The 144,179-nt window shown below is 42.3% G+C and overlaps 1 long non-coding RNA gene across 3 annotated transcripts; it reads right to left on the reverse strand.

The window, feature by feature from the left end:
* Window positions 1-29,534: 29,534 nt before the first annotated feature.
* Window positions 29,535-96,995, reverse strand: LOC144313927 (uncharacterized). 3 transcript variants are annotated; one of them, XR_013379577.1, is made up of 4 exons: window positions 96,916-96,995; window positions 33,304-33,416; window positions 32,120-32,193; window positions 29,535-29,845 (listed from the first exon to the last, which is right to left on the reverse strand). It is a non-coding gene; the product is annotated as an uncharacterized LOC144313927 (long non-coding RNA). The 3 variants fall into 3 exon arrangements; XR_013379575.1 differs by lacking the exon at window positions 96,916-96,995 and adding an exon at window positions 60,036-60,224; XR_013379576.1 differs by lacking the exon at window positions 96,916-96,995 and adding an exon at window positions 59,845-59,976.
* Window positions 96,996-144,179: the final 47,184 nt, after the last annotated feature.

The following is a 144,179-nucleotide window of genomic DNA, read 5'->3' on the forward strand; positions in this document are numbered from 1 at the left end:
ATTTTATGGGTCAAAATTCACTTTGTATTTTTAAAATCCAGCATTAAGTCAAACATGGATATTTATACAATAATCTTTAGGTCTATCTCATGATACACCTCAGGGTTCTACAACATTACAAGAATATATTGTTAACGTTAAGCTTAAATATTTGTTTCTAACTCTTAAAATTCTTAAGTCTCCCTGCTGGTTCATTCAGGAGAGAACTAGAATTTTCAGTAAACAAAACATATGTAAACACCTGACACACGTGGCCCAGAGTCTGCACACACTGCCACACACAGTTGTCCTAAGTATTTTTTTCCTGATTGCTCTTGAAAATCGAGAAAAAGATCCCTCTAATGTGTGTCCCTAATTACTCTATGGCTGGGCTTCCTTCCCATTCCAAATGTTGTGTTAATAAAGGGTTGTTCCTCTCCGACAGAGGCAGCTTTTGCACTTAATTGATACTGAAGCCATAATTAAAACAGAAAAAATAGCTCTGCCATAAAGAGGAAAAGGAAAATATTTTTTTTCTCCTGTATGTTGCTTATCACCTTGAGATTTGGTGAAAATGGAAAGCAGTATTTTCCCAGAGCCATTCTCGACTAGTCACAGGGCAGGATAATTTCTGCCAATAGGCCAGGCACCTGTCCCATCTGGTTTTCACTCCCAGGACTATTTGAGGGTGGTGGTTTTCTGAAGCTCTGATCACAATCATCTCAGTGTGATGTGAATCCTTTTATGCAACATCTCGTACACCCTCGGCATTTACTGAGGGATGGTACAGTCTCGAAAGAAATGGTCTTACCTAAGGGAAGCCATTTGGGCTTTTGCAAATCTACCAGGAGAAATCTTCTGTTTTGACCCGCAGCCAGAGTCCTTCTAGAAGCTTTTCATAATTCATCTCAGTATCCCACCACAAAACCATCTCCTTTCTCTGGGAATGAGCTAAGATTGGATCATGCAGTAGGAGAGTATGGAAACAGGATCAGGGATGTGCCTTTTCTCCACTGAAAATACTTCTGCAGGCTTTTGATACAGTCCTGGATCAACAGTGGGTCAGCATACAGATAAGATTATGCAGGACTTGTTCAATCTTAAGTGAGCATCTAGAAAAGAATTTGCTAAGGTGTTTTGGTATTTTTGAAAAATATTTTGGAGTTCTGGGGAAAACTGTAGAGTAGAAGGACTGTAAGGTCACCTTATCCCGTGGATACACCTAAATAACAGCAGTGGAAATAACCCAGAAAGTGACCTGAAGGCAGAACAGACTGCCCACAGCTCTATGTAGAGAAGAGGCCACAAAGAGGACCAGGGACAGGGGCAGGACGCAGTAGGAAGCTACATGGACTCACAAATGGTCTATGGGAGGGGTTCTCTGCAGGTACACTAAGGGGAGGGGGACAGACCTCACCCCAGGCACCCCAGGCAGGAGGTCATAAACTGAGAAGATGAATCCCTATCACATTTGGCTTTGAAAAACCAGAGGGATTTGGCTTCAGGAGTTCTTATGATCCATGGGGCTTAGCACCTGGAATTTGAAAATCAGCAGGCTCAGCTCTGAGAGCTGGAGGGAGAGGAAACTGACTCCCCGTCCTTAAAGAGGCAGCATAACAAACAGCCCTGCTGAGATACAGCATGGAAAGAACAGTTTGAAAAACACCTGGCATATGCAGGAGGAAGACTTGTGGGGCACCTGGGTGGCTCAGTGGTTAAGCATCTGCCTTTGGCTCAGGTTGTGATCCTGGGATCAAGTCCCACATCAGGCTCCCCATGAGGAGCCTCCTTTCCTCTTCCCCCTAATGCCTGTGTCTCTGCCTCTGTGTTTTTCATGAATTAATAAATAAAATCTTAGAAAAGGAGGAAGATTTGTTTACTAATCTCAGTGTGCTGGAGGGACAGGGTTCTTTGGGAGACTTTCCCAAGGAAAACAAGAGCTGGCTGGCACCATGTCCCACCCTCAGCCTAGATATACTGACACCTACGGGACAGAGCTCAGTACAAGTACTCTCCATGTAGCTAACCAGCACACTCCCCTTTCCCAGCAGATCCTCCTGAACCTAGTTAACACTGTCCACCTCCCCTCCCCGTGCTCTTCTCTGGATCCACTCCCTCCAAAGCAGTCGCTTTAATCCCTGGCAGCTGCAGGCCCCCTCTGGCAGTAGACTGGCATGGACTCACTCCCTCCAGGACTACAGAAGGAGTCTCCTAAAGCAGTTCCAGGTCCCCTCTCACAACAGACCTGCACAAATCTTGCTAACATGTACTCTGCCTTCGTGATCTCCTGTGGACTTGCTCCTCCCTCCAACATGCCCTTGGCAGGAGTCCATCCAAAGCTCTGCCACAAGCCAGCTGTGTGCAAAGTTGGGGCCAGTAGCACTCCAAAGTAACCTAAGCCTTGGGGAGAGGGTAAAACAATGCATATACCAGTCCAACAGTAGACCACACCAGTGAAAGCCTCTTAAGACAACACAAGGAAAGCACACTGCAGTTCACTGGAACTGTAGCTCTGGTAAATATATGATCTGACTCAGCTCAAGTTCAGTGCATCCCCAGATTGCCCCCTTAACAACATAAGGACCAAATCCTGCCTATTCCAGGCAAAGAGAGCCATTGCAGATGACTGGACTCAAGGGAAAAAGCTCAGCTAAAGCTCAGCCAAAGAGTAGGATATGCATGACACACATAGGAGACCCTCCTGATGTACCAGGTTTTGGTGGACAGGAGCATTGTAGGGGACCCTGGGACCTCCTACTCCTAAGGCCACTACTCCTAAGAGCAGAAAATGTAGCAGAGTTCCCTAGCACAGAAATATGTCCCAAATGAAAGAACAGGACAAAACCATAGCAAGAGCAAGACAAAAATGGAGATAATATGAGTGATAGAGAATGTAAAGTAATGGTCAAAGACAATCATTAAACTTAAGAGTGGAATTTATCAGTGGGACCCTCAACAAAGAAAGATCCAGAGATGATGAACTCAGTAAATGAAATTAAAAATCCATTAGAGGGCATGAGTAGACTAGAAAAGGCAGAAGAAGCGATCAGAAAAATGGAGGACAGGATAAAAGAAAGCAATTAGGCTGAATAGAAGAGGAGAAAAATAAATGAAGACTCAATGACACCATCAAGCAAAATAACATTCATATAATAGAAACCCCAAAAGAAAAACAGAGAGAAATGGGGGGAAAACAATTCAAAAAACATAATTAAACTTCCTAAATCTGGGGAAGCAAACAAATCCAGATCCTAGAGGCACAAAGAACCCCTAACAAAATCAACCCAATGAACTCCATACCAGAACATGAAGTAATTAAAATGGCAAAACAGAGTAGTAATTTTTAAGCTGCTAAACAAAGAATTTACATACAATGGAAACTCTCTAAGAGTATCAGCTGATTTTTCAGCAGAAATTTTGCAGGCTAGGAGTGCTGAAAGAAAAAAAAAATCTGCAGTCAAGAACTATAAGGAAACTATCAAGCAGGGAATTCACCATGACTAAATCAGCCCTAGAAGAAATATTAAAGGAGACTTTGACCATAAGTAGAGTACGTAGCACAAAAGCAGTAAAATTATATATATGTAAAAACTTTAGTAAAGAGATTCACAAAAAAAAAAAAAATAGAAGGATGTAGAGTATGACACCATATACCTAAAACATGGTGGGGTGAAAAGAACAGGTTCAAACTTATGCAGCCATCATCTTCGCAGGGATAGCTTATATATGTTATATACACAAACCTAGTGGTACCCACAAATCAAAACACACTGATATACAAAAGGTAAACAATAAGGAATCTTAGTATATTACTAAAGCAATCCAGCATATTGTGAGAAAGCAATAGAAAGAAGGAATAGAGAACAGAAAACCCTAAAACAAATAATAAAATATATGCTGCCAACAAGAGACTCATTTCAGACATAAAAACATGCAGATTGAAAGTGATGAAGGGAACATCCAACAAGAAAATATAATTGTAGGGGCACCTGGGTGGCTCAGTTGGTTAAGCATCTGCCTTTGGCTCAGGCCATGATCTTGGGGTCCTGGGATCGAGCCCCACATCAGGGAGAGCTCAGTGGAGAGCCCGCTTCTCCCTCTCTCTCTCTGTGCTCTCCTCCTCCCTCTCAAAATCTTTAAAAAAAAAAAAAAGTGTAACAACTGTAAATATTTATGTACCCCACATGGAAGCACCTAAATATACAAAAGCAGCTAATAAAGTAATCAAGAGTAATACAACAATAGGGCACATTAAGACCCCTTCTTCCATCAATGGATAGATCTTTTGAGCTGAAACCAATAAGGAAATGTCTTCAAGTGACATTGGGCCATAAGGACAGAATATACATACAGAACATTCCAACAACAACAAAAAACAGAATACACATTCTTTTTAAGTACACATGGAAAATTCTACTAAATACATCACATATTAGGTCATAAAAGCAGCCTCAATAAATTTAAGACAACTGAGATCATACTGTGTATCTTTTCTGACTATAATTGTATGAAACTAGAAATAAATCAATCACAGGAGAAAAACTGGAACAAACACATGGAGACTTAATCATATGATACTAAATAACCAATGGGTCAAACTAAGTAATCAAACTTAAAAATCAAAATGCAAGGTGACACAAATGAAATTAAAACAAAGGTCCAAAATCTCTGGGACACAATGAAAGAACGTCTAAGAAAGAAGCATAAAGCAATACAATACTACCTCAGGAAACAAACAAAATCCTCAATTTAACCTGATGCCTAAAGGAGCTTTAAAAAAGAGAGAGAGAGAGAGAGAGAGAGAGAAAGTCATGATCAGAAGAAAGGAAATAAATATCAGGACAGAAATAAATGACAGTGACTAAAAATCAATGAAACCAAAAGCCGATCCTTTGAAAAGATAAACAAGATTGACAAACCCTAGCCAGACTCATTAAAAAAAAGAAAGGACCCAAATCAGAAATGAGAAGTAACCACTGATACCACAGAAATACATAGGGTTATATGCTAAGAAATGTAGCAACATAGAATAGATGGATAAATTCCTGGAAACATACAGTCTTCCAAAACAGAATCAGGAAGAAATAGAAAATCTGAATATATCAACTGATTACAAGTAAAAAAAAAAAAAAATGAATTTGTAGTAAAAAAAAAAGTACCAAAAAAAGATCCAGGATCAGATGTATTCACAAGTGAAGTCTACCAAATATTTAAAGGACAGTTAATACCTACTATCCTAAAACTATTTGAAAAAATAGAAGAGGAAGGAAAGCTTCCAAATACATTCTGTGAGGCCAACATTGTCTTGATATCAAAACCAAAGACACCACCCACACCCACCCTGCCCCCACACACACAAACACTACAGGCCCATATCTTTGATGAACATAGATGCAAAAATCCTCAATAAAATATTAGCAAAACACCTATCACAGCACATTATTAAAAAAAAAAAAATCACTCACCACAACCAGGTGGGATTTATTCCCAGAATGCAAGGATGGTTCAGTATTCACAAATCAACATCATACACCACATCAAGATGATTAGGGATAAAGCCATGCTATCATCTTAATAGATGCAGAAAGAGCACTTGGCAAGGTCCAACATCCATTCAATAAGGCAGGTTTAGAAAGAAAAAATACCTCAACATGATAAAGGCTATCTATGAGAAATCCACAACAAACATCACACCCATTGGTGAAAAAACTAAGCTTTTCCCCTAAGATCAGGGGAAGATAAGGACATCCACTCTTACCACTTTTATTCAACACAGCACTGGGAGTCTGCACCACAGTAATCAGAGAAGAGAAAGGAATAAAAGACATCCAAATTGGTAAGAAAGAACTGAGACTTTGACTATTTGCCAAGGACATGATACTATACATAGAAAACCCTAAGATTCTGCCAAAAAACTACTAGAACTGATAAATGAATTCAGTGACACTGCAGAATACAAAAATCGATGTACAGAAATCCACTGCATTTCTATATACTACTAGTGAAGAAGATAAACAGTCCCAATTATAATTGCACCAAAAGGATTAAAATACCTAGGGATAAGTGCAACTGAGGAGGTAAAAAATCTATACTCTGAAAATTATAAAACACTGATGAAAGAAATTGAGGATGACACAAATAGAAAGGTCATCTACATGCATGGACTGGCATATTAGAGGTCTGTACTACCCAGAGCAATCTACAGATTTAACGCAATCCCTATCAAATTATTAACAGCCTTTTTTTTTTTTTTTGGAACCAGAAGCATCCTAAAAATTTTTATTTGAACCAGAAAGGACCTGAAATGCCAAAGCAATCTTGAAAAAGCAGCTGGAGGTATCACAATTCCAGGATTTCAAGTTATCCTAAGAACTTCAGTAATCAAAACAGAATGGCACTGGCACATAGACACACAGATCAACCTAACAGAATGGGGAGCCCAGAAACAAATCCAAAATGGGGAGAAGTCAATAAATGATGCTGGAAAACTGGACAGCCACTTGCAAAACAATGAAATGGGACCATTTTCTTACCCCATACACAGAACTAGATTTTAATGGATTGACTCGAATGTAAGACCCGAAACCATAAAAACCCTAGAAGAGAGCCTAGGCAGTAATTTCTCTTATATTGTTCATAGCGAATTATTTCTAGGTAGGTCTCCTCAGGCAAGAGAAACAAAGGTAAACTACTGGTGCTACGCCAAAATAAAAAGCTTCTGCACAATGAAGGAAATCATCATCAAAACTCAAGGACAACCTATGGAATTAGAAAATACATTTAAGATTTTATTTATTTATTCATGAGAGACAGAGAGAGAGAGAGAGAGAGGGGGGCAGAGACACAGGCAGAGGGAGAAGCAGGATCCCTGCAGGGAGCCCGACGTGGGACTCGATCCTGGGTCTCCAGGATCATGCCCTGGGCCAAAGGTGCCGCTAAACTGCTGAGCCACCCAGGCTGTCCCGCGAAAAGACATTTCTAAGTGACATATCTGATAAAGGGTTATCCAGTATCCAAGATTTATAAGGAACGAAGGGACAGAAGACTTGGACATTTCTCCAAAGACGATATCCAAACAGCCAAGACACACATGAAAAGATGCTCAACATCACACATCAGGGAAACGCAAATCAAAACTACCATGAGCTATTACCTCACACCTGTTAGAGTGTCTAAAATTAACACAGGAAACAACAGGTGTTGGTGAGGATGTGGAGAAAGGGGAGCCCTCTTACGTGTTGGTGGGAATGCAAACTGGTGCAGTCACTATGGAAAACAGTGTGGAGGTTCCTTGAAAAATTAATAGAACTACCCTATGACCCAGTAACTGCACTACTATGCATTTACCTCCAAAATATAAAATGCTAAATCAAAGGGATACATGCATGTCTATATATTCATTGCAGCATTACTTGCAATAACCAAATTATGGTAGCCGCCCAGTTGTCCACTAATAGACGGATAGAGGTGAGGGGCGCGCGCGCGGGCGCGCGCGCACACACACACACACACACACACACACACACACACACTGGAATAATACCCAGCCATAAAAAGAATGAAATCTTGCCATTTGCAATGACATGTACAGAGCCAGAGGGTACAATACTGTGAAATAAGCCAGAGAAAGACAAATACCATAGGATTTTTTTTTTTTACCATAGGATTTCAATCATGTGGAATTAAGAAAACAAATGAAAAACCAAGAAACAGACACTTAACTATAGAAAATGAACTAGCACTTACCAGAGGAGAGGAGGGTCAGGGGATGGGTAACCGGTAACGCAGGTGAAGGGGGTTAGGAGCATACTTCCCTTGATGAGCACTGAGTAATGGGTACAATTTTTTAAATCACTGCATCGTACTCCCAAAATGAACACAGCATTATGGTAATGCTACTGGAATCATAAAGCAAAAAAACAGTATGGAAAATAAAAATATTTTGAAGGAACATTCGCATTTCCTGCCAAAGTTAATGTGCGTCAGCCTTTTCCCGACTAAGAACCACATCTGTCCATGCGTCCGTTCATGGAGGCTCTTCCATCCTCATTTGGAGTAGAAATGTTTATAACTCTGGATAATACTATATGTTTTACGGTAGCGTATTTGGAAGAGCAGAGGGTCTAACTGGCTTGGAGGTGGCTCATCAGAGGCAGATGGCACAGCAGCAACACAGGTAAACGGGAGAGAAAATACACATCAAGATGGCGATTCCTACAAATAAGGAATCCCCTTCCGACCAAGATACCGCAGGACCCAAATCACGGATTTAAGTCCCTTGAGCTGGAGGTTAGATCGTTCACGGTATCCTTTTGGGTCCTCATGTGATTTAATAAGGAGGCATCACCCATCATGTATGAGCAGAGCATTCCACCTGAAGAGCACAGGTGCCTCCTTATGCAGCAGTGATAACGTCCAAACCCATCCTATTTCTTTTCTCTTAGGGACATTCCAGTCTTCAGAAGTGACCGGCTTCATGGGCTACCCTTTCTGGCCCACTCAGTGAACTCAGTGTTTCCATGTTGTTAGAACATCCTATGGGCCCCTGGGGGAACAGATATGGTGGCCAAATGGTCGTAGGAGTGAGGCAGCAAAATGTCCCCACCTGGCCTTGTGGAGAGGAAGGCTGGCAGCTTTTGGAATTTGACCAGGTTGTGTACCCCACGCATGCTGGGGGGGGTGGGGGTGGGGGAGGCAGTGCTTCGAGGTGTGAGGAGACCGGGGACAGGAGGGGCCAGATCAGGACCCTCACCTTCCCCTTTCTTGTAAGGGTGTGTGTTCCATTCTAGGTAAAGTACATTTTCACAGGTCCAGCTTGCAGCAGGACATGGGATCCCAGTGGAGACTGAGTAGTTCTTGTCACCTAGGGGTGCTAAGTAACCCACCTGTCCCAGGTGGACATCCCAGGGGACTTCCCACTGAAAATTCCAGTAGCTGATGCCTTTCCCGGGTGTGATGAGGCTTGCCATTCTCAGCACCCTGCACACCATCTGGATGCGAGCAGGGGTCCTGGTCCAGCCTGTGGGACAACAGGCCCTCCCATTTGACCGTTCAAATATCTTGAAGCCTGAGGGTCGGTCAGGCCGCTCAGCCAAGGCAGTTTTGCGTACTAGTAACTTAACCTGCTGCTCTAGTCAGTCCGCTTTCCCTTCCCATAACCCCGCTCCGTGGGTTAGCAGGAAGGTAGACCTTCCATCCAACGTCCTGCTCTCAAGCCATCCTTAGATTCCTCCTTGGAGAAAGGGCACTACCATGGACTGGTGAATCCCTCGCCAGGTAGGAACTCCAGGGAATGGTCCTGGACTCCTCCGTGGTTGCCCGGGGACGTCATGGAGCACACACAGGACACGGTGATACTGCGTGAACCTGGTACCCATACTTCAGGGACAATCTGGCACTTGTCAGCGTGCCATCCCACGGGGTTAAGACCTTCCTACGCACCCAACCCGCTGCATCTACCAAAGGGTCGGCAGCTGGGGCTGGTACTCGAGCGAGGGCTTCAGCTCCCAGGCTTTGAGGGGGTGTCACTGCCCTATGAGCCAGGAGGAGGAAGGCAGGGAGGACACCCCAGGCTCTTGCAGACAGACCTAACTGTCTTGCCACATACATTCTTACCCTGCAGGGGCCTAACCAGGATCACCCACCTGTCCGCTTCCCCTTGTCCTAGACAGTCCACTCACAGTCCATCCCCCGGCTGTGGAGAGAGGCCCCCAGCTGCGGAGAGAGGCCCCACCTGGAGGGGTGCCGTGAACACCTCGGGGAGCTGGTGCTTTGTAGGGGTGTCAGCTTTCTGTCCCCTTCCAGAGCTGTGACCAAAGTCCCAGGGACACTCTGTCTCTGCCGCAGTGCCCGCCCCGTACCTTCTGGAGTCATGCACGCCTCTAATGCACACAGCAGCCCTGCTTGAGAGATGCCCAGAGCAGTGACCTGTTTGACTAGCATTTTTGCTTTCTGGAGGTTGCTGCTACTCGGAGCCTGGATCCACATGTGCCCTCTCTTGGCCACGCAGCATAAAGGACAGGAACACTGTGCCAGAGGGGGGGGAATTAAATCCCCCATGTCCCTACAAAAGCTTGCATTTCTTTCACATTCTTAGGAGTTGTATAAACTTATAGCTTATTAATCATAGCTTTTGGGACAACAGGTGTCATACCTGGCCAGATGACACCCAAAACCTGACTGTAGTATCCGGGCCTTGAATTTCGTGTGGGTTCGCTGCCCATCCTCTTGTAGGGGCTCCAGCAAAGCCTGCAGGGTGTCCTGGGCAGCAGGGGGTAGATCTCCACATGTTAACATCATGTCACAGCCCATTTCCCTGGTGAGGGGAACCATCGCACGACAGAGGGTGGGACTTGGAGGTGGTCTGGGAGGAGCCCTGGAGGGTTCACTGCTGCCCCTGCTCCATATGAAGGTACCATGCATGTCCTGGAAGATGAAGCTATTCCACAGGGACACTCTAGCAAGAGCATCAGAGTAAGACAGTAACTGTAAAGGGCGAGACTTTAGAAATGTTCGTAATTAAAGATCTGGTAAGTTCACGGTAGTGCCAGTGACATGGGCACTTGGCTATTTCTGTGACATACAACGTGGCAAGAGAACAGGAATTATGACTGGGACATGGTAAACTTTTAGGGACTTCCTGCAAATAGAACCTAAAGGTTCAGCCTTTCTATTTGACGATGCTTCTCATGTCATTTAATAAAGAAACCTAATTAGCTTCTCGCTCTCCTGTAATGAGACAATATGTCTTTTGGGAAGTTGCACGGATCACAGATCTCGTGGAAAAATTCCAAAGTCAGCTCAAGGTCAACAAGACTCCACTTAGAATCTGAGGTTTTAAAAATGCGTAAAAAAGTATGAAAAGTTATACTCATCGAATAGGATCTGTTTACCTAAAATGACAAAGCTTCCCAGGCAAATGCAGAATGTTACCTGGGAAAAAAAAAAAAAAAAAAGAAAAAGAAAAAGAAAGAAAGAAACTGACTTGTCTTAATAAAGAACATTTTCTTAAGCAACCAGGGCTTTCAAGGCAACCGGAGGCCCAGGAAAGGACAGAAGACAGAACCCGTTTCCAGGGCAGATCAGGTCAAAGGTAAAGAGGAACCCCGCACCTTCTGCCCAAGCACACGGCAGCGGCCCCAGAAAGCGGGGTCCCTGCAGCAGATACTTCCTTCTAAACATGCAAGGTATTGAGAGCAAAGCTGGTTTCCCTTGAAGCTGGTAAAATAGAGCCCCCCGCCCCCCCGCTGAATGGATTTTGGTCGTACCGGTGGGGTGGAAAGCCTCACAGCAATGAGCCCCCCAGCCTTGGTGCTCACCCCAAACCCCCAGCCCCCAGCCTGCTGTAACACAGGAAACTCAGATCATAAGCCTCCAGATCTGAAGTGTGTCTCCGGCAGACGAACAAGCTACCTGCTCGTGGGGATGAAGTCCCCAACAAGGTGGGGACTTCACCCAAGGGTGTCCCCTGCCCCTCAGCTGTCTTGTGGCCCAGCTGAAGCCTCCACAGGTCGCGGCCAAGGTAGTGGTGGGGGGGGGATTCAGGGTGGTCCTCGCTAACACTCGCCCCTCTAGCAGTGGACAGCGTAGGGCCACTTCTATCTCCTCCCCATCCTGCGCAAGTCCTCTCTGGCCCCACATCCTGGGATTCCAGCCCCCTGCGCCCCCAAAGCCAACCCACTGGCCGACCCCGCATGTCCCACATACTGCAGCCCTTCAACTTCCCTCAGTCCCCACCTTGAGCACCAGGGGCCGGGCACACATCCACTGCAGACACCAACCCTCCGTGCAGCCACATGCCTAGAACTTTCTCAGGTAAGCACAGCAGACTACCTGGCCTTTCCATGGCATCCTGTGTCCTCAGGGTGATCCAGAAGCCTCTATTGGATGGGCCACCCATCCCCCCCAGAGCTGGATGGCCAACTCAGGAGCCCACTGTCCCCTGCCAGATGCCTCCTCCCCAAGACCATGGCCAACTCAGGAGACCTCCTCCCCAAGACCATGTGCAGGCCACCCATCCCCACAGAGCTGGATGGCCAACTCAGGAGCCCCCCCACTAGATGCCTCCTCCCCAAGACCTTGGCCAATCAGGAGACCCCATCCAAAGACCAAGTCCAAGCCACCTATTCCCTGCAGAGCTGGATGGCCAATCAGGAGCCCTCCCCTCAGATGCCTCTTCCCCAAGACCATGTCCAGGCCACCCATCCCTGCAGACCTGGATGGCCAACTCAGAGGCCCCCAGATGCCTCCTCCCCAAGACCTGGTCTTCAGTCATGTGGCTGGCTCACCAGTTGTTCACACACTGGCCCCCACACGTGGAAGGCTGGGAGACTCCACAGAGGCAGGTCACTCCAAATTGGTAGGTGGCAGTTTTGGTAGGCAAGGACACTCACATCTGAGGAGTCCTTGGGTGTCCTTGAGGAGTGTAGCTCAACCTCCCTCACCCAAACTTGAGGTTGAGAGAGACATTCGCCCTGGGTTCAGCCCCATAGACGTATAGCAGATAGCTTCAACACCTTACTCTCTTGACAATGGTTCCCACTCTGGGAACGGTGGACAGAGCTACATTCCGAGGGTGGAGAAGGTGAGGGGCCTCCAGGTGTGTGGGGCCAGCTTGTAAGAGTCCACATCCTTGGGCAGCCTGGGTGGCTCAGCGGTTTAGCACCTGCCTTCACCCCAGGGCATGATCCTGGAGACCCAGGATCGAGTCCCACATTGGGGTCCCTGCAGGGAGCCTGCTCCTCCCTCTGCCTGTGTCTCTGCCTCTCTCTCTCTCTCTCTCTGTGTCTACCATGAGTAAATAAATAAAATCTTTAAGAAAAAAAAAAAAAGAGTCCACATCCTCTTCGTGACCTCAACACGCCAGACTATGCACTACTGACTGTTTACCTAGATCCACCCCTCAGGAGAACCAAGTGAGCACCCTGTCCCAGGCCTAGCTCTGCCCCGAGGCCCCCAGCTTCCAGGCCAGCTCTCCTGTGCTCTCCACCACCTTGGACAAGACCAATGTGATGTTCATCTGTTTCCCTGGACACCTCAGGCCAATAGCACCCACCTTTCCATCTTCCCGTCCCCAGAGGGGTTCCCGTGGGATCCCCATCCTCCTCCCAATTCCTTTGCTAGAACAATAGAAAACTGAAAATCCATACAAAATCCAAACACTGGCCAGCATCTATCTTCCAAAATTACAGACATTAAAGAACATAATATAAGGGCATTAATACAGCAACGACAAGGATCACGAGATAGTTTTCAGACTTTCCACCGTGATATAAATGGAGTTAAGGCCTTTCATAAACGGCACAAGGTCCAATAGCGATGCTGTAAGCAACAAGAGCCATTTAGGGACCCACCTTCAGACGCAGTTTCACATCATCTTAGAACTGAAGAACCAGAGGAATTGAAGCAAATCCAACCACATTAAGTAGCAGTTGAGATGCTCTCTGTCTCCTTTTACTCCAAGTTTTATAGCTTTTTTTTTTTTTCTTTCCTTCTGATTGACCTGAAATGCTCAGCTTTTCTTATCTCGAAGAGCAGCCTGGGACCCGGAGGCAATTAAAATATTGATTAGCCATTGCCTAAGTTTTAGCATTACTGTTGCAAACGGAGGCATGTTAAAAATTTTCAGAGTTTATTTGAGCAAAGATCGATCAGAATCCGGCAGGACGGAGCCAGAGGGCAGGCAGGAGCCCCTGCGACACAAGACTCCTGTAGAGAAAAGGCGGGAGCGAAGCAAGGGAATCGACTGGCTCCAGCTGGAAGCCTGGCCCGCTGGCTGAGGCCCGTCGTCCTTGGGCTTCTGTCTGTGACCTTGAGGCCTCCTGGGCTGCGCTCTGGGTCCCGCGGGTCATCAGCCACGACCGTCCAGCCACCTCCGGCCACTGGGGCTTGAACTTACCACTTCATGGTCTTTCCTCATAAAGCCTTCACCTACTCCCAAGGGCCCTGTGTTTTATGTCGTTGGATGGGATCCAGAGAACATCTGCTTTGGCAAAACAGATGAAAGGCCGGCTAGGGGCGAAATCTCATGCCCCTTTGGTGTTCACTGCTCTGTCATCGACTACTGACCAGTCGTTAGTTCGGAAGTGGCTGCTCTGGTGTGCGCCTAAGAGGACGCACATATCCATACCGACCAGGGGCCACACCAGGGCTCGGGCTCGACGTTCTTTTTTTTTTTTTTATACTTTTTTTTTTTTTAATTTTTATTTATTTATGATAGTCACAGAGAGAGAGAGAGAGAGAGGCAGAGACACAGGCAGAGGGAGAAGCAGGCTCCATGCACCGGGAGCCTGATGTGGGATCCGGCTCGACGTTCTAACAGGAGCCGGCTTACGGGAGCTCGGGCGCGTCCGGGGCAAGGGTTTTCCTCCCGGCCGTCCACTGCAACAAACCGTGAAGGGATCTGGCCCGGCTTATAAACAAGGGAAAAACAGAAGGGAACTTGCAAAGTCACATCTAAATAAGAGTAGAAATATCCACTATACCTTTTAGAGGTTTACCATTTAGGTCTCAATCCTCAAAACAAAATCTTATGCCCAAATTATGGGGTGAGGTCTGAGGGCATGTTCTTGTAGTGTAGGCATCAATTGCCAATTGGCATCGCAGGTGGTAATTTTTCGCCCCTCCAATGAGTTTATTCAACACTTAAAGGTCCATGCTAGTATTAAATGTCTCTCCCTAAAGGGTCTCCAGTTTTAATCCCAAAAGCACCACACCGCAGGGCCCAGATTCTAACTGTCCCGAGAATGTCTGCTCATTTTTGGTCTGATACCAAAAGATTAGGATTTTGTACCAAGCGCGTGCACAACAGAGATCTCTTTGAGATCTCCGAGATCTCTTCGAAAAAATAACTTGAAAACCAGTGAGGTCACCTGGGTAACTTTGATACAGAGGCCCCTTGAGAGTCTTGCCGACTAGGGAAGATATGCTATTTAATCAGTTTCTTGGTTTTTCTCTTTCACTTAGACTTGGATCCATCCCCGTCCTTGCCATAGTCCCAGGAATTACACTCTTGCTGTTTGGGGACTATGGTGAGCTCCCTGCGGGACAGACTTATTCCTGGAACATGGTTTCTGAGGCTCTGCTTTGTCACCATTTATACTGACTCCAGCATGCAGCCCCTGCCACCTGAGGGGGGTGCATTGGGGGTCCTAATATACCTCTTTGGTGGGGCTTCACATTGAGGGTTTATAGTTGGCACATTGGTTTCAGGTGTGCAGCCTGGTAAGTTGCTGTTACGCTACGCTCCCATCCACGCCCATATGACGCTCTTACACCACGATTGTCTGGCTGCACCTTTCACCCCCATGACTCATTCACTCCAGGCCTAGAAGTCTGGACCTCCCACCCATCCCCCATGCCTCATGCCCTCTTCCCTCTGGCAACCTGTTCCTTCCCTATAGGTCCCTATAGTTCATTGTTTTGTGTGGATTCCGCATGTAAGTCACATCACATGGCATTTGTCTTTTGGACGACTTTCACTTAGCGTAACGTCCAGGTCCGTCGTTGTTGTTCCAGATGGCAGGATCTCAGCCTTTATGTTCGCGTAATATTGCATTATGATGTGTGTAGGTATCTATTCCTTATCCATTCATCCAAATAATTTACACTACCCTTGTTTCTCTGTCATCCAAGGTGGTTGTACCTTCCCCTAACACCTTTCCTTATAGAATCGCTTCCAGAGAAGTTCATTCTGTATTTTAGATCACAGAAAATCTAGGTTGTGTTATTCTGAGCTCTTTCTATAGCTGCTTCTTTGGATAGGAATTCTCTTCAATTTGATGAGCAACTTAGGTTTATACCCTGCTTACACAGCCAGATTATTACTTGCTCAGGTACAAATAGCCTATGGCTTAAGATCGAGATAATAAAAGTTCTATGACTATTTAGGATTACAAATTTTACTTTTATGTAATTGGAGGAAGATGAACACCCACTTAACTTTCCAGACTTTCTTCAAGGCACGGAGGGGACGAGACTGTTCCCCATGCCTCACAGAACTTTTTTGAAGAGTCAAGGATGTGCTATAAAGTAAAAGCTAGCTACGGAATATTATTCAATGTAAATATTTCCCTACGTCCCTATGATCTTTCTGATCAGGAACAAACAGGATTCTGGGTAAATGAACTGATGTAGTTGAGGCAACCTAAAGTGTATTTTAAGAAATCTAACTTCCATAAGTCCTCCCTTAATTATGATCATTATGATCATTTCAAGCAACACAATCTAGACTGAAAACGTGCAACATGAACCCCTCAGCAAGGTCACTGACATCATGAGGACCTCATTTCCACTAATTTTCCTTTTCTTAGTGTCTGCTCCCTTCTGGCTGCTGTAACAGAACAGCACAGGGTGAGGACAGCAATTTCTCAGTTCTGAGGCTGGAAGTCCAAGCTCAGGCACTGAATGGTCTGATGTCTGAGGAGAGGCTCCTTCCTGGTTCACAGACCAACTTTTGCTGTGTCCTTTGGGGCAAATGGGCTCTCTGGGCCCTCTCCATCAAATTCCAACTGGGGGGGCCCCAGCCTTCTGATCTAGGCACTTCCCCCAAAGCTCTTCCCTCCTAATACGCTTAACTTTGGGATAAGGATTTCAACAAATTCCGGGAAGTATAGGATGGAAAAGTTTTTTTCTTCCCTTTTAGGTTCTTTTGGTGGCCTAATAATTAAATGGACACAAGACAAATTAAAAGAAGAAAACAAACTGCATATCCATAGGAGTCTCAAGTAGACCCATAAGAGGTCAGGAAATGGAACCTTACAGGCCGTCCTCAGCTAAGGAGAGCAGCTGTGAGGCTTCCAACAGGGGGAAGACAACTCTTGAGAAGATGAGAGCAGATGTTCGGTCATCAGACCTCCCTGCCCAGTCATGCACATAGTCTTTCTGATGTAACAAGCAATCTGGTAATAGCTCTTTTTCTGGTACTGAATCCCCTAATTAAGTTCTTTTAGGCAGTTGAGAGAAAGGTAAAGGCTTTTTCTGAGCCTGCTGGGTGTTACTTCCCTTCAGCTCAAAACAATCCACATGCCAATGTGGAACCTGTTGGGGTGACGTGTTCTGCTCCCCCCATTAGTCCTGTCAAAGATTTTCCAAGAGGCCTCGCCCAGAAGCTGAGGTGGCAGGCTGCTGCTTCACCTCTTTGAATTAGTCCTGACAAGAGGTCAGTTCAACTCATCTGACATAGAGAGGTGCGTGGGCTTCTGTATTATACAAGCAAAACAAAACCAAAACCCAGTGATTAATGCTCAGAAGCATAAATCACACACTCGACTGTAAACCCAGCTTGAGTTCTGAAGGCTGCCAGTCGAAAGCGTTTTTAGATGTCAGGCTCAAACCAACCTCAGACAGCATTGGAGCAGGCCTGCCAAGGACAGCTTGCTTTCTTTCTAGTTCAAAGGTCTCTCAGGATCTGAGAGGTCACACAGCAATAGGCACAAGGATTATCCCATGGGAATAAAGGGAAAGGAGAGAAAATGAGTGAAAATATCAGTGAGGGTGACAAAACATGAGAGACACCTAACTCTGGGAAATGAACAAGGGGTAGTGGAGGGGAGGTGGGCGGGGGTTTGGGGTGACTGGGTGATGGGCACTGGGTGTTATGCTAGATGTTGGAAAATTGAACTCCAATAAAAAATAATAATAATAAATCAAAAGAGAGAGAGAGAGAGAGAGAGAGAGAGAGAGAATTATCCCATGGGAGTTGTAGTGGTGGGTTCTCTGAAGCCGGTACCAACTTGGCCACCTGTAGCCTTGCTGGGCTTCAGGGAAAGGGCAGCTACAGCTCTAGCGGCTCCAGGTGAGAAATACTGTAGAAAACAGAAATGTTACTTTGGGGACAAAGAGTCCAATATTGGAGAACCCAAAGGAATTCAGGATCTAGTTACCGTAAGAAAACAAAACTTCACAAATAATGCTACTAGGATCTAGTATGCATAAGGAGTATTACAGAAACATCCCCGTACAGTTACCCCCAATTTCTATCAAAGGTAATTAAAGACTGATTTCTTTGAAAGTCGGCCCTGTCTGAAATTTTAGCCTGATTATTTACACAAGTGCAATATGAACAGTAAATGGCCAAACAAGATCTTTTAACTCGGGTTTGCTGGAACTTTTCATAAATGTCAGATTGAGGGGGATGCCTGGCTGGCTCTGTCAGTGAAGCGTCGGACTCTTGATCTCAGCTCAGGTCTTGGTCTCAGGGTCATAAGTTCAAGCCCCACACTGGGCTCTGTGCTGGGTGTGAAACCCACTTTACAAAAAAAAAAAAAAAAAAAAAAAAAAAAAAAAAAGGCAGATTTGACTTTTAAAAGGTTCTCAAGGCTGGGGAGGCAATCCAAAAACTCACCATTAGATTTCAGCTGCAATACATTTGGATTTGGGTGAATTCCTGTTTTCTCGAGGTCCCTGGGCCTGTCAGGTGGAGCCTGCATCAGCTGTGAACTCTGCACGTAGGCCTTGATACTTCATAATTTCACAGCAGGGTCCGTGGTCAAGAGTCCTTGGTGAGGTCCTTTCTTTAAATCTCACATTTGCAAAAGCATCTAAGTAAATCAAACTGTAAATAACCCTTTAAAAATGCCTGTGGGTTAAAGTTCTGGTGTGCATTCACTTTATAAGGAAACGTAATTTTTTCTGTAGCATGCAACCATTCAAGAGCTAACTGGACAATAAATATTGACAGGTTTCCATAAACCCCCAACTATCTCTGGGCTGTGTTAGTGACATACCCACGGATACAACCCTAGGAAGGTTTATCACTTATTTGACAACACTTCCTATGTAATTTAACATACGAAGTCAACCAGAGTACTTGCAAATCTCAGTGTTCGCTTGCAAATTGAAAACTCCACGTAGAATTTGATTTTGGGAAAACATCAAAATATCCGAACGTGTGATTAAATAGACTCACAGATTAGAAAATAATATTGGGAAAAAAATAATAATATTGGGTTATTTAACCAAAGTAACAAGATGGTAATGCAGGGATCCCTGGGTGGCGCAGCGGTTTAGCGCCTGCCTTTGGCCCAGGGCGCGATCCTGAAGACCCGGGATCGAATCCCACGTCGGGCTCCCAGTGCATGGAGCCTGCTTCTCCCTCTGCCTATGTCTCTGCCTCTCTCTCTCTCTCTCTGTGTGACTATCATAAATAAATAAAAATTTAAAAAAAAAGATGGTAATGCAAATGTACAAGATCACGTAGTTGTGAAACTCCTCAGCTCCCCTATTATGGAGAGAACTGGGTTTTCCTCAGGAAATGGAAGCCCTGACCTGACCAAGACAATATGAAGCATGGCAAGTTATTTTGCTAAGACAAAAATCTTTGCTGTCCTGGGAAATCATTTAAGACAAAAGAAAAAAAAAAAAAAACAACTACTTGATTTTAGTCTAAGAGCAGATCGATAATCTAAAACAAAAAACTGGATCCCTGGGGGGCTCAGCGGTTTAGCGCCACCATCAGCCCAGGGCGTGATCCTGGAGACCCGGGATCCAGTCCCACGTCGGGCTCCCTGCAGAGCCTGCTTCTCCCTCTGCCTGTGTCTCTGCTTCTGTCTCTCTCATGGATAAATAAATAAAAATCTTTAAAAAAATAAAACCCATTCTTTGAAAACTTAAATCCATTCCAGTGTTAGAGTTGGCCCACACATAATATTCTTGCCCCAAGATTCCTTTCCACAGAGCTCATCTAACTTCTATCCACCCCTTATTTTGACCTGTTTTTCCTGTTCCCATTTCTTTTCCTCTCTTGGATTTCATTTACATAAAAACACTATTGATATTAAAGCTTTTTTAAAAAAGACACTTGAATTTTAGCCTGAGCACAGAAGAAAAATTACGTCTCCCCTACCCAGCTTTCTATATGTGTTTAGATGGTTTTCCTTTGTCCTCTGAAGCAGCCCTTGTACTACTCTTTTAACAAAACCTCTTACTGTCTCATAACTTGCGTTCTCTAAAACACATTCTACTTTCTTCAGAAAAAGTTTCCCTTATTTTTAGTAGTTTTATTAGAATTATTAGCTCTTAGAAACCTTCATTTCTAGTGAAAATGAAGTCAGCAATTTTGAACTGTAAAATACAGCATTCTTTAAATTGCTAAATTAATATATTTTGCAATTTCTAGAGGCAATATGCTTTCTCAGTACTTTTTAAAAAATATGGCCCAAGACCTATTTACTCCGATTCATAGATCTTTAGTTTTTCTGTAATAAGCACCCTGAAGTGTATAAGCCTACATTATGAATGCTCCAGAATTATATGTTATTTAGGTATCACCTAGATGTTCCATGAATTTCCATCACTTAACTTCAGTTAGCAGGCCTCTAAGGGTGGAAAAAATGGGGGGAATGAAGATATGCCATAAAACACATTTAGTATTAAGTTCATTTATAAGTTTTTATCTCACATCTAAGTAATTTACTTGTTACATTTCTATTACTCATGAAAAGTTCATGAGACCTTCAAAAGCAAACAATCACGTGATTTTTCTTGCAGACGTATTTTGCAATAGAGGCTACATGAGCTTATCTACTAACCCAAGTAGGATAGGAATTGTAGGTCTGCGCTGTAGCTCATCTCGGTAACTCTGAGGACAGGTCTGTTTTAATTAAGCCAACAAACAAACTAGATTTACTGAGGATTATCCCAAATGTTCTTAAGCAGTATCTGGGTTAGTTTCTGTTATATTTCTGAGAGTCAAAGTGTTTACCTTGGTGAGTCCTTTTTCCCTTCTTTAAGCTAACTTAGACAAGTTTTGGCATCATTATCTAGAGGAAGAAAACACACACACACACACACACACACACACACACACACCGGCATACCTCAGAGATATTGCAGATTCCCTTCCAGATTACAAAGCAAGTGCAATAAAGTAAGTCCATTGATTTTTTTTTTTTTTTTTTTGGTTTCCAGGAACATACAAAAGTTCCATTTGTGGTCTACTGTGTGTACTATGCTATAATCTACTAAGTGCTACAGCAGATCTTAAACATCTTAAGTGCTTTCATTACTAAAAACTGCTAATCATGACCTGATCTTTCGGTGGATGTCCCTTCTGCTGGTGGCGGGTCTTCCTTGGGTGAAGGCAGCTGACTGATCACCGCCACGGAGGGTACAGTCTCTGAAAGCCAGGGTGGTTATGTCAAGAAATTGCAAAGCTTGCTGCATTGATGGACTCTTCCTTCCATGAAGAATTTCTCGGAGCCGGCAATGCTATTTGGCAGCTTTTGACCCACAGTGGAGTTTCAGAATTGGACTTGATCCTTTCAAATGCTGCTGCTGCTTTATCAACTACGTTCATGAAAATTCTAAATCCTTTGTTGACATTTCAACAGTCTTCACAGCATCTTCACCAGGAGGGAATAGATTCCATCTCAAGAACCCACTTTCTTAGCTCATTCCCGAGAGGCAGCTCATTTTTGAAATTTTGAGATTGTAGCAATTCAGCCCCACCCTCAGGTTCCAATTCTAACTCTGGTTCTCTGGCTATTTTCACTTCATCCGAAATGAACCCCTCAAAGTCACCCATAAGGGTTGGAATTATCTCCCCAACTCCTGTTCACGTTGGTATTTTGACCTTGTCCCATGAATGATGTTCTACAACGGCATCTAGGGGCATCAGTTCTTTCCTGAAGGTTTTCAATTTACTTTACCTAGATCCATCAGGGGAATCACTATCTGCGGCAGCCATAGCCTTACAAAGCGTATTTCTCAAGACGTGAGAGTTGAAATGACTCCCTGATCCATGGGCTGCAGAATGGATGTTGTGCTAGCAGGCGTGAAAACATGAATCTCACTGTACAGTCTCGATCGGACTTCTTGGGTGACCAGGTGCGTGGTCAGTGTGGAATCATGCTTTAAAGGTTTCTGAGCAGTCTCAGCAGTGGGCTCAAGATAAACCAAGTTATAAACAGAGGAGCTGTCATCTGGGCTTTGTCCCGTTTGCAGAGCACAGGCTGAGTAGATTCAGCATAATTCTTAATGTCCCTAGGATTTTCAGGAATGTTGATGAGCGCCAGCCTCAACTTAAAGTCCTCAGCTTCATTAACTTCTCACAGAGAAGCCAGACACTGACTTTGCCTCTATGGCTGTCAAAGTCCTAGACAGCCTCCTCTTCCTTTTTTTTTTTTTTTTTTTTTTGACAGCCTCCTCTCCACCGTAAGGCATTTCAGCCACACTGAAGATCTGTTTAGTGCTGCTACCTTCGTTACCTTAGCTAGATCTTCTGGATACCTGGCTGCTTCACCCTACACTCGTTATAGAGATAGCTTCTCTCCTTAAACGTCATGAACATCAACCTCCGCCGACTTCAAGCATTTCTTCTGCAGCTTTCTTACTCTCTCAGCCTTTACAGAATTGAGACTCAAGGCCTTGCTGTGGATTAGCCTTTGGCTTATGGGAGTGTTGTGGCTGCTTTGATCTATCCACACCCCTAAAACGGTCTCCACATCAGCAGTAACACTGTTTTGTTTTCTTCACATTCGTGTGTTCACTGCAGTAGAACTTTTAAATTCCTTCAGGAACTCTTCCTTTGCATTCACAACTTGGCTCACTGGTGCAACAGACCCAGCTGTTGGCCTACGTCAGGTTTTGGCATGTCTTCCTTGTCAAGCTCAATCATTTCTAGCTTTTGATTTAAAGAGATGTGTGACTCTTCCTTTCAGTTGAAGACTTAGAGGCCATGGCATGGCATGGTTATTGATTGGCCTGATTTCATTATCATTGCGTCTCAGGGAAGAAAGAGACCTGAGGAGGAGAGTGATGGGGGTGGGTGGGGGGGAGGCAGGATGTCCAGTGGGTGGAACACTCAGAATGCACACATTAAGGTCACTATCTCATGTGGGAGTGGTTCATGGTACCGCAAATACTATTGTAGTTACAGTAGTAATGTCAAAGCTCACGGAGGACCATAACAAGTGGGAAATTTGAAATGCTGTGATAATCACCAAGATAGGACACAGACATGGTGAGCAAATGCTGATAGAACAATGGCACTTGAGTGAAATAAGTCAATCAGAGAAGGACAAACATTATATGGTCTCATTCATTTGGGGAATATAAAAAATAGTGAAAGGGAATAAAGGGGAAAGAAGAAAAAATGAGTGGGAAATATCAGAAAGGGAGACAGAACATGAAAGACTCCTAACTCTGGGAAGCGAACTAGGGGTGGTGGAAGGGGAGGTTGGTTGGGGGTGGGGGTGACTGGGTGACGGGCACTGAGGGGGGCACTTGATGGGATGAGCATTGGGTGATATGCTATATGTTGGCAAATTGAACAGCAATAAAAATAAATTTATACAAATTTTAAAAAGTTAAAAAAATTTAAAAAAATTAAAAAAAAGAACAATGGCACTGACAGGCCCGCTTAGTATTGGTTGGCCATAAATTTTCACTTAAAAATGAATTTGTGAAGCACAGTAAAGCAAAACCCAACAGAGGGGCATACCTCCGTATGTATCATACACAAAGCTAAAAATGCGGAGACCCTATAGCTTCTGTTTCAAACTTCAGCCATGAAGTAGGTACAACACAAAGCACGCCAATTTATGAAAATTGACTGAATCCAAATTTGATGCTGGCAGATGTAACCACGAACTTACACAGCTAATATTTTGGTTCTTTATCAAGATTTATGGAGAAGACTTTCAAGATAGGTATTTGCCTTTTGCTAGTAATCTTATGGAGGCTCTGGAATAGATTTTAGTAGGTTTTAAGAAGGCTCTTTTCCAGGGTACCTGTGTGGCTCATTTGGTTTAGTCTCTTGGTTTCAGCTCATGATCTCGAGGTCCTGAGACTGAGCCCCACATTGAGCTCCCCACTTCGCTGGAAAGTCTGCTTGTCTCCCTCTGTCTGCCCTTTCCCTGGCTCATGGTCCTAAATTAATCTTTTTTGAAAAAAAAATTCTTTTTATTCTCTTGCAGGCAGTGTCCTTGATGTTTTAGTTACCTCCTGGGCTGTTTTTATATCAAAGACATGGTGAGATTTAGAGATCTTCAATGAACAGAAGCACACTCCTAGGAATTTTGAGGTGTATTTCTCTAGCATGAGAAGTCTAGGGGGATTAATATTTAAGGTTTGCCTTCATTTTCTTAAGAGCAGTACTGGTCTTTCCCCTGAAGTCCTCCTCTTTCACAAGATCTACAAGCACGGAGATGAAGAAGAGAGGTTTTCAGGATTTCAACAGCAGCTTTGAATGGTTTCTACAGTTCTATCCCTGCTTTTATGACTTTTTCAGAATGACAGTTGCTTTTAATTCTTCAAACCATTGGGTTGATGCCTGACCAATACCAAGGGTTGTTGATCTGCCCCTGTTACTCCGCTCTACTTCTTTAGATCAGGGAGTAGACACCCCAACCCCAAATGCCTGATGGAAGTGAAACAATTTCTGGGTTTTGGAGCAGTAGGGTTTGAGGCAGGTGGCCTTTAGAAGTCCATATAAAGCATTCAATGGCAGCCTTTCATTATTTTCCTTTTTCCGAGTGTATGATTCAACCCCAGGGCAACACAGCTGAGAAGGAAAAGCCTCTGCTATTCCTTGTATTTCTAAGGCCTGAACACTGGCCTCCAAGATGATCCATTTCCTGATGTTTGTAGGTGGGCCTGGGAGACATTCTGGTCATCTGCTTTCTCAGTGAGGAGTTGTGTGGGGGTTTGGGGAGGCATCTGGTTTGTCTCTGGACTTCAATCTAATCATGGTGGGAAAGATCACCCTTAAGCAGCTAGTCAAGTGTCCTGGGAGTAGTGAGGAGACCTTTCTGTGTCATTTTAATTCTTCTCTGAATTGGGAAGGATCTTCTGAGAATGGGTAATTTAAAAGATCTGCTGCTGGCCGTGGGCCGTGAATTCTTTGCAGCGAGGGATCCAGGATATGGCTGCGAAGAACCTTGCTTGGGAAGGCCTGAGCGACTCCTGTTCTGGACTTTCTGCTCAATGCTCTTCCTGGCTTACAACATTTACACAAACACCTGCTTCCTTGGTCCTGGAGATGGGATAGGAGTGCTCTCTGGAAATCCTGTAGGGAAAGGGGAAGGTAAAATGAGCAGCTTATATGTAATGGATTTTCTGGGAAGGGCAGAGGACTTTGGGGGCTAGAGAATTTGCTGAGGACATGAGGCAGGGTCTGGAGAAGGGAAATTGATATTGCATATGGACTTTAATTTTTGTTCTACATCTAGTATCTGTCATCCTGTTATGAGACTCCCTAGGGTTAGTGATTACACTCCTGTCTTTCATTTTGGTCTTTCCATAGGTAACAATAAGAGAGTTGTTTAGGATAGGGGTGCTCTCTCTCTGTAAATGGTTTTTGAATATACAAGTTTCTCCAAATCAAGGATCCCATCATCTGGCTGTTAAAAAATAGACTTTTTTTTAAAGGATTTTTTTTATTTATTAATGAGAAATACAGAGAAAGAGAGACAGAGATGCAGGCAGAGGGAGAAGCAGGCTCCCTGATGTGGGACTCGATCCGGGGATCATGCCCTGGGCTGAATGCGGTGCTAAACTGCTGAGCCACCTGGGCCGCCCAAGTAGACCTTTCTTAATGCAACCCCAACAGGCCTTTTCATGGCAGAGCAAGGGGCATAAGCATCCCCCAAAAAGGCTGCAAAATCTGCAGCCCTCACAAGATGCAAAAGCTCACTCCAGAATTGGCCCAAGAAAGCCAGACCTCTGTTGCACGGGCAAGTAAGGATGATGTGGTGTAAGCAGCATCTCTGGTTTTTCACATGTGAGACTCCTTCCAGTCACAGACCTGCTAACCTGTGACACTGGGCGGGCACTGCCGATGGGACCCTTCTTGTACCGACAAGACAATTAGGGTCAAGATGACAAAGGCCTTTACAGACCGGGACCCCTTATGACAAACCCCTGAGAAGCCAGGTTGGCCCGACGGAGAGGGTGCTGATGGGGACTTCCTGTCTGGGATCCCAGTCTACTCAACTGGCCACCAGAGTCTAAGTGCACCCTCCAGAAGGGAGGGACCTGACGGAACTTTCTCCCAGGTCATGGAGCCAAGCTCTCAGGTGAAGAACACAAGGAAGATGTCATCTGGTTGTTAGAAGGGACCCACAGCAAAGTTTGTCTAAACAGACGCCCAGCTGGTGAGAACCATGAATGCGCCAGTCTGGGGGCCTGGCTCCAGCAGCGGGCTAATGGGGCTGTGCCTGTGTACTGCCCTCTGGTTCCCCTCCTCCTGACAGAGGACAAGACAGAGGAACACAATGGCCACCTGCGGGAGGAAACAACAGGACTCACTTTAAGTCTTTACCGGAGTCATCCACCTGATGCACTAGGCTCCCCAAGTGATTCTTCTGACTAATCCTAATTTGGAAAAAGGAAAAGGAATGCTCAGCACCCCCACTTTCACCAGACCTTGCCGGCAGAGATCCAGGAGACCCACACGGTGAAAGTTCTTCATTTCTGCCAGCTTCTGTCGGGAGTCCCAAGATCTCCCCTGCAGCAGTCCCCAGAAAGAGGGGTTCTTGGTGGAGAGACTTTTAGAGTTTTTCCCAATCTGAAGGGGTGGGCAATTTTTCCCTCTTCCCTTTTAGGTTCTTTGGTCTAATTAGTAAGACAGATTGGCAGGAGAAAAACTTTATATGTATAGGAAAACTATAAAATTAGAATCACAGGTGCTCAGGACATTGCGCCCTGGACACCACCATCCTTAGGAAAGCACAGTAGGGCTCCAGGATCCTAATAGGGTGAGAAGCCTCAGGAAGAGGAGAAAGGCTGATGTTTGATATTCAGACATTTGCACCATGTAGAGAACTAGAGCAGAAAGGTTTGTCCCTGGTACAGGTTCTCTGTAAATTCCTTCAGGCAGTTAAGGGACAAGTAAACACCTTTACCTGAGTCTGCTGGGTCTTCTATGCATTTGGCTCAAAACCAATCCACATGCCAACACAGAACCTCTTGGGGTGATGTGTTCTCCCCTCCCCCGCCTTCATTCTCACCTGTGAAACTTCTCCAAGCAGAGTCCTAGTTGGCACATGGTTCCATCTCAACCAGCCTCATGGCTCTGGTCAAAACTCATCTGAGCTAGTTCTGTCTCATTTCTGGAGGTGCAGACACAGGTGGGCTCCCAAGTTTGGTCTATATTGTGCAAGCAACCATATCTAATAAACCACTTTCAACGGAAACAAAAAAAAAATGGCTAATGATTACAACAGACCATAATCCCAGGTTTGGAGTCCTGAATGCAGCCAGTCACAAGAATGTCCTAGATATTGGGCAGAAGCATCTGCATGTGGAGTTAGGGCAGGAAGTGGCATCCTGACATTTTCCAGATTTCCAAGTTTTAATTGCTCTGGTGATCTGAGTAGGTGCACACAACAGGCATGAAGATGGCCTGTACGTGAGCTGTTGAGGAAGGTGGTTTGCTTAAGTTCATATCAAGTTCTCCCCTTTAGCTTGCATGGATTCAGAAAAGGGGCATTTTTTATTCTTAGTGATTCTAAGACAGAATAGGAAAAAATTAAATTTTGGAGTTAGATCCAAATATCAGAGAAACTTGAACTCAGGATTCAGTTTGTAGGTAGAAAACAATACGTCTGACATTAGAAGCCTTAGAATATTTACCCACAAAGGTTATTAGTAAATAGTTTCTCTACAATTACTTATTTCTAGTCAAAGATAATAAAAAATTATTGTTTGCCAAATAGTGATTGGCCAGATAGCTTAAGTCTGCTTTACCAGATTTTTAAGGAATATCAGATTCGACTTTTACAATCTCAAGATTAAGAAGCCAATCAAGACGCACCATCAGATCTCACCTGCAGTGGCTCTAAGATTGGAGTTTTCTTCAAACTGCCCCAAATACCCAGAGGCTCCTGGGCCTGCCTAGAAGTGATCTTTCTCACTCAACCATATCAGGCTGCTGGGAACCCTGTAACAATACACCAACACTGATTTTTCTAAGGGGTGTTACTGACGCCATAACTCAACTTAGTCCCTCAAAGCTCTTGGGTCAGCTCTGAGTCTATACCATTCTCAAATATGATGTCTTGGTCAAAACCTTGCTAATATAGCCAAAGCTTCCACTTGGGTCCTGTTACAAAAAAGACAGGTTCTTATTAAACTTTTGGAAGTAGTATTGTTATGGCAATAAAGCTAAGAGCTTCTGCATTCTGGAGGGATCAGATAGGAAGGAAAAGATTAATCATCTTCATTCACAAAGGTCTATTTTACCCAATTGTTGATAGCTTAGGAAAAAAAATAGATTTGTATAATCTGGAAAAACAAAACAATGCTTTTGAAACATCCTACAGGTTTTAAGAGTCTCCCTGAAGATGAAACAGTTTTATACACACACTTTGCCAAAAGCATCAGAAAAAAAAAATTACTGTAAATGACAAAGACTTAGGAATGGCCATGGTTAAAGTATTGTTCAGAGTTCACAGGATAAGCAGGTGTAGTTATTACAAGGCAATAATTAAGTGACAATTTAAGGTACTTAGTGGACATTTTTGACAAGTTTCCATGAACTGCAGGTGCTTTCTATAATACCTGTATTAGTAACATACCCACATATATAACTGCAGGTTTATCATTACTTGACGATGCACCCTGCATCATTTAGCAAACCAAATAAACCTAGTTAATCTAACATCTCTTTTACAATGTGAAAGACAAATATTTTGAGATTTTCCAGAGACTTGCTGGAAAATCTCAAAGTTAATTTGAGCACAGACTATTTAGCATTTGATTTTGGGAAACCACCAAAACGTTTGAACATTTGATTAAATAGGATCACAGATTAAAATACTGATTTAGGGGACATGGGAACAGGATTCTAAAAGCAAGTACTGAACTCTACATAGGTGTGAAACTGCTTAGCACCCCTGAGAACAAGAGACTGGGTTTCCTTAAGAAATCAGAAAGGATGAAAACCTGAAGCTCAGGAAATTACTCGGTAAAACACACAATTTTTGCTATGCAGGCAGATTGCTTAAGAAACATAGGGTTCCTACTGAAGGAATGTCAATAATCTAAGAAAGCTTTTAAAGTAGAAAACTCAAATTCTAATTTTGCTCTAGTGTACTGATACTGAAACTCATTTTTTTTTAAATCTTAAATCCATTCCTGTCCTCGCTTGACTACACATAAAGTTCCTCTCCCAAGATCCCTTTTCCATAAATCTTCTACAGCCTTTTTTTATGTATGTTCAGATGTTTTTTCCTGGTTCTTCCCCCTTTTTCTCATTCTGGAGCAAGCCATCATTTACTTTCCTTTATTATTTGAAAGTAGTTTTAATTACATGTATTGATCAGACTTTTGAACTCTTAAAATCCTTAATTCCTAGTGAAAACTAAGCAAGCAATTGTGGATATTACCCTTCTATTCTCTGGATTGGCCAACTGACAAATGCACTTCCTGAGTTGTAGAAACATTTTTCCCGATAATAAATTCTCTGTGGCATCATTCTGTGCAGGTTTCAACCAATCAGTGAATAATGTTGTGGCTGGACCAGCCCCTATGGTTCTTATGAGTGCCAGACCCCCTCAGCAATAACCATCAGGAAACTTTGATAAAATAAAGGTTTATTCCTTACAAGAGCTGGAAATTACAGAACACACCTGGGGCCACACAGTGAGGTCACAGGTAGAAGGAGAGCGTGCACATGGCCCTGGGCTTGTGCTCCTTTTGAGGGCAGGGGTCAGGGGGCACCCAGGGTTTTCTAGGCTCACTGTTCAAAGAGCAGAGATTTAAAGAATGGTGAGAAAAAAAGCAAGTGGCTTACATCGTCGGGTATCAACGTCAACCAAGATCTCCAAACACAGAAGCCTGGTTCATTATTAAGTCATGTGCTGGAAACACGCTTATTGGAGAGCTCCATCACTGGGGTGAGTGCCTGGGAAATCCATGTTTAAGGCTGAAAAGTAATACACACCACTCTGGGCTTTCAAAAAGGGACAAGACAGGTTTGCTTACAGACCCAAATACACAGTTCCTCTGTAAAAGGAAGCGAAGAGGGGATAAACCTATGTTCAGTGGTTAACGCTTCAGTATTTTATTGTATTTGGAAATCACTACAAGGAATGTCCAGCACCTGTCTCCCTGTAACTCTGAGGCTTCAAGTCACCAAAAAGATTTTTGAAACTATTTTAAGGCGACATACCATAAAACGTAATTTGTTGAAAATTTCACTTCTTAAAAAAGAATTCACTTTTCACATCTTACAAGTATTTACTTGTTCTTTATTATGTTTAGTCCCGAAAGTGTCACAATGAACTGCTAACCATCTTCAGTTATCTTTCCTACTGCAAAATTCTGTAAGAAAGAATATGAGCTTACTTGACTATTAGTGAAAGCAGTAGGATAAAGTATTATATTTAATGCCGATAACTCTGAAGATGTGGACTATTTTAATTAAACAATGTAAGCCATATTTATCAAAGATTATCCTAGACCACGGGATCTTGAGAAATATTTCCTTTCTCTACTTCTGAGGGTACACCTGATTTATATAAACACTTGTCCTTAAGCAAATTAAATGGAGTTCTTTGGATGGGTTCACCAAAACTTGTAGAGGTTAAAAAAATAATAATTTAGAATATAGACACAGACATATAAATATACAATTGGAATCAGATCTCATAACTTCACTTTAAAATTTTAGCCTTACGACATTTACAATAACCTACGACTAATTGATAAACAGCTGGATTCATGCTATTGTTTCTGGAGAATAGAAGACACTTCCTTGCTCAGATGGCTCTTTTTTTGGCTAGTAATTGTGGAAGAAACCTAAGATACTTCCTAAGACTGGTTTTTCAACTATCCTTTTCATCTTTAAGCTTCTGGAAAGAAGAATTACCTTGTTTCCAGAAGAAAAGGTACAGCTGCCAGTTCCACCAGGAAGGACGTTTGTACCCAAAATTCAGATCTTTTACAGGATGTGAAAGCCTTTTGATATGAATAAGGGGGGTTTTGGTAAGAACCCACACTGCTCCAACTGCATTATCTTCAGTTTGCTTCTTTGTATCAGGGAGATGACCCACAACTAAGACAGAAGTCAGGAGGTTCTTACAATCTGGATTTAAAGTTATATATCTTTGTAAATTTCAATAAGTCTTTCCTCAGAAGACTTAGAGTGTTTTTCTTTCCCTCTTGTTTGTACAAAGTTTTATTTTTAGCTTAGGAGACAAGGCATAAAAGAAAGTTCTTCTTAACAGGCTGTGCATATAAAGTTTCTAATCTGGCCCATTTCCGAACATAAAACCACTCAAACACCTTTTAAATCTCTTGTCAGGTTTCAGCCAGAATAGTAAAAAAAAATTTCTGGCAATATTCAACTCTTTGGATGCAACAGGCATTCCCAAAGAGGATGAAAAACATGCCACCTTCCCAGGAGCCAGAGCCATTCCCAAGGTTGGCCAGAAGATTGACTCAGACGATTCCCCTGGGGGAGTGGGGTAAGGCAACATTTAATAAGACCCCAGCTACAGATCTACTACAACCGACTTTTGTGTTCAGCCACATTTTTGGGGCTTCCCTCAAAACTAATAGTCACCAACCCAAGTTCTTGGTACCCAATGGGTACCTGGAGGCAATTTCAGGAGTCACAACTCAAAGATCTACTTATATGTATTTTTGCATGTCACCGCGACTATCTGGGAAGGAAGGGACAACAGGAACGTTACTTTCCTTCTCTGCCCAGGCACAGCAGAGATTGAGAGAGTTGACCGGCAAGAATTCTCACCTGTGGCTGGATTCTGCCATTGCCCCCCCACCCAACAATGCCATTGGGAAAGGGTGGGGTGCCCAAGGGGGTCTCATCCTGGTCCAGCACAATCTGTGCAAAAAGAATAAAACAACTCTCCCTCTCTTCATTATGGGGAGTGCTTAGCTGAGACCCCTCTCTCTCTAGGACGCCTCATAAACACGAGGTAAGCTTATGTAGGCTGAATGGTCTCCACTGTGGTCACTGTAGTTCAAGATGACCTTTCATCGGGTTGACCTGCTCACTCAGCCTTAAAGCAAAATTTGATTCACCCCAGGCTCCCCAGGGGAAGGGGGTGATCCACTGTGCATCGCACGAGGACCCAGTCTCAGCTCTGGAACTAGGGTCCAGGATTTGCCAGAGACCTACCCATGACCTCCAGAGGTGTCAAGAAAGCACCGTGCTCAAGGGGCCCTCAGGTACCTTTGCCCGGCTGCTTGCTGCTCCTGGGGGTCAGTGAGAGTCTCCTTTGATCTCCTCTTCAGACATCGGAGCGGCTGTAAGATAAAATGAGGCCTATTAAAATTAAGGGGTTTTTCTCTTTGAGCCAAAATGGGTTTAAGCCAGGCAGCATTCCATCTCACAGATGGGAGGTCCAAGTTGCTGTACAAGATGGAAGAGTTTTAGAGGCGCAAGGGAGTAGGAACAAGGGGGTTATGCTAGACAGAAAAGCAGGTTGGTTAGTGTAAGGTCGCTGTCCTCAGGGGATGGCAGGGCTGTCGGGCAGATGACCTGACTCATGCAGATCAGAGGTTTCCGGTTGAGCCGTTTGAGATTCCATTTCTGGAAGAGGTTCTAATTTTGTCTTGGTTTGGCGACCATGGGGCTCAGGATAAGGTACTTTATTTTGGGTCTGTCATCTTGTTTTTAATGAGGGAGCATTCACAATCTTATTAAGAGCAGACCAGAAGTCTGAGAAAATCTTTCATCTGCTGAAAAGACAAGGACAAAGTTTTAAGTTTATACGAGCACACTACTGGTATGAAAGCTGCAGCCGCCCCGGAGGGAGTGGTGACCACCAGAGGTGCCCCACTTGTAGGGGAGACCAATGTTTCCCTGCTAGGTTCTTTGGCTGGCCTGATTATTAATGGTCATTAATAGAAGACAAATTTCATATGCACAGGAGCCCCATAAAAATAGACTCACAGGGAACCAGGCAATTCAAATATTTGTCCAGCCATGAAGTCTCAGAATACAGAAAGTTCAGCTCTGGGAAGAGTCCCCTTTCTGGTATAGGCCCCCTACCTAAATTTTCAGGCTTTTAAGGAGTTAACAAGTTCTTCCTGAGTTTGCTGGGTCTTAACTGATTTTTAGCTCAAAGAATTCACGTGCACCCTGATAGTGCATTCAGGGATGGTCTATCACACTCTCCCTCAGAGAGTGGGGAGAGAGACAGACAGACACGTTCTCAGCCCATAGCATCCCACACAGGGGACACAAGAGCAGCGACAGCACCGCTCACATACCTCCTAATACCATCATACAGGGGTCAGAGTTGAACACAAACTTAGGAGGCATCATTCCATCGATAGCACTTAGGTTTGAGGAAGTCTGCTTACTACCCTAATTTGCTCCTAGCACTAAAGCCGACAAGGACAAACATTTACCTTATCTGTGTTTCCAGGCACTCCTGCTTTAATTTGGTCATGAAGAACTGGTCATTGCAAATGCGTGAAGGACACCAGAAGATGCCAATATTTTGGATCACTATAGATCATTCCTGCATCGGAGAGAAATTCCTAAATAAGATACAAGCATAGTGATGTGGGCATCTTGGTTATGTCAAAAGATGCTAAAAAAAAAATGTGGACCGATATATTTTATGAGGTCTATCAAACCTCTCAGCTTCAGAAAAATGCTCAGTTTGGCAGTGGCTACTTTGAACCATAAGAAGTATCTGATTATAATCCTTAGAGAAGGAGCATGAAGCATTTATCTTGTGGAATCCAGACTCTACAGTTCCTGATTTGTCTGCAGGCTCTCTGGGTCTTAAGAACAAGTTCTAAAAATAGGACCTTAACTCCTAGCTTAGTAAGTAGGTAGGAATAACTCTTTGTACATTAACCTTTGCAAAGAGAAATGGATAAATTCGAGTGATGAGGTAGCCCTATGGTTCAGGATTGTGACCCTGACCCCCACACAGGTCCATGTGCATGGTCTGTCCTTCACTACTCGTGTGGGGACAAACATGTTACTTGGACCCTCTGTCTCTGAGCTTCAGGTTACTTCATAAAATGGAGACAACAGTAATGAAGCCTACACCTCATAGGACCATTAGGAGAATGGTGTTCCTCTTTGAAGCCCTGAAAACAATAGCTCAGTGCCTGCTACCCAGAATATAAATGTTAAATGTATAGTTCTTCACAAGAATCCATCTTGAAGGAAGGTCCAAAATACCTACATCTTAGAGGATCCCATCAACTATGCCAAGTGGCACCCAAATTCCCATCTCAACCTTGTAAGCTATTCAGGGGAAGAAGATCCTTCTAGGAAAATCAGCCACTGCTGGTAACAGGACAAGATCAGTTCAGGCTAACTGGTGTCTCAAAACTGAAGACATTTGTACAGGAAGTCCAAGTACCCCAATACCAAAAAAAGAGTAAACTTCTTTAAAAGGTGCTAGAAAGTATACATGTTATTCCTTAGAGTGTATCTGAATAAGATTTTGATAAATGGCCAGTACACAAAATCATGTTTATGAAATTATCTGAAAGGGGAAGAAAACCTTATACACAGATGTATTCAATATCCACTCCTAGTAAAGACTCTACTGTAATAAAACTGGGAACTTTAATAATTTCTGATATGTTTTTAAGAGGAAGTCTTGATTTGTTTTTATTGAATTTTGGTAAGAAAACCAGTATAGGAAGGGATGATGAAGTAAACAATACAAAAGGGTTTTGAAGACTTGCAAGGGGTTATAAAACCTTCTTAGGCTAGAAAAATAAGACATTCTAGACTGTGACAGCTCTATAGTTGACATGTTTGTCTTGATTCTCTTTCCCTTTTTGCTGTTTCAAAATTATTTCAAACTTTTAATTTTTAATATAAATGTATTCACATTTTATAACATTTAAATGTTATGAAATACTTGCTAGAGCAAAGTTCTATAATGCTTCATAACCATTGATCTGATTTTATTGAATTGATAATGTCTAAGAATTTTCTATATTTTGAAATATAGAACATTTTGTTGTTCCATAAAAGCTCTGTAATTTAGATTATATATAATCTTTTGGGTTTTTTGTCATTTTTAAAAGTTTGATGTGCCTGTGTCTTTAGGTTTTAAAAAATAAAAGGCTTTAAACAGGAAGGGAACAGTGATATAATTAAACCCAACAATTTAATACCCGCCAAAATTTTAACATACAAAATAAATGAACTCTAGTATCCACTTAAACAGCCATTTATTAATCCCATAACTAGAGCCCAGTTCTCAATGATCAGCACCCCTCGTAATATGATTTCAACATCCTGGATGTGAGTTATTTAGCCCTTTCAAAATTGTAGAACACAGGAGAAACAAGTTTCTTTCCTGATTAAATCACATCACCATATATACCTATCAAATGGAGTCTTGATTTTAAGGTAGAAAGTATAACAAACCCCATTTTGCCTACCACACTGTTTAAGAAATAGAGTAATAAGTACACCTCTGAAGCTCCTTGTAAACCCCTTTTTATCATGACCTTCCTCACACTCACACTGATTTCCTCAGACTCAAGGCTCACCACAATGAGTTTTAGGTTTAATGATCACTGTGTTTTCCCTTAGAGATTTGTTACCTACATACACATTCCTTTTTTTTTTTTTAAGTTTTACGTGTATATGTACTTTTATACATGAAGTTCACAAATATATACAGAGATGTGTGTCTATATACATTTGCATATTATAGTTATCTAGAAATAAACAGCATGTAATTTTATATAGTTTTTTGTTGTAGGTTTTTGGGGATTTACCTATGTTTGAGTGAAGATGGAGTTCGTGACTATCATGCCCTTTTGGGGTTTTTATTGAAGGGGTGGTCCATTGCTTATTTTAATAAAAGTATACTTAAGGTGTACAACATGGTGATTTGATACTCAGAGTGAAATGATCAGTGCAGTCAAGCTAATTAACGCCTCATCCCCTCACAACCACTGTGTGTGTGTGATGAATGCACCTAACTATCTACTCTTAGCATGTCCAGTATTCAATACAGGATTACCAGCTGCTGGCCTTCATGATATATAGGAGATCCCTGGACTTATTCTAGAGCACACCAACTTTGGGCCAATCTCCCCCATTCCCCTACCACCTACTCTCTGCTTCCACATATTCAACTTTTTAATTTCCACATTTTTTTCTTCTGTATCCAGCTTATTTAACTTAGCATGCTCTCCAGACTTATCCATGGTGCTGTACATTACAGGGTCTCCTTTTTCATGGCTAAATATTTTGTTGTATATATATATATATATATATATATATAACAATTTCTGTATCAGTCTGTGGACACTTAAATTGTTCCCTCTTTAAACCATTGAGAGTAACGCTGTAAATGAATATGGAAGTGCAGCTATCCAGATCCTGATTTCATTTCTTCTGGGTAAATACCCAGAAGTGAAAGGGCTAGATCATATGGTAGTTCTAATTTATTGAGTTTCCATGTTGTTTTTCCATGGTGGTTGCACCAACTTATGTTCACACAAACACTGCATGAGAGTCCCTTTTCCCTATATCTTCATGGACACTTGTTATCTTGCATTTTCTGAATGGTGATCCTAACTGATGTAAGGGGATATATCTCATTGTGGTTTTGATATACATTTCCTTGGATCAATGAAGTTCAGTCCCCTTTCACATCCCTTTAGGACTTCCGTCTTTTGAGAAATGTCCATCCATTATCTAATGTTTTTTCTCTTGAGCCATAGTTCATTACACATTTTGAATATTAGCTCCTAATCAGTTACATGGCTTTGTACAGATTTTCTCCCATTCTGTAAGGTGATTTTATCTTGTTTACTGCCTCTTCTGGTGCGCCAAAGCTTTTAAGTTTGATGCAGTGTACTCATTTAGTATTGTTTCCTGTGTTTTTGTGTCACATTCAAGAAATTATCACCAAGGCCAACGTCAAGGAGCTATTTCATGTTCTCATAGGAGTTCTGTGGGTTTAGGACTTTTGTATTTAGTCTGATTGAGTTATTCTGCATGTTTTAAGACAAGGGTCCAAATTTCATAATTTTGAATGTGGATACTGTTTTCCCAACACCATTCCCTTGAGATTGTGTAATTTTGGTGCCCCTGTCAAAAACTGGTGGACAATATATACTTGGATCTCTAGGGTCTCTGTTCCATAAGTCTATGTTAGCTCTCATGCCAGTATCCCAGTTTCAGTTACAGTAATGTTCACTTATGAAAAGCCCATAGCTAGCCGTCGACAATGGGGAAAGATAAAAAGCTTTCATTTAATAGCACAAGGCAAGGATGCTCAGTCTTACCACTTCCATTCAACATAACTGCCTTGAGAGCAAAAGCTAGCAGACCCAGAAAGAAAAGGTATCCCCAAACAGAAGAAATTATCTGTTTACAGGTGACATTCTCACATGTAGAAAACCTTAAAGACTTCCCGAAACTGTTGATACAAATTCCATAAAGTTGCAGAATAGAATACAAAAATAGGGGATCCCTGGGTGGCTCAGCGGTTTGGCGCCTGCCTTTGGCCCAGGGCGCCATCCTGGGGTCCTGGGATCGAGTCCTGTGTCAGGCTCCCGGCATGGAGCCCGCTTCTCCCTCTGCCTGTGTCTCTGCCTCTGTCTCTCTATCATAAATAAATAAATAAATAAATAAATAAATAAATAAATAAATAAATATTAAAAAAAGAATACAAGAATAAGTTGTGTTTTTGCACATAAATAATTTCTCAAAAAGGAAGCAGAAAACAACCACATTTAAAACAGTATCAAGAGGAGTTCTGGTTTAAGACTTAACTCATCTCCTCGAAATGCACCAAATTACATCTATTAATTGAACAATTCCTTCTGAAGAAAACCTGAGGGCTTACTGAACAGCTATCCAATAACTGGAGAGAGAAGAGCAAGAGACAGAGACATGGTGACAAAGGGAACCCCAACTCCCCAACACTGTGATGGGCAATGAGGAAAGGGTACTTAGGAACCAGGAACAGGGGATCCCTGGGTGGCGCAGCGGTTTGGCGCCTGCCTTTGGCCCAGGGCGCGATCCTGGAGACCCGGGATCGAATCCCACATCGGGCTCCCGGTGCATGGAGCCTGCTTCTCCCTCTGCCTGTCTCTGCCTCTCTCTCTCTCTCTCTCTCTCTCTGTGACTATCATAAATAAATAAAAATTAAAAAAAAAAAAAAAAAAAAAGGAACCAGGAACAGATCCCTCTCCATACTTGGACACAGCAAAAAACTGTCATATTAAAGAGGAATTAGCATACAAAAGAGACGACACTAGAACTCTAGGAAGCAGTAGAGGAGCTGTAGGAAAGCTCTCCAGGTCAGAGGCACTAGAGAACTACAGTTTATGTTCCTACCCAACCTTGGAAGTGCCCACCCAGAGCAGTGTCGGGACTCCCAAATGGGCAGATTTGCTCATCTCAGTGAGCTTGCAACTTCAGTGAGGCCAGAGTCCACAAGCCCATGCCAGCCCTGGCTGCACTGAGGCATAGGAAAAGCAGCCACAGGTCAAAGGGTCAAGTGGCTGTGTGAATGCTCTCCACTTCACCTGAAAAAAAACAGACCCAAGTCTGGATGTCATCAGGGGCAGGTTCAGAAGCCATAATTGGGAGGTCACAAGGCTCTAACAGGCAAAACCAGATGCCGTCATTGGAAGCTGTCTCCTCACAGGGAGCTCACAACCTCATCAAGCCCAGGTGACTTACAAGTCACCTCCTGTGATGCTGGGGCATAGAAAACAAGGCTTTTTAATATTTTTATTTTTTTTATTTTTAAAATTTGTTTTTTTATTGGTTTTGTTTTTGCTTTTTCTTTATTTTTTTTTAATTCTGTAAAAAGCCACAGTTTAATAGCCATTGTCAGCAAAAGACACCAAGCACACAGTCTGCATAACAGAGACTATGCACAAGACCACTCCAACTTTAGGAGAAATAACATTTCAGCTAACCCATAAAAACACTGTCAAGCAAAATGGGGAGACAGAGGAATATGCTCCAAAAGAATACAAAAATAAATCTCATAAAAAGAACTAAATGAAGCAGATAAGAAATGTGTCTAATAAAGGATTTAATATAATGTTCATGGGCAGCCCGGGTGGCTCCGTGGTTTAGCATCTGCCTTCAGCCCAGGGCATGATCCTGGAGTCCCAGGATCAAGTCCCGTGTCGGGCTCCCTGCATGGAGCCTGCTTCTCACTCTGCCTGTGTCTCTGTCTCTTATGAATAAATAAATAAAATCTTTAAAAAAAAATAATGATCATAAAGATACTCACTGGGCTGGAGAAGAATGGAAGAACTCCATGAGACATATAATAAAGAAAAAAGAGAACCACAGTTGAATAAACACTTCAGAGAATCAAGAGTAGATTAGAAGAAGAGCATATCAGCAATCTAGAAGATAAGGTAACACAAGCTGAACAGGAAAAAAAAAAAAAAACCCAACTTTAAAAAAAAAAAAAAAAAAAAGGAGGATATATGGGACACCGGGGTGGCTCAGCAGTTGAGCATCTGCCCTCGACTCAGGTCATGGTCCTGGGATGGAGTCCCACATCGTGCTCCTTGCACAGAGCCTGCTTCTCCCTCTGCTTGCGTCTCTGTGTCTCTCATGAATAAATAAAATTAAAAAAAATAATTAAAAGAATATATTAAAAGATCTCCAACATCAAGCGAGTATTCACAGTATAAGAATCCCAGAAAAGTGTAGAAAACTTGTTTGAAATAACTGAAAACTTCCATCACCCCTGAGGGAAATGAATATCCAAGGCCAAGAAGCAGAGTTCAAAACAAGATGAACCCAAAGAGGTCTAAACTGGAGCACAAAATAATATGTCAAGGGTTAAAGATAAAGAGAATCTTTGAAAGAACAAGAGAAAAAGTTGCCTAAAAGGGAAAGCCATTAAGACTATATCAGCTGATTTTTCAGCAATACTGCCAGCCAGAAGGGAGTCCCATGATATACTCAAAGCGCTGAAAGGAAGAAATCTGCAGACAATACTTTACCTGGCGATGTTATGTAGACTTGGAGAGTTTTCCAGAAAAAGATAAAGTTTATCCACCACTAAATGAACCTTATAAGAAAGATAAACGGTGACAGTAAGCACATACCTATCAATAATTACTTTGAATGTAAATGGACTAAATGCCCCAACCCAAAGACACAGGGTGACAGAATGGATAAAAATGGAAGACCCATCTCTATGCTGCCTACAAGGACATGCTTGCAGATCAAAGACACATGCATATTCAAAGTAAACGGAGGGAAAAGCATTTATCATGCAAATAGAAGTAAAATGAAACCTGGGTTGCAATACCAATATTAGACAAAATAGACTTTTTAAACAAAGACTAATGAGAGACAAAGGAAGACATGATGTAATCCTAAAGGGAACAATCCATGAGAAGATATAACAATTGTAAATATTTATGTATCCAACAAGGGAGCACCCAAATATATAAAGCAACTAATAACAAAATAAATAATAGTAAGAGTAATAGAAGACATTAACACCTCACATGTATCAGTAGATAGCTCAAACGGGAAATCAACGAGGACACACTGGCTTTGAATGACACATTCCAGCAGCTATATCTAACATATTCAGAACCATCCATGCTAACAGAACACACGGTCTTTTCAAGTGTACGTAGAACATTCTCCAAAATAGATCATGTATTAGGCCACAAGTCTCCACAAATTCAAAAAGAAGTCATGCCATGCATCTTGTTTAACAATGCTACGCAACTAGAAATTAGCCACAAGAAAGAATCTGCATAGACCACAAATACATGGAGGTTAAATAGCATTCTATTACACAATGAATGGGTCAACCAGAAAATCTAAGGAAATCATAAAACATATGGAGACAAATGAAAATGAAAACACAGTAGACCAAAAATCTTTGAGGTAGAGTGAAAACTATTCTAACAAGTTTATAACAACGCAGGCCTACCTCAACAAATAAAAATCTCAAACAAGGTAATTGTATTTGAACTAGTTAGAAAAAACTCTAAACCAGTGCAAAGGAAAGATTTGAGCAGAAAACAAGCAAAATAGAAAAAAATGTAGATGGAACCATAAGATGGCGCTTTGAAAAGTTCAATAAAATTAAACCTTTAGGCAGACAGTTAGGGAGAAAAAAATCAGAAATGAAAGAACTAACACCACAGACATAAAATGCATATAAGAGATTATCATCTTATGAAATATTATATGCCTAATTGGGAAACCCAGAGAAATAGATAAATTCCTAGAAAACATAAGCTCTCAAAACCGAATTACTAAGAAATACAAAATTTATTCTATCAGCAATGAAACTGAGTAATCAAATTTCCAACAAACAAAACTCCAGGACCAGAGCACTTCACAGGTGAATTCTACCAAACATCAGTAGAAGTATATCTATTGTCTTTCCAAACTATTCCGAAAAACTGAAGAGGAAGGAAAGCTTCCAATTTCATTTTGTGAGGCCAGCATTACCCTGATACCAAAAGCAGATAAAGATACTAAAACAAAACAATACACCACAGGTCATTATCTCTGATGGACAGATGCAAAAATCTTCGATATGAGCAAACTGAATCCAACAGCATATTTACTCATTCACAGATCAAGTGGGATATTCCTGGAATACAAGGGTGGTTCAATATTGGCAAATCAACATGATACATATAAACAAAAGGATAAAAAATTTGTGATCATTCCAATAGATGAGAAATGGCTTTTGACAAAATACAACATCCACTTGTGATAGAAATCCTCCAAAAACTAGATTTAGAGGGAATATGATAAGGGCCGTATATGAAAAATCCACAGCTATCATCTTCCTCCATGGTGAAAAATGGAGCTTCTCTCTTAAGATCAGGAGCAAGAAAAGGATGAACACTCGCCACTTTTAATAAACATAATATTGGAAGTCAGTCACATCAATTAAGAGGCATTCATATTGGTAAAGAAAAACTATCACTATTTTCAAATGACAGTATACATAGAAAATCCTAAAGATATCATCAAAAAGCTACTAGAATAAATGAAATCAGGAAAGTGGCAGGATACAAAAATTAACACCCAGAAATTGATAGCATTTCTATACCCTAATAAAGTTGCAGAACTTATAAAGACAATCCCATTTACAATTTCACCAAAAAGAATAAAATATCCAGGAATAAACTTAACCAAAGAGCTGAAAGACCTGTACTCTGAAAACTAGAAAAAAAAAAAAATACACTGCTAAAAAATTAAGAAAGATGGAAAGATATTCCATACTCCTGGATTGGAAGAATTTATATTGCCAAGAGTCCATATTACCCTGTCTACAGATTCAATGCAATCCCTATTGAAATACCAACAAAACTAGAATCCTAAACTTTTATGGAACCCCAGAATACCCCAAATAACCAAAGCAATTCTAAGAATAAAGCTGGAGGGATTACAACTTCAGATTTCGATATACATTACACAAAGCTATAGTATTCAAAATGTATGGTATTAGCACAAATACACACATAAGACAACAGAACAGAATGGAGAACCCAGGAATAAAGCTACAATTATACAGTAAAATAGTCCCTGACAAAAAGATGTAAGAACATACAACCAGGAAAATAGAAGTCTTTTTAGTAAATAATGCCAGGAAAACTGTACAGCTACATGCAAAGGACAACACTGAATCACTTGCTTACATGATACACAAAAACTCAAATGTGAGACCTAAAACTAAAAATCCTAGAAGAGCACAGTCATTTCTTTGATATGGGCTATAGCAACATTTTTCTAGGTAAGTCTCCTGACGCAAGGGAAACAAAAGCAAAAATAAACTATTGGGACTACATCAAAAAGCTTTCACATTGCAAAGGAAACCAACAAAACTAAAAGACAACCTACTGAATGGGAGAAAATATTTGCAAATGACCTATCTGATGAAGGGCTAGTACCCAAAATACCCACCATTTGCTTCGACGGGGATGGAACTGGAAGGTATTATGGCTGAGTGAAGTAAGTTAATCAGAGAAGGACAAACATTATATGGTCTCATTCATTTGGGGAATATAAAAAATAGTGAAAGGGAATAAACGGGAAAGAAAAAATGAGTGGTAAATATAAGAAAGGGAGACAAAACATGAGAGACTCGTAACTCTGGGAAAGGAACTAAGGGTGGTGGAAGGGGTGGTGGGTGGGGGGATGGGGTTACTGGGTGATGGGCACTGAGGTGGGCACTTGATGGAATGAGCACTGGGTGTTATTGTATATGTTGGCAAATTGAACACCAATAAAAAATAAATTTATAAAAAAAAAAACATGAAGAACTTCTACAACCTAACACCAAAAAAAGAAAATTCTAATTTCAAAGTGGGCAGAAGGCATGAACAGACATTTCTCCAAAGAGAGCATACAGATGGCCAACAAACACATGATGAGTGATGCTGAACATTTTCTCTTCAGGGAAAAGCAAAACAAAACCACAATGATTTATCACCTCACATCTGTCAGAATGGCTAAAATCAAAAACATAAGAAACAAGTGTTGGTGAGGATGTGGAGAAAGCTCTGGTGCATTGTTAGTGGGAATGCAAAATAGTCTAGCCACTTTGGAAGACAGTTTGAAGGTTCCTCCAAAAATTAAAAATAGAATTAGGAAAATAAAATAAAAAAATAGAATTAAGGCATATTCGAGAATTATCACATGTAATTCTACTCACTATGGGGTATTTAGCCAAAAAATATGAAAACAGTTTTGAAGAGATATGTTCCTCCAGTGTTTGTTGAAGCATTATTTACAAAAGCCAAATTACGGAGGCTACCTAGGTGTCCAAGACAAATGGAAAAGGAGATGTACATACATTTACACGGTTTGACATTATGCAGCCATAAAAAAGGATGAAATCTTGCTATTTGCAGCTATTTGGATCTAGAGTGTATAATGCAAAGTGAAATAAGTCAGAAATACTGTGATTTCACTTATGTGCAATTCAAGAAAAAAAAGACCCCCCCCCAAAAAAAAATACCCCAAAAAACAAAACCCAGACTCTTAACTATAGAAAACAAATTGATGGTTGCCATGAAGGAGGTGGGTGAGGGGGTGGGTGAAATAAGTGAAGGGGGCCAAAAGTACACTTATCATGAAGAGCACAGAGGAATGTACAGAATCATTGAATCACTATATTGTACACCTGAAACACTATATATTAACTATGCTGGAATTAAAATTTTAAGAACAGACTAAAGTCCTTAATATAGCCTTTTCTGATAAAGGAAGCAATTGTGTAGCAAGAAGAAAAAAAATGTTCAAGGGACCTTTAATTGGATAGGAAGTGTCATAAGTAGACATAAGAAAAACATTAAAAATATGTAAAATATGACAATGTATACATAAGATGTGGAGAAGGGAGTAAAAAGCGGAGAGGAAAAAATCTTTTAGAATATGATTGAACTCAAATCACCATCAAATAATTGAATGTGATTCAACTTTAATCATAATTAATAGAGACTGCTATTTACTTAGAATGTTATACATGAACCTCATGGTAACACAAATCCAAAACTGAGATATATCCAAAAAAAAATAAAGAAATCCAAACACTATACTCATTCAAAAAGAATAAGAACTAAAAAACAAAACAGAAAACAAAATTTTAAGATGAAGTACCTATCAATAGTTACTTTAAATGTAAATGATCAAAAATAAATAAATAAATAAATAAATAAATAAATAAATAAATAAATAAATAAATAGAAAGAAAGAAAGAAAGAAAGAAAGAAAAGAAAGAAAAGAAAGAAAAGAAAGAAAAGAAAGAAAGAAATGTAAATGATCTAAATGCTCCAATCTAAAGACAGAGTGGAAAAATGGAGGGAAAAAAAAAGTCATCTACATGCTGCCTATAAGATTTATGTCAGATCTAAAGACCCACGTAGACAAAGTGAAGGAATAGAAAAACATTCACCATCCAAATTGAAGTAGGAAAGAAAAGCTAGGATAGAAATACTTTTATCAGAGAAAATAGACTTTAAAACGAGGATTGTAACAAGAGACAAAGGAGGCCATTATAAATTGATAGAGGGATCTATCCAACAAGATGATTTAACAATTATAAATATCACAAGTGCCCTCCTCCGTGATATCCATCACCAATTTAGCCCATCCCCTGAGGAGCACTGGGGATTATACATAAGTGATAAATCACTAAGTTCTACTCATGAAACCAATATTATACTCTATGTTAACTAGAATTTAAATAAAAACTTGATGCTAAAAAATATAAGTATCTATGCACCCAACAGTGGAGCACCTAAATACATACAGCAATTATTAACAGGAATAAAGATAAACTAATATCAATAGCTAGATCATCCAGACAGAAAATAAGGAAATAATGTCTTTAAATGATACATTGGACCAGATGGACAGAAGATATATCCAGAACATCCCATCTCAAGACAGAATCTACATTCTTTTCAAGTGCATATGGAACATTCTCCAGAATAGTTCACATATTAGGTCATAAGAGAAGCCTCGATAAATTTAAGAATGAAATCATAGTATGCATCTTTTCTAGTCACAACTATATGAAACTAGAAATAGATCACAATAACTGGGAAAACACCCATGGAGACTAAACCACATGATACTAAATAGCCGATGGATTAATGAATCAAAGAAGAGTTAAAAAAAATACATGGATACTAATGAAAATAGTCCAAAAATCTCGGGCACACAAGGAAAGTAGTTCTAAGAGGAAAGAATATAGCAATACAGGCCTACCTCAAGAAACAAGAAAAAGCTCCAACAATCTAAACCTTACACCCATAGGAACTGGAACAAAGTGAGCCCAGGGTGAGAAGGATGGAAATAAAGATTAGAGCAGAAATAATGTAGAGACTAAAAAAATTGAAAAGATAAAACTGACAAACGTTTAGCTAGACTCAAAGAAGAGAAAGGACCCAAATAAAAATAATAAATGAGAGAACACAAATGACACTACAGAAGAAGAATACAATGAAAAATAATATGCTAGCAAGCTTGGCAACCTAGAGAGATGGATAAATCCCTGGAAACCTGTAAATCTTCCAAAACTAAACCAAGAGGAAACAGAATCTGGACAAACTGATTGTAAGTATTGAAATTGAATTGGGAGGAAAAAAAAAAAAAAAAACTACCACCAAAAAATAGAAATTCAGGACAAGATGGATTCACAAGTAAATTCTACCCTTTGAAGAAGAGTTTATCTATCCTCCTCAAACTATTCAAAAAAAAAAGGAGGGATCCCTGGGTGGTGCAGCGGTTTGGCGCCTGCCTTTGGCCCAGGGCGCGATCCTGGAGACCCGGGATCAAATCCTACGTCGGGCTCCCGGTGCATGGAGCCTGCTTCTCCCTCTGCCTGTGTCTCTGCCTCTCTCTCTCTCTCTCTCTCTCTCTGTGACTATCATAAAAAAAAAAAAAAAATTTAAAAAAAATAAAAAGGAAAAGGGAAGTTTCCAAACACATTGTACAAAGCCAGGATTACCGTGCTACCAAAAACCAGATGAAGACTTCACACAAAGAGCAAAACTATAGGCCAGTATCCCTGATAAACATAGATGCAAAAATCCTCAAAATAAAGGCAAAAAAAAAACAGTAACAATACATCAAAAAGATCATTCACCACAATCATCTGTGACTTCCAGGATGCAAGGATGGCTCAATACTCACAAAATCATCCTCCAGCACATTGCACCACCATTACCCTCCAGCACATCCTCCTTCCTCATCCTCCAGCACATCATCATCCAGCACAGCAACAAAAGGATAAAAATCATGGATCATCTTAATAGATACAGAGAAAGCATTTGACAGGATTCCACATGTATTTGTTATAACAAAGTGTAACAAAGTAGGTTTTGTTTAGAGAGAACATACTTCAACATATGTAGGGCCATATATGCAAAGCCCACAGCGATCATCCTCCTGAATGATGGAAAACAGCTTTCCCCTAAGGTCAGGAGAAAGACAGGATGTGCACGCTCACTGCTGTTATTCAACAAGGTAGTGAAGTCCTGGCCACAGCAATCAGACAAGGAAAAGAAATGAAGCATCCATAGTCGTAAAGAAAAACAGTCACTATTTGCATATGACAGGGTACTGACCATGGAAAATCCTGAAGATACTACCAAAACACTATTAGAATGAGTGAATTCAGTGAAGTGGCAGGACACAAAATACCCAGAAATTGGTAGCATCTCTATATACTAACAAAGTTGCAGAAATTAGAAAAGACAATCCCATTTACAATAGCACCAAAATAAAATAGCTAAGAGTCAACTTAAACGAAGGAGTGAAAGATCTGTACTCAGAAAACTACTGATGAAAGAAGTTGAGGAGGACACAAAAACATTCCATGCTCATGGCTTGGAAAAATTTATATTGTCACGACGTCCGTTCACCCAAAGCAACCAACAGATTCAATGCAGTTCCTATTGAAACACCAACAGCATTTGGTGGTGTCATGCTAAGTGAAGTCAGTCATGCTAACACAAGTAGGTTTCCACCCACGTGTGCAATCTAAAAAAAAAAAAAAGAGAGAGAGAGAGAGAAAGAATGAGAACTACAAATACAGAGAACTGATGGTTGCCAGAGTAGGAAGCAGCAGTGGGGGAAACGTGATGGGTGCGTGATGGAAACGCACAGGGGGAGATACAGGCCCGCAGGCAGGGCTTAAGTTCCAGGAGTAACAATCAGAGCATAAGGGATATGGTCCATGATATTGTAACGGTGATGGAACGGGACAGACGACAGCAACACTTGTGAACACAGCATACTGTTTAGACTTGTCTAACCACCAAGTTGTGCACCTGAAACCAACGTGACATGGTGTGTCAGCTTTAAAGGACACTATCAGGAAAAAAAAAATTGTATGCAACACTTATCCAAGAAGATCTGGACTAAATGTCACAAAAAATACGGATGAAAGAAATTGAAGACAGAAATCAAAGATCTCCCCCAAGTTCATGGATTGGAAGAGGACTGTTAAATTGTCCTTACTCTCCAAAGCAATCTACAGACCCAACTTAATCACTATAAAACTAAAACAGCGTTTTCCAGAAAATGCTATAATTTATATGGAATCAAAGACCCTGAATAGACAAAGCAATCTTTAAAGAATTGGTGGCATCAGACTTTCTCATTTTAAATTCTATTTCAAAGCTTACCCTCTTTTTCTCATAACAGTATATTGTAGAGTATTTGACCAGGGTCGTCTTTTTTTAAATTTTAAGTGAAATTTTGTAAACTTTTGGGATGAGAGAGACCTTTTCTATTATTTGGGAATTTTTTATATGATTTTATATAAACCTATATGTATATCATATGTATGCTATGCAAGATATATGTGTTTTCTGCTTGGGAGTTTCTCCCTGATAAGAAATTTCCCTCTGGGAAGGCACTTGGAGCTTGCTAGTTTTGAAGATTTTAGGCCATTCCACAGTGGACATTCCTGTTATTCCGCTCCATTAATTGGGGCCTGAAATTCCTTTCCAGTTGCTGCGACTAAGGTGATCTGTCCAGCATCCCCTGCCTGCTGGGGGCACAGACATTTTCTGATGTAGGGCCCCCACGAGACTTTGGAAATACTTCCTCCTGTCCAGTTTCTAGTACCACATAGATTACTCTAGCTTCTGGTGCCTTTTACTCCACAGATCTCTGAAAATTTGGGGGATAACTTACATAATTTTACTATTTATTCAGCCTGATTCTCAAGGGTTTTCAGGAGAGAGAAACCTAAGCATCACCATTTCCTGAGAGTCTCCTTTGATTTCATTTGATGAAGAGTTTCATTAGAGCAATTGGATCTTTTTATAACTTTTTAAGCCTTAAAATTTCTTACTAACTTGACATCCATTCATAAAGCTATCTTCTTTCTCTTCTTGATATATTAAAGTTTTGCTTTTACATTGCTCTAATACATCCTTCTCCCCATCTCCCTGCTCAGGGAAAACAACAGGACACCAAAAGCCCCACGTCAATGCCCCCACTGTCAAAATGGGGCATTGTTTATCATTTCTGTCATGCCGGGTTTGCCGTTTGTCAATGTCCATTTACATGTAGAAATGGTTTGCATTTCTATGTTCTAAGTCATTGATCAACTCTCTTTCCCTGCAGAGAAGGCATATTAGTGTTTTCACAGTAATTGATGGCAATGTATATAAATAATTTTGTAGATGATATTATACCCAAATCTGTTAATAGCTCTTATTGGTGCTATAATTTCTATAGATGCCGTTGGGGTGTTTTCATCATTTACAATTCATAGAGCTTTTACATCTGTTTTTGTTTTGCTGTTCTTGTTAGTAGCTTCTGCAAATATTATAAGTCAGGGTCCCTGGGAGTTTCTAATTTCACATTAGCCTACTTGTACTTAGTAAATATAAGGATTTAGGGTATTTGACAGATAAGTATTAAACTAGTATAAAGTTCATTTCTATTTTGAGTTTGCTATTTTTTAAAAAAAAAATTCAAGTTTTGCCTAATTTTTTTTCTATTAATCCCTTTTGTGAGTTCTAACACCCATGGAAAAGCATTTAATAACCAAATATAAAGAATGACGTCACAGAGTATAGTTGTTCTTTTGAGGGGGAGCAATGTCAGAATGAAATATTCAGGAAGGATATGCCACCTGAATGTGGGGAGTGGGGCTGAAGCACCCCCTGCACCAAAGACAAAAATCAGATGATGTTGAAGAGGAACAGCTGCACATTTGCCACACTGGCCTTCCCCCAGGACAGAGCAGCACCAGATGCCTCCCCTGAGACTCCAGTTCCTACAGTGGGAATAGAGGGTGTAGGGGAGTCAACCCTGCCTCCACTGATGGATGGGTTTTGTTACTGATCAATCACAACCACTAAATCAAGTAACAGGTAATCCCTGGCATGCTGTCACTGCCAATTGCTCCACCTTGGGGAACCTCAAGGGGACTGGACAACCCGAAAGCATAGCTCCTGCCTGGACTGGCCAACACTGCTGCTAAACCACCTTGGTTAAACCCATCTCAAGAGCCAAGCAAATAAAGAGACAAGGGTTTGAAAAGGGGGAAAATTGGGGTGCAGGCAGCCAAGGGAGGTAGCAGACTCAAACCTTAACAACAAGCCTTCTCCCTGGGCAAGACAAATGCCTATACTTTTATAGGGAGATGTTCAGGGAGGTTTGTTCAACAAAGCCAGCAGACGGCATGTGAGCATGGGCAGAGACCTGTTGGATGTAGTCTTCTACGGATTTGACTGCAATCAGGGATTTTCTGGCCTGGAAGCTGGAATGTTCAGACCAACACCTCAAGAAAGCGTGAGAAGAAATAAGAACAATGGGTCTCAGTTGGGCAGAAGTTAAGTGGTCTTTCTATTTCTGACTATAGCTGTCAGGGTCTTATTGACAGTTTCGCCTCCCCCTCCCTTGAGGAACCATAGGAAATCTGAGCATGATGGAGGATGAAGAGCTGCTTACAACCATCATCTAGATCTCGGCAGATGGAGCTTGCCACTGCACATCCCAAATAGTCTCAAAGAGCTGCTTTACTCACTTCTGGAACCTACTTGGTGGTGCAGTGTGACCAGGGGACTTGGCAGATGTGTGTTTGCCTGATTCATGTCCTCAGACAAGTTTTCCCAGCCCCAGAGCCTGGTTTACCTACCTCAAGACAAGTATCTCACAGACCCACCCACTGCAGAGTGTGGCCCCCAACCCAATCTGAAGGGAAGGGCTGACTATAATACCTGGAAATGCCTGTGTAACCTAGCCAGGCTCAAGCCAGGAGGCAGGTGGGCAGAACCAATCATCCTCAGATCAACAAGAGTGGCCAAGGAACATGGAGCACAGGTGAGCTTTAGTGGATACCACAAATTAAGGGTCTTGTGACTTTGGAGCTCCCTGTCTACTCCCTTGGGCAGGGAAATTCAGAGCCCCACTCACCCTGGAATGCGGCCTTCGCACTGCCTGATGCGGAAGCTAATCAGAGTGCATGGAAGATGCATTTCCCCTTCAACAGTTCTGCTTACATGGCACTTGAAACACAGCCCATGATTTCTTCTGTCTGCACAGTAAAACTGGTGACCTAGGAATTCAGAGCGCATGATGGCCTGGATCCAGGTCTTCAAACAAGCTGTGCAGGCCCTCAATCCCATCCTGCTGTCCAACTTGGGCAAGGAAGCAAACTCCATCTCACCTACTTCTGAGCAGCACAGTAGTCAGTCCTGCCCAGAAACTCCACACAACCACTGAGCCCATCCTACAGCCTTCACATGGGCAGGTAACCAAGCCAACAGTCCTACCCAGCAATTGTCATTCAGTCACAACCAGTCCCCCAGCACCCTAATAAGCCTGACCTCAGTGTTCAAAGAGTTGCCTCACCCTAAAATAGACCCTAATAGCAGACCCCATCTGCCCAAAGACATTACCAGCAGACAAGTCCAGAAACCTAAACAAAGCTGGCTTCTGAAAAAGGCTCTGCCAAAGCAAACCAGCAAAGTCTGGAAGAGAATGTTCCAACATAAGGAATCAGGAATGATGAAAAATATCAGGTAAATGGGACACCAAAGGAAACTCCTAGGATTCTACTAACGGACCTAGAAAATGGAGATCTATGAACTGCCTGAGAATTTAGAATAAGCCTCTGAAATTTCAGTGAATAACAAGAACACAAGAAAAATGAAGTTACAAAAACGTATTTAAAGAGGAGTTCAGGACTTTTGGGGAAGATGGTGGAGTAGGAGCACCATAAGCTCACATCATCCCATGGATACAGCTAGATAACACCTCAGTGTAAAAAAACCCAGAAAATGACCCAAAGACTGGCAGAAACACTAACTGTAGGGAAGAGACCACACCTGAGAGGATAGAGAAGGCAAAGGCTGGGAGCCACAGGGACCCACAGTTCTCCGTGAGGTACAGTGTCACAGGCATGATTGCCCTGGGGAGCCCATTCAGGGAAGAGAAATCCCTGTAACATTTGGGTTTGAAAACCAGAGGGGACAAATTTCTGAAGTTCTTATCAGCAGTGAGATTTAAAACCTGGATTTTTTTTTTTTTTTTTAAAGTCTGTAAACTTTCTGTAAAAGAGCCACGGGGGCTAAAGGAAATGGACTCCCTGCCCGTTAAGGCAAACAAAGCTCTGTGGAGATACAGCCTGGAAGTAGTAGTTTGAGAAACACCTTCCGTCGCTCACCCCCAGCATAAGCACACAGCCACCTGCAGGAGCCAACACAGCAACAACACTTGCTAACACCATTGCCCTGCCCCCTCCAACCAGCTCTTGGCCAAAGCCCATGCAGGTTGGTGCCACAGGCCTGAGTGTGTGCTAACAGCCTTGACAAGGACCAGCACCACTACACAATGACTTCTACACCAGAAAGAGGAAAAGATAACCACACATACCTGCAGACTGGGACCCCACAGGGGGCTGGGGGCAGACAACTCTTCCGACTGCAGGCCCTGCCCACCAACAAAAGCTTCTTAGAGGACAACACAGGACACCTGCATTGTGGTCCTACTCCATCTCTAGCCAATGCATGTTCTGACTCAATCTAAACCCAAGTGGGCCCACCAATTAAAAAATAGGGACACCTGAGTAGCTCAGCAGTTGGGCGCCTGCCTTCAACTCGGGTCATGATCCCGGAATTGGGGATCGAGTCCCGCATCGGCTTCCTGAGAGGAGTCTGTTTCTCCCTCTCCCTATGTCTCTGCCTCTCTGTCTCTCCTGAATAAATAAATCTTAAAAAATAAAAAACAAAAGATAGAACATAGCAATAAAATCAGGAGCAGATTCTTTAAAAATATTAATAAAATTAAGTCTTTAACCAGACTCAAAAAAAAAAAAAAGCCTCATTTAAGAAATGAAAGAGGAAAAATACTACCACAGAAATACAAAGTATTTCTGGAAATTGGAAAACCTAAAAGAAATGAATTCCTAGAAACATGACCTTCTAACAATGAATCAGGAAGAAAGAGAAAATTTGAATAGACCTTTATCAGCAATGTAATTGAATCAGTACTCAAACTTCAAAGAGCCAAAGTCTAGGACAAGATGGCTTCACAGGTGAATTTTACCAATAATTTAAAGAATTTATACCTATTCTCAGACTCATCCAAAAAAAAAAAAAAAAAAAAGGAATGAAAGCTTTCAAATTGATTAGGGCAGCATTACCCTGATACCACAGCAAGATAAAGACACTACAAAAAATAGAACTATAGGCTAATAATATCTCTGAAAAAAATGCAAAACTTCTCAAATTATTAGCAATCCAAATCCAACATTTAAAAAAAAAATCATTCACCACTATCAAGTTGGACTTATTCCTGAGATCTAAGAGTGAGTGGTTCAATAGTCACAAAATCATGAGATGGCTGGGTTGCTCAGTGGTTTAGTGTCTACTTTTGGCTCAGGGCATGATCCTGGAGACCTGGGATCGAGTCCCGCATCGGGCTCTCTGCATGGAGCCTGCTTCTCCCTCTGTCTTTGTCTCTGCCTCTCTGTCTCTGTCTCTCTCTCTCATGAATAAATAAAATCTTTAAAATTGTCACAAAATCAGTGTGATATATCATAAGAGAAACATTCTTTCAATGGTTGCAAAAAATAAAATACAACATCTATTCAAGATAAAAACCCCCAACCAAGTAGAATTAGAGGGAACATATCTCACCATAATGAAAGCAATCTATGGAAAACTCAGTTAACAGCTTTGCCCCTAAGGTCAGGAATAAGACAAGGATATCAACTCTCACTACTTTTATTCAGTATAGTACTGGAAATACTAGGCAAATCAATCAGATCAAAAAAGGGGAAAAAGGCATAGCAGTCTTCCCAATTGGTAAGGAAGAACTAAAACTTCCATTATTTGCAGATACTATGATAATATATATAGAAAATCCTAAAGATGTCACCAAAAACCCACCAGGACTGATACATGAGTTCAGTAAGGTTGCATCATTAAAAAGAAAAAAAAATCACGGTACAAAAATTTGTTGCCTTTCTATATAATAAGCAGTAAGAGAAAGAAAATACCTAGGAATAAACTTAACCAAAGAGATGAAAGGCTTGTACTCTGAAAAATACACAAACACTAATGAAAGAAAATAAAGACACAAAGAAAGGGCAAGATATTCCTACTCAGAGATTGAAAGATATTATTAAAATGTTCATACTACTGAAAGCAATCTGCAGACTCAATGCAAGCTCTACTGAAAAATCAATGGCATTCTTCACAGAACTAGAACAACCTAAAATTTGTACAGAATCACAAAAGAACTAGAATAGCTAAAGCAATCCTAAGAAAAAAAGCTGGAGCAATCATAATTCCAGACTTCAAGTTATACTATAAAGCTGTAATAAAACGGTATGGCACTGACACTAAAACAGAGATATAGATCAACATCTAAAAAGTCCAAAAATAAACCCACTATTATATGGTCAGTCTGACAACAAAAGAGGCAAGAATAGGCAACAGGATAAAGACCATCTCTTCAATAAATGGTGCTGTGGAAACTGGACAGCTACATGCAAAAGAATGAAGCTGGACCATGTGCTTACACCATACACAAACTAAATATGGATTAAAGACCTAAGTATGGGACCTGAAACCAGATAAACTCTAGAAGAGAGCACAGGCATTTCTGACATTAGCTGAAGAAACACTTTTCTAGATAGGTTTCCTGAGGCAAGGGAAACAAAAACAAAAATAAACTATTGGGACTATATCAAAATAAAAAGCTTCTGCACAGCAAAGGAAACAATCTAAAAGACAATCCATGGAGTGGGAGAAGATATTTACAAATGAGATATCTGATAATGGGTTAGTATTCAAAATATGTACTCTATAACTCAACACTCAAAACACAAATAATCTGATTAAAAGTGGGAAGAAGAAAAAAAAAATGGGCAGAAGACATGGATACATGTTCCTCCAAAGCCATTCAAGATGGCTGACATGTAAAAAGATACTCAGGGAAATGCAAATCAAAACTACAGTGAAGTATCCCCTTGCCCTATCAGAACGCCTTAAAAAAGAAAACAAGAAATAAGTGTTGGTCAAAAAAAGGGAACCTTTTTTTGCACTGTTGGTGGGAATGCAAACTGGTGAGGCCACTGTAGAAAATAGTATATAGTTTCCTCAAAAAGTTAAAACTAGAACTACTCTATGATCCTATAATTTCACTACTGGGTATTTACACCCCAGACATGAAAATACTAATTCAAAAGGCTATATGCACCCCTATATTTGCTGCTGCATTGTTTATAATATCCAAACAATGGAAGCAGCCTAAGTGTCCATAGATGGTTCAATGAAGATGTGGTATATAGACAAATACTCAAGCGTAAAAAAAAAAAAAAAAAAAAAAAAAAAAAGTCTTGTCATTTGCAACATCACAGACAGGGCTAGAGAATATAATACTAAGTGGAATAAGTCAAAGACAGACATCATGTGGTTCCACTCATCTGTGGAATTTAAGAACCTAAAATGAATAAAAACAAAGTCTCTTAACTATAGAGAAACAGGTCAACAGAGGGGGAGGTGGGGGATGGGTGAAATAAGTGATGGGAATTAAGAGTACACTCCTCTTGATGAGCCCAGAGTAACATATAGAAGTGTGATTCACTATATTGTACACCTAAACTAAATAACACTACATTTTGCCCACGCAGGAATTAAACACATTAAAAATGTTTTTGCTACTCTTAAAAAGTTCAAAGAAATAGAAATTATGAAAAAAAATCTTAGGGTGAGAAACAGTAAATTGAATTCAACAGAGCTTCAAAACCAGATGCCCATACAGAAATCAGTACCTGAAAGACAACACATTTGAAGTTACCCTGCAGGGAGAGCAGCACAGAGAATGAAGAAGTAAAGTCTATGGGAATTACGGGACCCAATGTGAAAAAGCAATATTCACATTATGGGAATTCCAGAAGGAGAAAAGAGGCAGAAAGTATATTTAAAGCAATAATGGGCGAAAACTTCCTAAATGTGGGGAAAGAAATAGACCTCCAGATCCAAAAGACCCAAGAGACCCTAACAGGTTTATCCCAAATAATGCTACAATGAGATATAATAGTTAAAATTCAAAAAGGAATCTTAAAGGAGGGAATGAGCATTTACATACAAGGGAATCCCCTCATAAAACTGTAGGCAGATTCCTCAAATATTCAAAGAAAAAACATCAAGAAGTCTATGCCCTGTGAAGCTGTTCTTCCGAAAAGGAGAAATCAAAAAGTTCCCAAACAAAAGCTGAGGGAATTCACTAGTAGACCTGCCAGGCAGGAAATGCCAAAGGGAGTTCTCAGAGTGGAAATAAAATAATGCTAATTAACTTCATAAAAACAAAGTAGTGTAAAATCCACAGGTAATAGTAAGTACATAGCCCAGTTCTGTAATATTATAATGGTGATGTGTAACTTCCTTTCAACTTTAATTTAAAAGTTAATCGCAATAAAAACAACCATAGCTACATTCATCTGTTACACAACGCAAAAAGTAAACTAACATCAGTAACCTAAACTAAGAATGGAAAGTGTAAAAACTCTGGAGTTCTACTGAAACGGTTTTTGGTTTAAAATAGGGACCTAAATTTTAAGATACTTTATGTAAGCCTCATGGAAACCACAGGAGGAAAATATGTAGTAATTGCACAAAGTAACACGATCGTCAAAGCATATAAATACAAGATATCCAAACAAAAGACATCAGAACAAGAATCAAGGAATGATGGAACTACAAAGCAAAAACAATTAAAATGGAAGAAGTTCGTACCAATAATTGCGTTAAATGTTAAACGATTAATTTCTGCCATCAAGACACAGGATGACTCAATGAAGACACTCACTTCAGTCTTAAGGGCACACATAAAACAAAGTGACAGGAGGGGGTAAAAAAGAGGTGTTAAACAAACGTAACAGACATAACTACTTCTATCAGACAAGACAGACTTTAATAATGGTAGCAGAAGGGTCATTATAGAAGAATAAAGCAGTAGTTAATCAGAATGATCTAGTAATTGCTACGTACCCAACCCAGGAGCACCTGAATACATAAACCACCCAAAGCAGAACTAGCAATGCAGGAAAAGTTGGGGACTTTAATATCCTACTCTCAGTAGTTAAATCATCCAGAGAAAGAAGATATTTGAACCCTATTGACCAAATGGACCTAACCCACATAGGGATAGTCGTCTATCAACAATACATTTTTTCCTAAGGACACCTGAAACGTTTTCTAGGATAGCTCAAAATAAGTCTTAGCAAACTTAAGATTGAAATCATACCAAGTATCTTCTCTAGCTGCAATTTCACAAAACTACAAATCAGTAAGATGACAAATTGGACAATTTACAAATACAAGGAAATTAAACACTCCTGAACCAATGGATCAAAGAAGAAATTGGAAAAAAAAAAAAAAAGAAAGAAAAGGAAATGCAGTATCTTGGGACAAAAGAAAATACACCAAAACTTACAGGATACAGCAAATGAAGTTTGAAAAGGGAAGTTTATAATAATAGAAGCCGGGTGGTCGCGGGTTGACTCAGCAATTTAGCACCACCTTCAGCCCAGGGCCTGATCCTGGAGACCCGGGGTTGAGTCCCATGTCAGGCTCCCTGCACGTAGCTTGCTTCTGCCTCTGCCTGTGTCTCTGCCTCTCTCTCTTATTAATAAATTAAATCTTTAAAAAAATAATAGAAGCCTATATTAACAAACAAGAAGGATCCCAAACAACCCAATGGAGCTGAGTTTGGGGATGATGGCGGAGTAGGAGGATGCTGAGCTCACCTCTTCCCAGACACACAGAGCTGATAGCTACATATATGCAACTCACTCCAAAAATGACATGAATCCTGGCAGAACAGATCTTCCACAGCTGATGTCAGAAAAGCCCACATCAAAAAGGTGAGATACTGTTGGGAACCAAAGCCCCAGGAAATCTAACAGGAGGGAGATCATAAGCACAGAGAAGGGAATCAGACCCCACATATCAGGCACCCTTGGTGCTAAAGAGCCTCTCTGGAAGACAAGTCCCCATAATATCTGGCTTGTGGGGCTTAACTGCAGGAGAGCTGGAGGGCAATGGAAAACTGAATCCTAATCCTTAAAGAGTCAGCACAATAAATAATTTGCCCTAGACTCACCACAGGAGCAGTTTGCAAAGCACCTAGGGGGTATGTGAAGGACACTTATTAACTAATCCTAGAATGTGCAGCACAGGAGCAAGGATCAGATTTCTCAGAAAAATAGAAGTGCTGGTGGATACCATTCCTCTTCCCCAATCTAGGTAGGTGGACACTTGCTCCACCCTCCTCAGCCCTCCCCAGGTGACCCACCCTATTCAACCCAAATACCTTGGCAAGAGTCCCTCCAACATAACTCCCGCCCCTCCATACCTGGCAGACAGCCTGGGGCAGGGATGAGCACCAGTCCTGCTACAGGGAAGTGGGGAGATAATCCCACATACCAACCCACCTGGATTAGCTAGATGAATAAAGGAATAAGCCCTGACCTTTGGCCATTGTTTCCTCATCTCCTCTCTCTGTTCTGTGCACTTGGTCAACTACAACTCTTGGTATTAAAAGTAATGGTGTATGTAGAAGAGGTTCTGTGGTGTCTTGTAGCACAATCCCTCCTCCCAGTATCACCAGAACAGGGTTCCCTCATGTCCCCTGTGTGGGGTGCATGTGCCCTTTTGTGTGACTGAGCTGTGAGTGCCTTGAATGTATCTGGCTGCAGTGACCCCCTTGCCAACTGTGGATCCCCTGGGAAGAGTTCGCTCCCACACTGATGACAAGCCTGTCTGTAGTGGCCCTGTGCTCATGGGTGGGTCGGATCAGCACTCAGCCTCATTGTCTGCCTTTAGCCTCTTTTTGGCAGCTGCACCAAAGGTGCAGCAAACTCTTCCCAAAGAACAGAGAGATGAGGAAACAATGAAAAAAATAAAAATAGAACAAAAATCACAGCAAGAGCTAAATAAAACAGACAACCAATATGCCTGATCAAAAACTCAAACAGTCATAAAGTTATTCATTGGACTGGAGGAAAAAAGTGAACTCAATTTCAACAAAGACAGAAAATAAAGGATCAGAGCTGAAGAATTCAATAAAGGACATATTGGAGGGAGTCAAGGTAATGGAAAGCACCGGAGCTGAACAGCAAAACTACAAAGTGATAAAAGGTTAAGGAACTCAGACATCTTCAAGCATCATAACATTCACATTATAGGGATCCCAGAACAGAAGGGGGCTGAAAACTTAATGGGTAAAAACTTCCAGGAGTCAGAGAACTCCTAACATAATGTACCTATGGAAGTACACACAAAGACAAAAATTTTAAATGGTGAGAATTTAGAGATTTCTAAAGGAGAAAAGCAAATAGTTACATACAAGAGGAAACCAATAAAACTATTAGGGGATTTCTCAACAGAGACTTTGCAGGCCAGAAAAAAAAATGGTACAGTCTATTAAAAGTGCTAAAAGGGAAACACCTACAACCAGAAATACTCAACAAGCTTACCACTGAGAATTCAGTTTCCTAAACAAAAGTTACAGGAGTTCATCACTAAACCATGCTTACCAAAAGCATTAAAGGAAATTCTTTGAAAGGGAAACAAAGATTGTAATTAAAAGCAAATTAAGAAGAAAAAAAATCACAGGTAATCATACATTCATCACTTATAAAGTCAATATGGAAATTAACAAAATATAATCCATTATAAAAACTATAAAGAGATAAACAAGTTATAAAAATATGTATACATAAAATGTGGAGGAGAGTCCAAATATATGGTTTTAGAATGTGTTCAACCGTAAGTGACCATCAATATAGACTGCTATATGCAGGTTATATATGAACCCAATGGTAGACACAAATAAAAAACCCATAATATATACACAAAAAGTAAAGAAATTAAAACACTGAAGTCAATAAGTGAGAAAAATTGTGAGATGACATAAGAGGCAAAAGTTAAAAAAGTACATACCTATCGGTAATTCCTTCAAATGTAAATAGTCTAAATGCTCAATCAAAAGACAAAAGGTAACTAAATCATAAGACTCATCTACATGCTGCCTACATGAGACTCACTTCACACCTGCAGACACATACAAGAGTGAAAGTGAACTATATTTCATAGAAATCGATGTAAGGGAAAAAAAAGGTAGCAATACTTACATCACACAAAATAGATTTTTAGAATGAAGACTGTAACAAGAGATAGAGGGCATTACATAATGATAAAGGGGGCAGTCCAACAGGGGATAGAATAATTGTAAATCTAGGAACACCTAGTATTAACAGCTATAACGGGAGAAATGGACAGTAGTACAATAGTGAAGAACCTTAACACCATTTACATCAACAACTAGATCTAGGCAGAAAAAAATCAATATGGAAACAGTGGCTTTGGATACATTAGAACACATGGATCTACCATATATACACAGAACATTCCATCCAATAACAATACACATTCTCTTCAAGTGCATATAGAACCTTCTCCAGGATAGATCCCAGGTCAGGACACAAAACAAGACTCATTAAAGACTGAAATTATGTCTAGCTTCTTTTTAAAAAAGATTTTAGAGAGTGAGTGTGAGAAGGGGGAAGGGCAGAGGGAGAGAAATCTCAAGCAGACTCTGCACTCAGTGTGGAGCCCAGCACAGGGCTCAATCCCATGACCCTGAGACTAGGACCCAAAGAGAAATCAAGAGTCAGATGTCTAACCGACTTAGCCACTTGGACAACCCAAGCATCTTTTCTGCTGACAAAGATATGAAACCAGAAATTACAAGGAAAAAAAGAAACTAAAAAAAAATACATACACGTGAATGCTAAACAACATGATACTAAAGGATCAACTGGTCAAGAAATAAAAGAACCAGGAAGATAAGTGAACATAAACACAAAACAGTTCATAATCTTTGGGATACAGCAAAAGCAGTGCTGAGGGAGAGGTTTGTAGCAATGACAAGCCCACCTCAAACAAGGAAATACTCCAACAACCTAATGTTAAAGGGGCTAGGAAGACAATGCCCAAAGTCAGAAGGAGATTAGAGTTGGGGTGGTTGGGTGGCTCAGTGGTTGAGGATCTGCCTTCGGCTCAGGTCATGATCCTAGTGTCCTGGGATCGAGTTCCGCATCAGGCTCCCCGCAGGGACCCTGCTTCTCCCTCTGCCTGTGTCCCTGCCTCTCTCTCTGTCTCTCTCATGAATAAATAAAATCTTTAAAGAAATGAGATCAGAGAAGACATAAATACAGAAACGATCAATAAAAGATCAATAAAACCAAGAGCTAGTTCTCTGAATAAACATAAACCTTTAGCTAGACTCATGAGAAAGAGGAACCAGAAATGAAAAAGGAAAAAAAAAAAAAAGGATAATGAATCACATGTGAACTGGACAACTTAGAAGAGATGGATAAATTCCTAGAAACAGTTTTCCAAAATTTCATCAGGAAGAAATAGAAGATTTGAGTGGAGCAAGTGCTAATAATGAAATTGGATCCCTCAAACTCAAATAGAAGTCCAGGACCAGATGGATTCACTGGTGAATTCTACCAAACATTTAAGGAGTAGTGCCTCCTCAAACTTTTCCAAAAAGGAAAAAGGAAAACTTCCAAATTCATTAGACAAGATCAAAATTAGCCTGGTAACCAAACACAGACAAAGGCACAACAAAACAGAACAAAAAACCCTATACAGCAATATCTCTGATCTTTATGAATATAAAGATCCTCAACAAATTAGCAAGCCAAATTTAATACGTTAAAAAAAATCATTTACCATGACAAAGTAATTTATTCTAGGGATGCCAGAGTGGTTCAATATTTGCCAATCAACATGCTACCTCACATCACCAAAGGAAAGGTAAAAACCACAATTATCAAGAGACGCAGAAAACACAGTTGACACATATTCATGATAAAAACTCTCAACCAAGTAGGTTTATAGGGAACACACCTCAACATAATGAAGTCCACATATGAAAAATAAAAAAAAAAAACATTTTTTCCCCACCACTGAGTATGATGCTAACTATTAACTGCTAGCTTTTTCCCCTAAGCTCACTCTTACCACTTCTATTCCCAACGTGTTCCTGGAAGCCCAAGCCACAGCAAGCATCCAAATAAAAAGCATGCAAACTGGTAAGGAAGAAAAGTTGGCCTTGTTTGCAGGTGACTCTTAAACAGCCTACAGACCCCACCAAAAAAACTATTTGAACTGATGAAGTACAGAAATCTGTTGCATTTCTATATACTATTAATTAACAAGAAGAAAAATTAATGATCCCACTTACAATGACAAAGGGATAAATATATATAATAAAGTAAAATGCCTACATGCTGAAAATTACAACGAAGAAAAATTGAACACAAATAAATGGAAAGAATATCATTGAAATGTCCACACTACACAAAGCAACCTACAGATTTTAATGCAATCCCTATCAAAATACCAATGGCTTTTTTCCACAGGAATAGGATAATCTTAAAATTCGTATAGAACAAATAACCTCAAATAGCCTCAAAACTGGAGGAATAAAAACTCTAAGTTTTAATATACACTAACAAGGCTTTAGTAATAAACCAATATGGTACCATACTAGTACTAGCACAAAAACAGACCTAGATCAATGGAACAGGGTAGAGCCCGGAAATGGGCCGACACATATATGGTCAGTCCATGATGAAAGAAGTAAGAACATCGAATGGGGACAAGACGGTCTCTTCAAAAAAAAAAAAAAAAAAGGTACTAGGACAACTGGACAACTACAAAGAATGAAAGTAGACCACTTTCTTACACCATCCACAAAAACTCAATGGATGGAAGACCTGAATGTGAGACTGGAAACCCCAGAACTCCTAAAGAAAACATAGGCTATGATGTTGGACACCAGCCTCAGGAACTTACTTCTGGATAGGTCTTTTCAAGTAAGGGAAACAAAAGCAAGAGTAACCCTCATAGACAGCATTTCTTTATATATATATATATATATATATATATATATAAATTTATTTTTTATTGGTGTTCAATTTGCCAACATGTAGAATAACACCCAGTGCTCATCCCATCAAGTGCCCCCGTCAGTGCCCGTCACCCAGTCACCCCCACCCCCTGCCCACCTCCCCTTCCACCCCCCCCCCCAGTTCGTTTCCCAGAATTAGGAGTCTCTCATGTTCTGACAGACAGCATTTCTGAACAGTTACAATTTATATGAAAAAGAATGGAAACTTCTCTATTTCCATTAAGAATAGAACACTTAGGAGTGCATATTCAGAGACACTGATGAATGAAATGAAAGCCGGGGAGCCTGGGGGGCTCAGATGGTCAAATGTGCCTTCAGCTCAGGTCATGATCCCAGGGTCATAGGGTGCAGCCCCAGCATCAGGCTCTCTGCTCAGCGGGGAGTCTGCTTCTTCCTTTCCCTCTGACCATCACTCTGCCTACTTGTGCTCTCTGTCAAAAGCTTAAAAAAAAAATTAAAGCCAATGGCTATCTTTATATTGTTAAAATGTTTATCACAAGTCATCTATAGATTCAAAGCAATCCATATCAAGATTTCAGCAGATTTTTTAAGAGAATCAGTTCTAAATTTTATATGGAACAAGACCCTAAATATCCAAAGTAATCTCAGGAAAGAACAAAGCAGGAGGTATCACATTTCTTCATTTAAAGGTATACCATAAAAACAAATCATCAAAACAGTATGGCCCTGGCATAAAAATAGATCAATGAAACAGAATGCAGAGCTTAGATGCCCAAGTATATATAGTCAAGCAATATTTGACAACAGAGCCAGGAACACTGAAAAAAAAATCAGTTTTTTCAATACACGTTTCTGGAAAATTGCCTGCTCACATGTAAAAGAACTATCTCACCTGGCTTACAAAAACTAACTTGATTCAAAACTGGATTCAAAATTAATTGAATTGATTGATTCAAAATTGATTTAAAACTCCTTAAAGACAAAAAAAGGAAAAAAAAAAAGGAAAAAAAATTTAAAAAAAAGACAAAAAAGGTCCTTGACGTAGGTCTTGGCAGTGAATTTTGAGATAGAACACAAAGCATAAGCAACAACAAAAGGCAAGTGGAACTACATCAAACTAAAAAGCTTCTACAGAGTAAATCAAAGTGAAAAGGCAACAGGTGGGATGGGAAAAAGTATTTGCAGATCCTATCTGATAAGGGGTTAATATGCAAAGTGTATAAAGAACTCCTACAACGGCAAAAAATCCTATTAAAAGTGGACAAACCTGTATGGACTCGTAAAGACACTGTACTAGTTAACAGGTGGCTCAAAAGATGCTTAACCACCATTCAGAAACACAGATTACAGCCACAACGAAATACCACTTCACACCTGTTAGAAGGGTTGTTAAGACTCAAGGTAACAGATGCTGGCAAAGATGTCGAGAAATGGCAATCTCCCCAGCAGTGCGCAGGAGTTCCCAACTAGAACAGCCACTGTGGAAAACAGGTGATCCTCAAAAGACTAAATATAAAACTGGCCTATGACCCAGCAATCTTACTTCTGGGAATGCGTTCCCGGGAAATGAACACACTAAACCCAAGAAGATCTATGCACCCCCCATGTTCATAGCAGCATTAGGGACAACAGCTGAGACACGAAAAGAATCTAAGTGTCCATTTATCTGTTAATAGATAATGAAGTTTTGACACAAATATACATGTCTCCACAAGTGGGTTATTATTCAGTCATAAAACAGTAGGAAAATGCTCCCATTTGCATCACCAATGGACTTTGAGGGCGTTACGTTGAGCAAAATAAGCTAGAGAACACCAGGTACTGTATGACCTCACTTATATAGGTTGAGACTAAAAACGAAAACCAAACTCCTCAAGAACATCAGATCTGTGGTTGCCAGAGACAACGGGTCAGGGAAAGGAGGAACAACGTTTCAGCTGTAGGATAAGTAAGCTTTAAGAACGTAAGGTCTGAAAGTGACTAATAGGTACCAGTGTGGGGTGTATGTGCAAGCTGCTGGGGGTAAAACCGGAGTTCTTAGTCCAGAGAAAGAAAATCTGCATTCATTTTTATCTTATAGAAGACGATGGATCTTAGTGATGCTCGTTGTCATTGCTTCACAGTGTACGTTGTCAAACCTTCACACAGCACAACAGCTTAAACTCATCAGTGACACCCACCACCGTATCTCGAAACTGGGAAGAACACAACACAACGCATTATCACAAACCTAGGTGACCACCACCCATGTCAACACACCCAAGCACCAGCTTCCTAGAAGCCATTCTAGTGCCCACTCCCCCACCCCCTGCCCAATAACCGGCCTTCCCCTATCACCCCCTTGCCCAACTTTTACAGAAATCACTGCTAGTGGTTTTCCCCCTCCTGGGTGTTCAACACCAGTTTAATTGTGACTACTTTTACGAAAATGTGGTTGTGTGTACCTTTAGTTTGCTGTCTTGAGAGTCATGTATTTAGTTGCATGAACTAGTATTTTATTGTGATTGTTACACTCCGCTGAATGGACCACAATACACATATCTATTATGCTTTTGATGCGTTTTTTTTTTCCAGTTTGTGGCTTTCATAAATAACACTGCCTGAAGCACTTACACATGTATCAGCATCTATGTGCACATATTTCTGTAGGGAAATAGATTTGAAAATAGGATTTCTGAGTCAGTATTTATTCATTCAACTCTGGTAGACTACGCCAAACGGTTTTTCAAAAGTGCTTGCAAATGATCCAAATTTGGTATTTTCTGAATATAAAGACCGTTATTGGTCACACACGTATGCATGTATTGTAAATAGGTCTTACCCTGTGGTGTGCCTTTGTGCTTTCGGTGTCCTTTGATAAGTTCTTATGTCCAATTTGTTGGCATTTTCATTTATAGCTAATACTGTAAGTTCTACTCAGCATGACTTTTCTCTAAGGTTCATGAAAAGGTTATAAAATTGGGGATCCCTGGGTAGCTCAGCAGTTTAGCGCCTGCCTTCAGGCCCAGGGTGTGATCCTGGAGTCCCAGGATCGAGTCCCACATTGAACTCCCTGCATGGAGCTTCCTTCTCCCTCTGCCTGTGTCTCTGCCCTCCCCCTCTCTCATGAATAAATAAATGAAATCTTTAAAAAAAAAAAGTTTATAAAATTAAGTTATGCTGCTTTATTTGCATCCACAATGCCTGTATTTTGTATGATGTGGAGTAGGTGGCTTTTTAAAATGGTTACACAAGTGACAAATTCCTGCTTATTGAAGATCCTATCATTCATCAGCAGTTTCGGACTCTTTAGAATCCATCTTAATAGGTGTGGGTAGGAGTCTGGTCCTCCCCTATTGCACGGTTTTTGTAGTTTTTTTTTTTTTTTTTTTAATTGGAGCTTGATTTACCAACATATAGCATAACACCCAGTGCTCATCCCATCAAGTGCCCACCCAGTCGTCCCATCCCCCTGCCCACCTCCCTTTCCACTTCCCCTTGTTCGTTTCCCAGAGTTAGAAGTCTCTCATGGTTTGTCACCCTCTGATTTTTCCCACTCATTTTCTTTCCTTTCCCCTATAATCCCTTTCACTATTTCTTATATTCCCCATATGAGTAAGACCATCTGAGGATTGTCCTTCTCCAACTGACTTCACTCAGCATAATACCCTCCAGTTCCATCCACATCGAAGCAAATGGCAGGTATTTGTAGTTTCTGATGGCTGAGGAATATTCCATTGTATACATAGACCACAGCTTTATCCATTCATCTGTCCACAGACACTGAGGCTCCTTCCACAGTTTGGCTACTGTGGACATTGCTGCTGTGAACATCGGGGTGCAGGTGTCCTGCCATTTCACTGCATCTGTATCTTTGGGGTAAATCCCCAGCAGGGCAATTGTTGGGTCCTAGGGCAGTTCTATTTCTAACTCTTTGAGGAACCTCCACACGGTTTTTCAGGAGTGGCTGCACCAGTTCACATTCTCACCCACAGTGCAGGAGGGTTCCCCTTTCTCCACATCCTCTCCAACATTTGTGGTTTCCTGTTTTGTTAATTTTCCCTATTCTCACTGGTGTGAGGTAGGATCTCATTGTGGTTTTGATTTGTATTTCCCTGATGGCCAGTGATGCGGAGCATTTTCTCATGTGCTTGTTGGCCATGTCTATGTCTTCCTCTGGGAGATTTCTGTTCATGTCTTTTGCCCATTTCATGATTGGATTGTTTCTTGGGTGTTGAGTTTCATAAGTTCTTTATAGATCTTGGATACTAGCCCTTTATCTGATAGGACCAGTATGCACCCAGAACCAAGTGGTATACCATGCTGGTTCATTCTGGGAGATTCCTCATTCCCATTCTGCCCCCCTTGTTTATCTCATTTATATTTTGGTGGCCAATGTTGGGGCCCTCTACGAGTTTTTTTTTAATTCTTTAGTAGATAGCATACTATATTAATCACAGCAACATTGCAAAAGCTACATTATCTAAGAGAGGAAGCTCTCCCGCAGATTTTCCTATATATATATATTTTTTTGGCTACCCTTGACCTTTTATATCCTCACGTATATTTTAGAACCTTATCAAACTTCATAATCTGTTACTTTCATTACAGATGCAAGTCATCTATATTTGGGATAATATTTTCATAATCTCCCTTGTCTTGTTTTGGTATTAAGGCAATGAAAGCCTCAAAGATGGGAAAAAATTATGATCTGGAAGTTTTAAACTTGGGTATTTTGTAGACTACACTGAAATAGGGCATCGGAAATTTTATTGAGATGTTTTAATTGGTTTAAATTGCAGTGTCATTTGTAAGCTTTTGCTGAAATTGCGTATTTCTAGTTATTTCTATATTTGATCTAAATTTAAAGTAATGAAATCAAGATTTCTTCATATTTTTATCTCTATCCATTTATATTTAATAATCACTGGCATAGATGTTTAAACCACCTTTTTTGGGTCTATATGCATTGTTTTCTGTTCAATCTTTTAAAACTTTCGAGCTTTCTTTCTAATAGCTGTTACCCATAAATTTGAAGTGAGCACCAGGAAGGTTATTTTTCAACCAACTTCCATCTTTCATTTATTGAGCTGTGTACCTTTGGTGTAAATTCCTTGGGACTTTAGCCTTGCCTGGATCTTTGTCCAACCATGATCCATCCATTCAGCAGAGAATGGCCTTAGAAAAGCCAGGAACATCTCAAATGCAGAAATACCATTTGCAGAGGATCAAGTGTATGCAAGGCATTGAGAGGGTCTTACCAAGTTTATTTTGCCTGCATTTTTTTAGATAAAAGAATTGGAGGCAAATATTTAAAAATGAACCTCTCATAAAGTTCATTTTTAGGGAAGGATGAGTAAGGTAGAGGCACATGGTGAAAAACAAGTAAAAGGAGGTACTGAGCAGACCTGGCATCAGGACAAGACCTTAAGAAACACGCCATCTAGGGAAAAATCACAGGAAGTCGGTTTCCAGCTCTGTCCTAGTTTTCTCTACTCCTACAGGTCAAAGATCACTGCACAAAAGGCAATTTCTCCACAATTTCACATCATATGATCTGGAGAGCCCAGAAATCCAGTAAGTGCAGTATAGCCCAGATAGAGATGCAAACGTCTCACACTTTGTCCAACTGTTTCTTGCATGTGGCTCAGATTTGTGGCAGGAAAGGCACAAACAGCAAGCCTGAGCTGTCTATCAAGAATATAAACTATAATGTTCTGGCCAAACAAGCAAGGCTCAGGGAGATGGGAAGGCATCTGGTGCTCAAGGAGCACAGCTGTGTTCAGAACTGTTCGCTCCTTTCCTCAGACATGCTGTTACTTTATATCACAGCTCTTCTAAGGTCTGTGAAGAGGAAGGATGCCCTCTGTTCTTGCACAGGAGACCAACTTGCTCATTCCTTCAAGGGCGAGCCAGTTGTGTTCTCCTACTGAAGTTGCAGGACAGTTGCCAAAGCAGGGCGGAGTTCCCCCTATTGGCAGATGGTGGGGTGTTGTCAGTATTACTTATCACCTTCTCACTCACAGCTCTTTTAGATTCCCCTTACCTTTAAACAAGAATTTTAGGTTTGGGTTGTATGGGTGATGGGAGCACAGTCCTCTCCCGTCTTCCCACTACTTCTGGTTGCCAGGATCTCTCTGTTGGTCATTGGTGAGCTCAGTATCTCAATATCATGAGTTGACCTCATGAAACCTGAATTCTAAAGTTTTTGCATAGAAGTCATTTGTAAATGTGATGTTTTTCTGAGATCCTATATTTTCATAGGTTTTAGTTTTTACAAACTTCTTCAGATTTTAAGTTTCCTAATCATGAGGAATTCTGTGGGAATGGTTTGTATTTATTCTGTAAGGCACTCCTAGGACTTTCTGAGCGCTGAGTGTTGACATGAGCTTGGGAAAAGTTTTAGTCCTCTCAAATCTGGTGTCTGTTTCAATTTCTCTATTTGCAATGTTCACTGTCCCGAGTTTCAGTTGTTTTCTCTGAAGTTTCCATATTGTGCAAGTCTTTGTTATTTTCTAGAGTTCTAAAGTTTCTCTTGACAAATTTTGGAAATGTTTTTATGGAGGGGTATTTCCAGAGGTCAATGCTCTGCCATTCTGGACAATCTCAAAGTCAAATAAGGAGATCTAAACTTCAAATACTTTCCTTTAGTGTTTGAATGTCCTTAGTTTTTAGAGTTCAATGATCTTTTGAGATTCTCATTCTTTTATACCTTTGAATACAAAAAATATACTGACTATAGTATAAAAATTTATTTAGCTCCTGAAGTTCCACTTATGCTTCCTGCCTATCTCTTGACTAACTGTCCTCATTTCTATAATTGGTGCCAGACAATGTTTCATATTTAATGTTATTAGAGATAATCTGTAAAAACCTAGTAGAAACTGCTGGATTGAAGAGGAATTCGATTTTTAACTTTGAATAACAGATAAAGATGTAGTGTGTGAGTATATATATGTACATACATTTGTGTGTGCACACAGATGTAATATTAGCCATAAGGATAAAATCTTGCCATTTGCAATGACATGGATGGAAGTAGATGGTATAATGCTAAACAAAGCCAATGAGAAATATCATGGATCTCACTAATATGTGGAAATTAAGAAAACAAATGAGCAAAGGGAGAGACAAACCAAGGAACAGACTCTTAACTACAGAGTAAACACTGATGGTTATCAGAAGAGAGGTGAGTAGGCAGATGGATTAAATAAGTAATGGGGATTAAGAAGTGTACTTGTGATGAATACAGGGTAATGGATGAAAGCGGAACTGGAGGGTATTATGCTGAGTGAAATAAGTCAATCGGAGAAGGACAAACATTATATGGTCTCATTCATTTGGGGAATATAAATAATAGTGAAAGGGAATAGAAGGGAAGGGAGAAGAAATGGGTAGAAAATATCAGAAAGGGAGACTCCTAATTCTGGGAAACGAACTAGGGGTGGTGGAAGGGGAGGAGGTGGGGCGTGGGGGTGAATGGGTGGCAGGCACTGAGGCGGGTACTTGACGGGATGAGCACTGGGTGTTATTCTGTATGTTGGCAAATTGAATACCAATAAAAAATAAATTTATAAAAAATAAAAAATAAAATTAAAAAAAGTGTTGAGTCACTGAATTGTACACCTGAAACTGTTACTCTATGTTAACTGGAATTTAAATAAAAACTTAGGGATCCCTTGGTAGCTCAGCAGTTTAGCACCTGCCTTCAGCCCAGGGCATGATCCTGGAGTCCTGGGATCGAGTCCCACATTGGCTCCGTGCACGGAGCCTGCTTCTCCCTCTGCCTGTGTCTCTGCCTCTCTCTCTCTGTCTCTCATGAATAAATAAAATATATTTTTTTTAAAGTTTAAAAAATAAAAACTTACATTTTTGAGTGTCTCTTAATAAACCTTCGCTACTACCCGGATCCCTGAGCACATCAGATCTGATATTACCTCCACTCTTTTCAAAGGACTGACATTGGAATCTGATCCTTATTATGAGTATTTTGACATCTTCCTATTAAGAGACTTTCCCTGAATTATTGATTTAGCAAATATGTATAGGACTTTTTAATCAAGTCATTATGAAATACATTCTTCTTAGGTATATGCACTTCATTTTGAAAATATTACATTATAGAACACAAATCAAACCATTTGTTTTTGAAAAACATTCTATACAACATAGTATTGGAGGTCCTACCCAGAGGAGTTAGGTAAAAAATAACACCTCCAAATTGAAAAAGTAAAATGGCCACTATTTACAGCTGACACATATATAGAAAACTGACACCAAGAAAAAAAAATTAGAAGTTACACAAAATTTGTTGTACAAATATCTGCATTTCTATACACTAATGAACTATCAGCAAACAATTGACAGAAAAAATACCTAGAAATAAATTTAATGAAAAAACGTTGAACAAAGATTCCATGTTCATGGATTGAAAAATTTCGTTAAATGTCTACTACCCAAAGTAATGCATATATTCTATGCAATCTTTATTAATACTACTGGCATTTTTCAGAAAAAAAATCCTAAAACTTGTACAGAATGACAAAAGATCCTGAGTAGCCACAGCAATCTTAAGAAAAACAATGCTTAAGGCATCACACTTCCCGATTTCAAATAAAAAGCTATTGTAATAAAAACAGTAGATTGACCTAAGAATAGTTATACAGATCCAAGGCATAGAATTAAAAGCCCAGAAATAAACTCATGCATATAAAGTCAATTAACTTACAAAGAAGGCAGGATTATCTAAGTCTATCAATAAATGGTGTTGGAAAAGCTGGACAGTTCCATGCAAAACAATACACCTGGGTCATATTACATCATACCCAGTAACTCAAAATGAGTTGAAGATTTGAACAAAGCCCAGAATAAAATCAGAAATAGGTGAAGTTACAACTGACAGCAAAGACAAGGATTCTAATAAACTACTGCAAACATATGCCAATAACTCAACAAACAAGAAATGGATAAAACCTTACAAACCTAATACTCCAAGACTGGATCAGGAAGAAACAAAATCTGAACAAACTTTCTAGTAATAAAATTGGATCAGTAATCAACAACCTCCCAGACGACCAGGTCCAGGTGGCTTCACAGGTGAATTCCACCCCAAGTTCTTTAAATAGTTAATACCTATATTTCTCAACTGACTAGGAAGACAGGCTTCCAAACTTACTTTACACCAATCTAGTATTACTGATACAAAACCCACGCAAACTCTACAAAAGATTACAGGTCGATATTCCTGATGAACATAGGTATACAAATATTTAAAATTATGCAAACCATTTACAACAATGCATTGAAGAAATCCTCACCATGATCAAGGAGAGTTTATTCCAGGGAATCAAAGATGGTTCAAAATCTGCAAATAAATAATAGACTACCACAACAGAAGAATAAAATCCAGTGATCATCTGAAAGGCAGAAACACACATTGAACAAAATTCAACATAGGATTATAATAAAAATTCTCAGCAAGTGGCTTAGAAAGAAAATACCTCAATATAACAATAGATAAAACTGTCAGGCAACAGCAGACTATGAAAAGCTGAAGGAATCCCCTTTAAGTATCAGAAACAAGACAAAAATGCCCACTACATCATTTTTAATAAACATAGTATCAGAAGTCCTAGTCATAGCAATCAGTCAAGGCATCTAAATTAGTCAGGAAAAAGTAAAAGTAATTTGCAGATGATAGGATACTCTAAGTTGAAAACCTTAAAGACTCCACTAAAAAATTCAGTATAGTTTCAGGATACTAAATACACAGTTCATTGAGTTTCTATACACTAAAAAGAAAATCCTATCACAATTGCACCAAAAAACAGATATCCAAGAGTAAGTTTTACAGAGATGAAATACTTCTACTCTGAAAACTAAGACACTGATGAAAGAAACTGAAGACACAAATGGAAAGATATACCACATTCATGGATTAGGAGATTTTGGATAGTAGAGACCTATTAAAAATAATCTACAGATTCAAAATCTATCTAAATACCAATGACATTTTTCACAGAACTAGAATAATCTTAAAATTTGTATGGAACCACAAAAGACCCCACATAGAAAGTCATCTTGAAAAACAAACATGGAGGCATCACGACTAGCACAAAAACACACAGAGAAATGGAACACAATAATCAAGAAATACACCCACATTTATATGGTCAATTAATCCATAACAAAGGAACAGGCAGTGAGGGAAAGGCAGACTTTTCAATAAATGGGGTGGAGAAAAACCAGATAGTGACATGAAAAAGACTAACTGGCCCACTGTTTTATATTATATACAAAAATAAACTCAAAATGATTTAGAGACCTATGGGTAAGAACTGAAACTATAAACTTTATTTTTGAGATTTCAGAGAAAGAGAGCGCATGCCAACACAAGCGGGAGGGAGCAGGAGAGAGAATCCAAAGCTGACTGTGTTGAGGACAGGGCCCCATGAGGAGCTCAGTCCCAAGACCCTGAGATCATGCCCTGAGCCAAAACCAAGTGTCAGATGCTCAATGGAAACACCCAGATGCCTCAAACCATAATTTTTTTTTTTTTAAGATTAGAGAGACAGCAGGGGGAGGGCCAGAAGCAACAGACTCTCTGCTGATTGGAGAGCCCAGTGTGGGGCTTGATCCCAGGACTCTGAGATCATGACATGAGACAAAGGCAGATGCCCAACAGACTGAGCCTCCCAGACACCCCTGAAATTGTAAAACTTTTAAAGAACATATAGGCAGTCATCCATCTGAGCAACTTTTTTTTTTTTTATCTGTCTCCTCAGGGAAGGGCAATAGAAGAAATTTGACCATAAACTGAAAATACTTTGCACAGCAAAGGAAACTACCCATATAATGAAGAGGCTTGCAAATGTTATCTAATAAAGGGTTCATATCCAACACATGTAAAGAATTCATTGAATTCGACATACACACTCTAAATTCAAATGAGAAGAGTAGAGTACTTAGACATTTTTATGAAGATCTACAGATGGCCAGACAGAAGATGCAGAGTATCGCTCATCAGGGAAATGGAAATCAACAGTATCACCTCACACCAGTAGTCAGCAGGGCTACTGTCAAAAAAAAGTGTTGAGTACATGGAGAGAAGAAAACTGAGTGCTGTTTGGGAGAATGGGGACTGGCGCAGCCACCATGGGGAACAGTATGGAGGAATGAGTTTTCCATCCAGCAATTTCAAATGAGTATTTACCTTCAATGAAAACGATAAGACACATGCACCTTTAAGTTTCATGCAGTAGTTATTTACAACAGCCAAGATGTTGAAACAATCTAAGCATCTATTCATGGAGGAATGGCTAAAGAAGATGTAGTACATCATAAGGAATATTACTCAGCCATATAAAGATCTTAGGACTTGTAAAAACATAGACTGACCTAAGGGGATGGGGAGTTATGCTAAGTAAAATACTCTATGGTCTCAAGTGTAGTCTAAAATCAAGAAACAACTCCAAATCCATAAGGAAAGAACAGATTGGGTGCTAGATGGGAGGACAGTGGGGAAATGGGTAACATAAGAGGATTAGAAGAAACAAGCCTCTAGTCACAAGTCCTAGGGATGCAAGCTACCGCACAGGATTACTGTCCATGGCACTGTAATAACGGAGAGGGGACAACAGTAACTAGACCATGTGGTCCTCATTCTGCAACACATACACGTGTTAAATGCCTATGTGGTGCACCTGAAAATATTGCGTATCAACTGTACCTTGATGGAAACATTAAAACCACTTACATAAAAATCTAGCTCTCAAGGAAGGAGGATGGAGGAATAAGGGACCCTAGTTTCATCTGGTCTCTTGGATTCAGCTAGAGCGCTATCAAATTATTCTCAACACCTGTGAACTTAACCTGTGATAGAAAAGAATTGCTGCAATTCTACACATAGAAAAGTGATCACATTTGCAAGGTAGGTGTGGAAAAGTGAATCTGAGGGTATATGTGGAAGATAAATGGCAGGGGGAGGAGGCCTCTGTAAGCTGGCTACTGGAAGGTGATAGAGCAGCAGAGCGCAAAGTCAGAACTCTCCGGAGTCTGCTATGGTGAGGGATATACCTGCCTAAAAAGCACTCAGGTGGTGGAGTGGGCAGAGTCATAGGTGGGAGAGCGGGGCCTCAGGATCCCTGGGGTCACAGGAAGATGGGGGTGGCCTGAACCTGGCAGCGTTCCCAGGCACCGGAGTGGGGGAGCCAGCTGTCATCAGCAAACCCAGGAGTGGGCTTGCAGTTTGGTGTTGCCATAAAACCACAAACCATGGCATTCAGGTGACTGCTCTCTTGAGCAGGGACCCAGCAAGGGACAGAACCAACGAGATCCCACCACCCACTACCTCCTCCAGGAGGAGCGACACAGGTGCATACTGCAGGAGTCTGGAGCTTAGAGACTCTCGAAGCAGGGTCAAGTGCCTGAGATAGAGACACTCAGTCACAGGCTGGATGAGCAGAGTGTGGACAGAGACCAGGGAGACCGGAGTGATTGACTGCTTTCCCTGAGGGCTCAGCGAAGATTGGGGGCCGAGCTTTCAGCTCCACAGCTGGAGATTGGGAGGCCACCATTTTTATTTACATACCCTAAAGAAGCGCAAAGCTTTCAGGGAACTGAAGCCACAGAGAGCAGCCCAAAGTCACTTACACTGAGCCCGGCCCCCTGGCAAGGGTGGTACAACCGTCCCAGGGCAAAGATATCGGAGAATCAGGGCAATGGCCTGTCCCCCAGAAGATCATCAAGAATGATAAACATGGTATTAGCCAGCCCAAACATACAAGGCTAGGGGAAAATAATATATAGAATTTGTGGGGTTTTTTTTCCTCATGATTCTTTAGTCTTTCAAGTTTAATTTTTCTTCATTTTCAACTTATTTCTTCTTTTATCAACTTTTTCTTCATTTACATTATGTATTCTTCATTTTTTACTTCCTTTCATCATATTCGATTCTATTTTTGTATGTATGTAAGCTTTTACTTCTTTACAATTTTGGGACCAAGAGTCTTCTAATGAATAGATGAGGATATATCCAGGACCTAGTGTATCACCCTGTTCTGTTCACTTTATTATTTTTTTTGTTTCTGATCTCCTGATTTGTCTAGTGTTTATTTCACTGGGATCATGGTTGATGTTTTTTTTTTTATTTTGTCCTCTAGTTCATCCATTCTTCGCTGAATATTTCAAGATGGGAAGGTTATCCCAGAAAAAAAGAAGAGACAGTACTAACTTCCAGAGACTTAATATGGATATTGATGTCAGAGCTAGAATTCAGAATAAAATTATAAAGATATTAGCTAGGCTTGAAAGAAACCTAGAAGACACTAGAGAATCCCTCTCTGATTAAATAAAAGAACTAAAATCTAATCAGATCAAAAAGGGTATTGCTGAGATGCAATCTACAATGGAGGTGCTAATAGAATGAGACAAAAGAGAAAGTCAGTGACCTAGAAGATATGGTGGAGAATAAAACTGAGGAAAAAACTACTGGATCATGAGGGGAGGATTTGAGAGATCAGCGATACCATGAAGAGAAAACAATATTAGAATAACTGGGGTCCCAGAGGAAGAGGAGAGGGGCTGAATGTATATTTGAGCAAATTATAGCTGAGCACTTTCCTAATCTGGGAAGGAAATAGGCACTGACGCCCAGGAGGCACAGAAAACCTCCCTCAAAAATCAATAAAAATAAGTCAACACCTCAACATATGATAGCAAAGCTTGCAAATTTCAGAGAAAATCCTGACAGCATCTCGGGACAAGAAGTCCTTAGACTATAGAGAGACAAACAAAAGCCTGCCAGGAGATCTATCCAGAGACCCGGCAGGCCAGAAAAGACTGGCACGATATATTCAGAAAAATATGCAGCCAAGAATATTATATCCGGAAAAGCTTTTATTCAGAATAGGAGAGAGAAAGAGCTTCCAGGACAAAATTTGTAATCAGTAATCCAAACTTGTAAGAAATATTAAAAGGGATCTTTTAAGCAGAGAGATCCCAAATGTAACATAGATAAGAAAGGAACAGGGACAGTATGTAGAAACAGTGACTTTACAAGTAATACAATGGCACTAAATTTAGATCTTTCAATAGTTACTCTGAATGTAAATGGGCTAAATACCCCAATAAAAAGACACAGGGGTATCCAATTTAAAAAGATCAATATGCTGACTACAAAAGACTTATTTTAGACCCAAAGACACTCCAGACTGAAAGTGAGGAGGTGTAAAACATTTATCATCCTAATGGACATCAAAAGGAAGCTAGGGTAGCAATTCTTATATCAGATAAATTAGATTTAAACCAAAGACTGTCAAGAGATGCCGAGGGACACTATATCATACTTAAAGGGTCTAACATGATCTAACAATTGTAAATATTTATGCTTCTCACCTGAGAGCTCATTGTATAAACCAATAACAAAATTGAAGAAACACATTGATAATACAATAGTAGGTGACTAACACCCCACTCACAGCAATGGACAGATCATCTAAACAGAAGATCAATAAGGAAACAAGGGCTTTGAATGACACATCGGACCAGATGGACTTCATAGATATATTCAGAGCATTCCTTCCTAAAGCAACAGAATACCTTTTTCTCAAGTGCACATGGAACTTTCTCCAGAAGAGATCACATACTGGGTCACAAATCAGGTCTCAACTGGTACCAAAACATAAGAACTAGGATTCTTCTTTGCATATTTTCAGACCACAATGCTTTAAAACTTGAATTCAACAAGAGGAAATTTGGGAAGAACTCATACTTGGAGGTTAAAGATTATCCTACTAAAGAATGAATGGGCCAACCAAAGAATTTAAGAAGTTAAATTTGGAAACAAATGAAAATGCAAACAACCTCTGGGATGCAGCAAAGGCAGTCCTAAGAGGGAAGTACACAGCAATACCAGACTTTCTCAGGCAACAGGAAAAGTCTCAAATATACAACCTACTCATACACCTAAAGGAGCTGGAGAGAGAAAAGAAAGCAGAAGAGAATATAGAGCAGTAATCAATGAAATAGAAATCAAAGGAATAGTAGACAGATCAGCTAAACAAGGATCTGGTTCTTTGAAAGATTGATAAACTCCTATCCAGACTTATCAAAAAGGAAACAAGAAACACAATAAAATCATGAATGAGAGAGGAAAGATCATGACCAACACCCAAGGAAATACAATTTTAAGAACTTATGAGCAACTGTAGGCCAACAAATTAGGCAATCTGGGAGAAATGGATGCATCCCTGGAAACAAACTATTGAAAGAGGAAGAAATAGAAAACCTGAACAGACCTATAATCAGCAAGAAAATGGAAGCACTCATCAAAAACCTCCCAACACATATGAGTCTAGGGCCGGGTGACTTCCCAAGGGAATTCTACCAAATATCTGAAGGAGAATCAATACCTATTCTTCTAAAAGTTGTTTCAAAAAAAATAGAAATTGAAGGAAAACTTTCAAACTTGTTCTGAGGCTAGCATTACTTTGGTCCCAAAACCAAAGACCCCTTCAAAAAGGAGAATTACAAACCAATATTGCTGAAGAACATGGATGCAAAAATTCTCACCAAAATACTAGCTAATAGGATCCAACAATACATTAAAAGGATGATTCACCAACACCAAGTGGGATTTATTCCTGGGCTGCAAGGGTAGATTAACATCTACAAATCAACATGATGCATCACATTAATAGAGGACAGCCACTGTATGATTCTCCAATTGATGCAAAAAAAGCATTTGACAAAGTACTGCATTCTTTTTTAACTCTTCACCATTTAGGGATAGAGGGACCAAACCTCAATATCATAAAAGCCATCTGGGAAAAGCCCACAGCAAATATTATTTTCAATGGGGAAAAAAAAGAGCTTTCCCCCAAGGTCAGGAACACAACAGGGATGCCCACTCTCACCACTGTTGTTCAATATAGTGCTAGAAGTCCTAACCTCAGCAATCAGACAAAAAAACAAACAAACAAAAAAACCCAGACATTCTGTTTGGCAAAGAATACATCATTCAGTCTTCAGACAATATGCTACTTTATGTGGAAAACTCCTAAAGACTCTACCTCCAAATTGCTAGAACTCATAGGAATTCTGCAACATGGCAGGATATAAAATGCAGACATCAGCTGCATTTCTTTAGTGAGAGAAATTAAGGAACATTCTCACTTATAATTGCACCTAAAACCATAATATACCTAGGAATAAACCTATCCAAAGAGGTAAAGGATCTGTCCTCTAAAAACTATGGAACACTTAAATTGAGAGACACAAAGAGATGAAAAAACATTCCATGCTCATGGATTGGAAGAACAAATACTGTGAAAATTTCTATGCTACCCAGAGCAATTCTATACATTCAATGCAATCTCTATCAAAAGACAGTTGACATTTTTCACAGAATCATCCCAAGATTTGTATGGAATCAGAAAAGACCCTGAATAGCCAGTAGAATGTTGAAAAAGAAAACCAAAGCTGGGGATATCAGAATGCCTGACTTCAAGCTGTACTACAAAGCTGTGATCATCAAGACAGTGTGGTACCAGTACAAAAACAGACACACAGATCAATGGAACAGAATAGAGAATCCAGAAATGGACCTTCAACTCTAGGGTCAACTAATCTTTGACAAAACAGGAGAGAGTATCCAATGAAAAAAGGACAGTCTGTCAGAAATGGTGCTGGGAAAAATGGACAGCCATATATAGAATAATGAAACAGGACCATTTTCTTACTCCATACAAAATATAAACTCAAATTGGATGAAAGACCTAAGTGCAAGAGAAATTCATCGAAATCCTAGGAAACACAGGAAGCAACCTCTTCGACTTCAGCCACAGCAACTTCTTGCTAGGCATGTCCCCAAAAGCAAGGAAACAGACAAAAATGAACTATTGAGACTTAAGATAAAAAGCTTCTGGACAGCAAAGGAAACAGTGAACAAAACTAAAAGCAACCTACAGAATGTGAGAAGATATTTGCAAATGACCTATCCAGATAAAGGGTTACAATCCAACTACTATGAAGAACTTATCAAATACCACCCAAAAAAAGAATCCAGTCAAGAAATGGGCAGAAGGCACGAACAGACATTTCTCCAAAGATGACATACAAATTTCCAATGGACATATGATAAATGCTCAACATTACTTGGCATCAGAAATACAAATCAAAACCACAATGAGATATGACCTCACACTAGTCAGAATGGCCAAAATTGGGCAGCCCCGGTGGCGCAGCGGTTTAGCGCCGCCTGCAGCCCAGGGCGTGATCCTGGAGACCCTGGATCGAGTCCCACGTCAGGCTCCCTGCATGGAGCCTGCTTCTCCCTCTGCCTGTGTCTCTGCCTCTCTCTCTCTCTCTCTCTCTCTCTCTCTCTCTGCATCTCTATGAATAAATAAAATCTTTAAAAAAAAAAAAAAAAGAATGGCCAAAATTAACTCAGTAAACCAACGTTGGTATTTACTCCAAAGACATAAAATGTAGTGATCCAAAGGGGCAGCTGCACCCCAATGTTCATAGAAGTAATTCCACAATCGCCAAACCATGGAAAGAGCCCAGATATCCATCAACAGCTGAGGAATTAAAAAAAACAGATGAATATATATGAATATTACTCAGCCATCAAAAAGGATGAAATCTGACCACTCACATAGGTGTGGATGAAACTGGTATTGTGCTGAGGTGAAATTAGTCAATCCAAGGAAGACAATTATCACATGGTATCACTCATAGGTGTAAAACCACACAGAGGATCATAGGGGAAGGGTAGGAAACAAACTAAGGTTGATGAGAGGAGGGTGGAGGAATGAGGTAACTGGGTGACAGGCATTAAGGAGGACACATGCTGTGCTGAGCACTGGGTGTTATATGCAACTGATGAATTACTGAACTCTCCATCCACAACTAATGGTGTACTATATGTTGGCTAATAGATTTTTCCCTTAAATTCAATCATGATATAGCTATTATACTACAAGAGAAAACCTATAGAAAAAGCCTAAGACCTGTAAACTCAAGTCTTATGTGGGCATCTACTTATGAGTCAGAAACAAACCTAATGTTTAATTCATAAAAGAATATTTGCATTAATTTGCATGAATTTTAAATATTTAAGTGGAGCAAAATGTGTTGGAGAACTCTGGATATTTCTCTACATCTTGCCTATAAAAAAATAACAAGACTTAAAACCTAAGACCTGAAACTATCAAAGTAGAAAATTTAAGGACTAAGCCTCTACATTGGATTTGGAGAGGAAATTTTTGAAATAAAAAAACACAAGTGAGACTAAAACTAAAGCACCTCTGCAAAGCAAAGGACACCAACGTGAAAAGAGGGTAATATCCAAAATATCCAAAGTATATAAAAGATGCACTAGCAAAAACAAACCAACCCCCACCCAAAACAGAACTCAACTGAACACAAGATCTAAATAGAGAGGTTTTCAGAGACATACAGATGGCCAACAGGTACATGAAACAGTCCAAGTAAGACTACCATGAGACTCAATTCTGTTTCTGCATCTTTGGCTAAAAATAAAAACAAAAGCTGTATGTGCCATACAGTCACTGTGGCATTATTTACAATAGATGGAGAAACAAGCATCTGCTGATGTGAAAGGATAAAAGTATGATGTGTATAATGGAATACTTTTTAGCCATAAAAGAGATCTCAGAGGATCCAAAGTGGGAATATAGGAAGACTCTAAGATCACCTCCTCTAATAGACACAATCAACACCTACATACACAGCAATTCCTTCTGACCACCTCAGGGAATTGGACAGCTTCTGAACAATATAGACACCACACAGAATGGTGGGAAACAGAGCCACAGTAATTGATACTCCACATGACACTGCAAACTGTACTGAGGAGGAACATGCAGATTTACCTGCCTGGGACACAGAAAACAAGCCCTGTTTTAAATGGCAAATAGAATACAAGTGACCTAACCCTTGAGCACCCACCAAACAGGAGAACTGATGGATTTCTCTCCAGGGTAGCAGGTGCTGGTGAGCACCATTGTTTCTATTCCCCCTCCATGTTGAGATCATAGAGTCCTTGAACCCTGATCCTATTTGCCTACTGCCTCAGCAAGCCCCAGATGTCCCCAAAAGGTAGCTCCCCACACCTGCAACTGTGTCAATTCCATCCCACCAAGGAGATCCTGTGAACAGTGTGGCACTTTGTCCTGCACTCGCTACAGCTCCATTTGACCTGCCAGGCACTGTCTATGCAAAGCACTCCAAGACCCACGCCCCATGTCTATTTCATTTGTCCCACCAGGGTATCCCCTTGTAGGAACACCCCCAATCCCAGAGCGCACACACACTACAGCTCCTACCAACCAGCAATAGCAGCCAGGGCACAGGTAGTCTACACAAGGGAGAGTTTACACAGGGACATTCTGAGACGAAGTTAGAGGTTTCGCCTAATTCATAGAAACAAAACCAAAGTGAGACAAGTATTCTCCAGAAGAACAAGACAAAACTTCAGGAAAATGAAAAGGAGGTAAACAAGCTACCTGATAGAGTTCAACGTGATGATCACAAAGATGCTCACCAGACTTAAGAGTAAGTGACTTCAGAGAGAACTTCAAAATAATTTTGATAAGAAACCATCAGAGCTGAACAATTCAATAACTGATATGGAAAATATATTAGAGGTAATCAGCACCAAGATGAGCAGGTTGGAAGATGAAGAATGCATTAGCATCCGGAAGACTGGGTAGTGGAAAACAGTCAACCTGAGCAAGCAAAAATCAAGATGAGAAAGGATAGTTTCAGAAAACTCAATCATCAAATGTACTCACATTCACATTAGAGAGGTCCCAAGGAGAAGAGAGAAAGGGAAAGAAAATGTCTTTGAAGAAATGATACCAAAAAGCTTCCTCAATCTGAGAAAGCAACAGGCATCCAGGTACAGGAAGCATAGAGTGTCCCCAAGAGGTCCACACCAAGACAGAATTAAAAGGTCAAGGATTAAAGAATCTTAAACAGCAAGAGAAAAGGAATTAGTTACATACAAGGGAAACTCCATAAGACTAGCAGCTGATTTTTCAATGGAGACTTAGGAGGCCAGATGGCAGTGTCAAAAAGTTTTTAACGTTTTGGAAAACAAAAAAATCTAACAAGCAAGAATATTCTAGGGACACCTGGGCAGCTCAGTTGGTTGAGCATATAACTCTTGATTTTGGTTCAAGTCATGATCTCAGGGTCATGAGATCCAGCCCTGCATCAGGCTCAGCCCTCAGCATGGATTTTGCTTGAGATGCTCTTTCCCTCTGCTCCTCCCATGGCTCACACTAAAATATGTTTGTTTGTTTTTTTAAATATTCTATCCAGCAAGGTTCAGAATAGGAGAAAGTTCAAGCAGTTTATGACCACTCTGCCAGCCTTACAAGAAATGTTAAACATAATTCTTTAAGAAAAAAAATTTCATGGGTAAAAGCCAACAGAGTAAAGTAGAAGATCTATTGATAATACGTTACATATAGTATGAAGGTTAGATGGATGAACAGTAAAAATCAGTTATATCTAAAATTAGTTAAGGGACACAAACACAGAAAATGTGGAACATGGGAGGAAATTTGTACTTTTAAAATGTGTTGAAAGATAACTTAATATGGATTGCTACCGACCTCAAGGTGTTTTACTTAAGCCTCATGGTACCACAAAGCTAAACACTATAGCACATGCACAGAAAGGAGAAAGCAATCCAAGCATAAACACTGAAGGACAACTAAAAAGAGCAAGGACAGGAACAGAATCACTACAAAAACCACCAGAAAACTAAAATTTTAAGTAGATACCTATCAATTACTTTAAATGTAAATGCTCTAAATGCTCCAAAAGATGTAGGATGAATTAATAAAACTCATTTATATGTTGCCTACAAGAGACTGACTTCAGACCTAAGGATGCATCCAGGCTGAAAGTGAAGGAGTGGACTAAGTCCACACAAATGGAAATGAAAAAGCCATGTAGCAACACTATCAAACAAAATAGACTTAAAATGAAGACTAACTGGAGGATTCACTACATGATGATAAAAGGAACAATCCAACAGGATGACAACATGTGCACAAGGTAGAAGTACCTATAGAAAGCCTGTATTAACAGACATGAATTGACAATAGTGAAGAACTTCAGCTTTCCAGCTACATCAATGAATTGATCAATCTATAAGAAAACACTGGTTTCATAGGACCTATTAGACCAGATGGACTTGACATATATAGAATATTCCATCCAGAAATATTCTTTTTCCAGTGCACATGGATTTTCTCCAAGACAGACCACGTTATAATACAAGTATCAAAAAAATGGAACTCCTATCAAGCATCTTTTCCAAGCAGGAGTATATGAGATTAGAAATCAAGTAAATTTGGAAAACATACAACTAATTGACAGACCCAAGAAAAATATAAGGCAAAAAAATACTTGGACATAAGTGAACATGGAAACAAAGAAGTTCAGTCTTTGATACAGAAAAAGCAGTTTTAATTTTACAGCAAGAGTTTTACCTCCAGAAGTAAAAAATCTCTAATATTACACCAAAAAAAAAAAAATTAAAAGCCCAGAGTAACAAGGAAATAAAAACCAGGACAAATAAAGACAAAACCAAGAACTGGTTCTTCAAAAAAAATTAAGGAAAAAAAAATCAAAGAACCACCAACTGCACAGAAATGAAAGCATTAGGAGACTACAGTGAAAAATGACATGCCAAGAAATTGGACCTCAGAGAAATGAATTCCTGGAAACAGTCTCCCAAGACTGTATATGGAAAAAACAGGGACTCTGAACAGACCAATTAATAATGAAATTGCATCAGTAATCAAAAGCATCCGAACACAAGTGCAGCACAAGATGACATCACAGGTAAATTTCAAGTGTTTAACAAGTTCATACTGAGGCTTCTCAAACTTCTCCTAAAATAGGAGAAAGGAAATCTTCCATATTTATCCTGTAAGTCTAGCATTATTCTGGAAGCAAAACCAAAGACACTGGAAAAACTACAGGTTAGGATCCATGATGAAGACAGATGTACAAGTCCTCAGTATCAGCAAACCAATTTCAACACTGAAAAAATTATTCAGCATGATCAAGTGTGACTTATTCCAAGGACCAAGGGTGGTTTGAATTCACCAATCTATGTAACCCTTCACATTAACAAAAGGAGGATAGGGCTTCTGGGGGAAGACAACAAAGGAGGAGGATCCTGGGCTCTCCTTGACCCACAAGTGCACCTAGATAACAGCCACATCAGCACAAGTAATTCTGCAAACGACCTGAACACTGGCGGAACAGATTCTCTACAGGTAGATGTAGAAAGACCACATTCAAGAGGATAGGACAAAGACAGGTTGGGACGCAAGGGGACCTGCTGGACTGTCTGCAAGCAGGAGGGATTCTGAAGGATGGACTGGAGAAGGGCAGACTCCACAGCAGCAATGAGGGCCTACACTGGGAAGATGAATCCCTATAATGATTGGTTTTGAAATCACAAGGTTCTAACTTAAGGAGTTCTTATAATCAGTGAAACTTAACACACAAAAGTTTAAAAATCAGTGGGCTCAGCTACAGAAGAGCTGGAAGTATGATAGAAGAACGGATCCCACCCTTAGACACAGAATGAATAGCCTCAGATACAGCACAGAAATTGCAGTTTGAAAAACTAGTGTATATGGAAAATATATATATTTTTAACTAATCTCAAAGCAGGAAGACTATCTGGGAGACTTTGATAAGAACAGAAGGGTGGGTGGGTGCCATTTCCCACCCCTAACCTAGATCCAGGGATACCTGCAGTAACCAGTGTAGCATGAACATACCACCTAGTCTTGCTAACAGCACAACCACCCCTCTACCAACACACCCTTGGCAGTTTTCAGGGTTGCTATAGTTCCTCCCACCACCACCACCCCACAGGAGACCAGCCCAAACCTTGCTGGCACCATGTGCCCCACCCAACATGTTCTGACACCCTCCAACACTTCCTTGGAAGGAGTCCATCAAAGGAAGCACTGTAGGCATGGCAGGATGTTAGCAGCCCCAACGAACCATAGTATCACACTTAAGTGACCATCCATTTTATGGCAAACACAAAGTGAAGGAGAGGAAAAATGCTTATGAAAATGGAAATGGAAAGAAAGCCAGGATAGCAATGCTGATATTGGATAAAATAGACTTCATGGGGAGACACAAGGAGAGGGAGAGACTCTCAAGCAGACTCCCCCCTGAGCACAGAAGCCCAACATGGGGCTTGATCTCATGACCTGGGCCAAAAATCAAGAGTCAGATGTCAGATACTAACCAACTGAACCACCCAGGTGCCCTGACAAAACCGACTTTAGAATGACTAATAAGGGCAGCCTGAGTGGTTCAGAGGTTTAGCACCACCATCAGCCCAGGGCCTGATCCTGGGGACACAGGATTGAATCCCATGTCGGGTTCCCTGCATGGAGCCTGCTCCCTCTGCCTGTGTCTCTGCAACCCCCCTGCCCAGTGTCATGAATAAATAAATAAAATCTTTAAAAATATAGAATGAAAAAAATATATATAGAATGACTAGTAAGAGACAAAGACAACCTGATCACAAAGGGAACAGTTGAGCAAGATAAAACAAGTGTAAATATTTATGCAACCAACATGGAAGCCTCCAAATACATGTAGCAGCTAACATAGGAAGACATCAATAATAAAACAGGATTTTAACACTCCACTTGCATCAATGGACAGATCATCCAAAGTCAATAAGGCAACAGTGGCTTTTAATGATTCACTGGACCAGATGCATCTGATGTATTCAGTACATTCCACCTTAGAATACACATTCATCAAGGGCACATAGAACATTCTCTATAACCTATCACATATTAGGCCCCAAAACAAGTCTCCACAGATTCAACAAGACTGAAGTCATACCATGCATCTTTTCCAACCACAACACTATGAAACAAACTACAATAAAATATCTGAGAAGAACACAAATACATGGAGTTTCAATATAAAAGGAAATCTAAAAATACACTGAGACAAATGAAACAATGATCAAAAATCTTTAGGATGTAGCAAAGGTGGCTGGAAGGCTGGAAAAGGGAGGTTTATAGCAATACAGGCTTACCTCAAGAAAAACCATCACGACCTAACCATACACTGAAAGGAGCTAGAAAATAGTAAAACTGAAAACCGGTAAAGGACGGACGTGATTAGAGAAACAGAAACAAAACACAAAGTAAAACGAGGAGCTGATTCTTTAAAAGAACAAAATTGGTACACCTCAAGCCCGAGTCAAAAAAAAAAGACTCAATTGACAGTGAAAAAAATATAACTGACACTACCAACAGTATTATGAAAATTTATATGTCAACAAGTTGGAAACTTGGAAAGGACAAACGGCTAGAAACCACCTCCCAAAAACAATCAGGCACAGAAAATTTGTATGGACCCATTACCAGCAATGAAACTGTATCAGTAATCAAAAAATTCTCAAATAGAAGTCCAAGACCAGAAGTCTTCACAGGTGAGTTCTACTGAACACTTGAAGAGTTAACCTATTCTTAAACTATTCCAAAGAAATACAAGAGGAAGGAAAGCTTCCACATTCTTTCTACAAGGCCAGCATTATCCTGATAACAAAACCAGATAAGGATACCACTAAGAGAGCTACACGCCAGTATCTCATGTATGGATGCTAAAATCCTCAAAGAATCAGCAAACCAAATCAATGATACATTAATCATTCCCTATAACAAGTGGGATTTATTCTAGCAATACTAGTGTGTTTCAATATTCAGAAAATGTGCTACATCAATAAGCATTTCAGTAGATGCAGAAAAAGCATCTGACCAAGTACAATATCTATTCATGTTAAAAACTCTCAACAAAGTAGGTTTAGAGAGACTATACCTCAATACCTCAACATAATAAAGGTAATTTATGAAAAACCCACAGCTAAAACCCTAAATGGGGAAAAACAGAGCTTTTCTAAGTTCAGGAACAAGACAAGGATTCCCACTTTTATTCAACGTAGTACTGGAAGCTTTAGTCACTTTACTCACAATCAAAGAAACAAAAAGATATCTAAATTGCTAAGAAGTACCACTTCCACTATTTGCAGATGATGTGATAACTATATGCAGAAAACTTAAAAACTCAGTAAATGAACTCTCTAAGGTCACCAAATACAAAAACATACAGAAATCCATTGCAGGGGATCCCTGGGTGGCGCAGCGGTTTGGCGCCTGCCTTTGGCCCAGGGCGCGATCCTGGAGACCCGGGATCGAATCCCACGTCGGGCTCCTGGTGCATGGAGCCTGCTTCTCCCTCTGCCTACGTCTCTGCCTCTCTCTCTCTCTGTGTGACTATCATAAATACATAAAAATTAAAAAAAAAACAAAAAACCCTGGTAGTCCATTGCCAAAATTAGTATTCTAAAAAAAAAAAAAAAAAAGAAATCCATTGCATTTCTATACACTAATGCAGAATTAAGAGAACAATCCCATTTACAGTTGCACCAAAGATAAAATTCTAAAAATACACTTAACCGAGAAGAGACCTGTGCTCTGCAATCTATAAAACATTAAAAGAAATTGAAGACCACAGAAACAAATGAAAAGCTATTTCATGCTCAAGGATTGGGCAAGCTAATGTTGTTAAAATGTCTGTATTACCCAAAGCAGTCTACAGATTTAATGCAATCCCTATGAAAATATCAATGGCATTTTTCACATAACTAGAAACAATGCTAACATTTCTAAGAAACCACAAAAGACCTCCAATAGCCAAAACAAACATGAAAAAATGGGAGAGATCATAATCCCAGATTTCAAGATATACTATGCACACTAATCAAAATGCAATATGGTATTGGCACAAAAAGATCAATGCAAGAGGATAGAAAACATAAATAAGCCCACATTTATAAGGTCAATTAATCTTTGACAAAGCAGTAAAGAATATTCAACAGGAAAAAGACTGTTCAACAAATTGTGTTAGGAAAACTGGATAGCTGCAAAAAAAACAAAGCACCCCCCCCAAAAAAAATTACACACACCCCCCAAATAACTGACCACACTCTTATGGCATATACAAAAAAATTCAAAATGGATTAAAGACTTAAATGTGAGACCTTTAAAACCATAAAAATCCTAGAAGAACACAGGCATTAACTTCTTTGACATTGGCCACAGCAACTTCTTTCTAGATAGGTCTCCTGAGGCAAAGGAAACAAAAGTAAAAATGAACTGCTGGGACTTACATAAATTTAAAAAGCTTTTGCACAGCCAAGGAAGGCTAACAGTAACAAAAACATTAAACCCTCCCCAAATAATCCAATGAAAATTTTTGTAGAAGACATGAACAGACATTTCTCCAAAGACCTCCAGATGACCAATGGACACATGAAAACATGCTGAAAATCACTAATCTGGGAACTGCAAATCCAAACCACAATGAGTTACCTCCTCACATCTGTTGGAATGGCTCAAATCAACACAAGAAACAAATGTTGGTGAGGATGTGGAGAGTAAAGGGACTCCCAGGACACCTTGATGGGAATGCAAACTGGTGTAACCACTGTGGGAAACAGTATGGAGATCCTTCAAAAAATTAAAAATTGAATTACTGTATTATCCAGTAATTCTCCTTCTGGCTATTTACCCAAAGAATATGAAAATACTCATTTAAAAAGATCTATGTTCTCCTGTTCACTGCAGCATTACATCAGCCAAATATGGAATAATGGATAAAGACATGATATGTACACATGACAGGATATTCTATTATAAACAGAATGAAATCTTGCCATTTGCAACATGGAATGAACCCAGAGGGTATAATGCTAAATGAAGTCAAAAACCAATACCAGAGATTTCCTGTGTGGAATGTAACCACCTCTTCTCTGCCACACCCACCACAAAGAAAACCCAGACTTAACTGTAAAAAAAACAAACTACTAGAGGGAGGTAGGTGAGAAACCCAGACAAAACTATATTCTCATTGATCACAAAGAGCAACAGAAGGAACAGAACTACAACAGCCAGAAAACATTTTTCAAAACGGCAATAAGTACATACCTATCAGTAATTTACTATGAACGGAAAGGACTTAAATGCTCTAAACAAAGGTCAGTGGTGGAGTGGAGAAAAAACAAGATTCCTCTATCTGCCACCTACAAGAGTCTCACCTCAGACCTAATGAGCCATATACCAGTGAAGGGATGAAAAAACATTCTCTATGCCAATGCAGTAGGGAAAAATGAGCCAAGGTAGCAATACTTTTATTAGGCAAAAATCACTTTTAAAACAGACTAACAGAAGATAAAGGGCAATTTGTATTGTTTTTTTTTTTGGGGGGGGGGAGTGCAATTTGTATTGTTAAAAGGAACAAGGAAGACAGGACCATTGTACACCAACACTGGAGCACCTAAATACATAAGCAAATATTAACTTATAGTGCAGTAGCAGGGGCCTTTAACACTCCACTCCTATCAGTGGATAAATCCAGACAAAAAAAAAATCAATAAGGAAATAGTACTTCTGAAAGACATTGAGATGGACATAACATATAATCACAATATTCCACCCCAAAACAGAATACACCTTTTCAAGTCCACATAGAACATTCTCCAGAATAGATTACATATGCCATAAAACAAGCTTCAAATTTAAGATTGAAATCATACCATGCATCTTTTCTAACCACGACTACATGAAACTGGAAACCAATAAAACAAACTGGAAAAAAAAAAAAAAAGCATGATTCTAAACAACCAATGTGTCAGTGAAGCAATCAAAGGAGAGATCAAATAGAGCCAAATGAAAACAATGGTCCCAAATTTCTGGGACACAGTGAAAGCAATTGTAAGGGGAAATGTACACAGCAATACATGCCTACCTCAAAATTCAATCTAATCCTATGACCAAAGGGTGGGGGGAAGCCCAATGTATGAGCAGAAGAGAATCAGAGCAAAAGTAAGTGGTGTAGAAACTAAAAATATTAGGGAAAAATTGATGAAACCAAGAGCCAATCATTTGAAAAGAAAGAAAAAATTGACAAATCTTTAACCAGACTCAAGAGAAAGGACCCAAATAGAGTCAGAAATGAGAATGGACACCACAGAAATACAGAGGTTTATCTATGAAACATCATATGCTAACACAGCTGGCAACCTAGAATAAATTCCTAGAAATGTACAATGTTCCAAAACTGCACTGGGAAGAAATAGAAAATCTGAACAGACCAATTACAAGTAATGAAATTGAATCAGTCATCAAAAAGCTTTCAGAAAATAAAAATCCAAGGCCAGATGGATTCACAATTCTAACATTTAAAGAATACCTATTCTCCAACTATTCCAAAAATTAAAAGGAAAGCTTCCAAATACATTCTATGAGGCTGGCATTACCCTGATACCAAAACCATTTACCACACACAGTACTACAGGACAGTATCACTGATAAACATTCGTGCAAAAATCCTCAACAATATAGGCAAAATGCCTACAACAAAACATGAAAAAGATCATTCCCCACAAGCAGGATTTGTTCTCAGAATGCAAGGGTGGTTCAACATTAGCAAATCAACACCATAAACCACATCAAAATGAAGGTTAAAAATCCTATCTCAATAGATACAGAAAAAAGCATTTGACAAGATTCAACACTCATGATAAAAAAAAAGTCCTCAACAAAAAATAGTGTTAGAAGAAACCTACATCAACATAAATATCACAAATGAAAAATCCACAGCTGACATCCTCACTGGTGAAAAACAGCTTTCCCCCTTAGGTCAGGAACAAGGATCCACTCTCAACTCTTATTCCACATAGTACGCCACATCCTGGGCACAGCAATCAAATGAAATAAAAATAAGAGGCATCCATATTGGTAAATACTTACTACAAAGAAAGTCCCAGAGATTCTACCAAAAAAACTACTACAATAAACAAGTTCGGTAAAATGGCAGTATGCAAAATACCCAAGAATGGACAGCATTTCTGTACACTACCAATGAAATTGTTGAAATTAAGCATCATTTATAATTGCACCAAAAATAAAATACCTAGGAATAAATCTGATGAAAGAGGTAAAAAACCTATACCATGAAAACTATAGAACATTGACGGAAAAAAGATTGATAACACAAATGGAGAGACATTTCATCTTTATTGGAAGAACACTGTCAAAATGTGTTCTCCAAAGCAATCTACAGATTTGCTATAATGCCTGTCAAAGTACCCACGACAGTTTTCAGAAAAATACTGAAACGTGTATGGAACCACAGAAGACTTTAGAGCCCATGAATCCGAAGAACAAAGCTGGGCTATCCCAATTCCAGATTTCAAGATCTACTACACAAAGCTATAGTAAGCAAAACACTATAGTACTAGCACAAAAATAGACACTCAGAATGAGAGCCCAGAAATAAGTCTGCATTTATATGGTCCATTAATCTTCAAAAAGGAGGCAAGAATATGCCATGGGAAAAAGTCTTTTCCACAATTGGTGCTGGGATAATGGATAGCCACATGCAAAATGGAACTGGATCACTTTCTTACACAATACGCAAGAGCTCAAGATGGATTGAAGACCTAAACATGAGATCTAAAACCAGAAAAATCCTCAAGGAGAACACATGCAGTGACTTCTCTTACATCAGCCATAGCGACAGTTTTCTAGATATGCCTAAATGAAATAAAAGCAAAAATAAACTATTTGAACTACATCAAAAAGGGATCCCTGGGTGGCTCAGCAGTTGGGCATCTGCCTTTGGCCCAGGTCATGATCCTGGAGTTCCGGGATTGAGTTCCATATCGGGCTCCTGCCAGGAGCCTACTTCTCCCTCCGCCTGTGTCTCTGCCTCTAATGAATGAATAAGTCTTTAAAAAAAATTAAAATAACTACATCAAAAGAACTTCACAAAACTGAAAGAATCTACCTAAATGGGAGAAGATATTTACAAATGATATATCTGATGACGGGTTAATTAACATCCTAAATATATGAACAACTTCTATAACCCAATACCAAAAAACCACCAATAACCCACTTAAAAAATGGTCTGAACATGTGAACAGGCCTTTCTCCAAAGACCTACAGATGGCCAACAGACATGAAAACATTCATCAGGGAAATGCGAATCATTTGGGTAGGGGGTGAGGAGAGAGAGCGTGTGAGGCACACAAGCAGGAGGGAGGAGCAGGCTCCTACCTAGCACAGAGCCCAATGTAGGGCTCATCCCAGGACCCTGGGATCATGACCTGAGCCAAAGGCAAGCCCTTAACCAGCTGAGCTACCCAGGTGCCCCCTAGGGGAAATGCAAATCAAAACAAAGAGCTATCACCTCACACTGTCAAGAATGGGTAAAATCAACACCAGAATTAAGTGTTGGTGAGGGTGCAGAGAAAGGGGAACCCTCACCAACAGTTGGTGGGAATGCAAACTGGTGCAGCCACTCTGGAAAACAGTATGGAGGTTTCTCAAAACAGAACTACCATAGGATCTAGTAAAATTTCAATACTAGGTATTTACCCAAAGAATATGCAAACAATTCAAAAAGATATGCACTCCATGCTTATTACAGCATTATTTACAGTAGCTGAGATATGGAAGCAGCCCAACTGGCCATCAATAGACAATTGGATTAAGATGTGTATACATACAATGGAATATTACTCAGCCATAGAACAATGAAATCTTGCCATTTCCAACACGGAGAGTTCTAGAGGGCATAATGCTAAATAAGTTAGAGAAAGACAAATACCACAATTTCACTCATGAGATTTACTGACCGAAGACTCAACTATTAAAACTAATGGTTATCAGAGGGGGAGGTGTTGAGGGGTGAAATTAGTGAAGGGGATTAAAGAGGATACTCACGATGAGCACTGAGCAATGTACAGACTGGTAGATTCACTATATTGTACGCTTGAGATTAAACACTGTATGTTAACTATACTTGAATCACAGAAGAGGAAGGATTAAAAACCCTATTTGAAGAGATGCAGAAAAATGGACAAAACTCATCAATTCATGAGATAACCCACTTTGCTGAATTTTAGAGACAACTTAATAAAGGCCATATTTAACAAATAATTATCCTACTCAATGGGGAAACAAAGCTTTTATTCTGAGATGAACAAGGATGTCCACGGTCCCTCTTTATTCAACATAGTACTGAAGTCCCAGCTGCAGCAATCAGACAAAAAAAAGCATCCAAATTAGAAAGGAAAAAGTGAAACTATTTGTAGATGACAGGATAGTACGTATGGAAAACTTTAAAGACACCAAAGAACTGTTAGAACCAGTAAATTCAGTTAAGTTTCAAGGAAGCCAACAACTGCCACTTTTTTTTTTTAAAGATTTTATTCATTTATTCATGAGAGAGACAGAGACAGAGAGAACGAACAAGAAGCAGAGAGAGAAGCAGGCTTCATGCAAGGAGCCCGATGCGGGACTCAATCCCGGGACTCCAGGATCAAGCCCTGGGCAGAAGGTAGGTGCCAAACTGCTGAGCCATCCAGGGATCCCCATCTGCCATGTTTTTATACATTGAGAAGATAAAACAATTCCCCTGGCAATTGCACCAAAAACAAATACCTGGGAATTTAACCACAGTGGTGAAAGACCTGTATTCTCAAAACTAAGACATCATTAAAAAAAAAAAATTGAATAAAAATGGGAATATATAACATGTTCATGCATTGGAGGAATGTTGCTAAAACATTTCCTTCAAGCAATCTACAGATTCAATGCAATCTTTATAAAAAAAAATACCAATAATATTTTTCACAGAAGTAGAATCATCTTCAAGTTTCCGTCGAACCACAAAAAGCCTTTAAAACTTAACAAAAGCAATCTTGAGAAACAATACTGGAGGTATCAATCCCAGATTTTAAACTATACTATGAAGCTGTAATAATCAGAACTGGCACAAAAATGGACACAGATAATGTAACAGAAGAGGGCTCAGAAATATACTTTCACAGTCAGTCAATAACACAAGAGGTAAAAGTATACAATGGGAAAAATACTGCCTTTTCAGTAAGTGCTAGGACAACAGCTTCTGGACCATGTTCTTACAACCATGCACAAAAATCAACTCAAAATGGACTGAAGACTAAAGAACAGAAACCATAAAAATCCTGAAAGAAAACACTGTTGATCTCTTGGACATTAGCTTTAGCAACATTTTTGTGGATATATTCCCTCAGGCAAGGGAAATGAGCAAAAAAAAAAAAAATGAATACATCAATCTAAATACCATCTGCAACAAAGGAAAACAATTTATAGGATTACCTACTAAATGGGAGAAGATAGTGGCAGATGATATATCTGGTAAGGGGCTAATGTCCACAACACACAAAAAAAAAAAAAAAAAAATTCAGCTAACACCAAATAAACACGATCCAGTTAAAAACTTGTCAGAGAACCTGAAAAGACCTTTTTTCAAAGACAACCTACAGATGGCCAAGAGACACACAGAAGGATGCTCAACATCACTCCTCAGGGAAACAGATTAAAACCACAATGAAATATCACCTCACAACAGTGAGAATGCCTAGTATCAAGACTACCTAATGAGTGTTAAAGATGTGGAGAAAGGGGAACCCTCGTGCACTGTTGGTAGGAATGCAAGCTGGTGCAGCCACTGTGGAAAAACAGGAGGAAAATTCTTTCAAAACTGAGTTACCGGAGTTCCCTGGGTGGCCCAGCAGTTTGGCGCCTGCCTTCGGCCCAGGATCTTGGAGTCCCAGGATCGAGTCCCCCATTGGCTCCCTGCATGGAGCCTGTTTCTCCCTCTGCCTGTGTTCTCTGCCTCTGTGTCTCTCATGAATAAATAAATAAAATTTAAAAAAAAAAAACTGAGTTACCATGTGATCCAGTTATTGTCCTACTTGCTAAAGGTAACAGATTAGTTCAAGAAAACATGTGCAACCCTAGGTCCATGGCAGCATCATTTACAACAGCCAAGGTATGGAAGTAGCCTAAGTGCCCATTGACTGATGAATGAAGATGTATACGATGCAATATTACTGAGCTTTAAAAATGAGATCACGCCACTTATATAACAAAATGGACAGACCTAGAGGGTATTATGCTAAGTGCAGTCAGAAAGACAAATACCACAATTTCACTTATGTGCAATCCAAAAAAAAAAAAAAATAAGAAAGAAAACATTCCTACAGAGAATTAATGGTTGCCAAAGGGAAGAAAAGTGACAAAGTGGGTGAGATAAGGGGAGTAAGAGGCACAAACTTAAGTCACAAGGATGAGAAGTACAACATAGGGAATGTAGTCAGTGCTGTACTATGCTTACTTTGGTGAGCATTTTGTTAAGTGTATAGTTATTGAATCACTGTCGTATACCTCAAACTAATAGATCAGCTATAATTACAAAAAGGGCAGGTAGTATTTAATAGTTATATGGACTGTCCCTTTTCCAATATATTTCCATGAAAATCAAGGAATCACTCAGAACCAGGCTACTACCTGTTAAGTAGGTTTGTTGTTCATGACCAGCAAGATATTTCCCAAGACACCAGGAGAAAACTTTTTTTTTTTTTTTTCAGGAGAAAACTTCTAATCTATATCAAGACATACAGATGCCCAAACACATCTCAGTATCACTAATCGGAGAAATGCAAATTAAAACCACAATAGCCCCTTACCTTAGAGCTGTCAGAATGGCTAAAATTAAAAAAAAAAAAAAACACAGCAAGTGTTGGCAAGGATGGGGGGGTAGTAACACTGTGTACTCTGGTGGGAATGCAGACGGGTGAGGCCACTGTGGAAAACTGTAGGGAGTTTCCTTAAAGTAAACCTAGAATTACCATAGGATCCAATTAATTCCAATGCTGGGCATTTACCCAAAGGAAGGAAAACACGAATTGGCAAAGGCGCATGTATCCCCTATGTTTACCACAAACTTATAACTTTACTTATAACAGTAAAGCTATGAAAACACAGTTGTCTATTTGTAAGTAGATGGATAGAAAAGATATCCATCCTATGTGACTACATGTAGTAGATAAATTCAACAGAATATGACTCAGCCATAAAAAAAGAATGCCAACTTACCATTTGCAACATGGGTGGTCCCAGAAAGCATGCTGTTAAGAGAAATACCATAGGATTTCACTCATTTGTAGAATCTAAGGGAAAAAAGGCAAGTAAGAGGACAAGACTCTTTCAGATGCAGAACTGGTGGTTGCCAGAGGGGAAGTACATGGGCGATGGGGAAGATAAATGGGATTGAAAGTACATTTAACTTGATGAGCACGGAGAAATCCATAAAGTTTTTGGCCACCACTGTTAATTTTATTAAAAGGAAATACAATTGCAACAGAAAACAAAGGCCAAAACTATCCATGACAACAGTAGGCATAGAAAAAACTCAAGAACGAAGCCGAAAAGCTCAAACTCTCATACATGAGGCCTCAATGTACGTCAGGGGCATTTTGGAGCTCCTGGTGAAGGCTGAACTATAATGTTATTAGGATAAGGGATCTCATTCATTTGGGGAATATAAATAATAATGAAAGGGAATATAAGGGAAGGGAGAAGAAATGTGTGGGAAATATCAGAAAGGGAGACAATATAAAGACTCCTAACTCTGGTAAACGAACTAGGGGTGGTGGAAGGGGAGGAGGGCGGGGGGTGGGGGTGAATGGGTGACAGGCACTGAGGGGGGCACTTGACGGGATGAGCACTGGGTGTTATTCTGTATGTTGGTAAGTTGAACACCAATAAAAAATAAATTTATTATTAAAAAAAAGGATAAGGGATTATCTACATGAAAACATTAAATTGGGTGTCCGTTTCAAACCATTTCTAAAAATCACTGGCAGGTAAATTAAAGACTTCTATGAGAGGGAAGTTTGTGGGGCTTTTGTTTCATTTCGTTTTTTAAAGATTTCGACAGCAAGCATAAGGAGAAGAGAGGGAGAGAGAAACAAGCTTCCTGCGTGGAGCTTGATCCCAGGACCCTGGAGTCATGACCTAACCCAAAGGCAGACACTTAACTGACCAAGCCACCTAGTCACCCCATGAAAGGGAAGCTTTAAATACTGCATAAAATGATACTGCTGACAATTTTGTCATGACCGTTAATAAACTTGAGAGCAGCCCAGATGTACTAACCCTAAGACGCAAGATTTTAACACATCTCGATACTGTGAAGATCCTCCATTCGCCCCAAAGGAAAAAAAGAGCAAAAGACGAGGTACTAACTGGGGAAATGGATTTTCGTACTTTTAAACAAATCATAACTTGAAGATAGCACGTAGGAGGCAAAATACCTACACATTTAAAACACATGAAGGAGCAACAAACAGGAGGCTGTCTAACCTCTTATTAATGGCCAGTTCCAAGTAACTAATATGCATTTTTAACTATGCATTTGACAAAAATAGTAAAAAGTCAATTTATATTAAAAATTATTGGCGAAAGGAAATTTTGGGCAGAAGTCTTCAATCCTCTCAAACATGCACACACAGTATGCTCCAGTAAGGTCCCTCCCAGAAAGAAGTTCCCACATGAGCAGAGAAGATGCTCAAGAATGTTCATGGCCACACAGCTGAAAACAGTCCAAGGTTGTGCACAGTATAAACCTCCATGAAGAGAAAATAATGATGTGTGATCCTATAGTATTATACAGCCCTGGGAGTAAATGGAGTACAGCTACATAGGATAGGAGGATAAAGCTTAGGATGTCGTGCAGTGAAAAATAAAATTCTGACTACACATAGCCTGATGGCATTTATAGGAGAACTAAATAAGATGTTTACATGGATAAAACTAAGAACAAAGGAAATAGGATTCAGGAGAGTGACTTCCCCTCCACATCAGACTGGGTTTTGGAAGAAGCACACAGGTATCTTAATGGCCTTGCTATCTTAGTCTAGATGTTGGGTTTGTAAGCATTAATTTGTTTCTTCTGGTTTTTACTATTTCTGGATTCTTTTATTCTTCCTTCAAGTCTTAGATTCCCGTTAACATACAGTGCATTAGGAGTTTCAGGTATAGAATTTTGTTACTCACCACTTTGTCATTTCATCATTATGTTTCGTGACATAATGTACATTCTCATAAATGCATTAATACATTTACAGATTCTTGGTGTGTGATATGAATCAGTAATAATGCTCTTAGTTTAACTTTTACTGAATGTAAAAACCAATGAGAAATAGGTTACTAAAAGTACATTTTAGAGTATAAATAGGTGATGAAAGTAACCCCAACTATGTTCATTAAGACAAAGTTCTGATAAGTTAGTCTTATAAATAATCTGGAAAGATCAAGATGCTAAGAAATGCTCTCATTATAAAAAGTCTTCAACGTGAGCTAATCAAGGCTTCTCAAATTATGACAGGGATTGAAACCTTGACACAAATATGTTTTGACAGTAGTCAAGGGATTCACAGTAAGTCTATAATTTAATCAAGTGATTTCAAAAAGGAGTCACACCAGAAACACTCTTGCACAACACTGGCAAGGTGGCCAGTAAAGAGGATGAAAACAGCACACTGCAAGTGATCGAAGTTCCATTCTGGAAAAGGAATCCAGCCTAACAACTTAAGATAACCTCTGGAAGTGCAGGAAATTCCTCATGTGCTTATGTAGATTTTTAAATATTGTAATCCTGCAGGCCCCCACCTCTACCCTTACCTCCCCACCCCCACAGCAGCTTAGTCACCAGATGTTATTAGTCCACAGCACATTAAAGCAAAATACCTAAAATGCTTACCAAAGAACACCACACTACACTTCTTTCTAATCCTGCAAAACCACAATTTTAAAAGAGCATGAGATTGCTGCTGCAATCAGGCTACGGCCACAGTTTTGCTTATCAAAATCTCAAAGATTTGTGTAGGTGTAATTAGACACTAAACCAGATGTTTAAGACAACTGCAATAAGTCATAATTGAAACTTTAGTACATCTGGAATTTTCCAATCCTAGCTGAAAATAAATTTACAAATTCCTACTCGGGAATGTTAAAGTATTCAACATCTTTCTCTTAGGGCATTTTCGGCCTTCAGCCTGTTACAAGGCAAAGACTGTGAGAATACCTATCAAAGGAATATTATCCCGTCTTACACACAAATACATTCATATTTGTACATGCAGGGACATGGAATTCTTAGTGCTCATGGATGCACGTATTTAAAATCCTGTTAATCAAACATCTATGGCGTGCACACAGCAGAGTTACTGCTACAACTTAAATACGGAGTACTTTAAACTTGAAGTTGCTTATTCAAAGCACGTCTTGGGGTTAAAGTGTAAAGAAATGTACTATAGGAGATCCTCGCCACAAATCCTCAGTACTAAAGACATTTAAAAAAGATAAACCCACAAAAATGGAACAGGAGAGCAGAAAGCCATTAATATTAAATCTGGAAGATGGACAAATAGAAACTCAGACCTAATAAGGCACCTATCAAACCTGTAGTAAGCAACCCCCACCCCCCAAAAAAAAGATTTAAATAGACTCCTCAAAAGCTCAGAATCCAGGGGCTCCAATAACACTGGACTGAGCACAAAGAAGGAGGCTAAGTCAAAAGGTGGTTTCTGAAGTTAATTTTGTGTGTTTACTTGACCAGATGTGGGAGTTCTTGAACACGTAGAATTCTGGGTGTGAGGGCATTTCTTGATGAAGAAAGCACTTACACCGTGGGGAATACAAGCTGATGCAGCCACTCGAACAGTGTGGAGATTCCTCAAGAAGTTAAAAATGGAGGTACCCTATGACTCAGCAATTGTGCTATTTACCCCAAAGATACAAATATAGTGATGTGAAGGGACACCTGCGCCCTGATGTTCATAGCAGTGATGTCCACAAGAGCCAAACTGTGAAGGGAGCCCACATGTCCAACTGATGAACAGATAAAGATGTGGTGTACAGACAACAGAATACTACTCAGTCATCAAGAATGAATGAAATAATGCCATTTACGTAGACGTGGATGAACTGGAGGCTATCATGCTGAGAGAAAGGTCAGAGAAAGACCCTTATGGTTTCACTCATACACGGACTATAAGAACCAGCACAGAGATCTATAGAGAAGGGAGGGAAAATTGGGAAGAAATCAGACACAAACCATGAGAGACTCAACTATGGGAAACAAACGGTTGCTGGAAATGGGGGGAGGGATGGGGTAACTGGATGATGTGATGAACACCGGGTGTTACATGCAACTCATGACCTCTACATCTGAAAGTAATAACGTACTAGATGTTGACTAATTGAACAAAAATGCACTTAAATCAGTAGCACTGACTACATTCCACACTGTGGGTGATTCTCCAAGTATCTGAAGACCAGAATAGAACAAAGACCGACCAACCCACACTAGGTTAAAAAAAAAAAAAAAATCCCATGTTCAGACTGGGACAGGAGTTTTCATTCAATGAGACTCAAACCCAAACACCTCCTCTTTTTGGGTGTTGAGCCTACCAGCCTATGGAATGGAAGCCATTGAGTCTCCTGGGTCTGCAATTTAGGATGGTAGATCTTTGGACTCTTCAGCCTCCATGTGGTATAAGCCAATTTTTAATAAATTTGTTTTTAATTATTTAAACTCAATTTAATTAACATACTGTATTAGCTTCAGGAGAATTAAGTGATTCATCGGTTGTATAGGACACCCAGTGCTCATTCCATCAGGTGCCCTCCTTAGCATCCATCACCCAGACACCCCATCCAGCAACCCTGTTTCCTGAGTTTTCTTTCTATGGATAACCCTAATATAAGTTAGTCATTTAAAATGTTGAGCAAAACAATCTGAGGAGCAAATTGCTTCTCATCTCCAGGCTTCTGGTTAATAATGGCCCTTCCTTCAATTCACTGAAGTCTGCAGGTTTCTTCTAACATGAAGGGTAACAGCAGCTCAGGACTGGACGACAGTCACAATTAAGGGAATGGCTTTCATTCCACCAATAGTAGGATCCACCTTGCTCACTGGAGGCTGGTTCCCAATTTTTCCAAACATGGCTCACTAAACACTGTTGGATGGATTCCCTTTCAGAAAGGGAACTCTTATGAAGAACCTGAGATCCCCAAGAACACATGATAGGACATTGTGTGATTCACAAAACCAACTGTTTTATCCACTAGATTTCATAGTAAAGCTCAAAACTGACAAATGCCATCTCCTGCTCATAACTTCCAGTAGCTGGTTATTCCATTATTCTCATCTACAAACATCTGTGAATGGCCCAATTTCCAACAAAAGTCTAACACCTGAAATACAAAACTTTTGAAAAGTCAGGCAACTACTAAGCTTAAAAGATAAAAAGACACAGGAAGGGGATAAAAAGTCATCCACCATATCATTGAGTTCTTAGAGTAATACAATTGTAGGCAAGAGATATGGCACTTCGCATGAAGACATTTGGACAACATTTAATGTTTGAGCTATACTGAAACCTCAGTAGAAAAACGAGTATATAGATGAACTCTTTCAGAAGCACAGACAGCAGGAACAGAGAGGGAACTTGAAGGGCTACTCCTACAAGTCTCACATCTGAGTATCAGGACCTTCAGTGGGTAAGAGAAGTGAGCTGCATGTGAAAAGGGAAGCCTCAGAGTGAAGCATTGTTTCCTAGCCAAAAAAGCCCACTCAACAGATCAGACTATGCACTTCCACACTATGACACATCAATGGTAAATTTTGGGAACACCAAGATCAAAACTTCCAGGAGAAGAAAAAGGTCTTACTGGAAAAAACAAAACAAAACAAAAAACAAAACAAAACAAAACAAAACAAAAAACGAGAATTACAATATCCCTAGGTTTCTCAGTACAGATTAGGAAACTGAAGAAAGGATTCCATAACACTGAAGTTATTTCTTATGATTCTATCCCCAAACTATTGGTCAAGTGACATAAGGTTGCTACTCTTCATGAATTTTGTAACAAAACCTCACTCCCATAGCGTCCTTTTTGCCAAAACCTACCTTAGGATGGGCTTCACCAAAGCAAGGGCAGAGACCAAGAAATATAAAAGGATCCCAGAAAAAAGGAGATGGAAAAACCAAAGAGGATATTGAAGGTCATTCTGAGGGCTACCACGGGCTAAATGCACAAAGCAACTATTCAAAATTGGAGTAAAACAGAATCTTAAGCTGGGAACATTGCATGATTTGTATTCATAACGGTTTCCCTCCAATGACAACCGAGAATTAGAGTGAAAATAAGTAGAATTAATCTCAGAACTTTGATTGGTATGTGCCTGACAGTTTCAGCTGTTACCATGAGGCTTGGTGTTCTTTTGTTAATCAGCTTTTTGGCTAGAGCATCCTCATCTCCATGAACATAGAAGAAAACTCAAATATGCCCAAATAAACTCCTATATATACACACACATGATCTCTGAAAGAGCATAACCTAGCATCATGGCTGTCTCGAACTTGTGTGACCTCAGGAACAGGTCATGAGACTTATGTTCACACTATTGTATTTTTTAATTTATCATGATCGCACCTTATTCAAATTGAATACATTTCCTAAAAACATTAGCAGCAAATGCAAATACAATTTAAGCCAACAATTTTACTTCTAGGATTAGGTCTTGTAGGTTTATATATACTTCCATGAATATAGAGGGAATGTCATGCCAGATTTTCGTTGCAATATTGTGCTACAATACCAGAAGGGACTGGAAGTCAAGAGACTAAGAAAAACACTGCAGGCACACAGAAGTATGAAGAGAGTAGCTAGATATTGATACAGAACAGTTTCCAACATTCATTATAAAGTGAGAGTAAAGAATATATAATATACTGCCATTTGTGTAAGGAGTAAAGTTTTATGTATCTAATCAGATATGCATGTGTGATATGAGAAAGGATAAGGGATAGCTGAAAATTTTGGTTTTATCCAGTGAAGAGATTTTGGTCAGGAAACATGAATGGAATTTTTTTAGTCTTTTACATTCCAAACATGTGGGTATATAACCCATTCAAAACTTTTTGCTTGAGGTCAAGTAGAGTGAGAAATTGGGAAATCAAGTGAAGATGGGTGATGTAAGAATGAATACTTAAGATTCTGTATACCATCCAAAGTTATTTATCCCAATGTAAGGGAGAAACTAGACAGGATTAAAACTCCCTAATAGTGAATTTTCCAGTATGACTGGAGTGTAAAAGTAACAAAAGGACTGAACACTCATGTCAGATGGTGCTGAGTGCTTGGGATGGCCATCTGAATGGTCATCTGTCAATCAGTCTGAGACTAAAATGACAATGATAATCTCAGAAATTGCCTTGTTTACAATCATGCATTGTTTTCAAATGTGGTTTTAGGTTTTTCTGAAAATTACTCCTACTGTATTTTATCTTCCGTTTCTTCAAAGTATTTTGCTTAGAGTTAGTTAACTACATGAATTGTCATGCATGTAGGTTTCTTGTATGGGCATATCAAAAACTTAGAACATGTTTGTCAAAATCTTTGAAAAGTTGTTTTGTCAGTCAATGCGTACAAATGTGACCTGTGTCCTCCTCTTAATCTTCTACTTCCCTTGATGGTACTTTGAAGACCTTTCTAGGCCAGGCCTAGGGACTGAGATATTAAGTTGTAGAATTTTTAATTATGATAAATCTTCTGAAAATGTTAGATTGAGTGGATGCCTACAGTGTTGAGATGCTAAATCCTTAAGAGAAATGGATCTACAAATAAACCCACATTAGGCAGAGTAAATGTGTTTAGTCCCTAGCAGATTAGTTCCTAAAGCAATCTAAGTGATCACCATTTAGCACATTTACCAACAACTATCGTGCAAGGTTCTTGGCACAAGAATAAGTAGCTCCTGTCTTTAAAGAGAACATAGACCAAGTGAAAAGGAAGGAAAAGATTCCATGAAAGTGGAAAGCAGAAGACAGCTGAGGTAGCTACAGTTATGTCAGAAAATAGGCTTTAAGACAAAGACCACAGTAAGAGACAAAGAAGGGCATTACACAGTAAAGGGGTCAACACAAGGACATGAAAAGGTTTTATACACCCAACAGAGGAACCTAAATAAAGCAATTAATTGAAGCAAAAGTAGAAATTGACAGTAACAGTAAAATAGAAGACTTTAAACACCCTACATATGCCAATGGATAGATTATCTAATTACAAGGAAACATTAGCCCTGAATGACACAGACAAGATGGGCTTTTTGGATAGAATGTTCTGTATATAAATAAAGCACGTTAAATGCACATGGGACATTCTCCAGGATAGAAGTTAGGCCACAAAAGACTACGTAAGATTGAAATCATATCAAGAATTTTTTCTGACTGCAAAAAAGGTACGCAAGTAGAAAGTGATTATATAAAAATTAGAAAATCCACAATATATGTGGAGATTAAATATGCTACTGAACCAATGGGTCAAAGAAATAAAACACCTTTAGTAAAATAGGGCAGCCTAGGTGGCTCAGCGGTTTAGCGCTGCCTTCAGCCCAGGGCCTGATCCTGGAGACCCAGGATCGAGTCCCACGTCGGGCTCCCTACATGGAGCCTGCTTCTCCCTCTGCCTGTTTCTCTGCACCCCTCTCTCTCTCTCATGAATAAATAAAATCTTAAAAAAAAAAATCTTGAGTAAAATAGAAATCTATCAAAACTTATGGGATATAGCAAAAACAGCATTAGAAGGGAAATTCATAGCCATAAGTACTATTTCAAGAAACAGGAAGAAGTCTCAACTTTATACCTCAAGACACAAAAAATGAAGCAGTAGTTAGAAGTAAACATCTGAGAAGTAAAATCAAGAATACGAGAGACCAATGAAACTAAGCTTTTTCTTTCCAAAGAAAATTGACACCTTTAAACTCGAAAACCAAAAAAAGCAGGGAGGGGCTTAAAATGGGAAAAACTACAACCCACACAAAAATGGAGGATCACAAGAGATCAATGAATCTAGTCAAGTCGCCAAGTCGGACAATCTAGAAGATAAATTCCTAGAAAACTACCACGATCCAAGATTGAATCATAGAAAATCTGAGTAGACCAATTACTAGTAAGGGGATTGAAGTCAGTATTCAAAATCTTCCAATAAAAAAACTCCAGGACCAGAGGTCTTCATGGGTGACTATTTCCAAACATTTAGAAAATTGATAACGTTTCTTAAACTTCCAAAAAAGATGAACTTTTCCAAACTCCTAGGAGGCCAGAATTACCATGACAAAAAACACAATACGGACATAAGGAAACTATAGTTCATATCCCTGATTATCATAAATGTCAAAATCCTCAAATTAGTGAGCTAAGTCTAATAACGCAGTTAAGGGATCACTGATCATGTTTGAGCTGATGTGTTCCAGGGAGGCAAGAATCCAAGGTTCCACACCCACAAGTCAGTCTGTGTGATACACACCCATTAAATTAAGGATAAAATATCGTATCTCAGTAGATGTAGAAAAAACATTTCCCAGAATTCAACATCTGCTTATGATAACAAATTGGGTATAAAGGGAAAATAAAGCCCGCACAGCACAAGCATACAGTAGACATACTCAGTGTGAAGAGCTGAAAAGGTTCCCTCCAAGACAAGGATCCCACTCAGCTACAGGACATAGAATTAGGTCCTAGCCAGAACAATTAGGCAAGAAAAAGCACCTAAATTAGGAAGCAAAATTAACTATGTACAGAGGACTATGGTGTTTTATGGAGAAAACCCGAGGACTCTGACAAAAAAAAAAAAAAAAAAAAATTAAAAAGTTCAAGTTAATTCAGTAAAGTCGCAGGATACAATAGCAATATACAATAACTCATTGCATTTATATGTGCTAAAACTATCAGCAATTAATCCCCTTACAATTGCGTAAAAATACCTAGAAACAGATATAACAGATGGAAGACTTGTACACTGAAAGTTTTAAGACTGATGCAATTAGAGTAACAAATGAAAGATCTCACATGCTCATAGGTTGTGAGACTATCATTAACGAGGTCCACCTACCCCAGCAGTCAAAGATTCCTAAGATTCGATACAATTCCTCTTACAATGCCAGTGGCGTTTTTCACAAAATAGATCCTAAAATGTGTGTGGAAACACCAAAGATCTCTAATAGCAAAATCTTAAAGCTGGAGGCATCGTGCTCACTGACTTCCAACTAGATTAGAGAAAAACAGTAATCAAGACCGAATTGGCCTAAAAACACACTGTTCAATGGAGTCCAGGGCCAGAAATATGGTATTTACAGTCAGTTTCCAACAAAGACGACAAAAGGACAGTCTCTTCGATTAATAGTGCTGGGAACACTGGACAGCCACATGCGGAAGAATGAGTCTAGCCCCCTGTGCCAGGTAATACACAAAATTAACTCAAAGTGGATTACAGCCCTGAAACCTTGAAACTCCCCAAGGAGCATGGATGGTAAGCTCCTTGATGTTGGTTTGGCGAGGATTTTGCTCATTTGATGCCAAAAGTAACAAAATTAAACAAGCGGGACTACATCAAACAGAATCCATCTGCACAAAGGAAACTATCACCATGAAAAGGCAAAACACTGAATGAAAAAATATTTACTAGTCATATCTGATGGGGGTTGATATCCGGAATAGATACAACTCCTAGCATAATACCAAAAAAAATACCAGAAATGGACAGAGTATCTGAATACTTTCCCCAAAGACTAGACCGAAATGGCAACAGGTGCCCTGGAAACATGTTGAATGTCTCTAATCAGGAAAATGCAAACCAAAACCACTATGAGAGCACACATTTTTCAGAAGATCATCCAAGGGACAGGAAACTAGCGTCGGAGACTTGTGCACCGTTGGTGGAAACGTAAATTGGTGCATCCTCTATGAAACATAGTACGGAGGCTCCTCAAACCGGAGAACAACCTATCCAGCATTTTCACTTCTGGGTATCTGAAAATGAAAGTACTAACATGAAAAGAAACGCACCCCCACGTCCACCGCAGATTTACAATAACCAAGATCTAGAAACAGCCTGAGTGTTCACTGATGGGTAAATGGGTAAAAGTACATACGTGTAAACAGTATTTTTCAATAAAGGAAAGTTTACCATTTGCCATGGACGTGGGTGGACCTTGAGGGCATTAAATCAGAAGACACAGGATCTGACTTATGTTAAAAACGAGTCAAATATAGAGATTGGCGGTCACCAGACTTGGAGTGTGGGAGAAAGGAGTCCAAAGGTCCGAACTCCCAGTTCTAAGTCATGGAGATGCAATGTACAGCAGGACTCTAGTTAACACCTAGTTGAGTATTTGAAAGTTGCTGAGAATAGACCTTAAAAGTCCAAGTCACCAGAAAAATTTATAACTATGGGGAGGGATGTTAACAAGACTGATTTTTCTCAATGTAGACAGGTATTGTGTTGTACAAATACACACGTTGGTTGCAGGTCCATTATACCCTAGATAAGGACTGAGGGGAAGAGGCGATTGCTGAGAACACTTTATTGCAGATATACACGAATTCAATGCAATGAGGCATTAATGTGATTTAAGTTTTGGTCTCCTTTGAAAGGTATAGAAGGGCATATGCACAGGTCAAGACCACAGGTTAAAAAAAACAAACATGGATTTAATATGTTTATATCCTCTTTTTAAGAGTGGGACAGGTGAGGGGGGGCAGGGGTACAGGGGCAGTGAAGAGGGAGAGAATTCTAAGCAGGCTCCATGCCCAGTGCAGAGCGCAATGCGGGGCTAAATCCTAGGACCGGAGATCATGACCTGAGCTGAAATCAAGAGCTGGCCCCATACCCGACTGCACCTAGGCGCCCCCCCCCCCGCCCCTCCACCATAGGCTTATGTCTACACATACTTCATTTCAGGAAGAGCACACCTAAGTTCAACATCACCACACATGCCCTGCAAGTAGAACACCTCTACTTTAAAAGAAACAAAACCAAGACAAATTTCCTGTAAGGTGTAAAGAGATACAGCCTAATGAGAAAATTAGCAAAGTGGTTTGGAAAGGTGACCATTCGTGATCCCAGGAGAACACGCCCCAGACTATACTCCCCGCCGAGCTATGGTGCGAACCCACAGCTCTGCTGGCGACCTGGTGAGACTTAGCCCGTTGTGTCACAAAGCCTAAGGCCATCCACAGACACCAGCAACAGGACTGTCCTAACACGGATCACTGTGGACTCAGCACCAATTCAGACAGGTGTTTGAAGCATAAAATTACCCTTAATGTGTAATGAATATTTGCTAATGACAAGTTGCTAAAACCTGGTCTCCTAAATCCAGTTTCAACAAGATTATACTGTGAGAACTTACTGTAATCACCGTAAGATCGATTTCTTGTGAATATTTTAAGTTTGTAAAATGGTTGTTGCTGCAAATTCTGAACGTGAAAGCAAGTAGCTTGCCTATCCATGAAAATTCCCATCTTTGAGACATTAGAGAATAATTCAAAGGGAAAAAGCCAAAAAATAAAAAAAGGGAAAAAGCCTTGTAGTACATCAGTCAAAAGAAAGAAAGAAGGAAGAAAGAAGGAAGGAAGGAAGGAAGGAAGGAAGGAAGGAAGGAAGGAAGGAAGGAAGGAAATAAATCCATATATAATTGCGACTCTAGGACTACCTATCTATCCCAGGAGAAGAAAATATCCAAATAGGAAATTTGTGGGAAATTCAGCTTTTACCCAAGAAAAAGGTAAAATGCAGATTATGTTCCTTCTTTGGAAAAAGAAGTCTTTCTCCCCTCCACCCCCCATCGTCCCCACCATAACCACCACTTAGTAAATAAGATCCACCGGGATGTTTAAGATCCTGGTCATGCTCTGAACGGTAGGATGCTGTCGGAGTAGCGTCTGACTGTGGCAGGAGGTCAGCTGCTATCTGGGGAGGCTCGGAGTCTTCCCGGACCCAGCACGTGGAGATCTTGTCAGCATGTGGTTTTTCTGCCCTTTGCTGGCAGCTGTCAGACTTGTACTTATGTAGCAGTCGGCAGCACATTATTGTTCCCGAGGAGAGAAACGGCCCATCCCTGACACCGCAAGATCTGACCCACGGCTTTAATTAGCATTTTTTTACAAAGAGAAAACGTGAAATGACAGCCACGCTTCCCCACCTCCTTCTCCGCATCCTGGTTTGAGAGCAGCATTCAAAAACTCGTCGTGGAGCTACGCAAACTTAACATTACCCTTAGCTACTCTTGGGTCACCAACTAGTTGTAAATGGTTGCATTTTAAGATTGACTTAAAGTGTCAAGTAGGAGTTCCCTGAACCCAGCACGGAAACACTCTTGACAAGATCTAGAGACTAGATAGGGTCTTAGTTTGCCGATTTTTAGAGACCTCTTTGTACACGATTAAGCCCAGTGCACGTGGAATCCACGGAGATAGTCCGCTCAACACACGTGTCACCGAATCGAAGCCCCATGTCTACCGAGTGTGGTCTACACGGTCACCCTGCTCTTCGAGCCAACAGTATCCTACAGCTGACTTTGAAAGTTGACCCTTAATGCTCATCTTTCTGCCAAAACATCTGGTGATCTGATGTGACGGGAAGAGGATTTGTTGCCTTCCAGACAGGATTTGAGCCACTAGACCTTGCCCCCCACCTTCAGATGGTTTCTAAGTTGACAAGCAAATCACAACAGCCTAAAGTTTAGGGAAATCTGTTATTTTGTTATTAAGAGCTTGTAATTTGCAGTGCATGTCTCAGGGCTAACAGATACCCCCTACCCCCCACTTCATAGGATGGGAGAACAGATGAAAGAGAAGCATAATGGTCTCCATCCCATTAGGACACCGGCATTAGTGGGGGAGCAATTATAGAAGTAATGGACGATGCTTTACCGGCGTCGGGAGGGGGTCACTTTGGGTTTTTTTTGTTTTTTGTTTTTTGTTTTTTTGTTTTGTTTTGTTTTGTTTGTTTTGTTTTGTTTTTTTTTTGAGGGGGTCACTTTGAAGACCCATCCCGCTCCCCCTGGTTGGCGCGGCATCATTCACCTTCCGCTGTGTGCCCATGTGTTCGGGTTGCTCTCCTCAGAGGCATGAACGTTTCCAAGACCAAGCTCAGCAGAACGATCTCAGAGGGTCGGTTGCTGCTGCCGACAACTTACGTTCACCCCATGCTCAGGCAGGGAAAGCCAGGGTGTCGCTTCCATCTTGACGCCATCAGGGTTTTATCTGGAAACCAGTGTAAGGCATGCGCACACTCCTTCGGGGAGGTCTGACTCAGCGAGCGCAGGGCATGGGTAAAGCTTTTATTGTTGAGAGGGGTTAGTTCGTAGGGCGGGTCTAAAGTTTACAAGAGTAACAGGACCTAAATCGTTTAAGTTTCAGTAGTTTTAGGTTTATTTAAGATGAAGATAGAGATCTACTCTACGGCCAGTTGAAGGCATCACGGTACATTGGTCATAACCGGGGAACGAATATGGATCATCCTTCACTAACATGCCTGTTTGCTTCCTCCTTCAGGGACCTTAATTCAAACACGCACAGCGTTCGTTGGTAGAAATGTCTGTCCCAGTCTGCATTCCATCCTGGGATCCCCTCGACCTCCCAGATCAGGTCCCACACGGGAGGCATTCTGCGTCCCGGGCAGCCACTGGGACGGTAACGTACAGGATACTCCCAGCCCACAGCTTCACAAGTCTGTTCCACGCCGTATTGTTAGAAACTCGTTTGGAAAGGACCCTTTGGTATCAACAACTCACCAATAAGTCGAGTCTCCAATCATCACCGGGATCAAATTTGATTTGTTGGAATAAACCTTATTCTAAAACTTAGGAAAGCGAGGAGTTTCATGAATTTGATTCCAGTAGACTCACTAGACCAGAAGGGTCCAATGGTAAGGCGTTAGCCTCCCGTACCAGCACCTTGGACAGGTTTTAAGTGGCTCCGTAGGTTCTAGACAAGAATCACCTACCTTCAAACAGGACTTTGTCCAAGCAGCAGAGATCTACGTACATCCAGGACATGAGGGGCTGCGACACCCAACTTCCTTGTACTTTTACATGGCCTCATCACACCAGTCCAAAGGCCAAGATTCCCGGGAGGGACCACGAGGTCTGGTCACGTTCTGTTAAAACATAGCGACAAAATAATGAGGAATACCCAAGCAGGGGACAGACCTGTACACTGAAAACGACATACAAAAATTGGTGACACACGGAAAGTGATCCTGTGCTCATGGACTGGAATGCTGCTGAGGGGTCCACGCTACACCAGGGGACTTACAGAGTCAATACAATCCCTATGCAAAATTCCAATGGCACTTCTTCAGAAACAAAACCACCCTAGGGTTTGTATAGAACCAGAAAATGACCCTAAAAAAGCCTATGTGAGGTCTTTGTTTACGTTCAATTAGCCAACATACGCTAGTTTCAGATGTTATCAATAATTCAGTTGTAACACCCAGTGTCCATCACATCATGTGCCCATCTTAATGCCCATCGCTGGTTACCCCATCCCTCCACCTGCCTCCCCCTTCAGCCACTTTGTTTCCTAGAGTCTCTCCTGGTTGGTCTCTGATTTCTTCCATTTTCCTTCCCTTCCTTCATGGTCTTCTGCTCTATTTCTCCTATTCCACATACACGTGAAACCGTGTGGTGATGGTCTTTCTCCAACTGACTTTCCACGTAGCCCAATACCCTCCAAGTTCCAACCACGTCAATATAAATGGCATTCATCTTGATGGCTGAGTAGCATTCCATTGTACATATACCTCTTTATCCATTTATCTGTCAAAGGACACCTTGGCTTCTTCCAGTTTGGCTGTCGTGGACATTGTTGCTGTGGACATCGAGGTGCACATGACCCTTTGTTTCACTACATCTTCGTCTTTGAGGGTAAACACCTAGTATAGTGCAAATGCTGGGTCATAGGGTAGCTGTTTTCCCCTTGAGGACCCTCCAGACCGTTTCCCAGGGTGGCTGCACCAGCTTCCATCCCCACCAACAACATAAGGTGGTTCCCCCTTCTCCATGATCGTAGGTAACACAGCTTACCTATGCCATGGGGATATGGTGTACAATGTGGCAACATGAAGACCTACCAAATTTCAGATAATGCGGTATTAAGTCCTCAAAAAATTGTCATGAAATAAGGTGACGGATCTTTACTGTGATCTTTCCACAAACACGGAAGTCTCAGGTCATCGTGTTGAACACCCGAAACCAGTGTCCCAGGTCAGGGAAACCTCAAAACCTTCCAAATACAAAACGTCAATGGCAATTATTCTGAATGGAACTTCCCAGTGATTGTATTCTCACCAGTGTTGATTCCAGGTCAGCAAAAGCTATTCTAAGACTTAAAAGGGATTAACACTAGTAAAAAAACTGAACTAGCCCAACATTTAACAGACGATTCAGATGGAGGAGGGAGGGGGCCAGCAAGGGCTGCTGTGAACATCCATGCAGGTGGGGACCAGGCCCCAAGCGTGTCTCTGGCAGTGTGGGGAGTAAGCCCGGGCAGGTTGCCTGCCATTAGGGAAAAATCCACGAGCAGACCTACCGTGATTAAATCTTCTGGAATTTGAGGTCATGGACATGTAGCATTGTAAGTTTAAAGGGTACAATGGGATAGGATAGGTGTTTATTTTCAAGTAATTGGCACAAGATTAACCCATCTTACTTCATGTATTTTTTTTCCCAGGACAACATGAAGACTCCTGTTCTTCAGCCCACAAATGCACCCCATAGTGTGAGCTACAGTCCCCCCACTATGTGTGAGGTCCCTGGAATGGTTTAGACCAACCACCCCCGCTGCCCCCCAATCCCTTGGCAACCACCCTTCTGTTTCTGGGGATCCTTTCAGTTTCTACATGTGAGCTCGTACGATAATTGACCTATAGAACCCCAAACTAGCAAATCAAGCTACCACTTGGGATCCCAAACTTTGGGGAAAAGACATCTGCTCATGTTTTCTGTGTGTTTACATGCACTTCCCTGTAGTGTTTGGATGAAGCAGATTCATCCGTCGGGGAAAGGCGCTGGCTTCTGGTGGCAAGTCGGGAAGCCCGGGTCAGGTTTCCGTACATCTCGCAGAAATAGATATGGGTGGTTGGGGTCTTCGTGGAATTTGAAAGAAGAATTTTAATACTGTCCCCATCCAGGTCCTTCAACCTCTAAGGGACCTGCTACTGTAGAAAGATTTCCTTCCTTCTTTCCTTCCAAGGTCCTCCCAGAATCCGCGTGTAGATCTCAACTGGAGGGTCTCTGAACATCAGGAAGACCCCCCGAGGCTACATGAAGATGTCTACGAGGAGGAAACAAGACTTAGGTGTAAACCCAGAGGGGTGTGGCCACAGCAGCTCCAGTCCACCACCACCTCCTCCACGACCCCCCACCCTGAGAGCGGGCCATGGTAACCCCCCCCTTACAGACCCGTCCCCACGCTCCTTGGGGCCATCAGGAGCCAGACCTCTAGGTCCCCAAGAGCAACGGACGCCCCCCCAGGGCCCTGAGGCTTCAGGAATCAGCAACAGGGTGTTTGTGGCTCTCTGTCCTCTTCTCCCTTGGCCATTGCCCCCTCCCTCCTCGGCTGAGGGACTGGTTGTACCTCCTCTGACGTCCCCGTGCCCTGGCGGGAGTACCTTCGGGGTCTCCCCTCGCATCGCACTGGGATGGGATTTTACTCCCAAACTGGGGGCTAAAGCCAGGCCAGCAGGTGTGGGGCCTGAGCAAAGTCACCGGACTGCTGCAGGGTCTAGGGCCCACCTGCATCTGTTCCTTGCACCCACCCCAGCTGTGACTAGCTGCTCCACTCATGACCCAAGAACCAGGGGACATGGGAGGGGGGGGCTCGGGGGGCTCCAGGGTACCCTGCACCCAGACCCACTCACGCAGGCTCAAGGAACCCCTGCCAGTGGTGCTCAGACTTTCGGCAAACCTTCTGAGTCCAGAGAACCCCGGCAGCCCCCCAGCTGCACCATGTCTAAGCTCGAGTCACCAACGGGGGCCCCCCACACCGAGGGTCTCCCAAGGAGCAGGCCCCCCAGGACAGGGGTCTCCCCTGGAAGGTTAGGAGCCCAGCTCACCATGAGCTGCCCCAGACAGAACTAGGGGACATCTGGTAAGGCGGCACAGGGACGCTCTGTGGGTGTCCGTGGGGTAGATGCAGGATGAGCCCTGGGGTCCTAGCCCTGGTCCTCACCTGGGGTCCTCTGGACGGGAACACGGAGAGCTAGGAACAGACCCAGAGCCCTTAAACACTTAGTGGACATTAGCTTGGTGTGGTACAAATGCTCAGGAAAGTGTGTGTGTGTGTGTGTGTGGGGGGGTGCTCAGGAAAGCATCTGGGTGAGGGTAGGGGGCCAGGAATGCGTCTCCCTGGGGGAAGGGGGTGCTGGGGGTGGCTGAGCTGGGGGACCCTGCTCTCTGCAGCGGCCCTCACTGGAGTCACCTGCGGGGGCCTCCCAGTGACCGGACCCTCCTCCTCCTGGGCCCCGGAGTCAGCCTTTGCTGCTCATGTCCCGCTGAGTGGGAGGGACAAGGGGGTGGTGGGGAGAGCCTACCGTCAGGCTTCTGGAAGTGTTCTGTGGAGGTAGACCCGGGAATAGGGGTGCAAAGGTCCTGGGGTGACCGTGCAGTGCACACGGTGTGTGCGAGTTCAGCACAGACGGGGCGGGGAGCAGGGGGCTCGCAGGGTCAGGGTCTCTGCTTCGACCTCCAGGGGCAGCCGAGGTCCGCGACCCCGGGCAGAGGCTGACAGCCTAGATTTCTGAGGAACTGCAAGCCTGTTCTCGCGCTTCCTGAGAACAGGAAGGCAAGTCCGGGTTGGGGCACATGGGGTTTGAAGGAGCCAAGCCTGCGGTCGGAGGACCCGGTGAGAAGGGAGGGAAGCACCTCTTAGTCCAGGGGACAAACCCCAGTCACCTGCAGGGCGAGGTGACGAGGATAGACTGTTACATCCTCCAGGATGCGGGCAGCGGCCGGGAGCCCCTCGCGGCGGTGGGGTGCGTGAGGTGCTCCCTCGGGGGCAGCCCGGCTGGAAGTCCCCTTCTGTGCAGGAGCCGGAGCCTCCAGAGAGGTTGGGGGGGGGGGGGACTCTGAGCGAGCCCCCTTCCTAGGCCAGCCCTGCACACCTGCAGCACCCCTGACCCCCAAGCGGGTCTGCAGGCCCCAGCACGACGGAAAGACCCGGGGAGACCCCCCCAGCAAGCCTCCTTCATGGGCCAGCCCTGCAAACCCACGGTGCCCCCGAGCCCCCAAGTGCATATGCACGCCCCAGCACCCATGGGAGACCTGGGGAGGGGGCCCTGCAAGCCCGTGGTGCCCCCAAGCCCTGGAGCGGGCCCCACAGGCCCCAGCGCGCCAGCCGCGGGGGAGCGGACACGGGGCATCACCCGAGGCACCCACCCGGGCCCCGAGGTCTAGGCCCACCCATCAGCACAGGCTGGGCTCCCTGCCACGGACATGACCTCACAGCGGGGTGGCAGCTGGAGAGCCCCGGGCGAGGCCCAGTGCGAGTGCCCTGCTCAGGGTGGCTTCCCTCCCAGGGCAGAAAGAGGTCCCCGGGGTCCTCTGAGGCGCCTTCCCCCATGTCCTCACCTAGGGGAGAGGCTCCATGTCCTCCCGCGTCTATTCTGTAAGCACAAGGCACCCAGTCCCGCTCCGTGCCCACGGGCTGCTCTCCGCCCCAGCCCACCTGCCGCCACCATCACCTGGGGCCAGTTAAGATCTCAGCCCCCCCCTGGGGGGGGGCAGGGACACAAACATTCCTCCACAGCACCCCCCATCCCCCAACTCCAAAACAAGACTCATCACAGTCTGAAGGCAGTCTTGATTTAAGGTAAAACTGCATCTTTCAAAACCCTAAGTAAATCTCACTTTTCGACATCCATTTTCATGAGAGCAGCACAAGTTGAAATTTTATTTTTTTTTAAGATTTTATTTATTTGTTCATGAGAGACACCGAGAGAGAGGCAGAGACACAGGCAGAGGGAGAAGCAGGCTCCATGCACCGGGAGCCTGACGTGGGATTCGATCCAGGGTCTCCAGGATCACGCCCTGGGCCGAAGGTGGCGCTAAACCGCTGCGCCACCCAGGCCGCCCACAAGTTGAAATTTTAAAAATCAATCAGGAAAAAAAATTAAAATTAAAAAATAAATAAATAAAAATCAATCAGGGAAGTGGTCAGCGTGTTCTGAGCGAAGCCAGGTTTGACCCGATGCCCTCCACCGGGAACCTGGGTCTGAGGGGCCCCACTGTGTCCCAGAAAGCCATCTGGCTGGAATTCAGGGGAACTCGTGACATTTCGCCAGGCGCCGGGAAGTATTGGCATGTTTAATGTCACCTCGTGGACTAAGGACATTTAATTACGGGAGAATGTGGGTAAATAACGTTCGTGCGATGTCAAATTAAAACCACGGCCTCCTGGCAGGCACTTAAACACGTTCACCTGTTGCTGGGTTACTTGTGACTCGTTCATTCGATCACCTGGTACCACCCCACAGCTTTCTAGAAGGCAGGTTTCCAAGGGGGGGAAATGTGGGTGAAAATGTGAAAAGTGTTCATGTTAACTTTACATAAAACATCTCTAAAACACCGTCACAGACGTCGATACATACTTCGCTTTTACAGATACGAAAGCAGTGAGTCAGAGGAGGGAAGCCAGGTTTCGAGGTCACACGGGAAGATGACAGCTGCATCCACCCTGGCCCGGGCGCCTCCAAAGCCTACGTCTTCCACACCTCACGGATGCTTATGACCTCACATGTGATCCTACCCTAGAACGTTTGCAAAAGCCTAAAAGTTCTAAAGTTTTGGGTACTAATAACAGCACACAACTTCCTTCCTAAAAAAGAAGAGTTTCACTTTGATTTTTTTTTTCCTGCCACACGGAATAACTTTTTTCCCCCCCCACAATTATGATCTTAAAAGTGAATATGTGTGGGAGGATAATTTCAAAGATAATATCAACGTCAGGAAGTTCAAACATAGCAATTAGGCATGCAGTACTTTTTGAGAAAGCCTCGGAATATGAGAATAATATTGGCAGCAAATATATCACCCTGGCAGTGCTTTGTAAGCGTTGGAAATTGCCCTGTATAGGCCTGTTTGTGTGAGTGCAAACGTCTGAATAGTCAGAAGGATGCCCCCCGGGGTCCGCGTGCTCTGCTCAGCCCTACCCTGGGGTGTCTAGATTCTACAAATCCCCTTCTTCAGGAATCTGTCCCATCCAAAGCCCTCTAGTACCTTGCCGAGCCGCCACGACCCCACATCCCTGGTAGTTCCCAGTGCTTGATGAGCAATCAACAATTGATTAATACAGGTTGTTCCGGTCAAGGGACTTCCCTTCTAAGGTTCCCTAAAGAATATTAACAAAGTCCCCTCAAGGTCATGCCGACAATTTATGTGGTCTTATGTCCAAATGCAAGTAGCCAACTTGGCAAAACAGAATTATAAGTGTGGCCAGGACAATATTGGAATAACGCAAGCTAGCCCTCGCTTCTGCGTGCAAAGAAGCCGTGGACTGATTTATGCCAAGTGACCTCTCAATACTCCGTTTTTTAAAAGATTTTATTTATTTATCCATGAGAGACAGAGAGGCAGAGACACAGGCAGAGGGAGAAGCAGGCTCCCTGCAGGGGGACCAATGCGGGACTCAATCCCAGGACCCCGGGGTCACGCCCTGAGCCGAAGGCAGATGCTCAACTGCTGAGCCACCCAGGGGCCCCCAAACTCCATTTTTCAAATATTTGCCATGAAAAAGCGAGGCAACAGCACCAGAATTTCAAGCTATGCCCCCATTGGCCTTAAACAAGCAATTGTCTCTTGTGATTTTTCAAATAGGAGATAAAAAAATCTGGATCGGGGATCCCTGGGGGGCTCAGCGGTTTAGCAACTGCCTTTGGCCTGGGGCGTGATCCTGGAGTACCGAGATCGAGTCCCATGTCGGGCTCCCTGCATGGAGCCTGCTTCTCCCTCTGCCTGTGTCTCTGCCTCTCTCTCTCTCTATGTCTATTATGAATAAAAAAAGAAAAAAAAATCTGGATCACCGAAATGTTCAAAAGCCCCAAACCTCTTTTTCCCAAATCATGTGCAGCAGACGGAAGTCCCCTACGGAAACCTCAGTTGGCAATAGTGGCACAGTTACCGGTTTGCATCAACCTAGCATCATGTATCGCATCTGCGATCATCAAGGACCCCATCACCCTGGTGTTTCAGTTGCTAAACCGAATTACATAGAACAATTTAAAAAAAAAAAACATGTTCAGACAGATGTTCTAAAATTAATTTTTAATATTGATTGTATTTTAGTCTCGATTTACTCCAAAAAGTGGTGAACACATCAGGATTTTTAAATTTGCCAGTGAGTAGTCGGCCTACGGACATAAAATCACATCCTTGAAATTCCTGAAAAGACTGGCTTTTTTTTTTTTTTTTTAAAGCCTCTCGCCAGTTCGGCTATTATGAACTATGCTCTCGTTATTCACGTTTTTGCTGACGTGGCCAGATCCGGATGCTTTTCGTGATTGATTGAAATTTGTGAGCGGCGCCCGCCCGGGCCGGGGGTGCACTGGTAGCTTGGCTGTTCCCGACAGCTGCGTCTGGAGCGCGGGGAGGCCTCGGAACAGGGGCCTGGAGCGCTCCTGCCCCCGAGCCGCTCAGAAGCCGCCGCACCTGCTTTCCATCCATCCTTATTAACAAGCCCGCGACAAAAGCGCGAGTGGCGGGCCGCACGCTAGGCGCCAGCAGCTGGTACCCGCAGATGTCAGGACGCACGGGCATCCAGGTGGGAGACCTGCCTCCCACACGACCTACAGATGTGTGCGCCGGGGACCCCACAACTTTCCTCCGTGGACCAGGTTGGGGCCGCGAGGCTCTTATTCTCAACGGGCAGTGCCTACCCTGCTTCTGAAGGGAGAGAAGGAAAATGCATAAACGCAAGTTGAACAAAGTGAGAGCTTTTTATAGCTCAGGAGCTGTTTTTGTGTCCCTGATGCAGGCTCCAGAGATAAACACGTCTTAGTGCCTCATCTTTGATTGGGGTTTGGAACGGGCCCACTTGCTTGGGAAGAGCGGCGAGCGAGGGCACCCATTGTCTTCCCAGCTGGGAGAGCTGGCACCCAGCGGCTGGTGGAACAATCACCCAGGGAAGGGATGGGCCTCAATTAGAAACCCTCGCCAACGTGTCTGGTGCTCGCGCTTCGATAGTCTCTGCATTGAGGGAACCCTTCGAAGGGACAGACTGGGAAGGCCTGGTATCGGCCATTCCCCCCACCCCTGGCTTGCAAATTGGGTTCCTTGAGATGAGGTGTTTTGCTGGACAAAACGTGCTAAATCGTATCACAGGGTTTTTTTTTTTTTTTTTTTTTTTAGGATTTTATTTATTTATGCATGAGAGACAGAGAGAGAGAGGCAGAGAGGGAAGCAGGCTCCATGCAGGGAGCCCAACGTGGGACTCGATCCCGGGACCCCAGGATCACAACCTGGGCCGAAGGCGGCGCTAAACTGCTGGGTCACCCAGGCTGCCCCACATCAAGGTTCTATTAGTTAAAGAAATAGTTGGCATGAACCCGGGGGAAGAAACAGCAGAGTGACCTAAAACCAAGCCGATTAATTACAAACTTGTGGTTCTTTACAAATATGATTGCAGAAAATAGAAATCTTTCAGAAATAGTGTTGTTAGATTCCACAGTGCTTCTAGATGGAGGGGTTAGGGGTGGGGGTGGGGGTAGTGCTTTAGCTCCTCCTGTACTCTGTTCCAGAAAGGAAGGGTCGGTGAGGTTAGAAGCTGTGAGTGTGCACGTGTATGCAGGTGTGCGTGTCTGTGCGCAGGAACCTGTAATTGCATAGTTGTCAGTGAAAAACAAGGAATGTGCTGCTGTCCTAAAGGCCTTCCTAAAGCCGCAGTGTCCGTACTAGATTACAGTAACTCATAGACAACCTACCAAAATTAGTTTTCTTCGATCCATTTTTTTATAGGAAAAGTGAAGAGGAAACAGTCTTTAGAAAGCAAAATAAATAAATAAATAAATAAAAGTATAAGAATTGTTCATGAGAAAAATCAAGAAAGTGAAAGTTAAAAAAAAGTGTAGGAATTATTCATGAGAAAAATCAGGAAAGTTAAAGTTAAAAAAAGTGTAGGAATTGTTCATGAGAAAAATCAGAGTTAAAGACCTTGGGACTAAGAGGAACAAGGTATTTCTATGTTCACTTCCCACTCTCAGTTTGAAGGGCTGCCTCTTCTGGGAAGTCTTCCAGGATTAGCTCCTGAAAGCAAACTCCTCACTCTCTGCTAGTTTCCTAACTTCCTTCCTCCCCGCCGTCACTTTCTGGCTCGAGATGCTGGTTGTGGCTTTGGGCTGTTTTCGGAGGCTCAGTGGTGAGCCTTGACCACATGAAGACACGCAGGAGGAACTTTTCATCACCGCATCTCTCGAGGCGGGAGAGCCTGAAACCTACTAATTCAGTGAAATGTGGAATGAATAACTGGTATGAGCCGAAAAAAATCCTTCTGCAGAGTCCTAGCTACAAATGAATGAACCTCATTTTCCGTATGTGAACAAAGCGAAGAAACTTTTTTTTTTTTTCCTGCTAAAAATACATCTTTCGTTCATAAATGTCGCAAACCTCACACCAATTATTTTTGGTCCTTGTCATTGATCAAGGATTAAATTGAAAGCGTAGATTCACCAGGGTTCCCCATTACTTGTAGGAGAAAAGCAATTTCATCATTTTGGGTGGCGGCTCTCCAGTGGGGATTTGCATGTCCTCATTAAAACCCAGAACACAGGGGATCCCTGGGTGGCTCAGCGGTTTGGTGCCTGCCTTTGGCCCAGGTCGCGATCCTGGAGTCCTGGGATCGAGTCCCGCATCGGGCTCCCGGCATGAAGCCTGCTTCTCCCTCCTCCTGTGTCTCTGCCTCTCTCTATGTCTATCATAAATAAATAAATATAAATCTTTAAAAAAAATAAAATAAATAAAACCCAGAACCCACAGACGTCAGCTTTGAGAATTCCCTGAGCAGGTTAAACCAGGTTAGTCCTACAAAGTTTAATTTGGCTTATTTTGTGGGACTAACTTGACTGGGGTCACTGTTGATGCCACCAGAAATCACACGTGAAACTGAACTCGTTTCCCAAGATGGGTCTGAGGTGACCCCCCCCAACGACTCCCTGTATTTAAGAACCTTGGAGCCCCATGAGGAGCTGCAGGTGACATGTAGGTACCCCAGGGCCTGGGTGCGGGTGTGGCGGGAGCGCCCTCCTTCCCCCACTGCGAACTCCCACAAATGAGCACGTCGGTGAGTCCCTGATTTTATTTCTGTCATTTCTAACTTCTGCACCTTTTGAAGCTGTTTTGAGTTCCTGCTTTTACCTTAAATCTGGACGTGCAACCACCACCGTTTACACCAGTTCCGAAACAGAGAATCCGGCAAGCTAAGTCCAATATCTTAAGCATGAGTAATTGGTGTGCTGTATACAAAAAAATGGATGCCATAACAAAAAATATTTATATGTGATTCCACAAAAAAAAATCTTTTTTAAAAGATTATTTATTTATTCAGAGAGAGAGGCAGAGACACAGGCAGAGGGAGAAGCAGGGAGCCCAACGTGGGACTCGAACCCAGGTCTCCAGGATCACGCCCCAGGCTGCAGGCGGCGCTAAGCTGCCCCCCCCCCAAAAAATCTTAATTTTACTACATTATAGCTCGAAAGAATGTGGTCTGTTCCTTTGTTTCCAGAACGTTTGGCTTGATTAGCATCTAAAACTCTTACAACTGAAATAGTCAAGTGCACCAATATCCAACGGTGAAAAGTCCTACAAGTATTAAGTGGACTTGAAAGTTGTAATTAAATGCCTTCCGGAATTTATTCACCTACTTTTATTTTATTTTTCTTTAAATATCGTATTTATTCACGAGAGACCCAGAGAGAGAGGCAGAGACACAGGCAGAGGGAGAAGCAGGCTCCCTGCAGGGAGCCCGATGTGGGACTCGATCCCAGGACCCTGGGATCACGCCCCGAGCCAAAGGCAGACGCTGCTATTCACTTTTAAAATATAACAAATACCACGATGTGGATGATATAAGCTCACACGCAGTGTGTGTCAGGGTGTCTTGCACACACTACCCTGCTTTAGGTTTGTTATACACCTGTGCTAAGTGGCTGTGTCGTGAGTGCATGTGTGTGAGCCCGTGTGTGTGCAGGTGACCTGCGGCTCTTCGCTAAGGCCCAGTCTTCAAGTCATGGGTTCTACAGACTCTGGCTTGGTAAGGACTTCCAGGACACGGCAGTCTAGAACGCCCGTTTACATTTATGGCCTTCATTCCTCTTCTCGGAATTTACTTGTGCGAACCGCGCTGGGCAAGGACTCCCAACCTTGCCCAAACGGATACCCCTAATGGCTTGAATCGGCCATCCTTTCCCCAACGGCTTAGAATCCCTTTTTTGCTCAGAGCTGGCTTAGGATTCTTTTGTATGGTGCTACAATATCCACTGTACCACGCAGTGTTCAACACATCCTCACTGCGTCCTCATCCCCCTCCTGCAGCAGCACGGGAGCATCCAGGTCAGAAGACAAGCGGGAGCGGGGGGAAGGAAAAGAGGGACCCAGAGGACGAAGAGGACCTGCGCTTCTCGAGGATTTATTCTCCACCACAACTTTGGCTGCGGGAAACACAACCCCAAAAAGTCACGGGCCTTACTCCGTCCTCACTGGGATCAGCCACAGGAGGAAAATCCTTTTTCTTCCCCCACAGACGACTACTGTGCGATACGTGGCGTCAGTAGAATGAATCTTGGATGTGTAGGCAGCATGCCGGAGTTCACGGAAGGTCTTCCCTGGATGCGGAGCCCCGGTGAGGACCAGCGAAGATGCCTTCTAGAACAGGACATTTCCTTTATTTTATTTTTATTTTTATTTTTTATTTTATTATTTTATTTTATTTTATTTTTATTTTTATTTTTTTATTTTATTATTTTATTTTATTTTATTTTATTTTATTTTTATTTTATTTTTTTATTTATTTTATTTTTTTGAACAGGACATTTCCATATGGGAGTTAGGAGTCAGGCGTTTTTGGTGTCAAAGATGACCCGATGTGTCTATTACATTCTCATTTAAAAAGTCACTAAGGAGGGATCCCCAGGTGGCTCAGCGGTTGAGCACCTGCCTTCGGCCCAGGGTGTGATCCTGGGGTCCCGAGATTGAGTCTCACGTCGGGCTCCCTGCAGGGAGCCTGCTTCTCCCTCTGCCTGTGTCTCTGCCTCTCTCTCTCTCTCTCTCTGTCTCTCAAGAATAAATAAATAAAATATTTTTAAAAAGTCACTAAGGATTAATATATATATATTTTTTTAATTTTGTGAACATGCAAATGAGCTCAGCACATGCAGCTTAAATGCTGGCATGAGCTGGGCCCCAGTGACCCTCCAGGGCGTGCGGGCCCTAGACGGGGCTCCATTTGGGGTCATAGATGCCACGTGAACGAGATTAAACCAAGCTGAGCAAACAGATGATCGCCCCACGGCAGGACTCTCTGCCGACGCGCTTGACCAGGTGTAGTTAAAAGCTCCGGGATTTGCGAGAGGAATAGCCAGGAAGAGCCATCATCACTCTCTGATGCACAATGAGTGTTAAAAATAGAAACCTTAATTCAAAACGTGAGTTCGAATTTACATGTAAATACATTCCATAATATAAAATAATCCTATCACATATCTGACGTGTATTACTCCGTCTAAATTATTTATATTTTGCTCACAAACAGTCCATATTCATAAATATCATGTTCGGATTGATTTATTTTTGTCTTTATACACAGTCTGTTCTCCGAGCTCCAGGCTTTTAATTAATCTGGATTTCGGGTATAAATTCTTTGTGCCTTGATTAATACCAAACAGGCTTTATTTAATTAAAGAGACAGACTGGTGAAAGACATTTTAATCAAAAATTTCATATGCATCCAGTACATCTGTATTTAATACTTGCAAAGGAAAAAAAAAAAACCCTGATTTATCGTATTTATTTTTTAAATGTTTTGAATAAAGCAATAGTTCCTGTGATGGATGCCTTGGTGCACCTACTTCATCTCGAAGCCATCACCAGGGAGAGGAGAAAGGGCGCGGGGGCCCAGAGAAAGTCCCCGACGAGGCGTGCGGCAGGAGGACAAGCAAACCTAGGAGATTGTCCTTGGGCTTTGTTTTCGTCGCTGGCACCTCCCTTCGGGCCCCTTGAGGACGTCGCTCTTCAGGTCGGTAGGTGAGCAAGCGGACGTTATCCTAAAACTTGAGAACTGCTTTTGGGATTTGGGATTTCTGCTCCTGAAAGTGGGCGTCTGTTTAGAAAGGTCTGCGTTTGCACACACAGCCTGCTGCCCCAGTCACGCGTGGCACAGTGTCCTCGGCGAGGAGGACAATTCCTCCGAAACACCCCAATCTCTGGCGGCTGGAATCAATTCCTCCGAAACACCCCAATCTCTGGTGGCTGGAATCTCAGGGTGAAAGGCAGGGAGTGTATGAGCCGGGAGGCGACAAGGGGACCGTCCTGCTGCAAGCTCATGAGTCCCGTTCCTCGTGGCTACGAGCGGGGCGGTGGTCACGGCAGGGACACGCGCCTGCACATCTGTGTGGAAGGACTTTCTTCTCTCTCTCTTTCTTCTTTTTTTTAAAGATTTTATTTATTTATTCATGAGAGACACACACACAGAGGCAGAGACAGGCAGAGGGAGAAGCAAGCTCCATGCAGAGAGCCCGAAGCGGGACTCCATCCCAGGACCCTGGGGTCACGCCCTGAGCTGAAGGCAGACGCTCCACTACTGAGCCACTGGGGATCCCCCAAGTCTCTCTCTATTTCCCCCCTCCTCCCTCCCTCTCCCCGCTCTGTATTAGGGGATCCTCAGATGTGAGAACGAGAGCCCCGCGCAACATGACCGCATGTCTCTTGGCGCCTCCAAACCGGGGTCAACCAACGGACACGAAGACCCCGGAGATGGAATCGAGGAGGCCACACAACAGAAACACACTAGCTCATCAAATAGAGTTTTCTTTCTTAATGCACTGAGCTCCGTGGTAGTTGGGGACATGCCAAGAAGTCAACGTGAAACCTCAGAAACGGGAGCTCCGGTGGCCACACGTGAGGTCGCGGGTGCGGCAAAAGCACGTCCTTTTCTGCAGGACAGAACCGAGGTGCAACACCAGCATCCTGCAACGCGTACCCTAAGGTCGAACCCACCAGGCTGACGCTGCGGGTAGGTGCTCTGTGTCCCCGTGCATTTCAGTGTTTTAACCACGGGCGGTTCCTACACGAGGCTTGTTCGGACCCTCGCCCCTCATTACGTTACTTCGTCCGTCGGGGAGACGCAGTTGTTCCCGAAATCAAAACTGTGAGGGAATGTCCACAGCCAAGGGAAAAGAGACCACTCACGATGCAAATACTCATAAAACCCTGGAAAAGACGCAACCACCCAGGTGACCTCATAGGAATAAAAATATTTGCGTGGAGCCTCGTTCTTTGTGAACTGGATGCGCTCAAAGACGACAGGTGTCTGCTGCACAATAGCATCGATCTTGAATCGGAAGAAAAGGAGGGACAGTTATTTTGCCATTTTATGCAATTTATGCAGGTTTAGATGCGGAAACGTGAATTGCTAGGACACAATATGCTAATAGAACCTCACTTTTCTGCACAAATGTTGAAATAAAGGATATCCGTACGTTTTTCACTGGCGATGACCGCAGTTTCTAAGTAACCTATTAGGACTATTTCTCTCTTCCCACGCGGTCCCTGTTGCCGTACAATAGTAGTACCCAGGCTGGTGAATTCAAAGACTCACTCTATTTTGTAGGAGTTTGTTTCTGTTACTTTTTGGCCACTGCGATTTGGCCTTAAATTCGTTATCGGAGGAAGTAGGAACTACGTGCTTCTGTTTTAGGGGTGAGAAGGGCACTGAGCCGTGGGAAGACCTACATCTCGTCTGGCTGAGCCACGTAGGGCCGGCAGCGCTGTGGGCTGGGTGTAACAGAAATTCTGACACACCTTAGCTAAAAAAATATTTAATGTTTTCACACAACGACTTTAGATAAACCCCTTCTGTTGTGGGTTCGACACCTCGAATCTCAGGTTGTTTTATCCAGATGTTTCCCGAGTAGCTGCTGCAGCTCCAAGCTTGTGCTCCGCGTCTAAAGGGGGAGCGAAGGGATGGAAAGAGAAGGTCCCCTGCCGTCTGTCCCTTTGCATCAAGTGGAAACTTCCCCAGGAACAGCCGCCCTGCATGCTGCTCCGGGCTGGGTCGCATGGGGGGCTGTCCTGCTGCAAATGGGGCTGGGGTCGGGGTGTGCCTCCTGTGCCCTTCCTCACAGGGCTGTGAAGGGGGACAGGGGATTTCTCTGGACACCAGGCTCTGACGCTGCAGAGGCAGGGCCCCTGGAACTGCCCACTGAGGAAGGGGAAAAGTGTGGAAGCTGGTCCACACCGGGATCCACGGGGATGGGGGTACGGGGTGCCCCCCCAGAGGTTCGACAGGGGAGGACCTCTTTTCCTGCAGGCACCTTCAGGATGATGCTTCCTCCTTTATCCTCCAGGACCGCATCCTGGGCAGGCGCCGGGAATTATGCCCAGCTTGGCCTAAACTGGCATGAAAATCGGGCATGCAGGGGATATGTCAAGTCTCAAATAGGGAAAAGTGTTCACCCAGGCTTCTGATTTCTCTGGCAATGGGATCCCTTCAAAATTCTGTGTATCTGGGCAGCCTCACACGCCAGTAACTGCGCCCAGCGTGTGTCCCCAGGAACAGGTGTGGGCTCTGGGGCAGAGCAGTGACCCAGGCCACGTCCTGGCTGAGGACAGGGAGCAAGCTTGTGTCCCCAGGACGGCGGCGCAGACCGGCCCGTGGGCGCCCCGCATTTCCGACTCGCCGATGCCGAAGCCGCAAGTCGCTGCTGTGGAGCGAGGCCGGTCTCCTGTCATCCAGGCTGGAGGACGCAGCACCCGGGGAGCCTTATAGGGATTCCGTCTACAGGGGCCACGCGGGCGGGGGCACACCTCATCCTCGCGGCCTGTCCCGTGTGCCCCCCACGGTGATCCCGCGTGGGGCAAATCTTCACTGCTGGGACAAGGGTGCTCACGGGCTCCTCGGGCCCAGGAGGACCCCCTGGCACAGATTCACGGGGGTCCGTGCAGGCAAAGGCCCGGGTCCCCCGAGAAAGCAAGCAGGGGCCATTACTCGCTCCCCCAGCATCCAGGCCATACCCACTTCCCCAGGAGCTAGGTGAGGTGCCCGGGCTTCCCGGGAGCCCAGAGAAGGGGGTTCATGGAGGCGGTTATGACCTGCGGCCTGGAGGCCAGACAGGCGGTGCAGCCAGTGAAACCGGGTGCAAGCGTGAATATCGGCGTCCCTTGCGGGCGAGGCCATGTAGCCCAGGGCACCTCCAGGGAAGGTTCTAGCTGGACCCCTGCATCATGGACCAACAGTGAAGCCACTTCATCTGCTTCTTGGGCAGCAGCCAGCACCTGGGTGCCGGACATCCCTGCAGGTGACCTGCAGCCTGATGGCTCATTTCCTGTGTCCACCTTACTCAGCATGAGGGGCTCAGCTGGCTGCCTGCACGCTCTCCTGGGGTGTCTGTGACAGTGAATCGGTGGACTCAGGAAAGCAGACCCCCTCCTGCACGTAGGGGGGCTCACCCGGGTCCCTGCGGCCTGCACAGAATAGAGGTGAGGCAGGAGGACTTTGCACACACCTCCCCGCTGCCTCCTGAGGCCTCACCACGCGGCCTGTGACTCACGCCACCGGCTGCCCCGGCTCTCAGCCTCCAGACCCTGGAGGGACCTGCCACCGGCTCCCTGGGGTCTCCAGCCACCCCCAGCACCTTGCACGGGAAGACTGCAGGGGTATTTTCACGAAACTGAATATCCGACGCTGGATGTTTACCTGGGGCTGCAAGAGATGTGAGCTCGGAGTCCAGCTAAGGAAAAGGGCGGGTGGACGTGGGCACACCGACACACCCAGGTGTGGGCCTCTCACGGGCCTTCTCCATCACGCGCCATTCTAGGGCAGGATGAAAAGTTACCGCCACGCACACTCACTTCATCGTAAAGGTCCAAGGACAGGCGATTCCCGTCTGGGAGCGACCACCCCGCAGAGAGCTGTATGGTTCCGTGTCACACACCCTTGGGCTTTGCTTTGGGTTTGCAGTCCCTTCGGCCCCCGCTCGGGCTCCGTTTCGCTGGACTGCAACATTCTCCTTGTTGCAAGGTTTGGTTGTAGCATCGCAATGGCCTACCACGCTTCACAGAAAAGGTTTTTGGAGTCGGTTCATTGAATACTTTGATTAAATAGTTCCCACTATTTTGACTGAAATGCAACCAGAAATCAGAATTCTTATTTCTGAATAACGGTAATAATAATACTAGTTCTAGTGAGAAAAACGCTCCTGTTGCAGGAGACTCGGAAAGCTGTGTGGTTACGGGCGTGTGTTCGACACGCCTCATCCCACCTATAATTTTGAGGTACCGCCTGTGCCGGGAGGTTTGTGCATCGTGTGCTCACGTGGGAGAGCACTCTGCTCCATCAGCAGGGATTTCCCCCTCCCAGATCCCCTTAAGGGGCGGTGCTGCTGTTGCTGCACCGGGAAGTGTGGCAGCCCAGGTCCTCTGGGCCTACCCGTGTGCTGAAGTGGCATCTTCGTCAGCAAGGCCACAGGCGGGGGCTCAAGGGCCACACGCTGACGCCTCACACCTCTGAAGGCTGGGAAGTCTGAGATCAAGGCCCTGCAGCTTCGGGTCCTGGTGAGACACCTCTTCCCGGCGGCCGCCTTCCCGCAGGTCCTCGCTCCAGGAGGAGAGTGAGCACCAGCCTCCTCCTCACCTTATCGGGGCACTAACCCCATTGCAGGGGCCCTGCCCTCGTGGCTTCACCTAATCCTGCTCTCCTGGCAGAGGACCCACCTCCGAAGGCCGTGCACTGGCGGTCAGGCCCCACACGTGAGTCTTGGTGCTGGGGAAACACTTGCTCGGTCTAAAGCAAGTGAGGATGTTCTTCCTTCCTTATGAAGCTTAATGGCAGATTGGAGAGGATGCCTGGAGGTTCTCCAAGGCCACTCGGGGTTCACCTGGAAGCATCTGCATGCGCGTTAATGCTCCTAAATCCCCAGCACACAAACATCTGTAATTGTGGTCACACCTAACATCAATCTACTATCTTCGCCTGTATATTCATTTAAGAGTTTTTATTTATTTTTTCATTTAGCAGTTTTTAAATAAACTTTTTTGTTTTGGAACAGTGTAATATGTACAGAATTAATCTGACTGTATTACAGAGTCTCACGCACCCTACCCCCAGGTTCCTCTGTTGTTAACCTCTTAGTTAGCAGGTACCCTTGCCAAAATTAGTTAACAAAAATGAATATATTATTATTCAATGAAGTCAGTGATCTATTTAAATTTCTTTTTTTTTTTTTTTTTAAATTTCTTTTTTTTTTTAAATTTTTATTTATTTATGATAGTCACAGAGAGAGAGAGAGAGGCAGAGACACAGGCAGAGGGAGAAGCAGGCTCCATGCACCGGGAGCCCGATGTGGGATTCGATCCCGGGTCTCCAGGATCGCGCCCTGGGCCAAAGACAGGCGCTAAACCACTGCGCCACCCAGGGATCCCCTATTTAAATTTCTTCGGTGTTTTCTCAACAACCTTTTTCTGTCCCAGGCTCTTGCCCAGGAAGGCACACAACATGTACAAGTCGCCCAGCAGTTTCCTCAGACTCTGCTTGCTTTGCCTGACCTTGACAGTTTTGAGGAGTGCCGGGCTGGTGTTCCATGGAATGCCCCCCTGTTTGTGTTTGTCTGATGTTTTCCCAAGGTTAGAGCAGGACAATGTACCTGGGGGAGTGATGGCAGCGGGCAAGGGCCGATGTCATCATCTGTATTTACTTCCCCGAGCTGGAGCCATTCCTTCTTGGATCCCAGCTCCCTTCTATAGAGATTGGTATTAGAAACCAAGATCTGGGAGCTGGGGTGCTCACTGCTACTGAGTGTCCTTGTTTCTAGGCCTTCAGCTGACAAAGCAGGGAGACATGTGTTTTTCCAATCCCAGGTCTATACAGGTATCTCCACATTTTGGTATATAATCACCTATATGGACACAGCTAAACAAAAGTTCATCCTGACATCTGCAACTTGCATCCATTGCCACGGGGATCATTCTGGCCTCTTCCCCTCTTACCTGTAACCTCCCGACAGTGGAAACCTGGCTCCCACTCTTCCCCATCCAGGTACTTCACCATTCAATTCCAGCGTGCATGCATATAGTGTTTCCAGAACTGTTAATCCCTATGGGGAAGAACTTCAGCTCTGCCAAACAGAGTGCATGTTTATGCACAGCTCCTTTTGCCCTTAATCTTACAAACACATACTTTTCCTAAGCTACCAAGGTCACATCCATTCCCCGCAAACACAAAGTTGTTTCACACATTATGATTCTTCTACATGTGTTTCTCACCTTCTACAACTTATCCACCCCCTCCTAAATGATTTTTTTGTATTTGCATTCAATGAAATTCACTCTTTCTAAAGTTCTATGAATTTTGGCAAGTGCTCTGCATCTTGAATTTATCATTATAGCAACCTGCAAAATAGTTCACAGCCCACAATTATCCCTCGTGTTTCACCCATTCAACCCTCTAACCCTTCTCAAAACTGTTGCAAACACCAATATATATATATATATTTTTTTTTTGTTTACCATCACTATAGTTTTAGCATTTAGAAGGACATATAACTGGACACATCAGTATGTGTCTTTTTAAAGACTGGCTTCTTTCACTTAGAAATAGGTATTTAGGATTCATTATTTTCTTTTCATGGCTTGCTAGCTCATTTCTTTTTATCACTGAATAATATCCATTGTATAGACATAAAACAGCTTGAAATCAACTCACTGATTGAATTTTGTTTGCTTCCTGTTTGGGGCTGTTATGAATAAAGCTTCAGTAAACATTAATGTGCAGGTTTCTGTGTAGACATAAGTTTTCAAATCAGCTGGACAAATCCCTAAGAATATGAGTAATGGATCATATAAGACTGTTTAGTTTTATAAGAAACCACCAGACTCTACCCAAGTCACCGCACCATTTTGCACTCCCACCAACAGTGAGCATTCCACACCCGGACCAAGAGTCTGCATTGTTAGTTTTTTTGATATCGGCCTTTCTATGTCAATGTGTGTCAATAGAAACATCTAATGAAATGTCTAATAGTTATGACATTGTTGCATCACTTTGCTCTTTCCTAAGTACAAGGTGTGTTGTATGAAAGTGCTGAATCACTAACTATATTACACACCTGAAACTAACAGAACACTGTATGTTAACTAACTGGAATTAAAATAAAAACTAAAAAAAATGATATTCTCTAATGACAAATAATGTTAAGCATTTTTTCATACACTTATTTTCCATCTGCACATCTTCTTTAGTAAGGAGTCTGTTCAGATCTCTTGCCTATTTTTAATTGGATTTGTTTGTTGTATTACAGTTGAAGTTTAATTACTTGTATAATTTGAACATATGTCCTTTATCAGAATTTCCTTTTGCAAACATTTTCTCCAAGTCTGCTGCTATCTTTCCATTCTCTGATAGTGACTTCCTTAATGCCAACATTTTTTATTTTAGCACATTACAAATTATCAATGTTTTCTTTTCAATAGATTGTTTGGTGATACGTCTTAGAAAATGTGCCACCAGATCCAAACTCACCTAGATCTTCTTCTATATTTTCTTTAATAACTTTTAGAAGTTTGAATTTTATATTTTGGCCTTTGGTCTACTTTGCATTGATTTTTAAGGAGGACTATGCCTAGTTGTTGTTGTTGTTTCTTATAGCTGTTATCCTATCACCATTTGTTAAAAACACTATCTTCTCTCTGTTGAATTGGCTTTGCTCCTCTGCAAAGGTCAGAGGCCACAGGAGACTATCAACTCTGTTGTGTGGGTCCATTTCCATGCTCTTTATTTTGTACCATGGATCTATGCGCCCATTCTTGCAGCATTTCCACTGCTCTGATTATGGTAGCTTCATGGTACTTGGTGTGAATCTGTCCAACCTTGGAGTTACAGAACTTTGTTCTAACATACTGGCAATTCTAGGTCACACAGCAACAACACTTCCAAGCTGCATTCTGCCTCCTGCAAATTTTCTTCTCCTGGATTGGAGCAGAACATCTCAAATACAAATGAAGAAGTAGTTTATGGATTCACTTAAACATCTATTTTGGATTATTGAAGAAACTCAATTTTCTCCTTAAAAGTAAGCAAATCTGATCCCTTTCCTTCAATTAGGCCAAGATAACTAACCTAATTAACCACCAGTTAATTTATCTTGTGATCAAATTGATAAAAGTCAACATTTGTCAGGGGGGTGTTTATATGCCAATTACAGTAAAATATTACTAGCCCCTAATTAAGTTGTTTGTTTTGAATAAGCTGGGTTTGGTCTCTAGGCTTCTCTCATAAATTAGTTGCACATTTGAGTTATGGGAAATATAATTGTCACTGTAACACTCAAAGAGTACACTCTCTCAGTACCATAAATACTGAAATATAAACTCTATTTTTTCCACTAAGTTATTCCAGTTCCAATAATTAGGTTGTAATGTTTATTTAGTGTGTTTCTTTTAATGAAAACTTAGATCCCACTAATAGTTCAAATAATGTAATTTTAAGAAGCTTGTGTTCAGGATATAATCATAATATTTTAAATAGTATCTCATTGTTATTATACTCATTATTTTGGAGAAACTACATATTCATTATTTGAAGAATAATGAATTATATTGATATCCCAAAAGAATGGCATCTTGGCTATCATTCCTTGGAAATCTTTATTATAACTAAGAATTTGGTACTCCAATAATGGAAGCTCCCTTTGACTAATCCATGACAGTATAAATGTATTCTGAACCGTGTTCTACACATATGGAAGGCATAGGGTATATTAAAAAAAAAATTTGTATGCAAGTAAACACTCTCTTACTTATGCTCTATAAACACGTTGAATGTGACCTAAATGAACAAGAGTAATCTTAACGAATTTACGTTCTCCTGTTCTATTTATTTGATTTTGTGACTTGGTGACACTAAGAATCTGAGCTTTCATTTTCTAAATTAAAAAAAATAGAAAATAACAATAATGTATGTCATCTATCTCATTGTGTTTTTTTAAACATTAGATGTTAGATAAAAGACCTTGCATAGTGTCTAGCCAGAGGAAAAACTAAATATATACTCAGTCATCACCTATTGGTTGTCATTGTTAATATTGAAATTAATACTACCTTTACTTTTTATTGTTTATGATAATCCTTTCAATATTTTTTGTGGTAGAAAATAAGATTTTGAAAGATACGTGCATCACCTTACAAATTTTTCCCTCCAGAGCAAAACCAGGGAATCGCCATAAAAATTGTAAGAAAGCTGAGGAAGTGACCCTTATGGTATAGATTCGGGGATGAGAACAAATACTCACTGTATGGAGGTCATGAAAAGCACTTTTCTCTTTTTCCTGTGTGGAAAAGAATCTATGATGCTTAGGCATAGTTACCTACCTAAAATTTCCCAAAGAAGCTTTTAAAAAAAAATCTACAATCTATGGATATAGTCATTTTCACTTTGAGGATACTGGTGAAAACCCATTTCAGCTAGGGTAGTGCAACAGGAGAAATTCCCCTCAGGCCCGGAAAGAAGACATACATGTGGGGTCAGACCCATACTGGCAGAAGAGTAGGGGTACCAATGAGGCTGCAGATCCACAATCCAGGAAGGTATGTCTTCCCAAGATGATAATTAATCAGTAAAACAGATTCCACAGACCAATAGATACAAAAGAAAAAAAAAAAAAAGCTGAAAACTCTGACAACGTAGATGAAATTGACCAACTCCTTGAAAGACACAACCACCAAAACTCATTTAGGAAGAAACAGATCACCAGCATAGTCCTATATCTATCAAAGAACTTGATTTCATAGTTAAAATTCTTTTGATAAAACTGGGTCATATGGTATCACTGGTGAAGTATACCAAATGCTTAAGCATCGCTAGCAAGTCTACACAATCTCTGCCACAACGCAGGAAAGAAACAGAGTATAGAAAACCAGACCAATGTTGCTGTAATATGGAAACCAGACAGAGATTATATGAGATAAGCCAACTAGAGAACAGTATCTCCCATGAATATAAACACAACTATCCCCAACTAAATATGAGCAAATTGAATCCAGCAAAGTCCGAAGACGATGATCCATCAGTAGAATGTGATGTCTACCCCAGGTTAAATGCCAGCATATCAATCAAGGTAATTCACCATATTAATGAGATTAGTCACAGTAGATTCAGGAAAAGTGCTTGACAAAAATAGATAATCTTCATTCATGATAGAAATTCTCAGTAAATTAGGAATAGATGAAAATCTCCATAAAGTGCTGAGTGGCATCTATGAAAAACATACAACTAGCATTGTAACTAATGATGGAAGCCGAGTGATTGCCATCAGACTGAATGCCAGGCAACAATCCTACATCACCACTATAATTCGACATCATGTTGTGCTGTAAATCAGAGGTCTCTATTTATAGAAGACACTGTTATCTACCTAGAAATTCCCAAAGAATCTTTGAAAAAGAGAAATCTTCTAGAAACAGTGGGTAAGTTTCACAATATTGCAGGATAAAGTCATACCAGGTCTATAAAAGAAGATCACTTATGCTTCTACATGCAAGCAATGAATAATGAGTACAGAAAATCATATTTGCCAAAGCAACCAAAAAATAAAGTGCTTAGGTATAAGCCTAAGAAAATACGGGTGCAAGTCTGTGTGCCAAAATCCACAAAATGCTAATGAGACAAAGAGGACCTCAATAAATGGTGATATACACCCTGCGCATTCTTGGAATATCCATATTGTTACTATGTCAATTCTCCCCCAGTTTAACCTACAGATTCAATATAATATCAACCACAATGCTAGCAGACCTTTAGGAATACATTGGCAAGTCTCTTCTAAAATCTAAATGGAAAAAAAATAAAAAAATAAAATCTAAATGGAAGAAACAGATGAACAGCAAGAGCCAAAACAATGTTGGAAAACAATAATATAACGTTAGGCTGCAGAGACTATCTAACTCAAGGGAAGGTGGGACCCTCGATTGGATAACGGGATAGTAGTCGTATTTATAGTATTTCACCAATGTCAAATTCTCAGTTTTTAGAATGGTATCAGGTTTACGGAAGATGTTATATTAGTGTAAATTGGGTGAAATATATGTATGAGATCTGTGTACAATTCTCTAGACAAATTTTCCACTCTGTGTGTCTAATACTGTTCCAAAATGGAAGGTTTTAAATGAAAGAGGACTCAGATGCAGGCTTTCCTTAGGGGATTTCTGTCTGTAAGTCGAGGGAGTGGGAAAGCTAAGCCACAAACTACTAATGTGCGTGGTCCAGGGGCATGGTGGACGGTAAGACCATGGAGGGGAGGGCTGGTCGTCATTCCACTTTCAGAGTTTAACAAGATAAAAAGGTCACGTGTGAAAAGCCAGTGTGCCAGCTAAAGCTGTAGTGAGGAATGCCATACATCCGCAAGGAGAGGCATCATCGAAAAGACACAGTTCTGTGCGTTGGTGACGAGGTGGGGCCGGGAGGACTCTCATTCATGGCCTGTGGGGATGCAAAATGGTGCAGCTGCTTTTGGAAGACACTTTGGTGGTTTGTGTAAAAATTAAACATAAACTCAATATTCAGCCTAGAAATTCTGTTCCTAGGTATCCATCTAAGATAAATAGAAGTACGTGTCCACACAAAGAGGTGTGCAAATATTCCGATATTCCATTACAGTAGCCGAAAAGTAGAAAGAACCTCAATGTCCATAAACTGATGAACGAATAAACAAAATACAGTATTTTATTACAGCAGAACGCTGTTGAGTGTTTTGAGACATGAAATTTTGATGCATCAGGTTTATACATGGATAAACCTGAAAAGCATTATGCTAAGTGAGAGAAGCCACTCATTACAGGATCCCTCTCACAGAATAGATGCAGAATAGAAAATAGATAAATTTATACACATTGCAGATCAGTGGAGATCTACTGGAAACAGGCCTGAGGAACTGTCTGGCATGAGGGAAACGTTCTGAAACTGGATTTGGGTGAAGGTTGACCAACTGAAAATCTACTGAAAAAAAAAAAAAGACAGGATTGTAGTCTTGCCACAGTAAATTTTATGCTGTAAATTACTCCTTATTAAGGCTGCTGCTAAAACCAGTTTGCTGAGAGAAGCCGGTGAACAGAGGCCGCATCACTGGGTGCCCCTGCCACACGCCCTGGGCTCGGCTAGTGAACAGGACACATGTGTGTGCACAGTGCGGCCCGCTCTTCAGAACGGGTTTTCCAGGCTCACCACGGAAGACTTTCACGGCTTCCCGGAGAAACAGGCCTGACGAGCTGGGGAAACCTGGAGCTGGTACGGGGAGAGAAGCAGAGAGCGGTGGAAGCCCAGTGCCAGCTTGGGGGGGGGGGTGTTTACATGCTCCGTGGCCTGGATGGAGAAGACTGGGGGCCTCCCTGAGCTCCCCGACCAGGCCGCACCTGCTGCCCACGAGGCCTGCGATCTCCACACACCGCAGCTTTTATAGCAGGCGTCGTGATCTTCCCTCTGGTCCCAAGACCCTTCGCTGTCACAAGGGTCAGGTGGATGAGCTCAATTTCCTCTGTAAAAGAGAAATACCCATCAAGTCCCAGGGATCACTGGGTGTCACTACTGAGGGCGTAACGTGCACGGTGATGCTTGCTGACACCAGACCAGACGCCTCTCGTCTGGGCCCAGGAGCAATGCTGGACAGGAGATGCAGTGTTCAGGCTCATGCCCACCATGGAGAAGATACCCAGGGAGGCGATGACTCGCTGCTGCTGGGGTCATCGGAGGGCGGGTGGTGGAGCCAGCACAGGCGCCAGGCGGCCCGATTGCCCACACCCACCCAGCTGCCCCTCTGCACCTGGCCCGTGGTTGGCCTTCAGCGGCCCTACGGGGGCCACCAGACACCAGGGAGCACAGGGTGTGAGTGCCCTTCACCGAGGAAGGAGCAGGTGCCGTCTCCCCGACACACTTCCCTGTTCCAGCAAACCTTAGGCTGATCTAATCCCCTTTCCACACCTGCGCTCCTGGAGCGAGACGTGCGCCAGGACACATCTGTAGCCACTGGGGACTTTGAAATCACTGAATGATGGAAACTAACTTAAAAAAAGGTCACTTCATGATGAGCCTTTGCAGGAAAAAAAAAACAAACAAACAGATAAAGAGCTCAAGTAAGTGACTTAAATATCTAAATGACATTTAGTAGGTTTGATGCAAATTTTGAATGCTAGGAAATGAGATCTGCATGGGCTCGGGTGAAAGCTGCAGGCCCATGGCTGTGGGTGGTCCCCGATTGTCATCCGTGGCTGAGCACACACCTGGGCTACAGGACGTGGGGATCGGGGTCCCTGCAGGCTGCTCAGCTCCCTCCCTGAGCCCCCTTTCCACACCCCCAGGTAGCAAGGAGATGCTGCAGGGGATGGAGGGGGGTGTGTCCGCCTGGCAAAGCTCGGGGGCTGGAGATGGGACACCCGAGCCACGGAGCAGCAGCACAGGGCCCGCCCGAGGGGATCGCTGCTGGGCTTGACGGCTCCTTCTTCCTCTGAGCAGGACCGCTGCCTTGAGGTCACCTTCGCGCGGGCCTTTCGTCTGAGGCTTTACTCACCTAAACCCACAATTAAAAATCATTTTTGGGGGGCAGCCCTGGTGGCGCAGCGGTTTAGCGCCGGCTGAAGCCCGGGGTGTGATCCTGGAGACCCGGGATCGAGTCCCATGTCGCGCTCCCTGCATGGAGCCTGCTTCTCCCTCCGCCTGTGTCTCTGCCTCTGTGTGTGTGTGTGTCTCCATAAATAAATAAAATCTTTAATAAAAAATCGTTTTTGGAATCTCAAAGCTAGCTCCCTTTGCGAACAGCAGGCTTTGGATTTTTAATGACGGGCCTTGCGGGGTGTGGGGGGGTTATCTGTGAATCCAAACAGAGAGGTGGCTAGGATAAGCTTTCCGTCTGCCCCGCTGTCCTCCCCGAGGCCCGGTTCCCTCCCGTGCGGGGCCGCTCGGGTCCTGGTCCCCCAGGCCTGCACCTGCCAGGTCCCCGGTCGGTGCTGGTAAAGGAATGCGTGTGCCCGAGAGTCGGACCGCGAGGATGACAGCGCCCCTGACACTGCACCCCCGGCCGGTCCTTTAGCTGAGACCGAGAAGTACTGTATTCGAATCTCCCAGAATTCACGGCAGAGGCAGCCCTTAGCATCCCTTAGCCGGATTCAGAGTACTGTGTGCTCAGTGCCGGGGCGACAGGCAGTGAAGGAATGGCCCAATGAGTGCGCTTTTTTTTTTTTCTCTTTTAATTTAAGGAATGGATTGAAAGTCTTAGGGATGAAAACACTACGACGTCCTTTAGTTTTCCAACTCTGTGACATTCTGGAAAAGGCAAAACTATGGAGAATATTAAAAAAAAAAAAAAAAAAAAGGAAAGAAATCCGTGGTTGCCGCGGCCAGGCTGAAGAAGGGAGGGATGAGCAGCTGGAGCCCGGGATTTTTAGGGCAGTGGAAACACTCTGTGATGCCACGATGGTGGCTACATGTCATAAGACGCCCGCCCGGCCCCATGGAATGTACACAACCCACAGGGATCCCAGTGTAAACCGTGGACGTGAGGCGACGACGATGTGGGTTCATCAGCTGTCACAAACGTTCCCCGGGGAGTGGGGATGGGGGCGATGCCAATAGTGGGCATGTGTGACGGGGTGTGGAGGGCATATGACAAATCCTGAGCCTTCTCCTCGATTTCGCCGTGAATCTAAACGTGCTCAAGAAAAAGAAAAATGGAGCCTTAATTTTATTTTACTTTTTTTGAGCCTTATTTTTAAAAGAAAGGAGAGAAAAAAGAAGAAAGAAGGGGAATAAGCCCAAGCCAAATAAAATTCATGCTTAAAACATTAAAAAAGAAGAAGAAGAAAATCTGAAGGCCGTGGTTGGAGGATTTGGTCTCATCGCGTGCCTCTGGCCCCAGACTCAGGTGCCGCGTGCCGGCGGGTACCCCTTCCTCGGCCTGCAGTGCAGAGCTGGGGCGCAGTCGTCGTAGAATGATAAAAGCTTAGCGCATTCTGAGCGGTTCAAGCCTGGAGCATAGCCTGGCTGCTGGGTTTTGCCGGCCGGCAGGCTGCTCCGAGCACTCGGGAAGCTCCAGGTGGACCCCGCTCCCGAGGCACCTGCACGGCCTCAGGTGGGGTCGAGCTGGGCCTGGGGGGGCACCGCCTCTGCGGGCCTCCCCGGACCCTCCCGCCTGGGCCCTTGCCTGCGCCTCCCCCTCGGGGGCCGTGTTGGATCACCCCGAGGCCGCCCGCAGGTGTGCCCGACATGTACCCCCCGAATGTGAGCCGTGGAGCCGGCCCTTGATAGGCTTTTCCTCCCACACAAACTCCTCGCTTGCCCGCCAATTTCGTTTGTGATAAAAGCTCACTGAAAGCAGGGTGATAGGAGGTAACAGAGGTTTAAGGAAATTTTACACAAAGAACAAATGTCAAATGAAGGAAATATCACCCATTAAATCTTCTGCAAAATGGGGGTGAAAAAAGGCTCTTATTCAATTTCAGGAGGAAGACACCCCGGGTCAGCTCTCAGAAACCCGCTCCCGCTGGAGCATAATTTGAGAACTCAGTGGGGGAGGATGTGCTGTCATTGTTGGGGCCGCTGCTTGGAAAGCTCTGGAGGGATTACAGGGCTCCAGAGCAGCAGGCCAAGATGGGCAGCTGGCCCTTTGTGTGCCCGGCAGGCAACCTCTCTCGCCGCCCCTGAGTGTGTTGCGTGGGTGCGGGGTGTCCATAAGCTCTTCTCAAACCCGTCCTTTTGTGCTTCTTTTTAAAAACCTTGAGAACTTTTACTGGGGATAACAAATATACAGTGAAGGGCACAGACGTGAAGGGTGCAGGTCAGTGCACTGTGCAAACATGCAGGCCCTTACAACCATGGCTCATGGCGGCAAGGAAAGTCCCGGCCACCCTGCCGTCTCCCCCGGGGTCCCCGTGAGGCCTCCAGAGCCCCGGGGGCCACCACTCGGGCTTCCAGCCTTCTGCTGGGAACGTGACACGAGTGGAATCCTACAGCCTGTCCTCCTGCAGTGCGCAACCCTGAGAGCAGGGCTGGGGCTGGCCTCCCTGGCTCAGACATGAATGTGCAAGGCGTGTACACGTGGGGATGATGAAGGCCTTTCCAGATTGATGGACGCCCCTCGGGGGGCTCCAGGGCAGGAGCGAGGTGGCGCTGGTGAAGAGGAGTGGCCACCGCTCCCCGCTCCCTGCTGGCCACAGGACTCCCCTCAGGAGCTGCAGGTGGTACAGGGCACATTCAGGTGCTCAGGATTGCATCACGGCCCAGGGGCCCTTGCTTCCATCGCTGCTGTCCTTACCCTTAGATGGAGCAGAGGGGCCTTGACCCCACATAAGTCGTCTTCCGGGAACTGCTGCCTTGGAATTGCCTGGGAGGGCTAATCTGAGTGTATTTTAACTTGTGGCCATATAAGCAATCATTTGAAAAAAATAATAAAATAAAATAAGAAAAAAAAATAATCCTACGCTGAATGGCTTCCCGTTTCATGCACACGAGGGCCTGCAGAAATATGCCACGGAGCAATTTCTGGGTCAGAATAAATTAGAGTTTGTAATGCATTTGCCTATATTGAGAAAGCATAAAAAGAAATGAGGTAATTTTGTCAGGGCTTGATGCTCATTGTTCACTGAAACATAATGCAAGTTATGTCTGTGGCTATAAAATAAAATAATGAGGCGATAGATCCCCAGTCATTCTCATAGATTATAAGCTCAATATTCCAATTGTGTGTATTTAATGACTCCACAGTGCTGATCACTTATTTTCAAATGGTATTTGGAGATAATAAGCCCGAGTTTTCGCAGTGGGCTGCGGAATTTGCTCTCCCGAAGTGAAGGGTGAAGAGAAGTCCCCTTACGCTCCTGGCCGGGGTGAGCCCCACAGCAGAGGTGTCCTCACCCGCCTCCCCACCAGCCCTCGAGGCCCTCACCCGGGCCGGCCCGACGGACACCTCCAGAACGGTGAGGACAAACTCCGACCGGTCCCCTCTTCATTAAATGCGTGAATCGCTCTTCATCCGGGAAGAGGAACTGGCTTCTGAACCCCAGGACGGACAAGCAGACGCGGCGACAAGGCCCCCGAGGAATGACACCACAGCAGTGATTCACTCGCTGAGCGATAGACGTCGCGGCGTTTAAATACTCTCTGCTCAAGGAGAGATTGCGGTCAGAGGCCCACCGTCAATGACGATTGTCCTTGCTTCTCCGAGACTCTTAGGTGGAATCACTTTTCACACTTGCTCAGGCTTCGTATCCGTAAGTCACGGTGAGGACGGACCCGGATGAGGCTTTCACTTCCCAAAGATGACGTGAAGGCGGGGAGAGGGGTCGACCAGAAAGTGACGGCGGACGGCAGGAGGCAGCGAGTGGGGAAGCGTGCAAACACGAGAGCTGGGGCCCCGATCCTGGATCCAATCCTAGCTGGGATCAGAGCACATGCGGCCTCGCGCCGTGACGCTCAGCACGAGGACCTGCCTCCCTCTGCAGCCCAAGAGCAGGCAAGGGAGAGGGAGAAATGTTGCTCCTGGAAAATTCATTCTGATGACAGTGCGAAGCAAGGACGTGAGGCGAGGAGAAGGCGAGTGCTCGTTAGGCTGCTCTGGGGCGGGTGCTGCCAGAGAAGGGGTGCAGAAATGAAGGGGACGAGGGGTGGCCTCCGAGCCTCTGCGCACACGGGCGTGTGACTGCGTGTTCTGCACGCCGGAGGTCCGAGAAGACGGAGCCGGTGTCCTCTGTCGGGACCCAGAACCTTCTGCTGGAAGTCACGTTCCTCCATAGGCAGGTTTCCGTACAAAGGATCTCGGTTTGTCAACGACGCCTCCACAAAGACAGAAAAAGACACAGGCAGGTAAATAGTGAACAGGGCTGCTCACCCCTTATCTCCGGGCGCTCTCCGTGACTCGCGAGCTCTGTGGTCAAGGTGCGGTGGCCACGGGCCTGGGCAGGCCCGGGCAGGCCCAGACTCCCGGCAGCAGGAGGGTCGGGCCCCCACGGAAGAGACTTCTTATTTCTGCAGCTCTCATGCTCTGCGTCACCTACTCCCACGGGGCTGGGGACTTCTCTCGGTCTCCCCACCTTGCCAAGCCCTGTGCCATTAGCCCACCCATCTACGAAGTCCACAGTGACATTTTCTACCCTGGGTGCTTTCTGCCAATAACATGTTACCATTAAAATAAACGTACTCGGGATCCCTGGGTGGCTCAGCGGTTTGGCGCCTGCCTTTGGCCCAGGGTGGGATCAAGTCTCACATCGGGCTCCCGGCATGGAGCCTGCTTCTCCCTCTGCCTGTGTCTCTGCCTCTCTCTCTCTCTCTCTCTGTTTCTCTCATGAATAAATGAATAAAATCTTTTAAAAAAGTAATAAATAAAAATAAAATAAAATAAACGTACTCAAGTTATGAATTGCTTCATCGCTCGCTGAAGGAATGCAGCCTGTGCCTGGTTTTCCCAGGATGTTAATGTAAAAATACAATTTAATATCAACATGTCATCTTATCGAGCCCTCGAAGCACGAGAGGCCCATCATTCTGGCCCAGAGGAAAAGCAAAAAAGCGTTTAGATCCTCCCGTCGATGGAATCAGGTATCTCTACGCTGATCAAACTTAAGGGACGCAGCCACTTCCTTTAACTGCTGTTTGCATGAAGGCATCAGGCCAAACTGCAATTGTCTTTTTTTTTTTTTTATGTTTTTTAAGCAGCTTCTGTTTTTTCATTAGAACGTATTTCAATCCCCCGACCAAATGTGTTTCTGCTTAATTACTATACGTTCTTTCAAACCATAAGGGGACGTCCCCGAGGGAAGAATGTTACTAGGACTCCCTCTCCCAGAATTCTTTCCATGTCTCTTGAAGTCAGCCCACAAATGCTGTTTAAAACCCACAAGCCACGTGCTTGCTTGGTGCTGGACGTGAGGACAGGAAGCCCCTGCCCTAAGGTGTCAGAGTCCTTGTGGGACAAAGGGCTGGGAATGGATCGCGTCGGGATAGTGCAGGCCGTGCTCGAAAAGGTGAGGTCAGCGTGGGGAAACGGGGTGCCTCAGACCCAAGCCCATGGCCTGGGGACCTGCTGGAGCAGGTGATCCCAGACCTGCTCCCACACCCTTGGCTCCGGATGCCTAGGTGGCAGCCCCCGGGGGTTACCATATGCACTATGGCTTGGGAATCACCATCCGGATGGACAGGATGTTACTCCCAGCAGTGTGCGCATCGCAGAGGGGGCACATTTTGGAGGGGACACTAGCATCGTTCTGACAAGATCCA

This window comes from Canis aureus, chromosome 5 (genome assembly GCF_053574225.1).
Source record: "Canis aureus isolate CA01 chromosome 5, VMU_Caureus_v.1.0, whole genome shotgun sequence".
Classification (NCBI taxonomy): domain Eukaryota; kingdom Metazoa; phylum Chordata; class Mammalia; order Carnivora; family Canidae; genus Canis; species Canis aureus.